General features: G+C 39.1%; 2 protein-coding genes and 1 long non-coding RNA gene across 15 annotated transcripts; 1 reads left to right on the top strand and 2 right to left on the bottom strand.

Moving 5' to 3' along the window:
- Window positions 1–27,343: 27,343 nt before the first annotated feature.
- PTPRC (protein tyrosine phosphatase receptor type C) lies at window positions 27,344–91,144 on the bottom strand. Of its 13 annotated transcripts, none has more exons than XM_068690075.1 (33): window positions 91,004–91,144; window positions 90,801–90,918; window positions 58,493–58,582; window positions 57,574–57,663; window positions 57,171–57,197; window positions 56,580–56,717; window positions 55,666–55,752; window positions 54,289–54,321; window positions 53,279–53,497; window positions 52,604–52,729; window positions 51,197–51,337; window positions 50,179–50,313; window positions 48,600–48,755; window positions 45,523–45,713; window positions 43,188–43,248; window positions 41,785–41,893; window positions 40,543–40,574; window positions 39,284–39,399; window positions 38,692–38,782; window positions 38,520–38,596; window positions 38,261–38,297; window positions 37,702–37,799; window positions 37,257–37,382; window positions 35,248–35,405; window positions 34,603–34,738; window positions 33,724–33,873; window positions 33,179–33,269; window positions 32,036–32,169; window positions 31,237–31,371; window positions 30,788–30,910; window positions 30,185–30,363; window positions 29,385–29,520; window positions 27,344–28,617 (listed from the first exon to the last, which is right to left on the bottom strand). In XM_068690075.1, the coding sequence occupies exons 2-33, from the start codon at window positions 90,865–90,867 to the stop codon at window positions 28,336–28,338; spliced, it is 3,771 nt and encodes a 1,256-aa protein (XP_068546176.1). In that variant the 5' UTR covers window positions 90,868–90,918; window positions 91,004–91,144; the 3' UTR covers window positions 27,344–28,335. The 13 variants fall into 13 exon arrangements, with proteins under 13 accessions (XP_068546176.1, XP_068546177.1, XP_068546180.1 ...); XM_068690076.1 differs by having other exon boundaries at window positions 58,493–58,579; XM_068690079.1 differs by lacking the exon at window positions 56,580–56,717.
- A 14,840-nt stretch (window positions 91,145–105,984) lies between these two features.
- On the bottom strand, window positions 105,985–124,551 carry LOC137860169 (uncharacterized). The gene is made up of 5 exons (XR_011098757.1): window positions 124,393–124,551; window positions 124,225–124,323; window positions 113,315–113,452; window positions 109,974–110,062; window positions 105,985–107,549 (listed from the first exon to the last, which is right to left on the bottom strand). It is a non-coding gene; the product is annotated as an uncharacterized lncRNA (long non-coding RNA).
- Window positions 118,549–129,783, top strand: ATP6V1G3 (ATPase H+ transporting V1 subunit G3). The gene is made up of 3 exons (XM_068690088.1): window positions 118,549–118,763; window positions 126,090–126,190; window positions 129,337–129,783. The coding sequence occupies exons 1-3, from the start codon at window positions 118,682–118,684 to the stop codon at window positions 129,508–129,510; spliced, it is 357 nt and encodes a 118-aa protein (XP_068546189.1). The 5' UTR covers window positions 118,549–118,681; the 3' UTR covers window positions 129,511–129,783.
- Window positions 129,784–144,179: the final 14,396 nt, after the last annotated feature.

Genomic DNA, 144,179 nt, shown 5'->3' with positions numbered 1-144,179 from the left:
CTTCTGCAGACAGTGTATTTGCTGTTTGATAATTAAATTAGATTCACTTTAAATAACCAGATTCTGAAACAGACAGCCATTTACGAACACATGACCAAGTATATCATTGGTGCTACTGACACTGGATAAGCAAAATTACACGTGTTAGCAATCATTAACTATCATTGAGGATTATAAATTTAAGGATTATGATATTAAAAATAAGTGCAAGCAAATCACTGCAGAGGAAAATCTTTAAGATGTAGCAAAGAAGCAGACTAAAGGACTGACCTACTTTTCTTCACTTTTCCTATACACAAGCTTTATTTATATAGATTTATTTTTCTCATTATATTAAAATAAGTTCTTACCAATAAAACTCTCGCAATTAATAATAGGGAACAAAATACTGTAATGGTGTTCAGCTTTTAGTTTTATTAAGGGTTTGGCCTACAGGTCATGTAAATAGCCAGTAGTGCTGCTTCAGATCAAGCTTTCAAAAGCAAAAAGAAGACATGGATATAAAATATATTAATATACTAGATTATCCGCAATAATTTTAAGTGTTAAAATAAGGGTTACAATTGGAATATTTAAAAAATGCATTTTTTTCAGATTACAGCTCAAATGCATTTACTACATAAGACATAGTAGGTCTGCTTTTTATCCTCCTCTTCGAGCCTACCATTTGAAAATTAACATTAAGAAAAATTTGATGGGTAATATGCTTTTTATATGAGCAATTCTTCTTAAAACTGTTCAAGGAACAAAAACTTTTTTTAACCTGTTTAAGAGTGATTCTGATGGATTAAGACATACAAACAATAATAGGAAAAACTTAATACAGCTTAATAAAGCCTTAGTCTGGGATGGCATACAAGTGGTTACTGGGGTTCCACCATTTTAGGTGTACTTTCTTCTGCCCACCTTCAATGCTCAGAGTTTTTGTTAATTTCTCTACCACCTTGCCTGAAATCAACAGTAAAGAGCAAGCCCTTAATTTGCAACAACCACACAGAGGTCTAATGTTAAAATTCTATTTTATCTTTCCTTCCGGAGCCCGAGCTGTTGGCATTCCCCACCCCTCCACCCTACCTTGAGCTAGACACAAGCTACAAGGCACAATCAAATACTGTATATTATTAATATACTGTCCACCTAATAGCCTACAGACCACTGTAAGGACACTGAAACCAGCCTCACAAGCTTTAAAAAAAAAAAAAAAAAGACTGTAGTATTGCCATACCTCCTTCTAAAGTACTGAGCTGGAAAAATCAGTCTTAACATCTGCAGGTATTGCTTTGGCTGAAATACATGGAAAAACTGGCTTCAAGAATGAGGAAAACGCAACCCACCACATGTGTATTTCTGACTATTATAAAGCAGGAGGTTGAACAAGGGGTTTCTGTGTCCATTCCTGCACCACGAGTAGAGATTTGCAGCAGTGTCACACTCAGCTGCCAGCAGGTGTTGCAATAGGCAGTCATGTAAAGCATCTATTCACTGGACTCTGTCACTCCAGTTATGCACTCTTTATGGCAAAGAAAACAGAGAAAACAAAGAGGCTGTTATGCTTTAACTTCAAAGCCTTCATACCCCCAAGCTTTAGCTTTATACCGCAGGCAGTGCAGTCCAGAAGAGAGGCAGAATAGTCTCAGGTAAAGATATTTTCTGCTCCAATAACCTAGTCTCTGTAGTGCTTACAAAAGAAATGAGATTTAAAAAGCAAACAAAAAAGCCTTGGTATATGCACAGTGATAGCAGAAGGTCATCTGACATTTGTCATTTGACTGACAAGTAAGTTTTATACCTAAGCTAAGTTCACAGGAAGATTTTTCTGAAAGGTCAGAGAGGAATTGTAAGTTTATCCATAAGTGCCACAAGAATCAATGCACAAGAAGTTCGGAGATATTGATCTTCCCAGTGTACAGTTCCTATTGGAGTTATCATTCTCCAGTTGCACCAATTTCCTCTTCAACAGGGGTAAAACTTTTATGAGATCCCTCAAGCCTGCGTGCAATATTTATTCAGTTAGTCTAATTAAAGGCATTACTATGTACATAGTTACTGGATCTGTCCCCAGTGGCACTTCACATCATAAATAACAGATGTGAAAGGTACTCCTATTGGGACAAGCACTAGTATCAATTCTTATGCTATCTCTAACACCATTACATCACCTCATCATTCTTCAGGATTTTGTGTTAAGTTTGGACAAGTACCATTAAGATAATACAAATTTGGGATAATTAAACTTAGTAGATCTTCATGGACCCAGATGAAGAAAATAATTTTGAGTTGTATTCACTTGACAGTAAGGTAAAAAAACTTATAATATTCATAAATCAGCATTACCAAATCCATGAAGCTTAATTGCACGGGAGTGGCCCAAGACAACAGAACTTTAAATGTGCATTCAAAAACTCAAAAAGCTTTAGCATCGGCTCCTGAAGTACAAGGGAAAAAGAGGTAACAGTTTGTGCTTCCACTCACAACTATAGACTTGTTCAAAACTTCAGATTTGGATTAATCCAGATATGTTATAGTATAGAAGCATATATTAAGTGGGAGGGAGAGAGGTTGTAACTGTACAGTTGAATTGTCTTTTCAGATCTATGCAGCAGCTACAATAGAAGATCAATATACATTCATGCCTACAACATGGATTCGGCTGCCCACAAACATCAAGGGGGTTTGCCTAACCTCTCTAAGCTACATGTCACCTGCAACATGTCACAATATACTCCTAACCCACAAGGGTTTAATGTTGTTCCTGAGGTGTGGGCCAATACAGTATCAGCAAAAAAAGCTAATGACAGTTTTCCCCTTTATTCTGCACATATACCATGTATAGAACTGTTTTCAGCTAAAATATCTCTATTTCACCCTACATTTTTAACAGCATATAGAATTTTGAAACCACAAGGGAATTTCAGAGAGTGCATGAAGTCCATCTACCAACCCCAAGGCAGATGCAGCTATACAAATCATGCCTGACAGACACTTGTCCAAGTTCTTCCTAAAAGCCTACAGTACTGGCATCTATGGCAGCATACCCCACTGCCTAAACTAAATTGCTCATGCTATGATTAAGTCCATTATATCTTTCCATCCACTCAGGCATAAAGGACAAGTTTTCCCCTTCCTATTTGGGGGACAATTATATCTTAAGACATTCTCCTCAATTCTCTTGGGTTATGCCAAAGCACATTCTTTTCCGATTCTTCAGTGCAGTTCTGATCATTTTTAGTAACCTTTTTAGGACCTCCATCCAAAGGAGCCACATTTCTGGAAGTGCCACATCTTAGACTTTATGAAGTAATTTAGATGATGCTTTATTAGTGCTGGCTACAACAGAAATATTTTCAGACCCTTTCCTCAATTTCCCCAACATACTTGCAGGTCTCCCTTACCCCTTTCCCAACATAATTGTTATGTATAAATCCAGTGAATATGCTAGTGAGGAGACCAACAGCAGGTTCTTCCTGAAGTTGTTAAAGAACACCAGACACAGGACAGAACCTTGCATGCTGCCATTCAATAGCTTTTAATTTGGACAATGAATAATTGGCTACTACCCTGAACCTTTCTAATATGGAGATAAGTTATTGCTCCTCTGCTTTCCACAAGTCCTGTTATGTCACTGTAAAGAAAATTAATTTGACAATTTGCTCCTTAGAAACCCATGTTGACTCTCACTTCTCATATTTCAAGAGCTTAAGAAGTTGGACCCTTTATTCCAATAATAATTCAAGAAATTTAGCTTCAGCCAGTAGACCTATAATTCCATGACTCCTCTTAGTACATCCCATCCCCAGTTCCTAAAGATAGGTAAGATTTACTTATTTAACTTTCTAGCCATTATCTGTCCTCAACTTCACAACTTTTACATCTTTCCTTAGAAGAACAGCTTTCAGGCATTTTTTACTGGAAAACGTTTGGGAGAGAACCCTGGGTGTTTTACAGATGATTGACATTGTAAGCACAGGATACTTGGCAGGAAAGGAGACAAATTAGTTGAGCTGAAATATACCAGAACTGAAGAAAAAACATGTAGACAAAAATATATGACCCACTTTCTCAGCACAGGCCAACAGTAAATGGAATAAGTGACATTTAATATGGTGCAAATTTGGAGGAAGACATTGCTGGGTCTTAGGTAGCCTTGCATGGAGACAGCACAGACATGACTGGGCACTGACATGACACAGTAGGGCGACTGGGGATTAGATCAGGTAGCAATGGCAGAAGGAGGGGACGTGATGAGGCTGAAGGAAGATTGACAGCTCAGAAAGAAGAGCACTTGGTACACAAATTCCTGTGAAGAAGCATGTAGGAAGGCTCTGTAAAATGAAATATTGAAAGAATCCAGAAGAGAGAATACAGAAGCGTTAGTGGTATCCCAGTATAGAGCAGAATATATTGCAGCAAACAGAGGTGAAACATTTTGCAGGAATGGAGAAATCAAGTCAATAAATGTATCAGAAATAGGACTGTGAACAGAGATGCAATAAATGGCATGCAGCTGTTGCACTCCTCTTCTTGTTCACTTCCACATTTGATAACAGTCCTTCAGCAATCATTAACCCCTTTGTTAGCTAAAAAGGACAACACTAACATCCAGCTGAGCCTTCCTCCGCATGGATTATTTTCCAAAACCAGATACCCACCTTTTCCAACTTTTTTAAATCACTATCAAGGTAAATTTCTACTTAATCAGCAGCTGACATCTGTCAGTGGCCTTATACCCTTACTCACAGCTAAACAGGTCTGCCCTACCCTCTCAGCTCCCTGAATGAGATATCGTGCTAATGTAACAAAAAAGAATCTTTGCTGCTTCACTGTAAAAATAAGCTTTTCTGTTTCCAATATTGCAATGGGAGCTGAGAGTTAGAAGGGTCAAAAACATAATTAAAGCTTGCTTGTATAACCACTTTTTTTCCTCTTTGTGGGTCTTTTGCAAATTGAAGGGTTCAGTTGTTTTGAAGGAAAACAGTGTCTCAGAAATGCATTGTGAGTCCTGGCAAATAAATACTAGTCCTTTTGTAGCCAGCTCCAGGATAAAATCCTTACACATTTCATTGCTCTTTTTATTTATTGAAATGTTTTGTTTCTGGGTGGATTTTTTGAAGATCAACATCCCATTCCTGCCAACATGCTCGGACAGCTATGCCCATGCACAGCTGTTGATTCAGTCTCACAGTGCAGTTTTCTACACTGCCACATCAACACAAATAACCCAAATTTTTGTTTTCTGATTTGGCTAATCAATATTTCCTCATTGCTTTTGTTTTAATAACTATCTTTTTGGACTGTAACCGCAGTAATTATGTTCACAGATTAGACTTAGAGCAACTCGGTCATGTTTCTATATACATAAGAGGACTGGTCTCATGCAGAAAGCATACCCTGTGAAACCCCACTAGCAAGCTGCAGCAGTACCTAGATAAATTTTAGCCTCTTGAAGTTCTGTTTCAGTTACCTGTCCTATGACATCAGAAGTCAGAGTGCTGTTGTCTTCTACTTGAAAACTTAGTGAGAACATGGGAACAGATGAACAATGAAGGCATTTATGATATTCTTGCAAGAGGCAAAAACTGTTTTCCAGGAGTTAATTTTTTTCATCTCATTTTTCTTTTCTTCGAGCCAACTTTTTTTTCCCCCCAGACTGTTAGAGTTCATAAAAAAAACTTCTGGCTTCCAGCAAACTTATGTTCTGCTTTCATCTAGAAAGGCAAAAATGTGTTCAGCCAAAACCACAATATTCACCGCTATTTGAAACAATCTGCGCAGCTCTTTTACATCCCTATTTGCAGAGTGCCTTACAAAATTCAAAATTCAGTACAGTAACCACAGCACTAACTTTCCCAAATGTCCATGCACATCAGCCTCTAGGTAAAGTGAGTAATACTTATTCACATGTCATCACTGACTTGTGTGACTGGGATCAAAATAGCTCCATCAACTAGCGTGTGTGAACATTGCCTTTATCATCTTACCAACAGAGACTCCAGAATTAGAATTGCAGTGGGTATTTCTGCTGATCTGAAAGATTTAACATCTCCTCATCAAAAATTCCATTTGAGATAAAAAATGAATGTTTCCAAATCTAGTATTGCTGTACACAATGTAGGGAAGAGACAGTAATTTGGTATCTCAATAAGTTTTTTAAAAGAATGTTGAGACAAAACTCATTTCCACCAATGAAGCATCAGGGAAATTAAAATAAAGATGTATGACAGGTTCATTTTTTGTATAATTTGACATGGGCAGACCTGACATTCAGTGCAACTGAAACTTAGAAATCCCTGTTCGAGATCAGTCTTGATGAACATAACAGAATTCAAACATACAATAGGCAAACCAAAGCATTCAGCGTAGCAACAAAACTTCCCTGTCCACCCCCAAATAAAATAATGAATTCACCATCAAATGTTTGCTCAGAAGAACAAGCCTTTAGTGATTTCCAGTCAAATTGCATGATCAACTTGAACCAAAACAGACGGGGGAAAATAATGGAAGCTCAGTTTTAGCATTTTCAAGCAAAAAATATTGAACATTTTTCATCTAAAAATAAAAAGCTATATTTTAATATAGGTCAAACCATTATAAAATAATTTTTAAGTTAAAACACTCATTTCAGACCAGAAATTTGCGTTCACCCAAAAGAAATTGATGGGAAAGCTAACCCCCACCTTCACCCATCTGGTTTGGTTTGTCCTGAAACCATTTTCCCTCTGTTCCTTTCAAATGCTTTAATTCAATCATTGAACTGAAAAAGTCCAGCTTTATTTAACATCTGTGCTTTGATGCACGTATATAACTGGAAGATTGCAAAGCCTTTTGTTAAGCAGTATTTAATTATATGACAAGGAACTTTAAAAAAATGTTGGGTTTTTATTAGATGTCACTGGGGGCTGTTCAAACTGATCAGCTGGGGATAGAATCCATGCACCAAGAAAAAGAAAACTTTGTAGTGGACAAACCATCACTTTAACCTGATGCGCAATGAACTCAGAGAAAATAGCGTTCCTTTGCTGCTCGCTTTACACTCCTTACTCTTCAGTAGCCTTCACTGTTGTCAGGAAGGGGCCATTGCTGCCACCATGAAAGCTCTAGGACCCAAATAATCTATTTTAATCGAGAGAAACGTGCAGTACCTCCAAGAATCATCATCTACACTGCAGGTCAGAACTGATCTCACTTAATTAAATTAAAAACTGAAATTAACCATTGTGTAGTAAAAGTTGTTTCCTTGGATCCAGGGGTTACAACTGAGGAAAGGGAAGCAGATAACTTTATAAACTTTATACACAAATACAAAAGCATGCACAAAAAAAGATTGTGTCAAGGCAGAAAATTTCCTGCAATGTTTCTACTTTCCCTCTATACAGATGCATTACTAAAATATATGCATCTTTGATGTAAACACAAAAATAGCACTAGACCAGAGTGCAATATAAATGTGCAGTAAAGAAAAAGACAACCGAAATGAAGACTGTGATAAATTATGGCACTCTATAGCCTCCTCCAACCACTCCTCCCCCTTTCCCTTCTAAGGATTTCCAGGCAAGACTTGATTCAAAGTCTGAGTAGCCTGCACAAACGGCATAGGCACCTGCTAAATGGGAATTTTGAAGGGTGAGGGGAGATGGCACAGCACAAAGTGATTCACTTGAATTTCTTTCAGAACATTATAAATTTAAAGCATACTGTGAGGCAGCTTGTCCAAAATTAATTTGGCTTCTGTATTTGATAGTTTGTACAAGTCAGAAAAACTATGGCCCTTATGAGAATGAACTAAGCTTACATCACTCAAAGCAAGCATCATGGTAACGTGCCTCACAAGACTATTTGCAGACAGCCATGGTTCTACTTTATCTAAAATGCTTTAGATGTAAACAAAATCAAGTGGCATGATAATGAAGGATGGCAAATTTAAAAGTATTTTACGGGGTAATTTCAACTGCCATGGAGGTCTGCATGAGACAGAAAACTTGCCATTAGGTTGTTCAGTTACTTTTTGGGCAGGAATTTTCTGTTAGGAGTGAAAACTGAACACGTGACCGACCAATTCAGTCAACTTTGAAAAATCAAAGTCATAAAGCAGTGATTACATACAAACAAGCATAATTTGTGTAGAAATGTAATCTGTTATTTTAGCTCAGAAGATCCACTATTTGCTTCGTTCCACCCAGGTAACGACTCAGATACTGAAAGCATAGCAGAATGAGCTGCTTCCTTCCCATTATAAAGACAAAAATACCCTATTCAGTCTCATTCCAGAGCTGCCACCCTTACTCTAAAAATGGAAACTGAAAGGAGAGCAGTAGTACTTTAACCACTGCTTCTGAAAAATCCTTTTCTCTTTTCTTCCGATGCATAATATCCAATTCAGTATTCCATCTGAATGGGTTTGATATGAAAAACCTCAAGTGATGGTGCGTAGGAATATAGAATAGATAAATCCGTGCAGATGACAAGAAAGGAGAGCACAAACTAGTATCAGAAACCTGGAGTGGAACTTACATCTTTGTTGCCATACATCACAGTTCACTGAATGGCTTGCTTTTTTAGATGGAAGATTCAATGAACATGGGATTCTAAGTATGACTTCTTTGGCAAATCAAAGCACTTCATGCTTCAATAGGAAACAAAGCAAAAGCAACGAATTCCTTAACATTCTAAAAATAAGGTATGCAACAATGGACAAAAATTCAGATATTTTTGGAACCCAGGTTGCAATGCAGGATTTTATCACACATGCTTGTTGTGGATGAGCTCACTACAGTTCTCCAAACTTGCAGAGTAAGATTTTTATCTTAGAACACTGTTTTTATTCATTGCTGAGACTGAGCAGCAGCCCTAGGTATCAGTGAGCATGCCTGTACTTGTTCCAGTGGAGCTCACTACCTCATCTGAGAGGGCTCACCCTCAGTGGCTGAGCAAGCCAGCACCCAAACATCTTTGGCATTCAGGAAAGTTAAGGACATAAGTCTACAGTTGAAGTCCCCTTCTTTAATTTGCAAAAATAAATAAATAAATAAATAAAAGGCATCATTGAGGAACCGCAGCACATGGTGACCCTATGCAAGGAGATCAAAGCACCTGCAACAGGATGTTGCTGACTTGCATAGTAGATACTTAGATACTTTTGCTGTATCTGTCAAAGCCCCTATGCAAAACAGGAAAGGGTTGTGTAGACTCATTGCTGGAAGACCTCCATTTCAGTCCATCGGCAATACCAGTAGCATTTGAACACATTTGGGTTTGCTAGCTTTCCAGTCAACTTACAAACTGCAAGAGGTCATAAGCTGATAGTTTAGATTCTGGAGAAAATCCCTAAGCTCTTTATAAATACCAGACACACAACCTCATAACATTGGAGTTTATAACAATATAATCTAACACATCTAATATACACCTATTGGAAAAAGAGTTGCATCAAATTCAGAACAATAATTTTGTAAGTAGTGTAACTATGCAATACTTTTAAGCCTATATATTAACAATATAGAACAACATTCCTGAATAGAGGTCCCCTATAAAAATTATGGTGTGCATTTTCAGCCAGGTTGAAAAGAGAAAATACAGTAAAGTGTGGGGTTTGTTTGTTTGTTTTTTTAAACCATCAACTACAATGATTTAATGTTATGTAAGATTCAGAGAAAGTTTAATTTTGAAGTTGAATTTATCACAGCATTAAGTTTAATAAAGTATGAAAATTAAACACTGAAGTCTCAAAATCATAATTAATGTTACAAAGGACTTCCTCTTCAGAATAAATTACTGCTCATTGAGAATTCCCCAAGAAAACAATACTGTTAAAACAGATATAATGCTGATCATCAAGCTTGCAAGTATTACCTAAATACATTGTGGGTTGAACTGGTCATGTGGGAAGCCAGCTCTTTATTGAGCTGTCCAACAGGCTCCAAAGGGACACAATTTAAATTATATCAAAGAATAAATTAGGTTAAGTCAAAGTACTGGTGATGATGATCAGCCCCATATATTAGATTATGCAACATTCCTATAAACTTTTATTCAAGAGCTCACAAGTTCCTCATCACTCATCAGGCATGCAGAGTCAGATGCTAATTAAGAAAGCCCTCACTCACACAAGAGCTGTTATACCAAAAAAAGAAAAGTCTTTAAAAAAAAAAAAAAAAAAAGGAATTCTCAGTTGGTATCTTTAAGCAGCCACTAAAGACAGGATACTATTTCTAAATCTGTATTCTCAACTACTTTCTGAAGCGGTGATTGGTATTTCATATCATATACTAGAAAACTTCACCCCTTAAAGCAATCTTTCACACATTGCTCATTATATTTATAGATAAGCATAGAAGCAATCAGCTCCCACAGTGGTGCCTTGCTGTCTGTCTAGAACTACTCTTCTATTGTAAAATTTTCAGACAGTGCTTTTGCGTATTAATAAACAAAGCAGTCAAGCCTGCCTCCTTTCACTAGTTTAATCTCAGAATATCTAAGCTGCCCACAAACCCATATATCTTTATGAGCAAATATTTGGCACAGAAACAAACTTTATTAAAGATCTGTACTTCACACTACAAATCAGAAATAGACTTTTTGATGGCCTTTCTTTATATACATAGTACAAAGTATACCATTAATAAACAAACATATGTCCTAAATCCCCAGTCAACTTTACAGCAAAGCTGTCTTTATGAACATAGCATTAGACCCTCCCCCCCCCCCCCCCAAAAAAAAAACAAAAAAAACCAACACTTAATAAAGAAAGCTGTATGGCAGACTACATCTGCACCCACATTACAAGAATATACATATACAAGTTAAAAAGTACTTTAAATGCATATTCACAAAGATATCTTGTGATACAATGCTTAATTTCATTCCAATTTAGCAATTTCCTCTATGGAAACACAGTGGATCTCTTATTTCCCTTGAGCTTTTCCATCCATGTTTTAAGGCCTACACCTGCATTAAATTGTTTTCAACTTAATCCGCTAGGAGTTAAAGCCCATAGAAAGAAATCTTTTAAGTTTTAGACATCAGAATTCTTACCATAGCACCAGGAACATAGGCGGCATATTAAATAATTAAAAAGCCAGATATGGCCAGAACCCCAATTAAGAAGCTGCAACCTACTACAGGGAAATGGTAATGGGCAGTAAAAGTCTCTGGATTCAAGCAGTACAGACATTCAATGCTGCTTTCCACTTCTTGCAGATGCATTCAGGAGATGCACTGAATGTTTCCCCAGATGTTTACATTAACGCTCCTTTAGAAGATAATTAATCAACCAGCTAATCAACTCTAATTTTGTTATTAGAATTTTACAGTTAATGGATACTCCACGTGAAAAGCAATCCCCAAACTTACTGTATTTCTTCTCTCCACAATAGTTCCATAAATTTATTTTTTTTTTTTTTTAGGAATTACAGTTGCATCTACATGTAAAAAAATTTGATGAAGCATAGAAGAAGCCAGAAAAACCTGAAGTAAAGCAAGTAAAACTTTTTCAGAGAAGCTATGCCTCATATAAGTTTATGAGCAGCTTGGCCTTTTATCCAAAGGACTTCCTCAACACCAAGAAAGGCTTTCAAGACTTAGCTTTCAAGGGACTAAAGTTACATATAACAAACTATTCTAGGCACACAACCTGAATTCAGTAATATCATTCAGGTTATGTAGCTGCCCACTTTTCTTTGTTCCAGCTAGTAAAGGCAAACTATGTGATGTTCTGATGTGGAAACAGTGGCACGTTAGCTCTATTAACATTTGGAGAAAAACAAAATATAATGCTTTTGCTTCTCTAAGTTATATAACCAACCTTAAATGGATCTGCTGAAGTTTACTAAAAGCACTTCCACTAAGGCATCACTTTGGCCCAATTTTAAGAATATCTTATATGTTAGGAATATTCACAAGTATTTTCACCCTGGATAATGAAACAGTATGTATGTACACGTATGTAAAAAAAAAAAAAACAGTATGTTTTTTAAGTTGCCTGTTTTACCTACATAGGTTTTATTTTGTCTTGTATGTTTCTATTTATAACCAGTTCCTCTTTGAAAGGCAATGCAATAGGTACTCATAGAGGAAGCAAAGCCGCGCCTGTTCCAAAAGTATGCTGTCACAGATACAGGAATACTCAAGTTGCATGCTTTGTTTTTTCTCATTACTGTTCCCTCTTTTTTCATAGCCATTTTCTGTTCATTTCTTGGTGCTGGATCCTGTTTGTTCCCTTGAATTTCTCCCAAGTGGCAAACAAGTTTATTTGTTTTTGTATTTGACTCAGAGTTTTAAAGTCGTCACTGCCAAATTAGGTTCAACACCAACTATGAGAAATAGATTCCCATGAACAGAAGTTTTCTGCAAGTTCTCTATTAAAGAAACACAGATTGAACATACACACAATGTATTTGTCTTGAGCATTGCAAAAGAACTTATTCCATGTCATGTGCATTTCATATATTGGTTCTCATAGCATACACACAAAGACTGATGACAGTGTAAATAGTTGCACTGTTTTCAGAATCAAACTTCATTGTCTGGTTTTTGTTAACAATCATATTGATTTTGCTTCTTCAAGTTATATAACAATCATTTTATGACTGCGTTCTTCTATCAATTAATAGTAACCCCCATGGAAAAAAAATAATAAAATAACAAAAACTGGATTATCATATTGTTTTAAGGTTGCAATCATCTAGGTTCTCAAATTTCACTTCAGTATTTTTGTACACCAAATTCAACACAGATTTTAACTAAAAAAAATTAGAAGAATAAATTCACTTAATTTTCCCCTTAGTTTTCTTCTAATCCAAAGTCACTGACAACTGATTTAAGAAGTAGGTCTGATAAAATGCAAATGCAAGCTATGTGTTTTCTTTACACTTTTTTGTCCATGCTGCATAGGTCAATGATAAAAGAATTGCAAAGAGAACTTCTGGTCCTATCCATAAGGAAAAAAAAAAGAATGGAAAATTTTCCTAGTAACAAGAAAGAAAAGCTTTATGTACAATTGGACTGTTAACTTTACATCTATTCTAGAAGAAAAGCTGTACTGCTGAAGATTTCTGCTCCCTAAAAGTATTAAACACTTACCTTTCAGAAGCCAATTTTATATAGTAAAAGCATCTTATCCAAGCTCATGATCTATGACAGCAGCAGAAAAATAAATCCTTACAGGACAGCCAATAATACAAATGTGTATGAGAGATAAAGACACCATTCAATTTTCCCTTGTAAGTATTTGTTGGCAATCATATCACACTGCACTTACAACAATGTTTCATCAAACTTTTTCCACATACATACCGTTTGCAGGCCCAAGACTTTTCTTCACATCACAGCATACATGCACAGCCATAGGGGTGCTCAGTGGCCTCAACCCGCAGGGGAGGCTGGGTGAAACAAAGAGCCTAGAACAACAAAGAAGAGACCCCATTTACACACTGAAGTTGTCACACACCTACACGGCTGCAATAAGAGCAACCTTAACCTGAAGGCATGAGCCTTTAACAGCTCAGTCCCCACATCACCTCTGAAAAGGAAAACTTCCTTTCTGGTTCCTCCCACTCACTCAGCACAAACTATAACCAGTCAAAACTGTAAGGAACATTAACAGAAATAACCCACCTAAGAACCTCAGCCTTTTCCTGAGGAGCTACCTAAGGAAAAAAGGGTTGCTCTTTGCTCAGGACTGGCCATAGTAGTTTCCACCAAGGGGACAGCGCTCCTGGCCAGGCCTGGGCTCGGCACAATTGCAGGCTGGGCCCAGGTGCTGCCCCTCAGCTCTTGTGCCCTCAGAGCAGCTGTGCCCTCAGGGCTGTGATACCTTACAAACCTTGGTCTGAGCTTCTTCTTCAGCTTCCCTGCATGCCATGTGCCCATGGCATGGCACAGCTGTGAGGGGTAGTCAAGAAGGTGTGCCCGGCAGGTGCTGCTGAGAGCTCCCTGAGGCACTGCTCTCAGCAGGGCTCCCTCAGCGCTGCCCTGAAGGTGTGAGGTGAGTGCGCCAAAATGCCTCCCCTGCCCAGAACAACGGGCTCCTGTTGGGGAAGTTCACCTAAACATGAACTGACTGCCGCAGCCAGCTTAGCCACCAGGCTCCTCAATATTCCCCCACCAAGCACCCCAAAGGCGAGGTGCTGTCTCTAAATCCACATGGATGTGTGCTGCCAGGTGTGGGCTATCTCTGACAGTGGAATGGCTTTCCAGCAAATTAATATGCCTCATTAGCAGCTGCACCTGCTGAGCTGCTTTGTCACCCAGTACTGAGGTATTCTCTATGAAGTGCTAGAAACCCAGCTCTTGCCTGTAATTTCTGAGAAATTCTCAGAGGAACTTTCTGGAAACACCCAGAACACATGGAGGAAGCTGCACGCGCTGCGAGCCCTCAGGGCAAACCCGCCCGTGCCACATGGAAGATGGCGCCCACGGGCTGGTAGCGGGGCTCAGCCTCTGCAGCTCTGTGCTTGCAAAGTTGATTAACACACACCCCAGGAATGTTTCTGCCCTTGGTTGACCTCTAGGGTGTTTATTTGTTTTAAAGTGATTACAAAACATAACATCAACCATACTACAGCTTGTTTAAATGTCATATTTCTACCTGTGTTCCTCGTTTCACAGCCCTTTGGCTATCTGTTACATAGTGTTCAGCTAATGCTAGCTAACGCCTTACCAGAAGAGGACTTCAGATGCTACACAGAAACAATAAATAAATAAATAAATAAAGTACAGAGTAGTCTATGTAAAAGTTTCCAGAGCACTTTTTGATTCATCCAGACAAAGAGAATTTCACCTCCTAAAGTCACGCTTATGGTTGTTTTTTTTTGTTTGTTTGTATATGCTTGTATGATCAAACTTTTGAGTTGCAACAATTCTTAATTAAGTATTTAAAGATTCCGCTTTGCCTGGCAGCTCTGTCCTACTGTGACTTTAAAAAAAGTATCCATCCAAAATTTGTTGAGCATTACAAAGAATTCAGAATGTTTCTGCTTCTAATACTCATCATCTGTCTAGAAAACATATATGATCATAAACAGCTGTTGCATTAGACTTTTAATCAGCCACGATTTTCAAAAGAGACAAAGAATGTTGGAAGGGATGATGGAAAGTTATTGCAGAAAATGCCCTATTTGAGAACTCCAATATCCAGTTTTAGGAGGCAGAACTTTTCTAAGCACTGTATAAAGTTTTTATATATAGCATATTGTATTTTGAAGAGTATAGCTCTCTGAAATAAGTAGAAATAAAATACCCAAATACAGTACACACAACAAGCAAAACTGTAGAAAATGCTTGAGACAGGTGTGGTGGTTTTTTTTTTTTTTTGCTTGTTTTTTAAATATATGTAATTATAAATATATATAATTAAGATATGTATCACTAGCTTGCACAGATGGAAAAGAATAAAGATTTAGCCCAGCAGTTCATTTTCTCTTCAAGTTACATAAATCTCATTAATGAGGGGTTATGAAGTCTTATGCAGCCTATCCCTTTGCCTAGAAAATGTTGATTTTCAGGCACGGCCAATTTCTCTTCTCAGAAATGTTAACATTATCTGCATTAGCTTTGTTGGAGTCAGGAGTCATAGGGTAGCTCCTGACTCATTTTTTTAATAGAACATGCCAATTTGAAATAGTAATACGTCTACTCCATGTTATCCATCTGCCATAAAAACACAAGATTGGAAGGGGGGGAAAAAGGTACTTGAATAACTATTTTAAAATATCCCAAACTCCTGACATTTAACTATTACAAATAGTTTCACTACGTATTAGAAGGGATTTATGATACAATCACTTTGAAATTCAGAGCCTTAGGACATCCTAAACACATTCACACTGGGAACATCAGACAGAGTGCTTGCTCTGCGTTCAGCCTGCATAAACTTTTCCAGCATTTCTCTTAGTCCTGACTCATCCCCAGACCCCTGCCTGCTGAGCCCATTTCACCCAGGGACAGTGACAGGGAAGAGGAGTCTGGGCCTGTGCTCTCTTAGATGGCCTGTGCCTGCAGCAGAGGCTGGCACAGATGCCTCAGAGCATCTCTTTGTGAGGGAAAAATGCTGGAGCTAAGGTGCTAGGGAAAACAGTCAACAAACAGCAAGTGATACAAATTTCCTGGCAAAAGCCAAAATCTTTTACTTTAGCTTAAGGCCATGTACTTTGTCTTCTTTGCTCACAGGCAGGTGAGGGCTTTCCTTCATTCTGGGTTGCTTCAGAGGTCACTCGGCAGCTATTACAAACTCTGCTTGTCTTTTCATTCCTTTTCCAGCTGGTTATTCCCATTGTGCCTGACAGCAGTTCAAGCTCAAACCACTGCAAACAGTGAAGTTATTTAGTCTGAAGAAAGCTGCTGTTAGATGGTCAGGACAGACACAGTGTAAAATGCTGTCCTACGCCTCTACTTCAACACTGAAAATAAGGTTATTCTGTCATATTCAGATTTGTGCATACATCTCCTAAAAGAGTAACCACAGGAGCATGAGATTCTGCAAGCCCTGGATGGACACCAGAAATCGTCACTTATGACAAGCACTATATAGAAAATATATTAGAGGGATAACTAGGACCCTGCTGTCTATCCAGCTGAGACAACACTGGCAAATTCTTTTTAAGTGGTCAGAGACACATAGTAGGTTGTAATTTAATTTCTGGTGCCATCTCCACCAGACACCGCAGATACGGATTCCAAGCATAGCTCAACTACTTACTGAAATTCACTGCACATTGCAAGCCATCATGTGAAAGACAGGTGGAAAAGTCATGGGAATGAACAATCCTTTGTCCTTCAGAAGTTTTCCACACACAGTCTAAACAACATGCATTTCCAAAGTGTTCCTAGGCAGAATTTTAATTTACACTATAAATCAGATTCATTAATCAATACAACTTGCAGAATTACATAAGTGTGGAGTACCTAATAGTAGTAAAAAACAAAACAACAACAACAAAAAACAGTGCTGAAGCCTGAGTAACATGGAGGTATCTTGCATGATCTGCCTGCATGGCTAGAGTTCTGGAAGCAGCACCAGTGATTTACAGTGTTTTCTGGAAAAGGCAACCTATGGATTCCATGTGTGATCTGGGGACATTCCATCTCTGAGGCCTGAGCATCCCCATTTTCATTGGCCTTCATGCCTTGTTTTGTGAACTGCTCAGCACTTTATAATTACCAGCATTAATACATCTTTAATGTGCAATAAAATGTTTTTCAAAATCAATAGCATAAATCTCTCATCTTTAGATGCAATAAAATGTGATATAGATTAATGTTTTAATAGCAAGATACCTAATATATATCAAAAAAATGCACAAAGATATAGTCTGCTTTATGTCATGTGCCTAAGTGTTTTACCATTGCGGATTATTGGCTCCTATCTTAAAGGAACAGGGTAGTACAGGTGATAAAAATTCTTGAAAATCATAGTTAATTTCTGCTTCTGTTCTGTAAAACAAAACCAGTGAAATAAAGTAATCTTTTCAGGAAGTGATCAATCACATTCAGGAAAGAGAATCCGGGCATTTCTTTGTTTCCATTACAATAAGAAACTGATCTATATATGAAGAAAAGTATAGCACTCAGAAAAGAAAAAGAATTGGAGAGAGCGTGTGTTGTTTTTTTCCCCAGTGCAATTAATGTTATTCTAAAATATATTAAAAGAAAATCAAATACAGGAAGATAGGAATCACCATGCCAAACCGGACCCAAGATTCTTTGTCTAAGACAAAAAAATGTGGCATTGAAAGCAAAACAATTCTGCACTAGAAGAGTAGGAAGCGATCTTTCCATTCCCTCCTGTCCTGATTCTTTTTTGTAAACCAGAAAAGTAGATTTGAATCTCATCATGTATGGAGGTCATCTGGGTTTTCTCTGCCAAAGGGCATTACTTTGCACATCTGTCCCAACTGACCTTCACTGCTGTTCACAGTCCCCTGTTTCTCTTGATGGTTAAGACTCCATATTCATCAAGAAATTAGAAGTGCTTTCTTAGCTGTAAGTACTCACTAATAGTCTTCTTGGAAATTTGCTACACCTGGGTTGCCAACACTATGAAATATGTCTCCAACAGCCTCTTAATTTAGGTGTGCTCTCAAGAAAAGCATGTTGCAACAGCTTTCACTCTCTACAGTTCCTGCCTGCCTGCCTTAATGATATGAATCAGTGCTCCTGTTAACACGTTTCCCCATTAGCGTTGCTTCTGTTAAAAATGTTTAATTGATATATATATATATATATATATATATATATTTTTTTTTTTTTTTTTGCATAGAGTTGCAATTATTAAGATTTAATGGATGCTCCTGAATATCAGGAGAGAAAAAGAACTCAGCTAGAACAAGGTATGATTCTGTTTCATGATAAAGCTTATGCTAATATAGACTGCTAATTGAAAAGTAAAAGGACCATCTTTGTATCAGAAATGAAATCTAGCTTCAGTGCTTCTGGAGACAGAAATGCTGAGGTTTTTCTAGTCTGACATTCTGTGCAACAAGTCACAGAATATCTCCTAGTAACATCTCAAGCTTGTTTTTGTGCTCTAGACCGCGTTCAGCATTCAAAAACAACAAAGATGCAGAAGAAAAAAACAAATTCCAAGATAAGCTCTTCTGAAGTTTAACTAGTCTTGCTGAAGTTCTTCTGAATTATTTTCATTTATTTTCAAAATGGATTTGAACATAAGTGTGGACATCAACTGCTACTTTCTGAGCTACCTAAATCTTCTATATACTGTGTGTTTCTCCAGAGATTCCTGGTTTTCAACATCAGTCCTGGATTTTGATTCCATTAACTGAAGTGAAACGGACATGCAAATTTAATAGATAGCTCTGAAAGTCCTAATTCCTATTCTGTGCTCATTCTGCCAAACTACTGCAGCATCTGAGGTAGGAGATGGGAAATGTATGAGATGGGAGAGGGAACTATTTTGCTTGATTTCAAAGGTGATTTAATTTCTTTCAAGAAATCAGACTCTTGCTTCTCTTGAAACTGTACCGAAAAAGGAAAGTACAGGAGCAAAAATATTTATTCTAGATATAGTATTGTGCATGTTTCTTTGAGACAACTGATCTAATGAACAGTGTGATCTGACACACACTTAAGTCAGCTCGATTTTCTCAGCACTGACAGCACTTCCGTGTTGCTCCAAACTCACTCACTCGGGTACTAAGCACTATAGCTGCTCTGTCTTTGCAGTCTGCCCAGACAAATCTGTCCTGCCTCTCAGCCAGGCTAATTAATTCTGATGAGAGTGCTGGAATAACATTGCTAGGCTGCATCTGATTTGTGGCTCCGAGCTCACCGGCTCAGCATTGGTTGAGGAGCTCCTATGCTGTGCTCGTCTGTATGAAGCCTTCAGATATTAGCACTGCAGTGAACATACATCATATATAGACTCTTGCTAACGTTCAAGCTTTTGACAGGTTCGCCCTAGTTATACAGGGGATAAAAAGGAACTGCAAACTGATGTGGACTCATAATTTTCATTTTCCTCTTGAAGAGTTAATTTCAGGTATGTCTAGGAACCTGTGAAAGGTTTGGCTCCCAGCACCATGTTCTCCTCGTCCAAGACAACAAAGATTAAATAAGACTTCATTTATGCAGAAAAAAATAGTAATAAAATCCTATCTGCTATATCAATAAGGTTGGGTTAGTTTTTGTTTGGGGTGTGAATATTGGTGACATTTGGTGCTCACAAAAGTGGGAGATTAATCCAGGTCAGAGCAAAGTCTGGTGCAAAAGGACCCTGTGTAAACTCCCACACATCTCCATCAATGCATCTCAGTCAGGAGGGGCAGTGAAACGTGGCTGCTGTCCCAGCACTGGACCTCTTCCGAGGGGAATGCCAAATCTGCTGAAAAGCCCCAATGGTTTGCTTGATTGCAAATGGGTTTCAAACCCATCAGAACAGCACATTTAATTATACCTCTCTGTTGCTTAACTCTGAAATTGTAACAGGTACTTGTTTGTCCTCCAGCTACGCTCCTGTAATTGCCCCTATCCAAGAATAAACCAGGAGGTAGCAAAAATTGTATCTGTGATGACGGTTGGTTGGTTGGTTTGTTTTAACTAGATGTTGATTTTTAATATGCTCGACTGAATCTTGATGTAAAAGAAGCCACTTCTAAGGGCAAATTCACGTTGCCTCTTGCTTTGATCTTTTACACACAGACACACATACAAAAACCTTATGCAAAGGAAGAGAGGATTTGAAAAAGAAACAGGTGTTAGACTCTGAAAAACACTATAACCAGGTCAATAGGAATTTCCCACTTGCTGTTCAAATTCTGTGCCTGTTTGCCAAGGAATCAAGGCTAACCACATACAGTTTCCCAGCTATATACTGCTGGCAGGGATCTTATCACTGAGCCAAATTAGCAGGAAGGCATATTCTTAGATTGTTGTTGGCTAGGGGCCAATTCAACAGTGGGATCCAGGTAAAACTTGAAACCGATTATTTGTGTCTTTTTTTTCTTAAAGAAGCAGAATGTGAAAGTTAAAACTACAAGTTTTACATACCCTGTGTTGTTCTTCACTTACAGGGCAACAGAATCCAAAAACTGAATTGTTTCAAGGCACAGTAGTGTGCCAAATGCACATTTTTATGTAGATGACCTCTGTTTTCCCTTGCTTTGGGGAGAGAAGAAAGAGCTTATTACAGGAGGGAAACTCTCTGCATAGAGGCAATATTTGTGAATGTCAGTATCTCTGGCACAGAAGGGCAAATATATATATATTGAACGTAGCCTATTCATACTTGCTTCTCTTATTTAAACCCCAACATACAACACAGCAAAATCACTGGGAAAAATCCCACTAATTTTCATTGATACAGGACAGAGTCCTGGCTTGGAAGAATAGTGTGATCATATTGACGTCACTGGACACTTTTAAGCAATGTTGCAAAATCAGTTCACCCATGGAATTGCTTCCCCCATGCTCATAATGTGCTTTGTGGAGCAAAAGCCCACACTGGGAAAAATGAGGGAAGGCTGTAACTCAGGGAATTGCTTACGCATTATCCTATTGGGTCAATTTTTTATTTTTTTTCTAGAGAATGTGAAATGCATTGGGCTTAAAAAGCTCTCAGCTTATGTAAGAGATGCCAAAGGGCAGACTATTCATTAGCCAAGACATAAAAGTAAAAAGGCTGCTTCAGGGCCTTGAGGCAGCACAGTTTCTTGAGCTGTGCTTCATAACAGCTGCCCTCCAAAGTCTGGTTAACGTCATCAGAAGTGCTCTTTAACAGAGGACTAAGACCATGTCCCTACTGGCACAGAATCCCCACTCTGGGCAGTCCCTACATGAAAAAAATAAAATAAAAAATAAAAATTAAAAAATCCTCAGTTTCCAGATCTCTCTTTCTATCTGAACCCTGACACACTGGGGCTCTTCCTTTACCTCAAAGTAATCGCCATAGGAATTTTTGCTCTTTTCTTCTTTAATATTACTTTCCATTCTTCTTAGTCTTTGATAAACAATGGCTGCTTAGTTATTTGTTACAACATGTACTGCTGGCCCTGCACATTAGTCCTCTCTGCGGAAACTGACTTGATCATTTGACATTTGATTTTTCGAGGTCCCTTCCAATTGCAAACATTTTGTGATTCCGTGACCATCACAGAGCAGCCTTACAGAGTGTGTGCGCTTTGGATTTACAGGAAAGCAGGGAACCAGTACCAGAAAGCAATGGGAGTGAGCAAGTTCCTTCCTACCATGTAATTGTATTACTTTTTGCTGTAGACATGATTAGTGTCTAGAAAGTGGTGTGATTAGCATTTTTTCCCTTAAATGCTGCTATAAAATGATATAATTGGCTAAAAATTCTTTGTGCTAAATCTGGTACGCCTTTTTCCCATGTAGAAGTCCAGCAGAAGAGCCGGACACCTGCATCTATTTCTTGCATACAGCCCACTTCCCTAATGTGGAGATATATCCTGTTCTAGCTTCTGGGCTGGGTTACTCATGCTACCTTCTAGCAGCACTTTATATGTGAGCGCTGGCTGTGAATCACTTCAGAGGAGCCATCAGCACACAGTTGTAGCTGTTCAGAGCAGTTACCATCACAGGGTCACTCGTTTGTGTTTGTGATGTCTCTCAGCCAAGAGTGTCAGGTTGCAGGGGAATGTGTTGGCTGGGACGTCTACTGTAGCTCAAGCTCTTGCCAAGGAAACCTGAATAAACCTTATAAAAATATTCTCCCCCTTCCTATTTATCTTAGATTTTTGAAGTTATAACTATTTAATTTATCAGACTTGATTTATTGAAGTATTTACCTTGGATGCTGTTGTACTTGATGGTTTTGAGCAAAGAAATGACTAATTCATAATGACAGTTGGGATGAAAAAAATCGCAGCACCAGGAATTAAACTAAACAAACTCTTGATTTATTTATATTTTTAGCTACAAGCAAAAGCTTGAAGCTGAGTAATAGAGTGCTAGCTGCAATTTAAAAAAAAAAAAAAAAAAGCAATACAGAAAGGAACCAAAGCAAGAGAAAATTCCATAAATATAAGGAAAAACATACCCATCTGCTCTATCCAAAAGCTTTGGAGGAGAAAAGGGAGAAGAGATTGAAATGGCTATTGAATAACACTCATTTGATGACTCCTGAGTATTTCTTTACATAAAAAGCATGCAAGTGTGAGGCCATCTCAGTTCAAGCTTCCTTACTCCTTCTCCAACAGTGCCTCCTGCTAGAAGCCTCCTGCCATGCAGCAAGCACCGCTGCTGGCTGCGTGCCTGTACTGCTTTAACTTAGTGAAGCTTCTTGCTATGAAAAGAAGCCTACTGGAAAGCTATGGAGAGAGACCAGAAAAGGAGATGTGGGGATTGTTAATACATTTCTGTGTAGCAGTGTAAAACCCATGACTTCAAGGACTACTGAGCTGGAAAGTCAAAAATAGCACTCTTGAAACTGTGACTCTCACAAAACACTGTCAGAAAACTATTCCTGCTAGATGGAAAAGTTGAGAACAAAATATCTAGTTTGAGGCTATTTCTTTTGTACCTGTTCTAAGATGAACTTTCACAATAAAATCTCACCTGGTATTCACTTGGGATGCAGAGGTGCAGATGTAGCACACAGAGTAGAAATGGGTCTTGAATGAAAATACATGAACCTCCTATCTGTAAGTATATGAATTCAGCTAACTTGTTTTTCTCACATCTCTATATGCTTAACTCAACTTTAAATTCTACATAGATAGTCATAAACTTTATATCAATAAAGATTCAAGTTTTAGCGTAAATATTTGGTTAGCACTTAGCCAGTATTATTGGTTTTACAGGGCTCAGTAGCTGTCCTATCAGCTAAAAATGGAAGATCTAAAATCTCGGCGATCTTCAGAAATGCTAAAGCAGAGCCCATGGAATCCTGCACCATGAGATGACAGCTGTGCTGACATCTCCTACCTTACCAATTGCAGGTTGGTATCAGAGGCTGAGCCACAGGCCCCAACAAATGGCATGCTACGACAAGTAATCAACCTCTGTAACATCTAGCCAAGTGGCATATGAACTTCATACAGTCAGCGATTCCAAAGCAGCATAAGACCTTTAGAAGAGATGTAACATAAACTTTTTTCTTGACACAAGCCAGGAAGCCTGTGGCATTAAGGTAAGGAGCGCTGCCTAGACTTGCTGTGCCTTAAGGGCTGCCTGTACCTGGCCACGCTCGTGGCTGATCCTGACTCACCCACGTCTCCTTGGCCTCACAGCTGCTTCGTTGCTTTGCGCTTGCATGGCGAGCAGTGGTCCACTGTCTGATGCTGGTTGGTGTCACCAGCCCTACCCTGCTCACTGTGCCCGTGGTGCAATCCCTTCCCTGTCTGCCTTGCTTCACTCTTGATCCAGGCTCTGCTTCCCTGGCAGGGCTGCCAGCTCCTGATGCTCCCTGGCACCTTGCACTGATGACATCCATGCCAGAAAGGAGCAGGGAGGACAGAGATGTGGACGGAGATGGAAGTGGAGAGGCTGTGGCAGAAAACAGATATCTCTTCAAGTCAATGAAATATTTCATATAACAAAGAATGAGAAAACCTATACAATTGATATTCAGGTATGAAGAGGCCACCATTCAGTAACTCAGGCAAGAGCTACCAAAGGAAAAGGCAGAGACTGACTAATTGGACTGAGGAGGCAAGAATGGGGCTGTCTGCTGGAAAGGGGGCTGCAAATTTTGCCTGCCTGCCATGTCCACAGAAAAAGTATTTCCATTGTGGTTGGAGCATGGGCAAGGCATGATTTGGTAGTGGAAATTGCTTGCTCTCTTGGGAAGGAGACAGAACTTATGGAATAATTTTTAATGCCATTTAAGAAATTGAATTTCTGTTCTGTGGGAATTTTATTTATGCTAAATCAATACATAAAGTCAGAATTTCATTTTACTGATGAATAGGAATTATATTGAAAATCAGCATAGACAAAGGAAACACTTTTAAAGATGCTGAACTGTTGTAGTCCTGAAGTGGTTTTAACGACAAAATGACATAACATTAAAATATGACATTTAAATATTTCATAAAAGACAAATAATTCAGTGCCAAAATTATAACAAGATACGGTTGTTCTCAAAATGACATTAACATAAGTAAAATAGGCTGAAAAATGATTCATTTCTTTCTTCTTTTTTTTTTTTAAACTTCAAAACTAACACTTGCCAAATTTCTGCATTTGGCAAGAACTTCATTTTTGAGTGAAAACTTACTATTGTCCTTGTCTTTTTTTTTTTTTTTTTTTTTTTTTTTTTTTTACCATATTTCTCTGAAGTTGAAAAATATGAGTGATGACTTCTATTTCAACAAGAGAGCTGACAAATGATTTCTTGGTAGACTGTGATGCTACCACTGATTTATTCTGTATGTATGCAGTCTGCTGTACCTCACATGTAGTTTATTTTTTGCAGTCATTTTTGAGAACCACTATTATAAAGTCTATCAGCCCTACAATCCAATATTGACTTCATGCTGTATTGCCTTACAAAAAAGTTAGCACAGGCACACTACTTTATTCTATTTTTTCTTTTCTTTTTCAGCCCAAGAAGCTTCAGAAAAAACATCAGTTTTAAGTTGGGAATGTTATCTCACTGATACAGCAATGAATTATGTTCACAACCAAATTATTGAGGCTAAGCATGGAGGGTTCGGCTACAACATGCACTCCAAACCAGAGCTTTGTCTTACACAGACACAATCTATGCATTTGTATAAACAAATGCTATCTTCGTTACCTCAAATGGCTCCATGCTACTGAGATGGAGCAAGCTGAATGCAGCGCAGAGCTCTGAACAGAGGTGTTTGAAGAATTTCAGCACAGCCTGGCGGGTAAACTGAGAAAATGCAGCAGGGCCACTAAGGGAATGTAGGGAGCACTGCTGTGGGCACACTCTGCATGGCCAGGATCTCAGCTAACTGTCAGGCAAGGTCAGGCTAGCATGAGGTTTGCCCTCCAAAACCAAAACTGTGATACTGAATGCTAAAATTGGTCCGAAGTAGATTTCCTGTTTCTATTTTGCCTCTGTGTTGTACAGTCACACTTTTGGATTCAAAACACAACCTGGCTGTAAATAGTTATACGCCTTTTCCTTTGAAAAAGGTTTATTATTTTAATTTCACAAATTCAGTAATGTTATGTATTGCTGATGCTGAAAATACTGAGTCTGAGGACTTAGCTATTTGATAACCCCCCTTTTCACTAAGGTTGAAAAAGACTGTAAGACTTATTTACAGTAACTTACTGTATTACTGTAGAATTCCTTTTTGTCCCTAGCAAGGAGATATTTTAAATTAAATTTCTTTAATAATGTTGCAGTTGTCATCTTCCTTTCATTTGCATTGAAAAGAAAGATCAACTAATAAAACTTTTGTATAAAACTTTTCATTTATACCTTGCTATACGTTTATGATGTACTGGGTTCCATTCTTCCTCTGAAGCCTTACATTTTTCTGACCACCACAGCCTGGACCAGTCCCAGGCTCAGTGGGCTGGACATTTTTATGTCGTATAACATTCATCTCAAGAATCACGATATGGCTGATACTCTTAACATACTCTTTCTGCAAAAGATATTAATATTACTACCTGGTTCATTACAGAGTGCAAGAAAGTTATAAAAATATAAACAAAAGAGAAAAAACACAAGGTTCATCCCCAGCTGTAGTTACCTGACCAAGAAAGAACTTGTGAAGGCTCTGAGACCCTTCCTCTCTCCACATCTTCCTACACCTGGCTCCACCAACACGTCATCATTCTTCCACTTTTCTACTGGTTTCTCTCCAGTAAATTGTGGCAGAAATCCAATCCCTTTGGTCACATTAAACCTTGATTAACTGAATTGGTCTCCCAGATTACCTGTTGCTTAACTCACCCATTGCTTAGCTATTTCTATCCTGGATTTCAGATTATAAAATACTTGTGAACAACAGCTGACTCTTAGCTTGAGGCTGTGGTTACCTGTCATTTTTCAGTTTAACTCTACTTGAGAAAGTCAACAAAGTTTTGTATCTTACTTTGCACGTTAGTTTCTCAGCTTCTAGGCTATGCCAAGTATTCAGCCTGCTTACAATGTTGTTCTTGCCTTAACAAAACAGTTTCTTAGCAGATTATTAGCTTGGGCTTTGTGCCTCACCTGTGATGTGCTTCGCTGTGTTCCTGGGAGACAAAAATACAACCACAGATCACCCACATGAATACAGAGCATCCCAGCATAATGGCACTCTACAGATTCTGTCACCACCTTTTGGATTTTTGAAACTCAAATGACAATAGAAAAGGAAAAAAAAAAAAAGGCACCCTGATGTATACATAGCAAGTTCCTAGAAGTAATCAGAAATTCTAAAACTTATTAAGGCAGACTCCATCAATTGTCACATTGGGATTGTATGAAGTGTTATTTTTATATATATATATATACACACACATATATATACATGTGAATGTTTGCTGCCACTGTACCTTGATAAGACTACCAAGCTGCAACACTTAACTGATAATTGTGAATTAATTATTTGATCTCAATTAGCAGCAAAATTAAATTAATGTTTTAACTGTGACCATATATGTTTTTTACATAGCTCTCAAGTATTTTCAATTATTTTTATTTTTTTCGTAAGGAGAAATTAGGAGCATGCAGTGATAAGTGGAGGGACACTAAGTCTGTTGAGTTTCTTTAATGACTTCAAGCAAGAGAAAAATGGTTTTGTTCACCTGTAATGAGAGAATCACAACACTTACCTGGATTCATACACAGTATTATAAGAATTTCCTACTCAAATTTGTATTTTTATCCATATATTGGACAGCACAAGATTTTGTGCATTTAGAAGAAATGACCAGTTTACAGACTGTTAGAACAATTTCCACCACGTTAACTATTAATTAATCTTTTTATTTGTCTTAAAAACAGTAGGCTAAAATTCAGCAAGAAACAGTAGAAGTATCACAACTATAACATACAAAATCTCTTAATTAAAAAAAAAATTGTTGTACTAGTTGAAATATACATGGTTTGGAGAAAAGCATCTACTCTGAAAACAGGTCATATGCATTCATGGAAGTAATCTCTTTAAATTACAGGATATAAGCATACAAAATAAATGTGCAAGCACACAATATTTCAAGCTCTAAGAGTAAACAGAAAGTGTTTTCCGTCAGAACTGTAATCATTCAAATCTCCAAACTTTCTGCTTTGAATCTAATATTGAAATCTCAGATGAATTTATATGGAGCAACAAGGACATCTTGAGGCAAGTTAGAAAAATGCAAAACTTCTACTCCACATTGATTTGGGAGGATTTACTAAAAATCTGACCCTTGGAATTAGCACACAATGTAAACAATAAGCTCTTGAAGTTGTTTGGCAAAGTCCCATAAATTCCGCTTACTTAAACAGTGCTTGGTCAGCACTCCTGAGGTGATAGAACATATGCTTACCAATTAGAGTTAATAGTTTTGAAGACAGGCCTGTTTTAGTAATACACTACTCTTGCTGTGTTGAGTTCTTTTCCTCCTTGTTACAGACATTAAAAAAAAAAAAAAAAAAAAAAAAAACACTTCCCACTGCTCAATATAAGAATATTGTATTACACTGTACATATTTTTAAAATGAAAAGCACAAAAGCAGTGAAAAGTTTTTGAAGAATTAAATGCAAATCTACACAAAAAATGAACTTTCACAGTTCTCTGTCACTCTTTCTGAGTTTCAAGTATTCCATTAAATTTGTAACTTTGAAAATCTGATATAAAAATAGATGTCTTCCAAAAAGGTATGAAGAGGGAAAAAAAAATCATATACTTCCTATTTTGGTTAAGATTTTTTGCACATCAAAATGCACTGTTTATTTTTTTAGCAAAAAAAAATTAAGTTAAAACTGGAGTTGTGGGGCCATTTGTTGAGCTTTCTGTTCCCTTAGTAGTATCTGCAGCCTTAGAATCCTCACAGACTTCAGAAGCCCCATTTTCCTCATTTTCCTCTGGTATTGATGTGGTAAGATCAATAGTGATCAAATCAGTTTCCTGATCTTTTTTTTCTACTTCATTGCAAAATTCAACTTTATCTTCCTGCTGGCTGTTCTTCTTTATTTGTCCATTCTGTGCAGGGTAGATACTGGCAATGGTGTCATACAGAAATTGGTAATGTTCCTTAAATATAAAGAGAAGAGGTTAGTATGAATGAAACACACAGAGCCCACAAATAAGCCCATTCATTCTTTCTTTTCTTAAATTTTAGAAACATAGTACACAATTGAACATGCAGAACCACATGTGAAGCAGCTTCCACAGTTTTTGGCATACAGGATAGTGGTTCTATGGTTTATTCTGATTTCATGCGTATATAATATCTCTGTAGCTGCTTCTGTCAGATGCTCCAAGTTGAGTCACTCAATACCCTCTTGGTTCACAAGGCAAAGTCCCCAGATATGTTTTTCAGAGTACCTAAATTGTAAACAACATTTATCTCTGGGAGAGTTATCTTATATCTTATCTTAAACTAAACCTGGTTTGTTTTTTTCAGTAAATAAAAGTGTATGCCACAGAGACACAAATTCTCTGGAGTGACTTAAAAAAAAGTTGATGTCTCACAACCTGTGAAATGAATTTCGCCTCCTAACCCAGGGTGCTGTGCACACATGTCTCTAAACCAACTATAGAAATACCAATTACTGCAATTTGTAATTGTATAATGTGCAGCCTTCCATGAGGTGTTATAGCATTACATCGCTGGATATCTCACAGACTTCTTTATTCTTAGCAGTAATGCCAATTTCTAAGTAATGATTAGTGGTTGTGCATGTCTTGATTATGATTAGTGTTCTCTATGCAGAAACGATGCATAACATGATAAAGATATTTGTAACTGTGATAAGCAATCTTGTGATTTGTCCTGGTAAGTCACAGGATTTACTTACAAAGGTGGAGACCACTCCCAGCCTGGTGCGACGAAGAGCTTTTACTACTTGGAAAACATCTATTACTTCTTCTGTTTCTGCACTCTCCAAGAGGGTCATTAAAGCACAAAATACACCAGTCTGCTGCGATCCATCACTAGAAGAAAACACACCTTGTTAAAATGTATAATCAGCAAGACTTCTCACTAAACAGTAGCTTAATTCAAAGTCTATATAATGAATTACATTTTAAAAACATTTTTTACTGGACAGAAATTGTTACAATTAAGAATATCTGTAGGACATACATAAGACAGCTTATCTAGATTCCATCTGGAACTCATTTGAACACTTAACAGATAAGAGAGAAATTAGAAGTTTTAGTCTTAAAATCTCAGCAATCGTTATCAGGATTATCTTCTCTTTAAAACAGTATGCAAGGAAATTCCTGGAAATGATCCTAAAAAAGTGGACTTACGCACTGGGTTGAACTAACAGCTCTGCTGGGTCCTCATTAGTAATACATTACAAGAACACTCTGAGCTAGCATTTCTTCTCAAAATACATGTACCAGGCAAAAGCACCCAGCTCGACCCACCTACTCCACACCCATGCCGGCTGAAGAGAAGTGCACTCACCTTTCACCACTATAATCAAAAAGCTCGGTTCTGAGCATTTTAAAGAATTTTATACAAAGAGCTGAGTGTCTCCCACAAGCCATATCAAGGCTTGTGGGAAAAGGTGGGTATCACAAAATTGTGGTTATTAAGTATATCCAGAACTTAGAGCCAGGTTACAGAGCGTGCTACATTCATACCCACCGGCAGTGGACGACAAGTGGTACACTGCGGTTGTTCCTGTTGTCCTCAGAGGCTGGTCTGGTTGGGATTTTTTGTTTAAGGTTTAGAATCATGCTGACTAAATCTTTAGGATCTTCTGGAACATCCAAGCCATTCCACCTGTGATACTGATACTGATAAACCTTCTGCGTTTCTTTCCTCTGCAAAACAGCAGTGGAGTCATAGTTAATGTTAAGGCTAAAATAATAGATACATGTAGAACACCATTGCAACTATTTTACAAAAGAAATCTTTTATTCCTGGGGAACTATATTGTGATATGAGTTCTGCCTTTGTGCAAATATGAGCTAGGCAGAGGTCTAAGCACTGCTTCAAGTACAAAAGAGAGCTGACCTCCTGAGACTCCACTACTACCATCTCAGCAGCTCACTAAGTGGTAAATTTTAGCCAATTTGTAACATTTATCATGATTAACTACTGATCTTGAAGAGAAAAACACTTCAGTTTCTTAGCGCAGGAGGTACGTGTGTTTGGAACTGTCCCTGTCATCTTTCTTTGTGCTAGGCTTATAATTAGAAGAACTAGTGTAAAACTTCCTTTCATAATTTGCAAAGAAACTTTTACCTTCAGATGTGTAACATCAAATGCTCGTATAGTATAGCTAGGACAACAGTTGACATCCGTCATTTGAACTTCTATGCCATCATATGTTTGTTTGCCTTCTCCCCAGTACTGTGCACAGTGTTCCTAAAATAGATAAAAGTACAAGTCAGCGCTTACCATTCAAACTTCCTTTTAGTTTATCTTCCACATGCACTTACAGAATGTGTTCACTTCAAAGTAGTAGGAGTTTCTCTGTATTTTAAAATACAGCATCAAACAACACTTTCGTTCAAAAATTAATTAGAGGGCAAATTAAGGAGGTAAACAATAGAAAAAATTATATTGGAAATACAAATTCCTCGTCCCATGAAACACACTTAAGAGGAAAAAGAGAATAAGAGAATGAAATTCAGTGTTTTCCTTGTATATAGAGGACCCTTAATACATCAGTGTGAAAATGATGCCCTCACCTGATCTCCATCTTTTAGCTCTGTCAGCATAACAATTACTTTGACTTTTCTTTGGAATACCATCTGCCAGAAGTCAGAGATAGTTTCCTGAAGTGGTCCCTGTGTTGCAATCATGGCTTTTGGACCCCAGTAACCCTATAAAAGAGATTTTAAGTAATTTTTTTTTTCCTTAAATTCATTTGAAATGTGATTGTCATGCAGCAGAACTCATCGTTATATAACGTAAAGTGATTATCCATTTGTTCATAGGGAAAATATGCCTATCACAATAGACAATGAATGATCTTACAGCAATTATAACAGCCAAATGACATTAAACTCCCAGTATCACTTCCAAAGTATTACTTCCAGACTGACAAGATATACTCATGCTATGGTGAGACCCGCCATTATCTACAAAGCATATTTTTTCAGAGCTAAAACAAATATTTAATTCTACACAGTTGTTTAATTAGCAACTGATAACTGCTCTCCTTGGAGGTAAATATGACACCAAAAAATTGATGGCCCAAATTTTTACTAGTACAGTTTTGTGTATGTGAATAACTGTACTCACATTTCACTCCCAGAGAAAATATTAATACGGATTGTCTTGTAGTAGTGAAATGTAGAAATTTTGATTATTAAAATTCTAAATGGATTTGCCAATCAACCATCAGATCTTCCGCCTCTGTTCAAGTAAACTTATTCTATTTGTGAAGCCAGTAAGAGAATGAGTTCAAGCTAGTATATAGTTATCATAGGCAAGCTTTATCTGAAAGCTTGTGAGATGCTTAGAATGGACCTTCTATATACATACAGTTATGAAGGAAGCATTGATGTATTTGCTTGATTCTTCACAGTCACTTTCTTCATCTGAAGAATCATCTGAATCATGTTCACCCTCCTTAGTTTGCTCCTCTTCGTTCCTGATTGGCACTCGGTTGAAGTCATCTGCATGAGACAGTGTCACGGTTATGCCACTGCTGCTCATACACAGCATTAGAGGCGGGTTGTCTCCACATCACCATTCTGCTTCCTCCAGGGAATCCCAGCTACTGTTTTTTATTGCTGGATGAAGATGGCCACAAACGTGGTGGCTTGGCTTCCCCTGTTTTTTTCAGGGTTTTTCCCCCTGTTTTTTTGTTTGTTTTTTTTTCAGGGTCATTTTCCAATGATCCTGAACTGTAGCAAGTTTCTGAACGTGGTGTTGTGCTACTAAGTGTGTTTGTGCCTTCCTAAGCAGTAGAAGGGAGTCAGGGAACTGGTGGCTGATTTTGCAAAACCCTTGCAATACGTGCTAAAACCAGTTCCCAGGCAGTTGCGTCTTTACTGGGGAAAGGCCAGAGGCATCAGGAAAAAAGGATTTGACAGAAGAGGGCCAAGGGCTCCTCCACCTTGGGTAATGTCAAAAGCCAATCTTGATATACTCAACATTTGAGAAAGACTCCTCCTGGTTCCCACCCATCAGGCTTCTTCCTTCTCTCTCCTAATGCAATTTTTAAGTGAGCCACAGACATTTTGGGATGTGTTGCATCCAAGTACTAAGAAAAGTTTTACCCTATACATAAGACAGTGACCTGCTCTTTGAAACCTAGCCCCTGTGATCCTTCACTAGCTTGTCAGTCACCAAGTTCTAGTTCTTCATTTTCACCAAAGAAAAAGGCAGTTGGTTTCTGATGTTTTAATGGAGTCTGTAAGCAGAAAAAGTCCAGTTCTTCGATAACAGACTGCAGAATAAAGGCCACTTTATTTGAAATAAACTTAAACACTCATGAGAATTCAGTTTTTTTAAAAAATCTTCTTTAAAACACTAAGAGAAGTTTCTAATTTTACAACATTGAGAAAACTAATCAAATACATCTCAGTAAGGTAATTTACTGTCCTCGTTTGTTCTAAATATATAGGTTTCCATAAAGAAGATAATAGATAAAATAACAAAATGTTCATAGAAAATACTTACATGGAATTGTATTGGCATTCCTATTTTTGCTTCTATTTTCTTCTCGATTTCCAGTGTTCTGTGTCCGCCAGCCTTTATAGGAAGGCAGTCTCTAAAGAAAGAAATGTGGCATTATGCTTGGAATAAAAACAGTTTCTAGGATCATTGTCCCCTGTGGACACCCATATCCTGTCTTCATCTCCCAGCGCATCACTTCTTACTATAATTCTATAAATTTTAGTCACATCTGGACTACATTGTACTACATGTACAATGGCATGGACAATATGCACATAGACACAAGTTTTTGTCTAAAGATTTTACGCCCCTAATCTTTATTAAAAATAGCAAGAATAGAAATCAAAAGCAAGAATCAAATTTAATTCATTTTACAGGATGGTTTTCTTTCATGAAGGTAAAGAAATTGTTTCTGTGCCAGAGAAAGAAAATAGCACATAAGTGATCTATTTTATATGTTACCTCTTTTTCATGGCTATATGTTAATGTTCTATGTTAATGTTAATGGGAGTGACAGGTTAGTGCACTTGAAGGCAATGCTTATTTACCTGAAATTCTGCCTCCAGCAGAGATGGATCACTTGGAGGATCTTTTCTTTTCAGATTGTTAAGATAGGAATGCAGTTCTGAGAGACTGATCTCTGTTTCTCCATATTGATTGTATTCCACTAGTGCTTGATGGATAAGGATGTACTGTGACTGGTATTTCCCATTTGAAGGATTTAAAAATGAAGTTATTGATGAGTAAAAAAATCATAGCACTTTTTAAAACAATTATGAAAAACAACTACTTATATGACGTTATTAGTGGTAATAACATTAAACATTAACTTTATATAGGCATTAAATTAAACTATTAAAAATCATAGGGGCTTCCAAATTAAATATTTTGGAGCATAGTGTGTTGGATGAACAGTGAATAAATATCATGAACAGTATGATCATGATACAGGATGAACAGTAAATAAACATCATACCTTTCAAAAAGCATGCAATTATTTGATCTGAAAAATGTCTAAATAAGTTAAAAACATACATTCCACCAGTCCATGACATATATTGTACTTTCAACTCAACTGAAAATCCCAGGAGACAGAGAGATTTTTGAATATGAACATTAAGTTTGATTATGTAAATTCACCTTTGTTCCTTTGTATTTATGAAGTGTATGCCAGAAGCTGGATTATCAAATCCAAAATGTTACTGTCTTTTTTCTCTAATGTATAAACTTAAAAAGCTAAAGTTTCTAAAACTTAAAAATTGTAGTGGAAGTTTTTCTCTCTCTTAATATTTTTAAAGCTACATTTTCTATGAAAAACTTCACCTGAATTGTAGGAGTACCCAAGACTGAGCAGAGCACTTCTGAGAAAAACTGATGAAGAACTTAGAGAAGGAGAGTTCCAAGTGAAAGGAATGTTAGCAAGATACCTCTACTTGAACCATGAGGCACCGCTGCCGACGCAGTTTCACAACATAGCCATAAACATCCACTCTGCCTTCTGCATCCAGCCCCTCCAGCATTGCATCAATTCCAATATAGGTTCCAGTGCGCCCAACACCAGCACTGCAAAGTACAAAGGGATTTGATTATTGAAGGGGAATGGCATCTTCCAGTCCCCCCCGAGGGAGGAGAAGTCAGTGAGACAGAGAAAGTGAAAAGACATGAGAAGTGGATAGAAAGGAAATGAAAACAGTTCTTGTAGTGAATTAATTGGCAACACTAAAAATTATAAGTTTGGATTTTAAAGCATCTTTTAATGAAAATAAGGCCGATATTGTCAAACATTGTGTTTATAGCCAGAATAGCGTGGCATTTACTTGGCTGCTTTTCAAAAGTCTATGTATCCTCAAGTTTAGTTGACTTGAATCAGGGCTTCAGACTTGACTTGACTTGACTTCAGGGACTTCAGAAAACAGGCTTTTCAGTGCCTCTCTAGCTATTTCACTCTCAAGTAATCAAATCACAAAATTTGGGATCAAAAAAAGTATCAAAACTACTGAGCTTTCCTAGCTCCCTTTTGTAAATAGTTTCACTTCATGTTCATTTAACATATTTACATATATAAGATTTACCTGCAATGAACCACTATTGGGCCACTAAAAAAGTTGCTTAGAGCATTAACTCTGCGGCGGAGTTTAAGAAGGAGATGAGGATCCTCAGGAACTCCGTGGTCTGGCCAACTTGTGAACTGAATGTGAGTGACTTCTCTTCCAGCTGTCCTTTCTCTTCCCTAGACAAAAAGATGTATGTTTTTTTGTTTGGTTGGTTGTGGTTTTTTTTTAACATATAAGCAAAAGAAAAATAAGGACAACAGTCATCAAATGTTGAAACAGAAATTTCAAATAGTGTGCTGTCGTGTGGTGCGCAATGGTCTCTCAGGTTACAACATCTTTCATATTCCATTTAAATTAAAAAAGTAGCAGTGAAGAGAGCTGTGAACCAGGAATTCACAATAACTTATACAGTGAACAAGCAGGAGGTTCAAAATGTAAGTACTTTGTTCTCAGGCTAGCTTATAGTATGTCTCCCCACACTATTCATGAATAACTTGGCTAGTTTACAGTTCTGCTTGCTTCAAGGGATACTGGCTAGTAATTCTCTCATGTCTCCTAAAAGTACTTTGCTGAGAGTACCACATATTAAAAATAAAATTAAATTAAACTAACTTAGAATAGAAAAACGTACAGGAGAACCTATGATTTTCAATGATACTAACTCTCTTTTGTAAGTCACTTGATTAAGGCTTAAACCATGTCTAGGGTTGGGTCTTATTTTCATATGTTGCTGCTAGATTCAAAGAGAAGACACACATTTTGATAATCATTATAAAACAAAATGACAAAGACTTCCTAAGGCTTTTTTACTGGCCAAGATTCATTATGGCTACATGGGTATCTTTCCAGTAATTAATCCCCAAATTCTTGCTCAGATTTGAAGTATCCAGCTGTGACACAGCTGTTCATACAGTTATTCACCACTCTTTCAGGAATTATACATCACTATTGCACCAGAAATGTAGAAGTCTCCAATTTCTTGCCAGGGATGACTTAAATTCCACAACCATATTCAGTTTTATCTATATTATTATAACGTCAGCCAAACAGAGAACAGACAGCACTAAAAATATTAGTTGTCAGCCTGCACCAATCTTTCCCTTCTACTATTAGATTGTTGTAGTCACAGAGCAGTGTCTTCAACAGTTAATCATCATATTCTCACTGTCTTCACACAAAGTTGCAATTTTGGCATTACTGAAATGCAGTGAGACAGCAGAGTAGGAATTCCCAGCTGTAATCATGGATCAAGATGGGTGGAGTCTGTTGCTTGAGTATTTTGCTGAAGAGCTGTGATTTGTATTCCACTTCCCCATACTGGAATGTATTTGCAAAGGGTGTGAGAGGAACATTTAGCCTTAGATGGCAAATTGTCTTCTCAATTACAAATACAGCAACTAATATGATTTCAGATGTATAAAAAAGACTGGTTAACCAGCCTTAGTGACTTTTCACATAGCCAAATGGTAATTTTAAAATGCTTATGTTTATAAATGTACTTGATATTACCAGAATTTGTACACCATACAACTGCACAACTATTATGAGGGTAGATAATGTTGGTCTGTGAGTCATATTAATTTTACTCGTAAAAGAAAATGCTGAGATACATAAAAACCATATAAATTTCAGGATTAAAAACAAGCTAAATATCTATTAAGATATTAAGTTATATTTAATATATTTTATTTATATAATTATAAATATAATATATAAATTTATAATTATAAATAAATATAAATTTATTTAATATACTTAGTGTATTAAATTTCCTCTTAAATGTAGATTCCAGAGAATTACAGAAAATCCATTTTTAAGTAGGGAAATGCATGTCTAACTCATATTTTCTGTAATGAATGACACCCACATGTGGCAAGTTTTTATTTAAACCAACTATTGCTTGGGGAAGAACAGCTTCCAATAACAGCTGACTCTTCTCACGCTTTAAAATAATTTTTTAACAAAACCTACAGACTCCAAATACACATTCCAACTCCAGTCATTCTTACACTCCTGAATCAACTTACCTTTGTGATATGTAGTTTCTGAATTATATAGTCTGGACACATTTTACTTTCATTGATCTTCACAATAATGTCCCCGTATGTCGCAGAACCATTCTCCATTGATGGCCAGTACTGGGCACATTTGTTCTACAAAGATATGAAGTTAACTGGTGAGCAAGCATAACAGCAAACTGGCAGACGGTAGAGAGCTAAAAGGAAGTCTGATTTTAAATAGATAGCAACTTAGTATAGTTTTCCAGTTTCTCATAGGTCTTGTCCTCTCCTGAAAAGGTGGTCACTACTTAGGACATCACTGCCAAATAATTCCAAATATCCATGGAATGTAACTTGTAACATAAAGTGAATACTGTACAATAGTTGCACAGCAACACATTCTGTTTTCAGAAAAAAAAGGATGGATGGATGGATGGATGGACGGACGGACGGACGGACGGGTATTTCTCACCCTGTTTCCTTCCTCACAGCGAGTAACCATGACAATAATTGTTGCCTTCTGCTCCCAGATCATTCTCCAGAAATCATCCGTGGTTTCATCCTTGGGGCCTGGCAGGAGATATATTAAGGGATTTTTTCAGAGTCCAGCTATACAAAAGCGCCTTGTTGATATGTTTAGCCACACAGTCTGAAAAACTAACCAGAGATCATGCAAATAACAGCCACAGTTTTGCTTTCTTTATGACTGCAGCCATTAGGCTAAAATATTTTAAAAGTTGTATATATATGTCTGTGAAATCTGTATATATATCTGTGAATATCTGTACATATATATATCTGTGAAATATGAAAATCCCTTGCATAAAACTACACCTCATAAGAAATCAGACTGTGAAGTACAATTTGTTCATCTTCACAAAATTCCCAAAGTCAAATCTCATTGGCAATTTTTTTCACATTTAATTTCAAAATGTGAGCTTTTCCATTTTTCTTTAAATTCACTAATACTTTGTGACTACTTCCTAAGTGGTTGAATGAAGAAAACAGATTCTTTTAAGTTTAGAAATTACCTTGTGCAGCAATATATTTTCTTGGTTCCTTGAAGCCCTGTAAAAATGTACAACGTTATTCAACTTTTAAAAAGAAAACAAGAACATTTTTAAAAGATTTGCAAATTTAGAAATCAATTAAATATGCAACACTCCAATAATATCAAATACATTAAAAAGACTGAAAAAAATCAAATGGAAATCCTCAGAGTGTCTGATACATGAAATGTGCAGACCACAGGGTTTCTTCACAGGGTTTCTATAAATAGAAATCACTCACATCAATATGACTTGCATTGATATAGTCTGATCCTGGATCTCCTGGTATCTCAGAGAGCTCAACACGGTTATGGTCATCTGTTTAAAGTATTTAAACAAAATAATTATATTGTCTCAAAACACTGAGAAAACAAATATTTATAGAAAATTTATGCAAAAACTGTAATACTCACATGGAAGGATATCAATGTAACGGTTTTTGTTCTGATTATGGCTTTTTTTGGCCTCCCTTATTGAAAATTTAGTGAAAATTCTAGGAATACTCTGTAAAATACAATGTTTATTTAATTAGTAATCATGTACTTAAAAGAGCTACTTACAATCAAATACATATGAAAGAAATTTGCTGCTAAGAATCTGGAAGATAACATTCATACAATACTATTTCATGTATGTCTTCTATTTAAAATAAATGAAAAGTATTCTCCCTTAATTATGTATCTTCACAATTCTATATTATTTATATCTCCATGTCTAATTAGTGAAAGAGACTGTAGAAAGTTAACCTCAAAAAGTACTTTTGAACCACTCCAGAAAGATAAATAAAAAATATATTTCTTCATCTGATCATAAGAAGTACTTGGTAGCAAAATTAGCTGAAGCCATATTTGACCTCAGATGAGAATTCACTCAATTTTCTAGGTTCTTTGTTATTTATTTATAACTAGTGCATATCTAGTGCATATACTTTAGACATGCTCCTCAACAGAGTTTTTCCAACCACCTGGCTACAAATCTGTGGTATATTTTGAGCCAATGACAAACCTGAAATTCATCCAAGAAAAGTCTTCCTTCATCAGCAATCTTCCTCTTATATGTCTCCAACAATTTCTCAGAAGGTATTGGCTCTATGTTCAGAAGCTGTCTTTCATCATCTTTAACTGTGTAAATATGTTGAACATTTATTTTTACTGTCTTTTAAAATGTAAACTACATATCAGTAATGTAACGTGCTTCTCAAATGGTCAGTTAAATTAACAAAAAGATGAACCCGGTTATTTCAATTGAGTATATTTATTTTTCAAAAACTGTTGTTCACCAGACAATCTACAAGCAAACAGGTCCTGGGAATAACAGGCCTTGTTCAACTGTGGATGCATCAGAAGGAGGCCACAAGCAGGGACTTTGCATGAACAGCACTTTTGTACAAAGTGGCCGTTGTCATACTTGGGTCACAGCAACAGACAGCCCAAACACCCACAATAATTATGGGGGTGTACTTTAGTTCTAATCATTTCCTGGCAATGTTTAAATGGATTACTATACAAACAACCTGCTTAACATTTCTTTTGAAATATAACAATAAATGTTGCCTACTTTGCCTAATTTTCTCCAACTTATTCTGAGTTGATATAATATGTATTATCTTTTATAATAATGATTGAACAAGGCTTAACATCTCTAACTATTCACCTGTTGATTTTTCAGTTCAATTTCAAAGACTGTTTAAATAATTATGTGTATCTGAGCAAGTGGATTTGGGTATCAACACAGTATTACTCCCAATTTAATGTAATTAATTTTTGTGGGCTTGAATGTAATAAAAGATGTTTTCCTGAAGCTTTCTGGTATTGACTTAATCAGTTTTTCTTCATAAGCCTTGGAATCCTGCACAAAAAGCTACACATTATGTTTAGTTTCAGTCTTTGAAATTCTAAAGCCTTCAAAATTTATAGCGATAAAGTACTGCTTTATGTTAAAATTCTTGATTTTAAGAAGGTATAGGGAAACGGGAAATCTGGGGTAACATTTTTTTTTTTTAATGAAATAATACCAGTTTTTCAAACTGGTAAACTTTCAGTTTATTTAAGTATAAATACTTCTGGAATATATTTGAAGTTCAATATTTTAACACGTAGAGAAATACTGAATGTGTGTTTTGTTTGTTTGTTTTTCTCTAAAATAGGTTTTATTACGTCAGTATCTGTAATCTACATATAAAACCTAGAATGTAAACAATCCAAAAGTGGCAGTAAGACATGACTAATTTTATTTCCACCTGCTAAATATATAAAGATACTCACCTCCTACGAGGCTGATGTCTTCAGAAGAATTGCTGTAGAAAAGCAAAAGCATCTGTAAAAGCTTTGACTAGTAAGACATATCTGATGAGTTAAATAAATACAGTTTCATATATGAACACCCACCAAGACTGTTCAGTAAACAGACAGCATTACAAGCTCTTAGTGAAATAAAAGTGACACAGCTAGGACTTTCAGATCCTGTACAGAGATGCTTGGGATCCCTGCCCTACAATGAGCGCTATCACAGGGGAGAAGCAAGGGAGCTGCATCAAAGAGTCTTGCATAATTTTCATAGAATCATATCATAGAATGGCTTGGGTCAGAAGGGACCTTAAAGACCACCTAGTTCCAAACCCTCTGCCATGGGCGGGGATGCCACACACTAGTTCTGGTTGCCTCGTCCAACCTGGCTTTGAACACTTCGCTGTGGATGAGGCATCCACAACTTCTCTGGGAAGCCTGTTCCAGTGCCTCACTGGAGTGAGAATATCCTCCTAACATCTCATCTAAATCTTTTAGTTTAAAACCATTCCCCTTTGTCCCATCATTACCTGCCCAAGCAAAATTTGTTCTCCATCTTTTTTAGAAGCCTCCTTTAAGTATTGAAAAGCTGCAAAGAGGTCTCCCTAGAGCTTTCTCTTCAGGCTGAACAGCCCCAGCTCTCTCAGCCTTTCTTCATATGAAAAGTGCTCCTGGCCTCTGATCATCTTTGTGGCCCTCATCTGGACCTGCTCTAACAGCCCCACGTCCTTCTTGTGCTGGGGGTCCCAGACCTGGATGCAGCACTGCAAATGGGACCTCACAAGGGTAGAGTGGAGGGAGACAATCACCTTCTTACACCTGCTGGCCACTTTGTTTGGCATGTATTATTTTTAATACTTTTGATTTACTTTATGAAGGAAAGGTTTTGCAGATACTTGTGAATATTTTTTCACAAAAGTAGTAACAAAGCATATTGTTCTGGCAGATTAATTCTTCTGTGGCCTGAAAAAAGGTACGCTAGAGAGATTTTAAATCTTGTTCATTGTATTTGCATTGCCAGACAAACCACCAAGAGAGATTTTGATTTTTTTTTTTTTTTTTTTTTTTTTTTTTTGAAAGGATGAAAAGATGAGAGGATGTCTTTTCCATGTATTAGTGAAATATGAAACTTCTAACACTTTTGCACTATCTGTTGTGAAATATCTTTGAAAAATAAAAAATAACATTTTTATAAGGAAGGGAGAGAAATATGAAGCTTACCTAAGCTTTTTTTGGTGAAGATCATAGATTTTATACAGAACCAATAGCAAAGCAATTGATGTCACAACGATCAAGAACACCAAGAATATGATCAGGGCCCTAGAGTTATCTAGGAACAGGAAAAGAAAAATATATATTATTTTTCAAATAAATAATTAAGAGCATAAAAACTTTAATTTTTTTTTTTCTCTCTTTGTTTTTAAAAAATCTGTATACGGAACCAGCCTCTTTTTTTTTTTTTTTAATGAAAAGAACTAAGTAATTATTTTTAAATATTGAACTTAGGTTTGTTATTTCAAAGTTTAAAAATGGCAAGCTCACTGACAAGGAGAGAACTTTTTCATTAAGAATACTTTCACTTAAGGTCTTTATGCCCACCTGTCGAGATGCTACATCTCACTCACTGGCCTGGCATTGACATGGGCTGCGTGAGCTGTACATGTGAGCAGGGGAGCTGCCAGCTGCTCCTGATTTTCAAGGCTGTTACACTGTTTGACAGAGGGAATGTGGTGCCTCATCCCCCAGCTGCAGGACTGAATTATCCTGTGATCAGTTACTCATTATATGAAATACTATGTGAAGTCTTGTGTATTTGGTCAGAAAAAGATCTGTTCCTAAATTAATTTCTTAATTTACCTCTTTTTAGTCTTTTTTTTTTTTCCTGTCAGCTCTTGCCAGTGCTACAAGGACATTTCAGTAACATATTCTTCAAATAAAAACGTCTTTTATCCAATTTATTTTCTGATTTTGAATTGAGTTCAAAACAGGCCTTCTCATTTGGGAGCATCAATGACAGGTTCCCTGTGACCCTTACTGTTGATTAGACCCCAACAGCAAATATGAAGGTAAAGTTCCCAAAAAGTTTCAATGGAAAAAGCCTTCCAGGTGTATCAGTTACTCGAGATAAGTAATAAATAAAATTCTTATTTATTTATTTCTCTTGTCTATAATAGTTCCCATGTCTACAATGCTTGGACTTTCTCATGATTTTTGGCATTGGACACACAAACTCCATGGGAGTGGGGAATCCCTGACAACTCACACATGTTCAGCTCCTGAAACACAGTATCTGAACACAGGAAAACAATTCTAAAGTGAATAATATAAGTCAGAGGAATTAATTTCTAATCACATTAGAACGTTTCCTGAAGAAGCCACAGCTATTCTGAGTCATGTTTGGTGAATTGTCAACATCATTCATTACCTTAACGCTGAAGGTAATGTGTAAAAATATTCTTTTTTTTTTTTTTTTTTTTTTTTTTGAATGCAGAATAATTATTAACTATAAAAATAGGCAGATTGGATTTTTATTTAGAAACAATTGTAATGGAATTCACAATTTACACTATTACTCTATACTATGCTAAAGACAAAAAGTAAAAATGCCATATTTATTTACTTACATTTGGTTTTTATACTTCCTTTTACTGGGTTGCTTTCTTTTTCGCCATTAGACACACGGATCTGCATGCAGCAGGTGAGAATAATAACAATGTTAAGACATAGCAAGTAAAAATGCCTGCATAATTTGTTTCCAAAAGCAAAGAACTATGGGTCTTTGAAACACATCCATCTATTTTCAAAGAATAAACCTCATTGACAGCATGATCTGTTGTCAATCTTTATACAGCCCTTTACAGTGCATCTCAGATCTCCACTTATGTTACAGCAAGATCTAGATCCAGAAATGTGTGTATGACTGAATAAAAATGTTAGTGTAAGAGGAGAGACAGTTTACAAAGTCAAAATCAGATGCATCTCAACAGCAACAAAATCCCGTCTATCCCAAAGCAAATCTCTCAGCTCTGAAAAGTAACCAAGTGATATGTAATAGAACATCATTTTATTTGCCTCAACAGTAAATACCTAAATAGTTAACTGAATTGGATATTTTTAACCCAAGTTCCTGTACTGGAAATAATTAATTAAAGGTTAAATTATAAATGCCAAAGAAAACTTTTAAATAAGCTGCTTTCTTGCAACATTATCTTTTGGGTACTTTAACTGATACTAAAATACTGGCTTTGTTTAGATGTGTTCATATTTTGTATGCTATTTTACAATTAGCCATTATTTTTCATTTTCTTAATAGAAAGTCTGATTAGATCTAATAGGCAGCTGGACATTTGTGCATGAAAGATTTTACACTTGCTTGTGAAGAAAAATGAATCTTACGATTTTATGTAAAGATTTAGTACTGAACAGGAGAGAGTACTAGCAGGATTAAATAATTGTGATTTTAAAGCAGTCTCCTGAAGCAAATGAGCAGGAAGGGGAGGAGAAGGATTGGTGAATCCATTGAATTATTCGCTTCAGGCTGAGCTCTCTCTGAGCCTATCCCATCCCTGGAGAGAAATCTGGAAGGACCTTGCCTTCCACCTCTGTTCTAAAAGGCTGATGTGTCCTGGGGGCTGGTGGTTGCTGAGTTCTGCGGCTGGGAAGAAAAACATTTTCTGAGCAGTGGGTAAGTGGCAGCACCCAGAGGAGTAGCTGGGGCAGCAGGGAAATCAAGCAAGAAGCTTCTCCAACTGCAAAAGATAGAAACCCATTGCAGCAGTCAGTCAAAACCTCACTAAACCAAAAAGTGTTGTGGGTACCCTTCTGTTTATTCCCTGAACGATTCAGAAAGTAGGCAGAAGGAAATTGTGACATCTGCCAGCTTTCACAGGATATCTGTTTTTCTTGAGCCTCTTGACCCAGAATCTTTTCACTACTGTCTAAGGCCATAAGGCTTTCCCTGGTTTCTCCAGTAAGAATTGGGCAAAATATGTTCAAAGCACAAGCTAGTGTTTTGACACAACTGGAAGCCAACTTCTTGTCAGACAAGCTGCTCACTGCAAATTGTGGAGAAGGGCCTACAGGAACGTAAGTATTTTTGCTCCTATTGGAGATCATCTTCATTTTCCAAATACATAGCTTTCTGATCATAATCTGTAGGAGAAATATCGACAAAGGCTCAGAACAAAGTCTAGACTACAAAAGCTCTCTGACATGTCTCAGGAAGACATGAAGGGGGGAAAAAGTTTTTTAAAAAGGGGGAAAATGAGTGAAACTGGTTCCTAAGAGTAATAAACTGTCATTCCTACTGGTTACTTTCTAACCTAATGTTTCCTGAGATAAGCTGTCAGGACAAAAAGAAATACTCCAGCTGCCTACATTAAGGGATGGACACAAGGCCATTGGCTTCACAAACAAAAGCCAAAAGGATGAAATGCCTAGAAGATGACAACACAGTAGGAAGCCTCCAGGAAAGTGAAGCCTGTAAATAGGGAAATCAGAGGATGATATATTTTAGATGGATACATGGGCAGGTTTGTGAAAGGCTGGTGTAAAAACACATCACAAAAAGAATCCAAACTGCTTTATGATAACTAGTCCCTAAAACATTAGGGACAGCTGAAGAACAGTGCACAATGAAAAATTTTGAACAATTAATTTCAGAGCAATTATCTCAAGACTTAAGTTTCATATTTATTCTCTTTGATAGAAATGACAACCAGATATTCATTAAATGTGTTTTAAATATTGTAATATCAGATACATTTAAGACACCCAAATTTCTCACTGTCCCATGCTATTCAGCAAGTACTTTTCATGCTGTCAGAACTTATATGGAATAGCACATAAGGAATGTGCTACAGATGGACCATATTTGCCTTTTTCTCAAAGATCAAATATAATACACCTAAACAATGAAAATATATTTTTTTAGATGTTTAGCTTCATATGCTTACTTACCTCAAAGTCATAATGTGTTAAGTATGAGAGATCTGGTATTATAAAATCACAACGATCATCACTTTTGTTTTGACCATTCCAGGATAATACAAACTTTGTTTCTGCCCCATACACTTGTTGATTTTTGCAGGTAATCTTGACAGCATTATCACCGTCCAGATCTAGATCGAAGTCAACCACCGGATCTGGTACTATTTATAAAAGAAGTGTTACTCCTTCCATTCTCATAACTCAAAACCAAATATTTTAATAACCACATGGGTTCATGTCTGTTATCTTCTCTCTTAATAATGTCATACATTTGCTTCCTTAAAAATTTCAGTCACAATTTAACAATACGAATAAAATCAATGCTGGGTTAATCATAGCCTTATCCAAGCTAGAAAAGCTGTAAAGAGGAGCTGAAGCAGCTAGGAGGACCAGAACTCTACCAACAGTCAGGCTGCCAAAGATAATAAGATGGCAACTTCACCTCTTGCTACTGACACCACTTTCTCATTTCAGGAACATAAGACAACAAACGAAACATGGGAACAAACAAATTTTTCAGTGTAAGTCAATGTCTAAGTTTCAAAGCTGCTGTAACTTGATTTTCCTATGAGAACTTACTGGTGTATTTTGCAAAAGTATTCTTTTGCTACAAGTGTCACCTTGTCCTAAAATGCCAAAAAACAAACAAACAAAAAAAAAAAAACAACAGAAACTTTTTACTTTTTAATGATTATAAATCTGTTAAGGTGAATTTGTTTCCTAGCTCTGATTTTGTATGTTGCAGCAAAAGGCTTTGAGACTGGGGACGTGGGATCTTTCCTTGAAAGTTTTTTAACCCTTTCAGAAAGTCAGGAAGTAAATAACCTTCAGCAAGCCAGTATATATATATATAAAAAAAAAAAAAAAAAAAAAAAAAAAAGGAGATTTCATCTAGGAGCTAGCAGGACATATGACTTGGCTGGGCAGGTGGCAGTTGCTCACTTTTCTGTACAGGGCAAGTTTGTGAGTTTTCTACTCAGTATGCTGCTGAAAAAGCTGTGGCGAGGAGAAAGTGAGCATTTCTTGAGGGAATGTGTTTGTTGAGGTCAGAAAATATTTTACAAAATGTCATTTTTTCTAGTCCCAAGGAGTTAGGCTCTAATGATATATTCTTCTCTTCAAGAAATAAAACTCGCAGTATCAGATTGATCATGTTATCTGCTGCTGTATGTTTACATACATGGAGAATGTGTAATACCATTAACTCATGAAGGCAAGCAAAATCTTACTTCCTCAAAATATAAGAGAACCATGTGTTTTTTTGTTTTGATTTGATTTTCTAGACCCTTAAACTTGTGTCATGGAACACAATCTCCACCCAAGGTATTAAAATATGAGTATATCCCCAGAAAGTGGGGTCTCCAAAATGCAAATATGCTCATACTAGATAAATCATAACTATAAATAAATAATCATAAATCACAAAAAAATAATCGTGCTCATATTAGGACTGTTTAAAAATTAAATACATTTTTCAGTTTTGGTTACAGTTAAGTCTCCGATCAAATATATTACATTATCAATGCATCCATTTACCAGTTGTTTATTTCTCTATGGGGCTTCAGGTGATAATTTTGATCTCCATATTGTTCCAAATAGAATTTAAAACTTGTTAACCCAGTTATTCCCAGAGTAATAGGGAAATTCCATTGTTTTCAAGGATATTTATATTTTATATTTAAAACTGGATGCAAAAGCTCTGTATATTCCAAAGAGAGATAGGATTCAAAATTCAAAATAATAGTCTGTCAGAACTATTTCCCAAAGACCTAGTGAAACAAATTTAATAACAACAGGAGTCAGATTCAGTGTTCTTATATATCCATATCTACGTACTTTCCAGAAGTGCTAAAAGCAATGAAAGATTTTTATTTTTTCCTAATATTAGGAAAACAACAATAACAAAACACACACCCACAAAAAAATATACATGCACACACATAAAAAGCCTACCATCACTAACACAAAAATAATGCTTTATTTTTCACTAAAAGGTAATTTTTGATTTTTCAGTGCAATAAAGAAAATATCGATTTAGTATCCTAGCAGGTATTTTCCCTGCTAGGATATTTTCCATTATATTTTCCCTGTAATTGTACCTCTCTCTTAGATGAGCCTAGAGGTGGTGGAACTAGAGCTAAAAAAAAAGTACTGGAATAAATTGGAGAAACTTTTTTTTTTTCTCAAAGAAAGAATGAGAACAGTGAGAGCCCCTACATCTGAAGATAACAAGGAACAAATAAACAAATAAATAATAATAATAATTTAAAAACAAACAAACAAACAAACAAAAAAAAAACACTAAAATAACTCCAGCCCCCCTTCCAAACTAACAAACTAATTAAATGGCAACAATAAATTAGGAAGTAGTAATGTCTGCATCTGAAAATTAGTAAATATCTTTAAAATCTGTATTTTTTCAGCTCTTCTTGTAGTTATACTGATAGAACATGTATGTGAAACAAAGAATCGTGGCCAAGGGGACAGGCTTTCCATAGAGGACAGACCTTTCTGACAGCACAATGCTAGGTATGCTTTTTGGCTATAACCTAATGAGGAGTCTTAGAATTTGACTGCCAAACTAACTGAAACACAGTACAGATATTAGTATTGGTGTATCCTTGGCCATGCAGGTCTGCTTAGAGCAACCAGGCAGCTACAGAAGAGAAGGTACATTCTGCACATCTTTTTAGCTTTCATTCCACAAAGATGTTTTTCTTTCTCTTTTTTGCATAATTTGAATGTTCTCTTTACAGGAAGACATAAAGCTTTCTAGAGTCTTCTAAAAAAATCCAAATGAACACAGATATTTTGAAAAGTCTAGTATAGATAAAAACAGTAAATGAATAAATTAAAAATAGATTAACATTAAATAATTAGAAATGAAACACTAATGACATAAATGTTAGTAAAAAAAAAAATCTAATGTTAATCGATTTATCAAGTAGTAGTAATAACATATATAAAAATGTAAAGTACAATAAGAAAGTACATATTTCCTGTGTTAGGGTCAACCTTGACCTTAACAGTTAGCAAACAAGACTTACCTCCTGGTTTTGTTCTAGAGTTGGTTTTGTTCCATTTTCCCACAATTTTTTCCTGATGTATGCCTTTTATATATGCAGCTACAGACACACTAAATTTGGCATAAGCTGTAAAGTTATCACAAGTAAACTCAGTCGTTTTTTCTATGTCAATTATACCTTAAAAAAAAAAAAAAAAAAAAAAAAAAAAAAAAAAAGATATGTTAGGAGCACAGAAACTCTCTCACCTCATCAGAGCTACCTAAAACCACTGTTGTGTGATTCCATTTTAATTACTTTGTCCTAAGGAGGCTTGGTTGGTTTGTCCTGCTCATTAATGCTAAGTGAAGGCTCAGGAAGAAGAATACATATATTCCCCAAACAAACAGGTAGGAAGTTGAGTTTTTTTGTTTGTTTTGTTTTGTTTTACATCCTCAGTATGTCATTAAGACAAGCATAATTAAAAACTAATGTAAGGCACATAGACAAAGAGAAGCTGGTACTTTCTTCTGTGTTCAGCTTGGGAAGAGGTTACTAGATGTCCAAAGTCACTCTGCACGCTGGACAAGCTTGTTCTAGTAATGATGCAGGAGATGCCACCTGTTTTCAGTGGTGGCAAGCAGGACAGAAAGGTATTGCCCAAGGAGCAGCATGAGCAAAGCTACTACAAACACTGCTTTGGTGGCCTGGGGAATTGAGGAGCAATGGCTTTTTGATGTCTCCACGAAGCACAGATGCTTCAGATGAGACCTCCTCACACCCAAGCATACTACCTAGGTCTCCTACATTGGCCAAGCCAGACCAACCACAGAAACAGCACATACATGTATGAAAGGAGAGAATGCTTAGTAGAAGACAAGTACCTGGCTTTACCTCTGTAAGCATGAATATGCCACCCTCTGTACTTAGGACTCCCTGACTTTTACATACATTAATGTTACACAGAAGGCAGTTCCCTTTCTGCTCTTGTCACCATTTCAGTAAGTGTACACAGATCCATAGTCCTCCTTAGAAATTCCTGTCGTCCTTCTTGAAGGAATAAATAGGTTCAGTGTTGCTTTACTAGAACCCATCAAGCTTACTATGTTAAGCTGAAACAGGGAAGAAAAATCCTAAGGGAAGAAAACTGCTAAAATAAAAAATAAAAAAAAAATAAAAAGGTTTTCACCTAGAATAATTATTCCACTTCTCCACAAACTTCTGATTTGTGAAAAATTAAAACTATTAGATGAGAATCTTCTCTGAGAATAAACGAACAAGCTATGGGTGCATTTTCTGAGGCAGACAATGCCATTCTAAAAACTGATCAGGCAACTGATGATCTTGTCACATTTTAATACAAGATACTTGAGAAATGAAAGATGACAGTGATGTCCTGAAATGATAACCTAAATAACCACATAGTTGAATTGAAGCAGCCTCAAAGTAAAGAAACTTTTAAAAAAGGTTTGTAGAACAACAATAATAATAATTTAGTGTTTTTACTGGACATTTTTAAGAAATTCCAATATGTTTAGACACTGCCTCATGCTTGGTGCCCACTAAATAAAAACTAAATAAAACATGTGAGGAATTATTTTGTACCAACAGAGGATATACTTACTGCTGTTATCAGTGCCATTGCAGTTTATATAATAGCCACGTATAAGAGTTTCCGGAGTCTTGCTGGGTGGTGTCCATTTAACTGTTACATTATTGACATAAATTTCTACTGTAAGATCTCCTGGTGCTTCTGGAGCTGTTTGTTTGTTTTGTTGTTTAAAAAAAAAAATGGATGGGAGGGAAAAGTTAGAATGAAAATGCAAAATATTCCGTTTTATTTCTATTTTAATTAAACTCAATTTCATTGGATATTAAAGCAAGATAGCAGTAAAGTAAGATTTTGCATAGTCTATTTCATTCAGAGAAATTATACACAATTATAGAGTACATACAACAGCATCAAATTAGAGTAATTTCATAAATTTAATCAATTCAGGATATAGGTGAATACAGCAACATCACATCTTACTAAAATTCTTCAACAATTCCAATTATTATACATTGTTTTGATTTCCTTATAATTTTAACCAACTTTAAATTTCTATCCTGAAATTTTCTTTGCAGGTTTCTTGATTTAAGGTGATTTTCTGTTTAATTGATAAAATAATGCTAAGCCATTTCCAAGGACAATACTGTATAATACTTTATCATTTTATCTGGAGACATTCTTTGCAATTATTCTATCATCTTTCTTCACAAGCAAGAGTTTGATATTTGTTTTTCTCTAGGGCTGCAATTTTTTTATTCTTTTGTCTTCACTTTCATTGAAAATTGCTTACATTTTGCCACTTTCTCATCCTTAAGAATAAAAAGTCACAGTCTCTTAGGGAAGAAGAGGAAGGTTTGAGACTGCAGGTCTGAGCCTGAGGTTGGAGGGAGAAAGGACAACTGTGACTGTGGTCAAAGAACTACCATAAATACAGGAGATGAGGTGATAAGAGCTGGAGAAGAACCTGAGACTGGCTGAGCATGCTGCTCAAAATTTATCTTCATCCTCCAGGAAGCACAGACAGTTGGATTTGCAATGGGTGTTTCTAGAAATATGTGGAATGCAAAGCAAAATTAAGCATTATACTTGCCATCATATTCTGTTTCTATATCGAAGGAATCGAGGTCAAACTCTTCTCCAGAATACTCTACTGTATGTTTGCATTTGTAAGGACGGTTGAGTGTAAAATTGGTCATTAATACGCAAGATCCATCTGACTGCCAAGATGTTTCTGGAAAAGTAGACACAAAAATGGCTTACCCATATTTTTCACAACTCTAAAAATATATCATATATCTGAAAGTATATCAAATCATATCTAAAAATATATTATACCATCTTAACTAGGATTTTATCTACCATATTTATTCAACATAATTTTTAGTACACTACCAGAATATCCAAAACAGAAAAGCGTACGACTTAGTGAACCCAAGTGACTGAGTTCTAGGTTCTTTTACATCAATTCAGTTTGCATAAATCATTACTTTCCATCTAACACTCCTATTTTTATATCCCTTTTACATTGTGGACCCCAAAGCTGCACACAGTACTCAAGGTGAGGCCATACCAATGCTAGGCAGAGTGGGACAATCACTTCTTTCAAGTGATTAGCTATATATTGCTTAACACACCCCACAATGTGGTTGGCCTTTTTGGCAACCAGGCCATATTGTTGACCTGTTTGACCTGTTTTGAGCTTACCATCAACCAAAACCCCCAGATCCCTCTCTAGAGGGTTGCACTGCAGCAACTTGTTCCCCAGACTATATATACACCTAGGATTACACCATCCCAGGTGCAAAATCCAGCATTAAATTTCATACAATTGATGATTGTCCAATGCTCTATTCTATCAAGATCTCTCTGCAAGACCTGTCTACCCTCAAGGCAAGTGACAGCTCCTCCAGTTTAGTATCATCTGCAAACGTACTTGGTATGCACACAACTCCTGTGTCCAGGTCATTGATAAAAACATTGAAGAGAATATTTGTCGTGCATTTTTCTAGAACATGGGGATATGGAGCGTACATATCTTCTTTACCACACCATTTGCCTTTAAGCTGATGTTTTCTCGGTCTCCAAGGCTGGCAAGCTCCAAGCACAGAGTGTCTGTACTCAGCTATTCACGAGCCTGCAGAGCCAGCTGCCCACTTTGTCTGCAAGGGAGCAGCTCACAGGAGACACTCGGATTTCCAAGTTCTCAGCTCCCCTTCCAGGCATCAAGCAGGAGCTCAACACCTCCGAAAGTCTGCAATTTGTGAAGCTGGTAAACTAAAGGAATGAGCTCTCTGGGCTTGAACTCTCCCCCAGATCTTCTGCAGTGTGTGGAATGGTAGTTCCTAACCTGCCCACTCCAGAAATTCTGAACATCTCTTCCCTCATGCTGGCACAATTAATGAAACCTGCCAGTCTCATCCAAAGACAACATCTATATTGCTTAATAAATAAACAAATAAATAAATAAGCATTTTAAATTATGTTAGAAGTGTCTTACCTTCACAGCTAACACTCACATTACTACAGGCACGTAAGCAACCTTCATCTGAGGTATTGTTTTTAAAACAGAACTGTACAGATGTGCTGTTAAGAATCTTCTTTTCTAAAGAACAGTGGCTTTTATCTAGAAAGGATTAATATTAAATAGCAATGTGACATTAGTTGTATTGATTCTTTAAATATCGATTTGTTCTTATATTTGTTAATTTGTTCTGCAATATGAAGATATAATTGGCACAAAATGATATGCAAAGAATTTAACAAGAAGATGAAATTTAAAAAGTATTCATTAGACAAAAATGATTGTTGTATTCATATCATAAATGAAACTTTCAATTCAACAAAAGCAATAACTTTAGTGAACAAAACATCCAACATAGATAGTAGCTCTCAAGTGCTGGCCAGCCTTGTTATTGCTAGCCATGCTGCATATGACTGATGCAGATGAAGTTCACTTTTCCTTTACAATGAAAAAATTGTATTTTTTACATGAAAACCTCTGTCTGATTCTCTGTAAAAACAAGAATAGACTATGAAGTCCATGAAAGCGTTATTACTGCGTGTGGAAGGAAGGAAGGAAGGAAGGAAGGAAGGAAGGAAGGAAGGAAGGAAGGAAGGAAGGAAGGAAGGGAGGGAGGGAGGAAGGGAATTACTAAGACCCTTCTATACCTACCAGGTGGAATAATTATACTTTTGCATGTGTGGTTGTTAGATGTAAGTTTATATATTTTGCATCTGTTAAGTTTTGCTGTGTTGTTGTTGACATCCACCCGTGACTTCATGTCACCATTGAACAAAATATATTCTGTGTTGTTTTTGAGATTCTTCAGTGTAACTTCAACCATGTTTTTCTCGTCTGTTCCATTTCCTATGATGGGGGATATATTAGCATCTAAAAGAGAAGGATAAAAAAGCAAACAATCATTTTATGACAATTTTAAGGACTCTTAAATGTTTTGTGGTATCTGGTATCCCCAGCATCACAGGTGTTAAAGAATCAGAAAATACAGCAAAATTGCCTCGTTTATTTTTAATGTTATTTGTTACCTTAAAAATATTTAAAAGAGAAAATGTCCTTAGGAAAATATTGTTTTAAGTCATTCTCTAGTAAGGGAAACCAAAGAATTAAAAAGATTAACATTCCAGAATTACTTTTTTTTTTTTTTTTTTAATTTAAAACGTCAATTCAAAGTGAAATATTTTATTCTGACACATTGAATCCTTTGTTTGTCCAGAAATTTCATATTTTCTCATTTAAAACATTTCATAACCATTAAATAATAAAAGCCACTTCTGAAAACCAGAGAGGGGACAGCTCTCTCATTTTGAAGAAAGAGAAACCAATATCCAAGCTTTGGATTTACTATAGTTATGAACTGCAGTTTGCAGCATGTGTTCATTGGCAGTATGGGGAAAAGTTAGAGAGAGCCTAGTTGAATGAAAGCAGATCTCTTCTGCAGCCCTTACATCGACAACCTAGTTTAAAGGTAATTCAACAGGACTCTAAATGAAGATGAGAAGACCAGAACTGTTAATAACTTTAATGCAAATCTTTCAGAAGCATGAGACAGTTTATAAAGCAAATTGAAATGGTAGCTCATTTGTTTTGGTGATAAATTTTCCCTGAGTTTACTGATATGTTCAAATATCAGGGCTGAGATAAATAAGGGGTTTGGTTCTTACCACAAGGTTCTTCAGTTGGCACTGAGGGACTTTCTATAAGAAAAGAAAACAAAATGAAAGTGTACTTCAGCAAGTATGATTTTCACAGAGCATTAGAGGAAGACAACTGGTACTGCCTAAACTGATACTCTTCATTCAACACGTTACAAGTAATTGTATTCAGCACCCTATTCGTATTTGAAAAAGGGGCCACATACATACCAATTCTTCTACAAGCTATTTTAGTCATGTGCATTTCATCATTCTACAATGATACCAAACTGTTTTTTCATACTATTTCAGCATACAAAGTTACACAAGAATATTCCAAAATCACGTTCTCGCAGTGGTATGATAAGCTACAGCAGTTTGCTGGGATACGAATGCTATGGAATGCCTAAGCGAGCACTTTCCAATGTCACCAAAGAAACACATTTTATCTACTTTATGCATAGTTACTCGTGTATCTGGAAACAGACTAATTCAAGAGTACAGATCGTTTTACAGCTATTGTTACACTGGAACATCCAGAAGAAATTAAGAGCTGGTATTTAGGAAATCTGTACGGAAGCTTGTGCAAAAAAAACTTCATCCTGCAACCAATTATTTAAAATATACTAAGGTGTGAGTACTATCAAAAGACAGATATCTAATTTTCTTCACAGAAGTGTCTTGGATTTGTCTATTCCCTCTGGCCTAGGAACTGGATGGCTGAGCAGTGCCCCTAATGAGAGGGTTAGCTAAGAGGGGCCAAGATGGCTCAGGGCAGGAGACCCACAGGTAGAAGCTAAGCTCAGTCTGTGAAAGAAGACAGCTAATGACAGCCTACAGCTACTTGAAGAGCAGTTATGAAGATGACAGGAGACAAACACCTGGATGTACTTTACTCAAACACACACACCCACCTCAATGACCTGAATAATTCCTTACAGCACAACTGCCACAACAATACATGTAAATGCTTCATATATTAGGCCCCAAGAAAATATTAATGCTGAGTGAAACAACAGGGAAGCCATTGGAAAACAGAAGTTCACAGGTTGCTGGATGTAATCTCATGTTTTTGCTGCTTTAGCAAACTTCTATGAGTAACGAGGAGAGTAATATTGACTGAGTAATTGGACAGATTCACTTTCCTACCATGACACTCCATGGAAACAGTTTATGTTTTTCACTTCCTTAACAAGCAGTAAATTTGGTGCCTCTAATCCTACTCTTAAAATATTAATAATATTCCTTAAAAAAAAAAAAACACCTTAAGTTTGATGCAGTTGTATGCCTACTTGCATACCTAATTTGTATGACTTAAAAATATATATCAAGATTATTTATTTCATTCTAACACATTTTCTGTGGTTGCAGTGTGATAATTGCGACAACTGTGTGCAAGTTTGTCACCTATTGTATGACTGGGGGTGGTCCCCGTGCTTGCTGGCATGCTGACTGGTGAGGTGGTGCTGTGCAAGGATGTTGTTTTGTTATCATCTGTAAGGAAATAAACAATATATCAGCATTAAAAAAAGCAAAATTCACTATTTCATATGGCTACATCATCAGTAATGTCTTACGCTACACTCCCTCCTCCCCCTTTTTTTCCTTCCAGGGTTTTTGTAAGTTAGAGAAGAGTGCTGAAGGAAAGATCATGTTCATATATCATGTTCATGTTCATATGATCATGTCCAGAAAATGAGAAAATATGTTATATAAAGAGAAAGCAAACTTTTAGGAATATAGCATTTACTAATGATCTTTGAAATGTACACAAATTTTTTTTTATTTCCTTTTTTTTTTTTTAGGCATAATCTGCATTGGAGTCAACAGCGTAGAACAGAACAGAGTAAGAACTACCTTAGTAATTGTGAACTAGGAACTAAAACATTCTGCTATGTTCTGACAGTACAGCACAATTATGAACAGTGCCTGTGCTCTTTCAGAAACAAGCAATCCAGTAATGCTTAAATGCCAGATAAGACACATTGCTCATTGTATCACTTACTATATCTTAGTATTTATCTCCCTGCTTATAAGCCTCGGATGGGTTTCTCTATTCTCTTAGGTCCGTTCCCATTCTTGCTTTGGCAACAACCTTGTTGACAGTACTACGAGTTTTGATGCTACTGAGGTAATTACAAGATCTGAGCATCAGACACCAGATCCTGAAAATAATTTGGCTCTGGCTACTATGCTGAATTGCAGGTACCGATTCCATTTGATGAACTGCAAACTGGAAAAGGCTACCCTGAGGCTAAATTACTCAGTTTTCCCCTACAGCTCAGAGTGCAGCATGTGGCACCTAAAAGAAGTCGGCAAACCTGATGAAGCATGACTGAAGGCAGTGGGAGTGCGTGTGGTAAGGGCAGCAGGGCTGCTGTGTGGTGAGTTGCTGGGTCCCGTGGTTGGGTCGGAGCCTGCGTGCGTGGAGAGGTGTGTGCTGTTTGAGGGGATGCCACCTGTGGCAAGAGGAACGGCGGTTTCATTAGTGTTTCGGAGGTCACCCACTCACAGAACGAAGCAAAACTGCAAACAGCACAGGACAGCCCCACTGGGAGCTCTCCTGCGCTGAGGCACTGTGTGTTTGGAGCAATCAAAGGTACGCTGAATGCACAAGGGTCATGGTGTAAGGGAGAACAACAGGTGGCAACCGAACATCCTTATGGCACGGACTGCACATCTTCCATGACAAATGCTAGGTTTTAAAATACACTCAAGTACGTGACTCAGAACCAAACTGGTTTGATATTCTTCCCTCTTAAAACAGTGTATTTCATTTCACTGGGCTGAATGAAAAAGCATTATATGTATTGCACACATTACACGTGACAATTATACACAGGAAATGGAAAGAAGAAACAACCTGAAAAAAGCGTCAGTGAATTTCTTAATGTAAATTAAAAGTTTCTTACTAGTTGGTGTTGTCACGTTCTGAGCTCCTGGAAAAGACAAAGAGAAAATGTGTAAATTACATTTTCAAGGAATCACAGGCAACCATATGAGATTAATTTTTTTAAATAAAAAGAAACATTCTTTCCTCCTATCAGCAGAGCTTTCCCCAGAGAATTACTTATTCTAAAGTAAACTCTATTCTAAACTTTAAAACTTTATTCTAAAGCAACTACTAGACCCCCAAAACATCAAGTATATAGATGTATGTAGGCTCTAATTTTCCATATTAGAAGTCCCATTTCCTTGAGCAGGGAGTCTGCTGTGCATCCTGAAGGATGGACATAGTTTCAGGAAGGCTGCAGCAGATGCTGGTTCAGCTGAAACAGAAGAGCAGCAGTGCCACGGTCCTGACTTCATGGTTACCTTTAGTGGTGCTTGCAGGTGGGAGTGGCGTGGAGAGTGGAGGTGACTGAGGGGAGGGGGGAGAGCTGGTAGATGCCCGATTTTCATCTCCTGATAAACAGTGAGGAAAAAATATCGTTGAGTGAGCAATGTGTGATCATGAGAAGTTCATTTCAAGCAGAAAGACTACCACTTGTCTTCTGAATCAAATGCCTCCCTCCAGCACTGGCAAGAACAAGTTTGCATTGCTCTCCAGTTCCTGCACAGAGTGTGGAGGAACCAAGCACCTGCTTGGATTTATCCCAAGAGCGTAGCTTACAATGAGGTCTGCAAAACCATGAAGTGCCAAATTCCTACCAATTTCTCTGGGATGCCTTTGTGGCAATGAGATTTGACAATCCTTTAGCAAGGTAAGGGGATGTACTGACTTCAGGTGTTTGAGAACACCAGCTAAAGGGGGTGAGTTAACACGCAGCTTGCAGAAAGCACAACGTGATTGGGGCTGTTTTGTTTCATGCTATTGATCTGGGAAGGACCTTCTTCCCACAGATCCTCAGATACCGCTGTGGCGCCTGAGGTAAGTGCAGGTAAGTAGCACTGTGAGAGCTCAGGGTGAAATCCTCAGCTGGGAGCTCAAGGGCAAGGGGTGTCCATAAGGAAAACACGAACCCATAACAGCATGTTGCAGCTGGAATTGTGATTGCTTTCTTTAAAACGCATGCTTCAAATTTCCACACTTGAATTAATTAAAATAAATAAATAAATAAAACTACATATGTCTTCATCATATTAACAAATTTTGCTGCAGTATAATTGGCCTCGCACAACCTAAATCACCGGATTGCTTTAACAGTGATAGAGTTAATGCTTGATAGAAGTAGATGTCACTTCAGCTGAAACCGAAGAGTAGCAGTGCCATGGTCCCAAATTTCAGTATTACCTTTAGTGGTGCCTGAAGGTGAGAGTGACGTGGAGCGTGCAGGCGTAGGGGAGGGGGGAGTGCTGGAAGATGTTGCAGTTTCATTTCCTGCTGTTTAGTGAGGAAAAAATACGACTGAGTGAGCAATGCATGAAGGTGAGAAGCTCATCTACATTAGAAAGAGGGCATTAGTTTGTATGACTTTCTCTAAACGATGCTTCTTAGGTCAGGTGAGACTGGAGGGTACTTAAATGGCACTTTCATATTTATTGATGCATTTTGCGACAGCAAAACCAAAACCCTCAAAATCTTTCACTTCATCACACAGCAGTGTGTACAAGTAACATCAACAAATAAAGCATGATTTTGCATTAGCAAGAAGAGACACCAACACTAATTCTCTTCTCAAGAAAAATCTTACCTGTCTGTAATCCTCATCATACAAAAGCCAGTAATCCAACAATCGGTATTCCTAACAGACCTTTACTTTACCTAATATTCTTCTCTAAATCCCAGCACACTTCCTGGACCACCCTGCTGATATTAAGAATCCCTCTAGAGAACTCTGTCTCCAGGTTAACCTCTCATAAACTACTGCCTGATTTCAGCTGGGAGTTACGCCCTTTTCACAGCTATAAAAATAAATCCCACTTTTACACTCAGTTTTGAAATCCTGACCCAAAACATTCTTAATTTGTGTAACGTGAAATTTCTCTCAGGATAAAGGGAGACAAAAATAAATGGCAATTGTCTGGAACCAGGAGAATAAGGACTACTCGTAGGAGTGTCCATCAAAACAGAAGTTTGTTCTCATCACTGTACCTTTTACTCATTTAGAGGATTAGAATCTTCCACTTTGAAATACGAATTTTGAAAGCCATGCTCGCTTCCTGGAGACATCTTTCTCTAACACTATTGCCAGGCTTTCAAAAGGAGAAAAATTCCACTTGTTCACATACTGTTGAACAGTACGTGAACTGTGAAAGTTTGTCCACAAACTTTCATCCACTCATGTCTCTTCCTTTCTTGGCCTTTTTCTACTCGTTCTCCTCCCCTACGTTTCTGTTACAGATAAGAAACAAAAGTACAGATGATCTTCATATATCACTTCAGTGTCTGAAATCTCAGGTAAGGACTGGAAATTTGTTAACAGGAATTGTATAATTTAACTATATGTATTAATGTGCCAAGAACCATGTAAAGCTAATGTGTAACCATATTTGCCATAATCAATTCAATCTCACAATATCTTCTTATATTTTTAAAATGTGGTGTTTGAAAGCCAGCAGTTGGTCACTTCCAGTTTCATAATATGATTTTGCTTTCTTCAACCTGCTTACCAGCTGAAAAATCAATAATTCCCTCTCCTTCCCAGATCTTAGTTCAGCACATAAATCATACCTCAAGCCCAAAATTAGCTTTCTGTAAGCATCCAGTTTAAATACAGTGTGATGTTTATTGCTTGCTCATGGCGACAGATACTACATGCCATGCATGATCACAAAACTGTTGAGGTTGGAAGGGACCCGAAGAGATAGTCTGATCCAATCCTCCTGCTCACACCTGGGTCAGCTCTTAAAACAGTTTGGAAAATAACAATCCTAGATCACCGTTGCCCTTTTTTTCCCCTAAATAACCACTGGCATTTTAACAGAACTTCATGGCAGTTTTGTGCCATTCTAAGCAGTTTATCATTATCCTGTTCTTCTGTGATTCAATGATATTATATCATTTTCATAGCAATGAAATAGGATGCAGTTAATAAGAATTCAGTAGGTGGCACCAGAACACTGAAAGAAAAAGAAAACTCTCAAAGAGCAAAGGTATTGCAGTAACAGCAAGATACATTTCCCCATATAAACTTGTACGGGGATATTAGATAAAACAAAGGGAAAAAAAAGAATAAAAGAAGGATCCCGACACACTGGACTGTATTTCTCCAGTATTAATAGACATGTTGCTGAAAGTAATTTAGTTTTCCCAAAATGTCCCACAGCTACAGATCTATGACAGATCTAACCTCTGGGTAACAAAGTTAACTGTGAAGTCACAGCTGTCTGCTCATGCTTAAATTCTAAAACACATACCTGGAAATTTAAAGGTTCAAATCTGAGAATATCTTTAATAAGGATGTTCAGCCCCCAGAAAACATCGTGTGCAGTATGAAAGCCTGATGATCACCAACTAAGCAAGTTGGTCTATTTCCTCACATCCTAAACTGCACCCAGCCATAAGCCATTTTAAGATAATATACACAGGATAGTCTCAGACATTCCAAGTGCAAGAATTAAAGTACGTAAAAAGTTGCTAATACAAAAGGTGTATGCAAGCTTCTCTTCACCTTCTCTTGATTTGGCCACTGGCTGGTTCCTACTAACTTACCCAAAAGCCAAGACCTATCAGTAGTGTTGGAGCACTTCTGGCCACGGTCGAGTGTCCTGCAAAAAGATACCCCCAGCACATACAGCCAGCAAATGGACAGCTTGGCTAATTGCTTTTCTGCTCTCCAATGTCTCTCTATTGGTTGGCAGACAAAGTGAAACTGCTGCCTTAAAAAAAGGTTTGACATGAGATGACAGGTTCCCAACGGAACTTGGACGAGCTAACCATCCTTTCTCCTGAAAGCCTGAAGGCATGCAGGCCCTGAGATTGAAATATGGGACTATTATATTTTGAAGAAGCCCTTCAGTGTTCAACAAGAAAAGTAGATGGAAGAACTATGAAAGAAATCAGGCCAAACGTCTTAATCTCCAAGCAGAACAAGCTGTAGGGCACATTTGGAGGTCCAGGAGCAGCTGTATCACTGACGCAGTCATGGCTCTGCACCTGCTGCCGTGAGCCATGGCTGCACCCTTATGAGAAGTTAATGTTTGCTGCTGTTCTCTAAGGAAAGGCAGAATAAAGCGAAAACACTTTCCATTTGGAAGGACCAGGCAACCCAAGAGCAGACAATTCAGGCCCAGGATATGTTAAAAGATATTGTGTTTCACGTAAGTCCAGGGTACGATCTTCTCTAGCAGAAGGAAGCACCAGCACATACTTCCTGTGCTTGTGTGTTATTAAAGGAAACTCCAACTGATAAGATAGCGAAACTGGAGAATCTGCATTAAAAGCCTAAAAACATTACCATGTTTTTATGGGCAAAATATTATCATGTTTTTATAGGCAAAAATGTCTTAACTGATGACAGGGAACATGCCTTTTAACTACTTTCTGCTTCGTATGTTGCACAATGGGTAAAATGGCCCCAGTTTTCTACTTCCTGCTGCTCTAGGCAGGGGACTGAGCCTGCAGGCAGGTACGTCAGGCAGCTTCTCCTCCGTGCACAGGAGTGCTGCAGTACTGCAGCCCGCACTGCACACAACACAGAGGAATGAGGAGGAAAAGGGTCCCTTTCTGCTAATAGCATATTTAGTGTTTTATCTAGCATGGTACCATACCCATCGGCTCTTCACAACCAGCTGCACTCTGCGTGACTTTGCTAGACCCGGGGAGGGGCAGAGGAAGTCGTTCTTCCTCTCAGCCTCACGTCTGCAGAACTGCTGGCTGCCCAGGGCTATTCTCTCCCAGGAAAAGTGCTTTGTGATTCTGCAGAGCTGCTGCCCTTTTCCCAGGACCTCCTCACCCTTTGGCATACTGGGCAGACCCCAGCATCCCCCACCAAGCAGGACTTCACACTAAGCAGCCTGTGTAGGTCCAGAATCGGTCTGCCCTCCTTTTACAGCTGAACAGTGCTGCTCTGCCTCAGCAGGGTCAGGGCTCTTCACATCTGCACTGAAAGCAACAGGATGTGGGCTCCTTGTTCAGGTGGAGTAAAGCTCTTTGAGGGGGTCTTCTAGCAAACAGCACAGACATTACTCAGCTCCACTGCAAGCCAATGCTAAATTGAAGAAAAAAAAAGAAAAAAAAGAACAGTTCCTGGTGGGAGGTAAAGGGTGAGTAAGGCAAGGAACTACACAAAGTGCTGCCAGCCTCCATTCTTTGGTTTATTTTTAAACTTCAAGTGGGGTAGGATATAATTCACACCTATTTTAAGGCTCCTTTCCGCTGCCAAAACCAGCTAAAGGGACCTTAAAGTAAATGAGCATCAGGGCCAGAGATGTTACTGCTGCTTTTGGCAGCAAACACAAAATGAAGGGATCCTCTGCTACTTTATAAATAAATCTGGGCAAACCTATGAACAGGCTTGAAAACACTTCAACATCTGAGTAACTCTATATCACAGAAGACCCCTCAGATTTTATAAGGATCATGTGTGCTGAAGTGCTTTCATAAGCACAGAGTGCAGAACTACACTTTAGCCTTTATCATTATCTGTATTTGGGGAAGAAAAGTGTTTCTGTTTTCTGGGCAAACTGCTGCTTTTTGAAAATTGGTTAAAAGAAAGCCACGTGAGGTTCACACACAAAAAATATATGAAATTTTGCATGCCCCAAGTTAAAAATCAGTAAATACTCATTTAGGATTAACATGTAGAAACTTTTCAGTTTCTAACTGGGACATTTCAGATGGTCCTAGAAAAAAGTGCCTAATATTTTTTCATTGCAGATTTAACAAAAGCACTTCAAAATAATCTATAATCCTAACTGATAAAAAACTCAATAGCTGTACAGCAGTCATAGGAATGATATAAATGTACAGCAGCTGAGAATTAAAACTAAGCAAATATTATAAAATCTATTCCCATGGGACATATTCACAATATTTATTTTCACCAGAAATTTGGGATAAACAGTTGAAACTGTAAATTTTAATCTAACAGAAGTTCTGAAATGATTTGATTGCGAAAAGCCAATTGTCTCCATTTGTCACCAGGCTGTAAGTGCTCATTCTAATTCTCCAAAATTATAATTGAAATAAACAGTTCCAGTGTGAGTTTGTCAAAATGTTTCCTGTCACACAAGTCCATTAATAATTGTCTCCAACGTGACTCCTTAACACACTGCAATCACAGTTTAAGAACCTGATCCCGCCACTCTTTCCTAGCACGAGTATCCCTCGGAGGAGCCCTGGCTTTGTCCTTCCCAAGACCCAGGGAACCTTTGCTCCCACCTGAATTCCATCACGAAAGGCGGAGTCTTTCTGCAAACCATGTCTCAGGAATAAGCACAGGCCTACACTACAACTCAGTGTAATAGGACATAGGACTGTATTTTTAATGCAAATCAACCTTTAAAATTAATGTTTTTTCTTGCTTGCCAACACCTATGCACTTCTTGCTGTCCATCTTCCAGGATGGGAGTTTCGGAGCCAACTAGAAGAGCTCAGCAGCAGTTAGAGCATTAGGGAAGGCAATGAATTCAAACTGGCCAGAAAACTAGTATGAGGGCAGGAGATGGAATTAAGAAAAACTTATCGCTGGCAGATACAAGAACACAATGCTGCATTCCGCAATGTTGCAGACTTAGGAAAGAGGGGGAAGGACAAACATCAAAGTTTGTCCACTCTGCTATTATACAGAGCCTGTCTTAAGGAAACAATAAGAAGAAAAGCTTACGAATGCTGAAATATTTTCTCAGCTAACCTGAAATTATATTTCAAAAATAATTTCAAAACCAGAATTTTCTGATTCCACTTATACAATGCAAGAGTTTAATTTTCCCACAGAAAAATAAAAATGCAGAGAAAAACAGAAATTTCCCTCAAGAAATATCACATTCATGGAAGCAACATTTGTTACGAACGAGAACTGGAATTTCACAAAACCATAAACCTGGAGTAGAACATGAACCAAAGGCAGCAATTCAAATTCATTTTGCCAAGTACACACATCTTGCAAACTTAAAATAAATACCTAGAAATATCAAGAATTTATCAAGCAGAAGAAAGGCATTCCTATCAATTGCACTGCATTTTAAATGACATCCTCAGTCTTCATAGGAATACTTTAACTACAGTAACCCACTTGTTCAACTACAGCTAACAACGCCTTTGCTGCTCTGTGGTTTCTCTCATGCTGTTTACTTCTGTTTTTCTTCTACAGAACCCTACTCAAAAGGAAGAGGGTGCAGCATACTGTGGTTTAGAGCTTAAGCACTTCCAAATGGTGAAACTGTGTTACCATAGCACCCACATGCTCAAGCAATCAGACCTATCTCAGTGCTAAACCACAACTTCTCTAGTGCAGTCATGAAATTTCCCTATTAAACTCCTTTTCACCAAATTTGCATTTATAATTATTTTTAGTTGTACAAATTCATTAATATGATACAGTCAAGGCTGCTTTGCAGGGAGAACGTGCAATGATGTGAACTGTCTGCAAGAGGGGAGAATATCAAATCCTGATGTAACAATTAATTCAGCTGTGAAACGTTGGCTACCATCCACAGCCACTAAGAAACACCTATACATGAGGAATGTAAGATTGGCTGTCATACTTGCTTGGTAATTTCGTGATACATACAAAAGAAAAAATGTGCTAATGCTGCTTTGCCTTTTATATATTTTCAGTGTTTGTGCATGTGCAGAGCCAAGAGCCAGAGTACATCTGCTAAACTTACCATTATGTCAAGCAGCAGTACCTAACCTCAGGTATAACTCTTCCAGCTCCAAATCTACCATGAGCAGAAAGAAACGCTTGATCCAAACTATCAGCTTATGATACAGACAGGCTGGTTCTGGAATTGCTGAGTGCATGTTGTTTGTGGCAAACAAAAGAAAGGAAGGACTTGCAACAATTACACTCTCTTCTCAATTTCTGTGCCCATGTTTTTGCAATTGCCTCCTCTGCTAGTTCTATGTATTCAGCAGAGTTGAAGGCAGATCAGTTCCCAAGATTTCTGACCACAGAAAGAAGCTGCAACTGAGAACTGGCTGACTACTGGAGAGAGTGCGAGCTAAGGGCAAACTTCTTTATCTTGGACTATCTCATTGGACCTTGGCTTATTTAAATACATGACTTAGTTCTCTATCCACCTCTGAGCTGCTTCATGATAAAAGTGTATTGCTGTATTGCAGACATCTTCCTGACATCAAATTGCTTTTTACATAATTTTGCCAGCAATAAAAAAAAGAATGGGTCCTGGAAATGTTTCTCTAAACTCTCTCTAGTCAGCTCAAATGATTAACCATAAACAGTTTAAATACGTACTGTAAGAATTGCAGCATTTGAGCCACTGATAATCTAAAATCTATCAAAATCATAAATCTCCCCTTTGGTATAGGTCTGTTAGCAGGAAGTACTTCGATCAACAGCTCTGTATCTACAAGGATTATTTCAATGAGGTGAAATCGGTGAGTTTTAATCAGTGAATTTCAAAAAATGTGCAGCTAGAAATTTTTAAAAATAAATGAACATTTATTTCAAGAAATGATACCCACCTATGAGCTTTTACTCTATGTAATAATATTTTTCTCTGATCAGTTGCTGAGTTAAAGACTCAAATAAATATAATGTGGCTAACTGTCCTAGGGGTTCTGAAGGAGGAGTGTAGCTTACAGAGGTAAACAAATAATTTTCAGGTGCTCTGAACATTTATGTCTCCAACTGGCATCACCTGGATTGCAAACACTCAGCTCTCCTACAAAATAGGATCAAAGTACAATCAAAAATGGAAAGAAAGCTCGTAGGCTGTGAAAAGACACAATAACATTTCCTTTAATTTAATTTTATTTTTTAAAACTTTAGAAGCATATTGTATTCAGAGCCAATAAAGAATTTTAGCTGAGAGACTAACTTTCAAGGCAAGGTTACTTCCTACTAATTTTATTTTATTTATAATGCAGGAATATCAATGTTTGCCAATCACAAATATAGCTTGGTGCTATGTTCTGGTTGTGTACAAGAAGTTATGCCTGCAAAGTTTTCATGTAGACATAATGGAAAAATGGAAAAGAATATTTATAGTTTTACAAAGGAAACAAACAAAAAAAAAAATAGAAAACTTGTCCCAGGTGTTTACAAGATCCTTAACTAAAGAAGAGATGCATGAAACAGAATAAAGATGTTCCTACTGAAAAGCCACCACTAAAATTCCATTTTTTCCAGTGATCTGGCATTCATCTTCCTGCTCCAAGCTGAACAGGACCCTCGGCAGTTCCTGTGCCCCATGAGCCAATGTCCCAGCGAGACGTCGCTAATCAGCAGTGCTTCAAACTATCCTGCTACTCTCAGTCACCTCCCATGACCCAAATTTCTTGCAGCATTATTAGATCCTAACCAGAATTGGTTAATATACATCTTGCTTCTGTTTCTTAAAAGCACAGAGAGTACAGAGATGTAATAGTTCTTCTGGCTCAGTGGAGATCCATTCCCAGGCCAACTCTGCCTGCCGGGCATCCCCCTTGCCCACCCAGGGCTGCCAACTGTGTTTCAAGGGAGAGTGATTTTACTTGGTGAGTATCCTCACTTTTTCTTTCTTTTTTTTTTTTTTTTTTTTTCCTACAGACATTCAGGCCAGAAATGACCAACAAAGTCAAATGAATACCATTCATCAGAGACACTACTGAATACCTTTCTTGCTGTCCATGAAGTATTATGACTAATAGCATTCACTGATCAACAGCTAAGTCAGCCATACACTTGTTAGGTTACAATTTAAAGTACGGTAAAATAGTGACACATAATAGGAAGCATCATTTAAGGATCAGATTTTACCACCGTTATACAAAAATGATTTGAAAAGTAAATTATTCATTGAAGCATATCAATATATTTAAGAAAAACTGTCAGTTAAAAATTATGTATATATGTTTCCTATGTAAAATAATAGGGAATTATTTTTATTTATTTATTTATTTTAATGTAAAAGCAACATTTACCAGTATTTAAATTAGTCAGAACTTCCAATGTTTGATGGATAACCTGATATCCATCTTGTACTCAGCTAGCATGAGGACAGTTGGGTCTGTGCCCTGCTCGGTGATTACACAGACACTGCTTCAGTGTTACTACTGTGTGAGCAGTCGGACACAGCCTCCATCTCTGTGCCTCTATAACATCATCTGCAAAGTGGAGACAGTGGCACTATCCTACTAAACTGGCATATTGTGGTCAGAAAATCATTTTCATTAAAAATCATGAAGTTTGCAGTCAAACCTGACAGTGCTATAAAAAATAAATATGTTCAGACCCATCTGATGGCACAAACAGGGAGAGCCATGAGACTGCAAAGAGTCAAATAGACTCTCAGAGAGAGTCAACTCAGACTTGAACTCCCCAGAACGCCATGCACGTACATACAAAATCTCACATTATCTCAAAATCTGGATTGCTCTGCCCCTTCAGGAAAGCTGAGCCAACACTCAGGAGAATGGACCTGTGATTCGTGTCACAGCAGAAGCAACAGTGATGAACAGCTTACACAGCAGTGCTGAGCACCCACAACTCCTCCTAGAATCAGTAAAAACTTTGAGTGAAAAGGGTTTCTCTATCCCCTTGACCTTTTTTTTCTTGCTCTTTTTTGCTATTTTAATTCAGGCAATCATGAGACGCTAGCCCCAACTTTAACCTACCCATCTATCTGGGAATGATAAGAAGGGGGTGGGGGTGAGTGGGTGGAATAGTTCATCTGATTTTGCTTTCAGTTCTGCGCTGGCCATTCTTTTCTAAAAGACTGTGTTTGCTGAAGATGTCAGGAGATGAAAATACAGGCTCAGAACAACTCCACTGGGCTCACAGTGCCCAGTATTCTAGCAAAGATCCAGTGAAATCTAAAGCTTGCATTTCTCAGGATGTGAACAGGACTAATTTCAGTACTTCTTTAACAATTCAAAGCAACAGAAGCACAGTCTGTTTCTTTCTTTTGTATGTAGCAAGTAATTTTTATTAGCATTTCATAAATCTTTACTTTTTTGTTTGTTTCTTTACCACAATTTTGTAACCTAAAAACGCTGAGTGGTCTGGGTGAGAAGATTAAAATCAAAGATACTAAGTAAAGACTGCTGGACAAAAAATTATTTAGGAGGAGTTTTATTGACTTTTCAAAGTATAGGGACCCAGAGAAAGCCCTCAGGCCAAAGCCAAGAGAACATCCAATTACATGCTCCAGATAATTTAAACTCTTGCTTTAGAGACAGAAATGCACAGGCCAGAAAATTTAGCAGACCTGTAAACATTTCTGATGTCTAATAAAAAGAAAGACGTATGTAGTGGCAACTGTACATCTTACAACAGCAAGTACAACTCCCACTTGGAAGTGGGAGGTCAGAAAAGCTATGTGAGCAGGAAAATGAGTATCAGGTTGTATACAGACACACACGCAGACAGAGCACCGTGGACGTAGTATGTATAATGTCTCCTGTGAGGACAGATGGAAAAGCTGACACAAAAAGACACAGAATGTGCAAATGTGGGTAAGAAATCTATTCTTTGCAGGTCTCTAATTTTCCAGCATTTGGTTGAAATAGTGATGAATTTATGACCACTTGACCTGGTAAAATTAACTGTTTTTTTCCTTTTTAACCAAGGGAATGTATCAGAATTTTTTCAGTTTGTAGATTAAAACACTTGCAGAGTTTATTGAGCATCCCTACAGCCACAGAAATGTGATTATATGAACGAAGCAAAAAAAAAGACAAAAGGTTCTGGTAAGTGCTCACTTCCACACCCAAATTCATCAATGCCTTCAGCAGGAATTAAGCCCATAGTTTAAATTAAGACGATGTTCTGAATGAGGAGTGCTACAAAGGCTGTGGTATAAGCACGGGACAGATCCCTAATATCACCCCAGCAACAAATACGAATGGGTATCAGGGACTGACAGGGCTGAATTCAGCATTCAGCTCTGCTGGTTGGGGAAGGCACGTGAGCCTTTCGTCTGCCTGCCGCTTGGTGCACGTAGACCAGCTCCGGTGTGGAAGTGCCTGGCTTTCTGTGGGCTGGTCTGCACCAGATGTGAATGCTTGGATCAACTGAACTACAATCAAAACCCATCATGACCTACAGGACCCACTGCCAAACTTCAATAATTTGTCTATTTTTATAACACTTCATGATGCAAACTGAAAATTTCAAGGTAATTTCATTCAAATTGAAATCATGACAGTTTGTAATGGTGCCCAGCATCAGCACAGCAACTGAGACCATTACACCTGAAGCCTTGAGGAAGCTGCAGCTGCTCAGTTTGGACTTTCAAGATTAGCTTCACACCCAGATAGTCTGAAAAATCTATTAAAAAGTAAAACTCTATCTTTGGGTTCCCATTTTGTACAGGATGGGTTTGTAACAAATCCCATGGCAAAGAATGGATGACACACTGCCCCGCATAACAGAGAAGGTATAGAAGGAAATTGAATTAAAGGCTGTCCTTTCATTTTGGCAGGTGCCTGGGATAGATAACTGCCCCAAGGGAATATGGTTCTCTAATGAATGAGAACAGAAATGGAACTATTATGAAAGCATCCTCCAAAGAACACAAGAAACAATGGTAGGATCCCTAACGCCTCTTACACCAGCTGACATCCCCTCAGCCCCCTCATGGGTGACTGGAATCCGGCCGCAGCGAAGGAGCTGGCTGTGCAGAGGTGAGGTGCTGCTGGCTGAGCGGGATCCCAGTGCTCATGGGAACTTCTCAAACGAGACCAGTTGCAGTCTGTTTGACCACACTGTTCCCCCTGTGAGCATGGGTCTACATTACGTGAGGAATGTAGGCTTCTTGCCAGAGCATCTGCTCTCCAGACAGGAGTGCAGGTGCTTTTAGTGCAAAGGTAGTACAATGGCTTAATAGCCAAGCATGTTTTGTCTCACAATTTTAAGGTACTGGCAATTGCCAATGAAAGCCATCTTTTACCACACCAATGTTACTGAGCTTTGGTACTACATTACCAAACGTAGTGTTAAAGATCCTGCTTACGCAGCTAGCTGTGTTCAGGGATGTGTCAGTCTTGCTTTGCTGTGCCCTGTAGTTGTGTCTATTTGGCTATGAGTCATTAGTCAGCTAAATGGTTAAACACCCGTTTCAGTATAAGTCAGCTGCAGTTTGGATTTGAGTGGCTAAACTACGGGAGGGTTCCTTTTGTCTTGTGTGTGAACTTTCTTCCTCTGTCCTTAGGGGACAAAACTGCGAGGTCAGTTTTGGTGGTTACCCATCAGTCAGCTTGGAGTTTTGCTTGGTCTTCATCTGTTAGTTTGGCAGAGATTTTGAGCTATCATAAAGTAAATAAAATGCATGGCAAATCACCACCTCTCTAGGAAGTGGAAGAAAAATTATTTGAGCACTTTAACACAACAAAATTGTAGTTAAATGTGCTTAGTCTCTACTAGTAGCTTTGTCCAGCAATATGTTTTTTGTGGTCCTGTCCAGGCTATGTATAATGCTGACACTCACAACAGCTTATGATGACACGTTAATATACTAGTGGTCTAAAAGAGGGGTTTGGGGACAGCTGTAGGTCCAGCAAAGCTCTGTTGCTTTGTGCACATGCACCAGACAATGGTACCGTCAGCTGGGAAGCCTAAAATTGCACAAGAAGTGTTTGGTTACTTCTAGCTTTTATTTTTGTTTTTTTTTTTCTCTCTTGCCATACAGTTCCTAGTTCTCTGCCTCTTCTGGAACAGTTTCAGCGTCCTGCCTCTAAACTGCAATGGTCCCTGGTGTTACAGGCAAGGCTCTTCCTGCCTGGCACAGTTTGTTTTCTTGCCATCATGTACCTGCTTACATCAAACTCCAGGAAACTGGTCTCTGCCTCCACAGCACAAATATTCCCATCTTAAAGATGCGTTCAGTCTCTGTAGCCTAAATGCTGGCTGTTTCATACACAAGTCTCACTACAACCTTGCAGTTGCTTCAGAATTTCAATGTAGATTGCATAATTTGGGGTGCCTTGAAAGTTTGCTCTGTCTTCCAGCTTGACCAAAAGTCCTGAGATTTAGAGATGATAAGATCAAAGAGATTGGCTTGGCCTTCTATAAAGTTATTTAAATCTTCTATAAATTCTTCTATAAAGTTATTTAAATGATTTTTCAGCAAGCCTGTGACATGACTATGTCACTCTGATTATCTTCCTAGTCTTAACCAGATTGCACCAGGGGAATACTGTTTGACTTCAGGTAGACTAGCAAGCTCAATGAAAAGTCTTTCTTTTCAAAAGCTAACCTACTTAATTTCAAAGGAATTTCCAAATTCACCCATTTGACCCCATTTAATCATCTATTGCTAAAGACAGATAAAAATTTAAATTCCTAGCTTTGTTCCTGCCAACCACAGGAAGAAGAAGGAAATGCCCACTTCCACCTAGTCTGTGACTTCAGAAATGTGTACGTGTTCCAGAAAGAGAGCACAGTCCAAATCATTTAATGGTTTAAGGCTGGATATTTTGTTGTTTTTTGTTGGTGGTGGGGGTTTTTTGAACAAGGACAAGAACTGAGACATGAAATAACAGCAAATAATGATTGTAGATGTACGTGAGCAGTTGCATTAACTACAAATTGCAGCAATGTACTTATTTTCATTTGCAGAACTAAAATGGCAGGCAAGTGGCCAGAGCTGTATTTTGCTCTTCCTCTGACACCAACAGGAAGAGTCTGAGTTGCATCAGAAGATCTAGCTCACAAGGCATGCTTTCAACTGTATAAAGCAAATCAAGCACAATATAAGCACTGTGGGGTTTTAACTCTGTTTGGAACTAATGGACTTCTCTTCATTTCCTGGTAAATGGCAGCCTACAAGAACTATATGGTATCACAGGATGTGGGTGTCTTAATTTTATCTCCTTTTTGCAGTGTGCTGGTCTCTATTTAGCAAACCAGCTCTCAGCTAGCATTTTAAGCAAGCGCCTTCCCCTTCCCATGGCAAGGCTGCTTGTCAACCCACAAATGAGTAAACTTCCTCACTGAGGTAAGTAAGGTGAATAGCAGCAACATACAAAAATATTAACACTTCAGCCTACCGCATTTGAAAACACAGAATCCTACAAAACTAAATTACCAGAAAGTGCAATTATCCTAATGACTCATCTCTCATTTTTAGCTACAAAGCAGTCCATAAGCAGCCTCTCCAATGACACAAGCCTCAGGGTACATCACAGTACGAGACGGTCATCATCTAACAAATGAGATGGTTTGTGCTTTAACGTCTGTGAGCGTTACTCTACAGAGAAAATCCCGACACTGTCCTGGACTAGGACCATTTGAGTCGCCCAGTACAAACACCTGAAGTACTTTTTTTCTCTCATAGTTTTGCCATTGCTTCTCCAAGCTGGTACATCAGCTAACACACCGAGCCATGACAGACCACCCCCACACCGCTGCCAACAGGGACAAAGAGCTGCACCTTCTCACAGAAGGCCACTGAAGGAATAAATACACCTGTGCAAAATAGATAAGGAAATAGAAATCACTTAAGAAAATGCATACAACCCACTAGCAAAGATTAAAATGTATTTGATATGTGATTCTTTTCAACCATATACCACCCCTAAAAGTGACACTGAAATATTCACCTCAATCCACTTGCTTTTCCCAGCTGGCTACGAATGCAGTTCATCATTGCCAAGAGATGGTTCTCCCAGTCAAGGGCTTTCAGATGGGTTTCAGGATTGCTGTACAGTGCACGCTATTGCCTGAAATACCTATTCACATTTGTGGGTTTGTTCCCTCTCCAGAAACACTTTGTGAGACCTGATTTTGAGAAAATTCATTTCAGCCAAAAGTAAATATACAAGTTCAATAATATTTCTGAAATAAACATATATTTTCCTTCATCTAATCAGCTTCCAGTCAACACAAATTACGACAGCACGGCTACATAGCCTGTTATCCAGTACCCATCCCAGGTGTCTGGTCATACAATCACTTTTCCCCATTGTATTGTTCCTTAAACCTTTATAAGAAACTTTTATCAATGGGACAGCTGTTTGAGAAAGAGATTGGCACTTCAATATTACATGAATGCTTTTTACTACCAGTATTTTCTTTTCCAGCTCTGACTGGAAACAACCTCAATGAAATTAAATTAGCTAATTTTTTATTATTCACTCTCCACAACTTCCTTTGTGTACATGTGCTGGGACTGGCTGGGACAGAGTTCCCTTTCCCCACAGCAGCCCATACAGCGCTGCGCTTTGCTCTTGTGGCCAGAGCAGTGTTGATGGCACACCCATGTTCCGGCTGCTGCTGAGCAGGGCTGGCTCAGCACCAAGGCTCCCTCCCCAATTCCACCCCCAGGGGCCAGTAGTCTAGGGGTGGGCTGGAGGTGAGGAGTGGACACAGTCAGGTCAGCTGCCCTAAACTGACCAGAAGGATATCCCCTACTGTATGATGCCACACAGCAATAAATCCAGGGGAGAAGGGGGGACACCCATTATCAAGGTGTTCCTGAGCAACTGTGATGCGCGCTGAGGTCCTTGCTTCCCAAGAAGCTGCAGTACATCTCTTGCTAATGGGAAGTAGAGATTTTTTTTTCTCCTTTTGCTGCCATACAGACTTTGCTTTTTTTCCTTTCATTAAGCTGCTCCTCATCTCAAACCAGGAGCTTTACTTTTTTCATCATATTTTCTCCCCCTGTCCTTCTGAGGAGAGGGAGAGAGAGAGCAGCTTGGTGGTACTTAGCTGCCCATTGGTTGTTAAACCACCACTGTACAAGCTGGACTAAAGATTTTTAATAGAATCAATGTGTTTTGTTTTGTTTATCTTTTTTTTTTTTTTCTTCTGTGCCATATTACATTCCAAGTATTCTTTAACTAACTACTGAAGGTTCATTGATCTGAAATGCAAAGAGCCACCCTCAAAAAGATGATTTCTGGAGTACACTGACTACCCCACCGAGCTCCACTCTAACAACTGATGTTAATGATAAGGCAGTTGTTTTTTTGGTTTTATTTTAAGTTCATATTCACAAGTCTCTTCAAGAACTTTTGGGTGAACACCACATCGTTCAGTTCTGAAGCTAACTTTCTGAAGACAAGATGCACAAGCTTTATGCAGAGATCTTTCTTGAAAGAAAATCTAGCATCAAGCAAAAAGGCAATAGTCTAGCCCTATACCAACAAATCCAAAAATGCTTCCAAGATTGCAGGTCCAGATCAAGCATACCAGAGAGCAAAGGGTCCATCTGCCATGCCTTGGCTGCTACATGAGGAAGCCTGAACCTGCAGGAGGGAAGGGAACAGTGCCGTGTGCCTGGATGTCCCCCGACAGTCACAGGGCCAGGCCGCAATGAGAAGCTTTGAGCATTTTTTACCTGCAGAAGAGATCCACAGATGTTTACACCTAGACATTTCACATCATATTTCTTATCTACCATACCATTTTTAAGAATTATTTTTTAATTTAATAGTTTGTATTATTACTGAGGTTTTGGAAAAGACTGGTAGCAATAAAAATACTTCAATTTTATAAAAGAAAACAACTGTTTCTCTCTGCTTAACAGATTTATAAATATTAGAAAAAAGAAAGAAAAAAAAAGAAAGATTGATTTCAATGAATTTGCCTGATAGGCAAATCGTACATGCCATTGAAAAGAAGGATATATTTATATAAAGAAATACAGAAAGTTCATTCTGATTAATTATTAGCCTGCTGACAGTACAGAGCTAATGCAACAGACCTGGATGTGTCCTTGTAAGGAAAAAAGTGGCAGGAACTGGATTTTGCAGAATACGAACAACCCTTGTATCTCAAGAGAATCCTCAAAATTCCCCCAGATCTGCGGAATCTGTACATTATGATGTTCAGATCTTTTTTTTTTTTTTTTTCTTTTCTCCTGTACTCTGCAGAAAACTCCTGTCCTAGCTGAGAAATTCTAAGGAATATTTTTACTTCCTCTATTTTTCCACATAGCGAGGCTTCATATGCAAAGAAGACATGGGCCTGGCTGGTGCTCACCATTTCAATTACGTTAATAAATGTATCAAAAGCAATATCAAAAACATTCACTAGTAAGTCTGTAAACACTGGACATTTAAATCGTATTAAATCTAATGCTTTTTAGGCAAAGAATCATCAAAGAACTGAAATTCTGAAAGTGTTTTGGTTTTTATAACAGCAGGCATACGAAAAGCACCTTATTATAAAGACAATACGCGGAGAGCCCAAGCTAGGATCTATTTGCAGTCAAACCGGTATCTTCTTCAGCAACTGCATTGTGAAGCTTCTAAGTGGATTGTGCAGACAAGAAACCAACATCCAACACTTCAAATACTCAGCATCAGGCGCTGTCAGTCATTCCCAGTATTCTTCATTATGAGTGAAATCTCCTGTCTCAGTATGAGAAGAAGTCACACAGATTTGGTTTTGAGTTTGTTTTTGAGCAAAGGCTTTGAAGCACTTTTTGTTCTGAAACATATCATTACAATGAATTTTGTGACAGATCATTTCCCTAACGATCACGTTTCCTGTAGTGAGACTTCTCATCTGTCTCTAAACTGCACCAACACTGCAACCACGTGCACATGGTAACAACTCCCACCTCCAGTGAAAATGCCATTATGTGCACATGGACAGGATGCAGAGATGTGTCACTCTGACCTACAGCACAGATGAGGAGCCTGCTGCACCAGCGTGGCTGAGCTGTTTTGATTTTGCATTTGTTTTACAAGGAGATTAGACAGTAACTTTAATAGAAATCCAGATTGTGAAGAGTTATCATTATAGTCCTGACCATGCTAATTCCTGTTTGCGTTCACCTCCTGCAGTACACAGTAATTCCTGAACATGAAATTTAGTACAGCTGCTAAATGGACTGGTGCTGCAAAATGGCCAGCACTGTTTGCATTACTGCTATTTCCCTGCTCTTAATTTACTCATTTCTCTCTAACTTGCTTATGCTCCAGAACACATACAAGTTACCACTCTTTGATCTTACCCAACTGTCCAAGCAGCACTTTACTTTGTACTTCAATTTAACGCCCCTGCCTGAAAGTAGGCAGAAATTTTCCATTGAAGCTGACAGCAGTGCTCTCTCAGGAAGAGGGATTTACCCTTACATCATTCCCCACCAGCCCTTGCTGATTTTCAGGCTACATTATTGTGTCCACTCTCAACTAGAGTAACAAGTACTTTATGCAGAAGATTACTGAGGATTTCTGCAAGCGTCTGAGGTGATATACACACCCCCTCCCACTTGGCTGACTGACTGCAAGGATTCATTAAATGAATGGATAATTTTGCAAAACAATCAGCGTTGGACTCTACTTTCCTTTTTGTATTTTTCAATATGATTTTTGCTTGTTTGCTACAAAATAGATGACTTAAAAGTTTGAATTTTTAAAAATGCTCTTCTTGTGCCCTCATTTGCCCTCCTCTTTTTGCTTTTTCTTACTCTGCAAAAGTTACAGGATACTTCTTTTTGTCCAGCAACTTCCCAGGTGACACTGTGGACATCAGCTCTCTGTGTCCGATTCCATTTAACCTGGGAATAATGACTTTGATTAACTAATGTGTTTTGAGCTCTGTGTAACTGCAAGATATTTATGAAGGTTCACTGAAGTCCATTTCTGAAGTAGAAATATTTTATATCAACTCCACAAGGTGACAATTTGTGAGGATGAACAGGTGTCCCATGGCTCTTTGTGTTGCATTTCCTCTAATAATTACTGTTTAGCCCAACTCAGTACAATAAACATGCAGTCTGATTGCTGCAAATACATACAATACCTTCTAACGACACAAGCATCTCACAAGCTAATAATGTAATGAAAAATGTTCCATGATTGTCACTGCTGTGTGAATATACATAAGGGATCAAACCTTGTGCATTTAGCCTGACACTGACGTATTTTACCTTCACTGTAAAGAACTCCACTGAAATTGCCTCTTAAATTTAAGGTAGTGAATAACCCTTTGCTTTCTCAGAGGCACAGAACTTAAATAAGTGAAATTGCCAAAGTCTTAGTAACATTTCTCTTAAAGACAAGCTATTTTTTCCTCAGTTAACCTCTCATACATATTATCTGAAAGCTTCTCCAGGTAAGAATTGCAGAAGGGAGACTATAATCATTACAACAATTATTAGTATGAAATAAATGCCTTCCTGACTGGAAAAAGGATGTATTTTTCTTAACTAGATATTTCTTCTTCCTCTTTGCATTCATTCTGCACAATATGTTTACTCCATAGAGAGACATTCTCAGCAACTTCTTCGAGCAGGAATTCCTCCCCCTCCCCTGTAAGAATTGTCTTTAATCTTTAAGTGGAAGAATGATAGTATTCTGCCTACACTTCCTGGAAACTAAGCATAGGTCTGTGTGTCTGCGTTTATCAAATATCCATCAAAGGTCAGGTAATTTTCCATACTCATAGAGAGACAAAGATGCTACCTATCTTGATGAATCAGTTCAAGAGCGTTAGTGTTTGTCCCTCAAAATGAATCTGATTTAATCACTGAGAAAATGAAGGACATTCTTTCCGTAACTTTAGCTGTGCTCAGAATTACAGTCTTTTCATGTCCTTCCACTGTGGGCCCAGATCTTCCCTAGCTCTCAAGTTGGTGACAGGAGACAAGTGACCAAGCAGCAAATCAGTCAGTAAGTAACTAGTTGGAAAGGCTAAGAGCTGGATTTTGGAAAGTATGAGGTCACTAGGGAGCAACAGGTTCCAAGTGCTACCTTGGAGAAAGAAAAATAAATAAATAAATAAATAAAAATGCTTTCTTTGTCCTAGCACTAAAATGTTGGAGCTTAGTTATTACACTTTTATTCTCTTCATTCTAATATATAAAATAGTGATTGTGCCCTCAAAACTTACTTACTCCCTGCATATGAAAGAATTCCACTTATTTCTTAGGGGAAAAAACAAACAAACAAACAAACAAAAAAAAAAAAAACAACCTCTAGTGTTTGTTTTGACACCAGGATTGCAATTATTAGTACAAGGTATCAGTATGTCAGTACATTCATAGTAAGACATTTCAAAGGCTTATAGTTCCAAAACAGGTAGGCGAATTAGGAGCCTAAGTGATCCTCAGGAATTCCAGTATATCCATCAGGAAAGCTTCTGTCAGCTTCAACAACAACAATACAAAGAAACTTGGCAGAAATCAGTTTATGCTGCAAGTATGTTAACCTGATCCAGAGAGGCCAACATATTTTTTAATATTTAATTCTTATTTTGGCATTCCAGCAGTAACACAAAATTTGCTAGATGTCTTCACTTTGAAAGAATTGAAATAGTCAAAAAAAAAAAAAAAAACACTTAAGTTTTTGTTTTTTATCCTCAAACCTCTCTCTTACACCTGAGCAAAGATAACAACTATTTCTGCACAATATTTTGCACCTGTATTCTCTAACATCTTTCAACTTTGCAAGTATTGGTGCTGATTAAATATATAAAAACAAAGGCTAAAACACCAAACATACCAGAGACTGATTTGATTTTTAAACTGTGGTGGTTTTTCTGAAGCATCTTCCTGCTACTTCCATATCAGTTCTACACCCCACTGAATGGGAATCTACTTTGCAATGTTTCAGTCCTTTTTGCAGGAAGCAGGAATACCTCCAAATATTTCAAGTCATTTGTTGAATATGTAACAACAACAAATGCCAATTCCATTTTGATAAACAATAATAGAAAGCAGTACAAAAATGATGAAAACATTAACAATACACAAGTCAGTTTCATTGGTCAAAAATACAATAGAGATAATCACACTCCTCAGAAATAAGTAGAAGACAGCCACCAGCGTGTTGTGCTGGGTCAAGAGGTGCAGGATTGACATCACACTGCTGCCAAGAACTGGATGTGTTACCAGACCTCGCTAGATGTCTTAGCAAAAAAAAAAAAAAAAAAAAAAAACACAACAAAAAAAAACCACCAAATGATCGTCGAAGAGTAGCTATGAGAAAATCTCGATTTGCTTCTTTTACAATATTACCAGAAGGATTTCAACACAGAAATACACTCAATAAAGTTTCAGATAGATGTGACTTTCGCAGACACAATGACTATTTTATACGACAGTCCTACGCACACAAGCTGTTTCAGAAGACATTGTTTGGGAAGCAGTGGCAATTATTCAAGAATTGGCAAATGTCCATTGGTATTGTCTTAGCCTTAGCTTGTAGAGCCTGGGCTCTTTCCCTTTCCCAAAGCCTATGGACATCGCTGAGACCTTTTAGTCGGTGATCACAGGCTGCTCTTTTTGTTCAGCACAGCCCAGAAACACCACAGAGTGTGCCGTGAAGATACCTTCTGCCTGCAGAGTTAATGCTATGCAGGAGCCATGGGACTACAAAAAGAAAAGAGGTCTCATAGCTAAGCAGTAAAATTCTGCTTTAGGTAAGAGGATTATATACCAGCTCACCACAGAATTCTTATATGATGCTACAAAACCTACTTATGCTAAATGTTCCATGCAGCAGCCGTTAATAACCTTTCTGCATTTAACAGGTTCTTATTTTCAGTACACCACCCTACTTTACAGAATTGGTGAGCCTTCAAACCAGCAAATTAACAGAAATGATGCTTTAAGGAGTATACTCCCTGGCAGATCTCAGATTGAGCTTTCTCATTTAATCATCCCGAACTTGGAAATCCATTTTTGTACTGCACTGAGACACAGATGAGGAACACCATTGAAAATCTCAAGGGGAAACTACCATTTCTAGCTGCAGAAAAGGTTTTGAATAGTGAGTCAATAAATATGGCCCAAACTATGCATTGAACAACACAGAAAAATACGTTGTCTGAATATATTTTCATTCTCTACACAGAAAAGCAAATCCTTTAGGGGGAAAACTGTATGATAGTAAAAACTACCATAAGACATACAGAGAAGGCTGAGTCCTGAAAACTGTGAGTGCTTGGCTTTACAACTTTAACATCACTCTGTGTGTGTGAATTTTTATTTTTAAAAACATCTTCCACCCTCCAAAAAACAAAACAGAACACACGCTCAAAAAAATAAAATAAAATAAAATAAAATAAAATAAAATAAAATAAAATAAAATAAAATAAAATAAAATAAAATAAAATAAAATAAAATAAAGTAAAATAAAGTAAAATAAAGTAAAATAAAGTAAAATAAAGTAAAATAAAGTAAAATAAAGTAAAATAAAGTAAAATAAAGTAAAATAAAATAAAATAAAATAAAATAAAATAAAATAAAATAAAATAAAATAAAATAAAATAAAATAAAATAAAATAAAATAAAATAAAATAAAATAAAATAAAAACATGCTATGAGAGGGCACAATAGTACTCTTCCCAGGCTTTATCAGCAAGACTGAGACTTGTATCCATCTCCTTGCTCAGGTCTGCCTCTGGAGTTAGGGGAGTACTGATAGCATTAGCATGTTTTCATCTTCTGTGCAGGACGGTGCTAGAAGACTTTCATCAGTGAGGTGTTTGCTGACAGCAGAAGAGTGGTGAAACTCAGACTTTCGCTGAGTACAACATAGAGACAAACAATTTTTCTTACTTCCTTACTTCTAGTCCTGTATATCTTTACTGGCCTGTCTTTGCTCAAGTCATGTTTTCTATCAAAACAGAGCTATCTCATCTAGTTAGACCCAATTCCTTAGGCTTCTGATTCCTACCGCACACCCGTCTTTTCCCATACCCTGTCTAGGCTCGGATAGCAGTTTTTCAGGTCTTTCCTTTGCTCCTTCCAGCTGCTCTGTTCCCTGCTGCAATCTCAGTCTCAGCATCCAACCTCTTCTCTTAAACCAGTTTCATCACTTAGCTTCATATCTCCTTAGAACTGCTTTCTGAACATTATATGCTTATAACTACAGGGAAAAAGTCTAAAGAAGACAATTACTAATCCACTAACACTGTGAAGATCTGATATCAACCATAACTTAAAAGATTTATCACTCTATCAATCACTGCAGAGCTTTACAAAGGCTGCCATGAAGGTTTTAAGTGATTTTTAAACAGGATGCAGGGCTGTACCTGTTTCCTGCTACCTGTGTTGCACATTGTCACAAAGATAACCTGACATAACAGATAGAGCTCAGATTTTACAGAAAGACAGTATTATTAAGCATATCTTACATCAATTTCATTTGGAAGTCTAGTGATAGCCATATCTTATGATCAGCTGTTTTAATAGCAGCCCCAGCCATTCCAAGCCCTCAGCATTTCACAACAAAATCTTTTTACTCAAACTTGCAGCGATCTAGAACCTCAAAGTCCTTATACCCTGAGGAATTCCAGCTCACAACCAATCTCACACAAACCACCTCTGTGGAGCTCAATAAGTATTTCAAAACTATTCTATAACGCACTACGGCCAAACTTGAATTAATTAGAGGCAATTCCAGAGCTCATGTCCACGAAGTTCACAACATGATATCCAAGAAATATGATGTCATTCTCTGTGCTCCTGAAAGCAACCTCTGTATTTCTTCTTCCTCCATTTTTTTCAAGAGGAAAAATTGTCTTTTTTTTTTTTTCTAATCTAAATAAATATTTAGGGGCAATGACAAGTCAGAATTCATTTAGCTATTGTTGTTACTGTTTATGAGCACTCAGATATAAGAATGCTGAACATAACGTAAAGAATTTTGAAACTGAGCAGACCATGAAATGTGGTCCCTCTTTTTCACATGCAGATGCTATTCACATTAGATAATATATCTACAGAGGATGAGCTGTTACAAGAATTGAGTATCAGAGGGGTGAAATCATATGCTCTCCCAAACAAAAGCGTGAGTGTGTTTGTAACACATCATCCACACATTCTGTTGTTTATTTTTTGTTGTTGACTATTTCACTCACTGGTTAGAGAATACAATTTGTTAATGAAAGGATTAAACAGCTGGAGAAAATAATCATTACAAACAAATCTAGTGCCTTCATATGTGAACTGATTTTGTTATTTCTATCTAGCAAAAAAAAAAAAAGAGCTCCAGAGCAGCAGAAGTTTTTACCTTGGGCTATTTTATCATTCAGAATAATCTGCCATGAAAAAGCTGCATCAGTTGTTGTCACGTAAGGAAGTTGTAAGAGCAAAGTGTGAGAATTGCAATACATGGATTTATGCAGGAGAGTTTGTTCTGGATCCAGGGAATAATTTATTCAGTTATGTGTTCCTCTGAATAAGGTGCTGTACGTTCCTTTCACAGAAAAAGAAATAACATGGGATTGGACAAGGTGTTTGGCTGGGCACATATGCTACTATTGCTTTTTTCCCTCATCTGTCTTTCCTCTGTACCATTCCTTTTCAAGAAATGTCCATGCTGTCCAGAATCAGATCAAACTCTTTGTGGACAAGGCTGTCCTTCATCCTCTGTTAGTACAGCACCTGGCCCAAGAGGAACGCTTGATCACGCCTGAGGTCATTAGCCCTACTATACACAGAGGTCAGACTGTCCCAAACACATACACAAGCAGCTCCCCCCTGACTTTCCAAGTGCTCAGGATTCACAGCTGCAGCAATACTCTCAGAAAAGACTAACTTGCAGCTGCACTCTCATATTTTTCATGTTATCTGAGTGACCAACATGTAGCGGTCTTCTGAAAATCTGAAGCTTTTCTACTATGAAAAAACTGCTCTCAGGTGTTTTGGAACTGACAGTGAAAACCAGGGGTGTCTCCTTCGGGCAGCTTTCTCAGGGAAGCATACAGGAAAGCAGCACTTAAAGTTTAAGGACTTCAGGTAGGTTATATATATGTGTGTGTGTATAATTTTTTTCCTTATTTTAATATAAAGCCAAAGAAATTTCAAAAAAACACAGTATAAACCACAAAGATAAAATAAACCCTGTAACACTGTTAAAAGTTTCAAAGTCTGCCTTTGCAGACTTTCCACTGACGTCACCACTGAGGCAAAACTTAGGTAACCAGCAGTTCTGTTGCGAAGAGAAACCAAGAGCAGCGACTGCAGAGAGAGCAGCTGAAAATGGCGTATCTGACATGCGCTCTACTTTTAACATGTCCTCATTGCTCAGTGGAGAGTGTTTTTTAGAAGCTGTGGTTTGCAGGCAATCTTTCCCTTGCCATTTAAGGCACACTCCTGCAATGATAATACACTTGTTGATGTCTCGAGCAGAATTACTCACACATAAACAGCTCTCTTCCCAATATTAAAACACAAACTAAACACAGCTACTTGTGGATCTCACATTCATCTGCTTGAACTGCGTCCCTCATGTTCAGCACAATTCCACTGCAAAGCTTCGTAACTCAGAGCTATTTTGTCATTCTGCTCTCTAAGTATATATCAGCTCAAGTGGACACTAGGTTAAGCACTAATTAATTCCTAATGTTTTCTCAGAGTGACAATGAGTGCATTGTGTGGCTCCTAGAAACGTTTATTTCTGTGTCCTTTGATTAGCAGACCAGAGCTGCAAAACCAGCAATGCTACTGTCGCACTATGCCACCGATTCGCACTAATGTGTAATTCTTACTGCTATTTCACGTCTTTCCCCAAACCTCAACCACATTTCATACTCCAGACTAGAACACCAGACTGCAGGTGTGGAGGATGTAGAAAAGTCTTTCAGTTCTGTTGAGCCAGCACAGTTGAGCACAGAAGCATTAATGAAACTGCAAACAAGGCCAAACCGTTTCATGTACATACTGGGCAGATTCAAGTATCCTAAATGTGATCTCTCTGCTCGCATACCCAGATACATTGTGCAGTCATACAAATTCACACACATGGGAAATATTGCTGGGATGGGGGAGCTTGTGTACTGCTTACAAGAAACCTAGGGCAATATTCTATCACTGCTATCAAGAACCTAGTAAGAAATTTGCCTACCATTTAAAATATAAATGATTTATTATCATTTGAATGCTTCCAAGAGTATGAATAGAGAAATCCTCCAGATACTCTAACGAAACCTCATTAAAACAAAAGATTTATCTAATGCATGCATGTGATTCTGTTTGTGTTTTAAGGTATCTGAGGTGTATCTCAAGAAGATAAATTGAATTGCAGCAATATTGGCCATCTTCCCTTCTGTTTTGTGAGCCTACGATTTTAAATGGATTCAGCTTGGCCAGCACTTCTCTAGGAGAGTTATATTTATAAATGTTACGACTACAACTTCTAAAACACCTAGATTGCTAGAAAGGCTCAGTATAGTATTCACCCCTAAGTGGGGAGGATGCTTTGTAAGGTGAAGCCTTTTGCAACTCTGGTGCATGTGGCACATGTTGATCTCACCTCATCTGCAGACAATGGAAGTAAAAAGCTGGCAGCTCTGTTTCTGTCTCTCAAGGGCTCACTGAATTCAGTTCTTTCACCCAGCAATGGTTAAAATGGAGACTACATTAGACATGATTGCATTTTAGAGAATTTCAGATTGGCTGACATTAAGCACAGTATGGGTTGCTCTTATTTAGCACAAAAGTATCAACTCCCTGTTGACAACACCTGTGCTCTAGAATGGAGAACAGATCAGAGCTTTATGCAGAAGTCATTTGTTTCATGCTTTTCATTTTCATTGCTCAGATACACTACTCAAAATATTCTAATGCACTCTGAAGTTTATTCAGATTAATTTGGGGTAACTTACAGGCTGCAAAGGACAAGCATCCCTCTGAATATTTAAGGAATTATGACTTTGTATGTTGTAATATGATAACCATTAGTACCCTCAACTTTATAGATGATGTAACAGATCTGGAAAAATGAAGACAACACTTCACACCATGAGTTTCTGAGATAGCCAATGATTTCTGTCTCTTACATCTTATTCTAAAAGCTTGAATATGTTCTGCCATTTATCTTACTCTTTTCTCCACCTACATATATTTTAACTCACAAACACCCAGAAACAGTTCAGGAGATAACAACACATTAAATATTCCACTCAGCATTGCCTCAGCAATGCATATGATTAGCTGGAAAGGCTTTACTCGCCATCTCAGCTAAGATTCTGTATTGCACTACATTTCCCTGAGTTAAAATCTGTCAGGTTGTGTAAGAAGTATAAGCTTCATATAATAAAAAGCTATTTGCTTATATGCTGCACAGAAAGCATCTTTGTATGGCTTCATTTTTCTATTAGACACAGACTGATATTTTTTTTTTTTGTCAGGGAAAAAAATACATTTGCAAAGGCAATTAAAAATATTGCTCCATGGTGTCCACATTTTTGCAACAACAACAGAAATTATTCATGCACAACAAAATATACCTCTAGAGCTCTGTGCAGGGCAGTGGGATTATGAATGAATAACAGACAGGTTGTAACAGAAGTCTTTGAAAGTAGAGAATTGAAAACTAAGCAAGCAGGCTACCTGAGGAGGCACTGACACTGAGGGAATAAGTGGAAGAACATTTGTGGAAGTACTGCAAAGCAGCAGCATAAAAGAACAGAAAAGGAGCGGATTCCGTTAGCTATCTGCAGAGCTATGGATAATATGTGCTGGCACTGCTCACAGCTAGGTTCTAAAATCCTGGCACTGAGGGCCCCAAGCTGCTTTACTTGAAACAGAAGGAAGCCTGGAAATAGATAAAATGCTGTAAATGTTACTGAAACCCCATTGAACATGATCTGTTTACAAGTGTATGGATAGCCTGGAAATGTATCAGGACACACAGTGCAGCAGTCTGAGAACAGTTAAGTTGCAGGAGGAAAATTAAAAATAAAAAAAAAAAAAAAGGAGAAAAAAAAAAAAAAAAGCTTTCACTACTGTTTAGATTACTTTAATCTCGATATTTACAAGGGGAAGTCAGTATTGCCAATTTGAGACTTTTTACCAGTGATGGCAAAGAAGGAATTCAGGGCCTAATCTTTGCCTTGAAGAGAGTAGACAATTACCTCCCAAAACATTTTGATGTTCTGTACTTCATAAGTTTGCCTAAAAGAAATAATTGTTTGATTTCTAGTTATATACAATTAAAGATGAATAAACACAAACAACTGACAACTCCACACAATGGGAAAACTGCAGAGCTCAGGGACAACCACTGCTTCCCAGGCAGGGCTGCCAGTCCCAACCTCAGCAGCCAGCTCAAGGATGCTGCAGTCCTGAGAAGCCCACGGGCATCCTGTTCAACCCTAGCGAGTCTGTTAACGTGTTAACGTTCCCAAGAACACACAGCGGTTCTTGCTAGGGTTTGAAAGGCACTCACACGCTAGCAAGCCTTGCCCAGCACATGACACCTTCCCACATTGCCTCTTTGCACAGCTGTCTTGGGTATCATTGCTGCAGCCACCCCAGTGCGCTGCGGTCTTCACCCCCAGGGCCAGCAGCCGGGGAGGAACAGACACCACAGCTAGGGGGAGAGGCAGCAGCAAGCCTCGGGGTGTGTGTGTTCTGCAAAATGCAGGGTAATACGGAGACACCTGAGCTAATGCTAAACAAGGTAGTTAAATGAGTATGAAGAAAAGTCACACCAACACAGCAGACAGCTCAGTGTTGGTTAATTTGCTCTGCCTGCCTGGTTGGCCAGATATATGCCTGTTAATAGTAACTCTTTGAAGTAGACCAAGAATATAAACAGAGGACAAAATATTTTCATGGCCTGCTGTTCTCCTTTGCTTGCTTCCAGAAGGGTACAGAGCATGCCACAATGCATCTGCACAGAAAAGAGAACAGGATAATTTTCATGCGCCACACAGAACACGTTCACAGTTTCAGTGTGGAGGTTGCCTACTTGTTTAACGCGCACACACACTCTCAGGGAGGCAGTCAGCTTTGCAGATAGGTCACTGAAGTCAGACAAACATAGCTTGATTCCTAATACAAGAAATATTTTGAAAAGTCACTTCATCCTGTTTCCTCCTTCATGCCTCGTTATATACATGATTTGTCTAACCCATTCACTATTGATATGTTATTCAGAATCAAAACATATAAATTTATGTTCACCAAAGAAAAACTAAAACTAGACGAAATGGTTCCAATACACCCTGCCACTGAGAGCAGGATTTTCTCTAGAATGAGTCTCTGCCTGGCAGCTTTGTGGCTTTACGTTTACAGTGGTAAAACATTCTCTCTATGTTGATACACTAATGTAAGTGAATACAGAATGACTAGCAAACACCATTGCCACACTATGTAAGAAAGACCCATTAGCTTTGAACCGTTATCTCTTGCCCTAACTACAGTTATCAATCAACATCCCACAACAACGCAGCCATCAGCTTATTCTGTTTGTGTAGGATCAGCTGAACAGGTGAAGAAAAATTACACATTTGGTCAAAGTCTGGAGCTAATTCTTGCCCAGAAACCACGTAGCCATGTTGGTGTGGTACTGTGCTCAGACTAACATGAGCATCCTGTTAATGATGAACTCCACCATGAGTGGAGTTCATCGTAACTCATAATGAGAACTCCACCATAATCAGAGTGGCTTCCAGTTTAGAGCTGGCTTGCATCTGAGGCAGCCCAGGAAGTGAGCAGGACTGCCTGCAGCTCCCTGCAGACACCAACTCTTGATCTTGAAGCAAGTATTTGAAGCGTGCAAGATATGAAAAGCAAGTAATTTGTTTCAAATTATTAACAGGTCCCTGTCCACAGGACTCTGAGATATGTATTTCAGAAAGCCTCAAGTTCACCACTGAAATAAAGAATACGATACAGTCCTAGAGGGAACGTGCAGTGGGGTGCCTCTAAGAGGAAAACCTCAGAGGGGGTGTTGTGGAGACACCGGACTTCACTTTCTTTTACCCTAATGCCTATCCTCCTGCCTGCACAATTCCCCTCATCCTTTACTGGACACAGAAAACGAGCCAATATTACAAAGTTCTGCCACTTGAAAAGTAGATCTGCCAGACACTTTCCAAAGGAATAGACCTTTTCACAGAAAGTCAGAACCATAGCATGATCTATACAGAAGCTGACGGCTGTGCAAAGAAAACATAACACTTCTAGGTGGAAACCTCCACAGCTGAGAACAGAGACTCCATGGCCTCAGATTTCTGCATGCCCACTGAAGCTCGATACATTTTACTTGGAGAATAAAAAAGTCACATCGAAAACTACCAAGCAATTTTTTAACTTCCTGAAATAAAGGAAGTGGCACAGCAGTGGGCGAAGCTTTCTGAAAGCTGCCAAATTGCTAATACTTTTGTGGGGGAGAAACCTAAATTAAGAAGCTAATGGGAAAAAAGTGCAAGTCCTGCAAGCATTTATTTTGCTTTCTTTATTATTATTATTATTTAATGGGAATAAAGGATTTTTTAATTGTTGTTTTGATTGTTTTGTTCTGCTGTCGTTGTTGCAAAGACAACACTGTTGTTGCATTGCATCAGTTATGTTAGCACGACTTTTTTGAAAAGCAAGTCAGCTTAGATATTTGAAAGTATTATATTATCAATTTCCCACTGAAGATTTCAAAGAAGCATGCAGCTGTCTGCTGAAGATTTTCAGAAAGCTAGCTATGCCAAGCAGGTGAAGATGAAAGACTAATGAACAGTGCACAAAGCGCTGATGAGTTTAGTGAAACACTTCAGCAATGCAAACGCTTACAATGCTCTCTGAGTAAATACTAATACAAAAACGAGTCCCAAAGCACACCCAACTCTTACTAATAAGTGACTGAAAATTGTTCTTGCCATAAAACCAAAGCCTACGCCAACATTTCCTAACATTTATCCTCCAATAACAAATTCCTGTGGAGAAGACTGCACAACAGTCCCTAGCCACCACGCAGAGTAATCTATGCAGCAAAGCTGAGATAATGCTTCTGGCTCCCTGATGGAAGAATCAGCCTCTCTGAGACACCTGCTCTGACCCTTCCCACTCTGACCATTATTTATATAAAGGGGTCCCACATCAAAATTCAATGAAATTAGGAAGTTATGCAGATGGGTCATAAATGTAAAGTGTAATACCAGACAGAAGGAGAGGAGCTCTGTGTTCTCACAAGTGCATGTGCCAAACTGCGCGGAGAAAACAAGGTCTGTGAGGTTGAGTACTTGACATTGTAGCATCAAACTGTTAATTGCTTTAAGTGTCCTAATGTAATGAAGAGTTAAAACATCATTTCTTTGATGCTCTTCGTTAAAAAAAAAAAAAAAAAAAAAAACCACAGAGGAACTCACTAAAGCTAGACTGCTGTGTGCAGACCAAGAAAATAATTACTATTTGAAATAAAATACCACTAACCCTCTTTAAGTCTTCCAGCCCTCTCTGTTAGCTAACACATCAACTGACTGTGGAGGTAGCTGTGAGAGAGCAGACACTAACCTGCTCTTCCTGAAGAAAAGGAACCAGTGGGAAGTCTTAGAAAAAGACTTAAAAAATAGAAAGTAGGACAGAAGATTCAGAAAAAAAGAAAAAGAAAAAGAAAAAGAAAAAGAAAAAGAAAAAGAAAAAGAAAAAGAAAAAGAAAAAGAAAAAGAAAAAGAAAAAGAAAAAGAAAAAGAAAAAGAAAAAGAAAAAGAAAAAGAAAAAAAGAAAAGAAAGAAAAAAAAAAAGAAAAAAAAAGAAAAAGAACTTCACGCTTTTCCTTTACTGTTGGCATTCACTTTTCTTATAATGTAATCTACTAACCAGATTTATTCAGCGCTGGTTTTCTTCAGGGACTCTGAAGGATAAGGAGACTAATGCTTGGACTTTAAAGCTCTTCTTTGCTAGTTATCATCTAAAGGCAGATAATTTTCCTGCTCACATCACTATAAACCTGGAGTTTTTACAGTGACATGATAATAAGAACCATACATACGCATGTGAGAAGAGGTTTCAGTGCTGCATATAATCTACTACCATTTCGGAATACATGTTATTAGCCACTTTTAAGGCAAACATTACTTAAGGGAAAAAAAGCCCTTTGTGTCTGCTATAATCCCTAATTTCTTTAACTAACTAAACTGATGGCAGGTACATGAATATAAAATACTATACATTCTTTTTACAAAAATGTCTTCTTAAACATAGGTCCATAAAGTTATTATCTTTATATAGAGTACTACCTCAAAATTAACTGCTTTTCTTGCTACTTACAGTATCTGTGACAAATTCACCTGCAGTGGCCTAATATCCATATCTACAATTCTGAAAGTTTTTTAAGAAGCAATTTTTAAAAACTAATTAATTATAAAAGTAATTTCCTGGATATAGAAATTAACTTACAATGGTTGAGATTTTTTTCTTAACCCCACTGCAGTACAAATCAAAATTTGAGGAACCACAGATAGACTCTAAGATCAGGGAACAGCTTAAATGGATGGGAACATTTTTTTATTTTTATTTTTTTTTAAGATTTTAAACACAGAAGACAAAGTACTGCATTGTGAAATGAAAACAAACATAAAGGTTATATTGAACACATTCACCTAAGAGATCTCTTTTAAATGCAACTACAAATCTTTTTTAAGTTGTTCTTAAAAAATCACGAATGAAATGACCACACAGAAGACATTTTAGCCGTGTACGTTATGCATCGATCTTCTTGATCCAGGTTCGGACACCACTGCAAATAATTGCATTCTAGTTGCTGAATAAAGAACTTATTTCTCCACTTTACAAAGTTTTGAATCTGTTTTAGTTCTACAGAGGACATTATGGGATCAAAATTAGAGAATGAAGTATGAGTTGCTACCTACCTTTGACAAAAGCATCCTGACACAGGAGGGCAACGCCAAACGCCAAGAGCTTAAGCCACAAAAACATGGTTATTTCTGGAAATCAGGCGTATCCTTATGAAGCAGCATGTGTCTCTCACTGGAAAGCAAAATAAGAGTTATCTGTCTGCAAAATAATTTCTCAGCAAAACTTGAACCAAAAAGGAGAGTAACCAGGCACATACATTATACTGCCTGCTTATCTGTGAAGGAGTCGCTTCCTCTGTTACCCCCAAACTAACCACTCACAAACTTGCTATGCAGTTTAGTGATGTCAGAGACAACTACTTCTTCAAAAAAAATTCTTTCAGTTTCCAGGAAGTCAACAGGGTTTTTCTTAAGTTGCTGCAGTAATGCTCAGCTTCCTTAATTCGAGTGAAACAGGTTGTTTTCAGCCATTTCTACTGAGGGAATAACAAGACTTAACTTTTCAAAGGACTGGACCCAACAAGCAGTCAGTCATTCTTTTTCTTTGTATTCACTTTTCTACTGTATGCATTTCATTGAGACCTCTCATTTGTGGACTCTTGAGATTTCTGTTGAAAGAAAGAGAAACCCAAACAATTGGTGAATAAAACCTTTTCTCTGGCAACAGGCCTTCATAAAAACATATATTTCTGAATCTTTCTGCAAGAATGCAGTTCTAGGCATGACAGTAATACCCAACAAATGGATAGAGGTCATCTAATTCTGCTTTCTGAGATGGTCAGTTCTTCACTTGGTATTCTCCGTGCAATTCTCTACCATGACAGTGATGGAGGATTGTGGTTCCTTTCCTGGAGTAGATGCAAGGTAGACCAAAGGCATTTAGCCACTATATTCACTGAGCTAAGATTCAATAACTGGATAACAAATGCACGTTACATGGTAGCTTACAAAGGGAATAAATGTTGGAATTGCTTTTTTTTATTAGAGGCTGCAAAGTTTTTAAAAGATCCACCAGAATGCTGTCATGAAATTAAAAGGGAAAGGAAGAGTATATATGTAGAATCACAGAATCATTAAGGTTGGAAAAGATCTCCAAGAACACCTGGTCCAATCATCCCACAAATTTTGTGTTTATTGCTCATGTCATAAATACTTCAGAGACTTCCTAAAGCATCATACTTGAAAATGTTGCACATATTCACACAATAATTTAGATCATATAAGTGAATCCAACTCCTCATAAGATTAAATCCAACTTCTACACATCCAATATTGAGTGAAGTCCTATAACACAGGCCAAAATCTTAGCTTCCATTAAAGAGTAAAATAATGACATTGTGAATGTGTTTAGAACGAAACTCATGGAAGTCTGACACTTCAGAGACACCAGTTTTGATACATAACTCCATCACCCTAGAGGTGTAAGTTGAATGTGGAATATAGCCATATCTATGACATCTAAGTCCCTGTTACTCTGGATGAAACCTTACTACTGAAGCGTCCCAGCTGATGAATATAGTGCATTGCAGCCAATGGAGAATTTTGTGCAAAGGCTCTCAACAACAACCAGTCTCCATTTCTACCTGACATGCCCCAGCAGTTGTATACAACCTCTGCTTGATTTCTCCAGCTGTCTCCTCAAGAAAAATTCCTCCATAGTGGACCTTTCCTGGCTGTGTGATATTTAAAAAGCCTTCACATCATTTAAAAATTGCAACATATCACATTATTACTTAATGATAACATCACACACTCTAGCCATCATACCGTTATTGCATATTATTATTACTCTCACTTGATAGCTGAGAACCTATAAACCATTATCAGCCATTAAATTACTGATTCAGGTTACAAATGCAACTCATAGATAATTCACTGATTCAAACCATATACTAAGTCTTAGTGAAGTGCAAAGAAAAATCTCTTTCCCAGAGCAGACCCTTCATTAGCAAAACTATTTCAGTGGGCATTGTTTCACAAGGAGTTTAACAATTGCCCTGTATCTGAGGGAGAACAAACACCTTTCACAAAAAATACATAGTGCCTTTGATTTTAGGTTAGTCTCAGATGTTTTAATATTCAATCTGCTTGCAATGCATTTAAAATACAAATCTCAGTAGTCTGCCTATTTGACATTTGTCTATTTGGACATCTGAAGGAGAAATAAAGGTTATCACGGTACTAAAACACTGCATTTCAAAGACTAATTAATAAGCTGATATTTTACCGAAGCTCGCCATGTGCATTTTACTCACCAAGACCTTAGAACAGCTGTGTACCTGGTCTAAGAAGGAGGAAGGAAGTGTGTGACAAGAAGCAAACTCTCTCAAGTTTTCTCCCCTCATAATGAGCCTTTGAAAGGAGTCATTATCAAATACATACACAAAGCTAGAAGTTACACAAAAGAAAGTTTGCATCTAAGCAGAAATATAGAATCAGTCTGCAACCTTCTGTAGATTAATATACATGTATTATGGCTACACAGATATATTGTACTCCACCTCTTATTTCATGGCTCAGACAGAACAAATCACAAATATGTTTAAGGCTACTACAACTTAAAAAATCTTCTCTTACACAGACTGCAGGCTTTTTTCCAAGGATAAATCCAGATTTTGGGGGGTGGCAGAGGATTTGTTTACTCACAGATTAAGCAATGGTCTTGTAAAATAAACCCCTTCTCAGGACAGTGCCTTAACTTTTAATCAGCCAAATGGTTATGTCAGTATATAACTACAGAGGTACACCTCCCCTGAACCAGAAAGAATCAAAGCCAGAACCATCAATTTTATTATTAAGGATTTCTAAAATTACATTAAAATAGCACAGAAGTGTAAGTCTCCTTCTTCTGTAACTTATGAAGTGGTAAAAACAAACAAAAAGCCTGTAAGAAGTTCTACAAGGAGACACTGATGATATTTGAATTGCCCAGTCTGGAGAAAAGGAGTCCGAGAGGCACCATCACTGCTCGCTGCCACCTCCTGAGGTGAGGAAGCAGAGAGGGAGGTGGCAGCCTCTGCTCCTTGGGAAGATAACAGGACACAGGAATGGCACCAAGCAGCACTAGGGGAGGTTCAGACTGGACGTCAGGAGAAATGTCTTTACCATGAAGGGGGGCAGACACTACAACAGGCTTCCTAGCCGGGTGGCTGATGCCCCAGACCTGCCCAGAGGCTTTTGGATAATGCCCTCAATGACGTGCTTTAACTTTTGGCTGGTCCTGAGGTGCTCGGGCAGTTGGACTGGATGGAGGTCCCTTCCAACTGAACTATCCTAGTCCAAGTAAATCTTGCATTGTCTGACTTACCTATCTCACTATACAGTTAAATTAGCATAAGAAAAAATCTGTACAGTTATACACCAGTTCAAAGGGCAATTGTGTCACAACTGGAAAAAAAAAATCTAAAAAATAAAAATATAAAAAGAATAGGATGAAGTGCTAATAATTTTCCCTTCAGATTATACCCAAGACCTTTGGAAAAGATCACAAATGCATTGCAGAAAAGGTACACTGAAGTCATTTATATTTTCTTGCAGTTTTAAATAAAGTTTTTTGCTATAAATTGTGGGTGGTGACAGAGGAATAGACAAATATGAACCTCCTACAGCTCACAGCAGTAATTACTAATATACATCTACAGACATCAAGATATTGTTTGTCACTCTGGCCTCCTGTTTTATGCCAAAAATTAGTTACGAACCAAGTCCTTGACATACAGAGGAAATAAGGGGAATTCAAAGGAGAAGGAATTAAAATATTATGTCCTTGTTGCAAATGCCTCCACAACTTCTCATAAAGCATCAGGAAAAAACACTGCAGTTACTCAGAGACTGATCCTAGATGGTGCAAAAGCCCTGACCAGGTCCCAAACAATCTCAGAGGTTGCAGAAAGAGACCAAGCTCGCTCATAGCCTCCCCAGTTGTTGACAACATCTTTTCTACTAAGAGGTGTTTCTGAAGGTCTGGTTTTTAAGCTGTGCTGTGGCAAGCACAAAAGCATCAGATTAGAGTGCACCAGGCATGGTGTGAGCCTCGACACTGCTACACAAGGCATTTCACCTCTGTGACTTCTGAAGGCATCGTCACATAGCAGTTGTCCTGCTCGGCCAGCTCTTATCACACTGTGTAGGCAAAAGCAAGGAAGGGAAAATTCACCTGCCTGTGCCTGATGGCATGGATAAGCAGATTGCCTTTCCCTGTGCATTTCACCCGCTTTCAGACAAAACCAAATGGGAAGTTTGGGCTGTACCTGCTTATGCAGAAGTCACAAGGAATGAAGTCAGTGAGGAAGGCACTGAATTAGGCTGGAGTGGGCAACATGCAAAAAGAGGCCACGGTTTTCAAACACATCTAAGATAGGACAAACACGAGCAATAACAGGGGAGTACAAGGTACCCATGTAGGCCACATAAACTGCTCCATAGCTTCCTGCTTTACAATAGCTTTACTAGGAGGTGGTTCAGGGCACGTGTGGCATCTTGCTCTTGTCAGTACAGAATTCTGCTTTATTTCCTCCCTCCTAAATAACATGGGGGAGGGCGAGGGAGAGAGAGAAAGAGAAAGACTGTGTGTGCATCATGTCACATCCTGCCCCAAATAGCTCCATCACATGCTTATGTAGCTTCAAAATCCCCTGCTATTCTTTGGGGAGGAGCTGGTTCCTGCTCCCATGAAGGGCAGAGGAAAGTAGAGTCTTGCCATAAAAACCACCACTATTTACCCGACAGGCAGAGAGAGCACAAACACTTCATCCACGCAGGGGACTTTGAAACTTCACACTTCAACCCTCACAGGGTGTTCCCAGAGCTGTTCCCTATCTTTACCTGGTACAATAGGTAGAGATAGGGAAGACCAGAAAGAAAGAAAGACTCAGGGCTTGAGCAGGGTTTTCATACAGCCGCAGACAAAATAAATTTCTGTCTCAGGTTGGATTGTCACGGGATGCCCCGAAAAGACTGTGGCACACTGTATGTGCCATCAAGTATAACATAATAGCCAGACTCAACAGCTGTCACTTCAGCATTCATTGGAAAGAATTTTAACTAGGGCGTGTTTATGTTAATTTAGGAGGTGGTGTTCTCCATAGTTACATAACCTGATGCTACTTTATGCTAATGTGCTTACAGGATGTTGTATAAATTAGTTTTCTCAAGGAACTCTATTTTTGAGAAGCCACCTTTGTTTTCTTTTTTGGTCCAGAGGCCTCAAAGTGCTAAGCACAGAGCACATAATTCAATAAAAATGAAACTCTCTAGATCTCCACTCATCACTTGGATTTAAATGACAAGTTAAGCACACTTTCTTTGTTCTGCATAATTTTCCTTGCATGGAAGTCATTTCATATGCCTCAATTCTGTTACGTTCACATTCACCATGGCTGCACATCAGAATTAAGCAGTTCCACAAAATCTGAAGTCGCACACCTTTGCAAACACTACGAGACACAGGATAAATTCATCCCAAGGGCAACTCTGTTTAAATCAATGGAGCCACCTCCGTACTGCATTTCATCCTGTGAAATTAATTTGCTGAGATAACTGTGAAAACATTGTCCAAAATTGTGCTAAAGAATATATGTTATACCACTTTTAAATTTGTTTTGAGTATTTGCTAAAGAATCTATTTTGCACATACTTTTTCAAGCTTGTTTGCAATTGCCAAGGAACATTTCTTGAAGAAAGAAGACATTTTTACTTAATATGTCATATTGGATCAAATTATTTTAAGCTCAAGAGTAAACAATGCATCTCTTTGTGCAGGCATACTGCTCTGCTACTATCAACCCTCAGGCAATGATGATTTGGCATCTTCATTTCATATGTTGTCTGCATGATCTGTGTTATACCTGTTCAGGACAGAGATCAGATTTTGGTATCCCCGAGGCACTATTCACAATCTGGCCCCAAACGAGTAACACATCTATGATAAGCGCTCAGAATTGCCAGGCACTTGCTTCTTTCCTACACCTAAAATCATTCTGGGACAACACTAGGCGTAGCTATTCTGAACTGGGTGTTCTTCAATAGCTCTCTTTAACACACCCCTTTAGAATTTGCTCCCTTAGACAGTGGCAGCGTACCCAGAAGCATTGCATCAGATTTTTGCTGAACATCTGCTCCTCCTCCTGGTTTTGGAGGAGGGCTAGATCTGAGAACAGCTCAGAATTTAGCTTTGTAGCTTTCAGACACTGCACTACGAATGAGTTCATTACAAGTTATGCAGGCAACATGAAATAAACATTTTTATGCACGGCGTAAAGGATTTCTTCTTATCCTTCCATCATCCAGTTTGAAAGGGAAAATAAATAGAAGGGACAGAACAATTATTTAAATATTTGCTACCCACGAGCTCCTTGTTTAACTCTGTGCTGTTAGTTAATTTCCCCAAATTATATTATACGTAAATACATAAACTAATGTATGTAAAAATGAATTTATATATATAATAATATACAGGCATATAAATATATATATTATATATAATCCATGACACTCTGCAGGAAATGCTGTCTTACCTGCCACATACGGAAAGTCATAGTTGTGCCATGTTTACTGAAAGCCTGACAGAACGTGAGTCAAAGCAATAGTAACACCAGCCCACACACACACTGAAAAGAAAGAAAAAGCCTATAGAAACAATCTTTCCCAAACTATTTCCATTTTGGTTTCAAAAAAGCAGTCACATACTTTATCACGGTTCACTGGACGTTCCCTTATCTCTTGGACATTGTTTCCTGTGTGCTCTGTAGCATACTTCAAGAGATGCCTGTTTATTCTGAAACAGAGTGGGGATTTTTTCTCTTCTTTTTTCAGTGTGGTTCTGGCTGGAGAAAGCCAGGACCAGTGTCAGGGTGGATTACTGAACCTGTGTTTTAGGCTGCCTTTCTTCAAAACGATACCTCTGAGAAACTGCTGGTTAGCCTTGAAGAAGTAGGTTAGCTTTCCTTCTGTGAGTTCTCTGTTCGTTTTTTTTTCAGCTCTTCCAAGTAGTCTAGCACTATGTTCTTGTTCCACACAGACTGCTTCCCACCTAGGATGCCAGATTCGTTGTCATATACTATTAGCTAGGGCTGGCAAATCCTCCCAATGTTTTTGCAATGTCAGATGACAGTGCTCATATCCAAGAGTATTTGTGTTCATCTTCTCAATAAGATACCAGATGACTTTATACCAAATGCCTTTGTAACATCCAAACTGTGATTATTTTGTGGATAAAAATGTGTTCCCACAGCTGATTGCAGTCATTATGGTATAGAAACAGAAAAAAGCCTCTCAGCAAGGTAGTTACAAGCATAAACCACAAATATTTACCTAGAAGGCTGGTCTGCTTGCAGTAATGCTGCTGGCCATCTTCTGATAGCCCATCTCTTATCATTCTCCAAGTTCTGACATGATTTTTCTCTCTGGGGCTGTCCAAATGGTTTAGATACATGTCTCCAAAGACAAGCATGTGGCAGGCATTACTTCTTCCTCAGTGACTTGTCAGGAAGCTACCGTTGTAAAGCCAGAAGAGTCCAGAAGATTTCTATAATCTTAACTCATAATATGCATCTTTGGATTTGAAATAGCTAGAAAGCCAGACTGATCCCACAGACTTACTTTGCACATCAGGGTCCATGCCACAGCTCCCTGCCTCGGTTTCCCTGGCTGTAAGCTCTTCATTTTAGGTACGTTTATGCACACGTGCACGTGCGCACACACACACTAAGCCAACACAAAATGTAGCAAGTTCCTACTGAGGATACTCAAAAACAAGACTATCTAAAGATACACTGGTTGTCTTTGTTTATCCTCACATCACAAGAACAACACGGTAATTACTGCATGCACTAAACTGAAATTTTCTTTAAAGAAAAATAATTATGAATCTAGAAATATTTTTAAAAAGTGAACTATAGGAAGAGATTAACTTTTCTGAGAGCTTTCTGTAGCATATGAAGATTTCTGTAACAGTGAAAATCTCATGAAGCTGCATCCTGAAACATGATTGTTAAAAATATATTTAAAGTATTGTCCCAGCAACATTTTCAGTTCACAGTCTTGTGAAAGTACATGGCTTGATTATTTGCTCCTTTAGCAGAAATGCTAAAAATCTGATCTTACCACATGTCTTACCCTGACTGACCCAGAATGAGTCAATGATGTTTAAATAAACAAATAAAACTGCAGTTTCACGACACAGGTAAGAAATGGGGATGCGGTGGGGACAGAGGTATTAAACATGTGGGATGGAGTGCTGTAGTTGGGGAAAAAAAAAAAAGGTTATTTGCCACATTATATGTGCTTCTTGGTCAAAATATTTCAAGCTGGTAAAGACTCTGCAATAACATTTACTTTAAATCAAACTTACCAAATTATCAGCCTTTTCTCTGTTACATCCATACTGACTTTGTACTTTCTTTTAATCAAGAATAGCACTGTCCTGGGACACTAAAGGAACTTATTGCAAATAAAAATGAGAGTGGAAGAGATAAAAATGAAGATAATATTAGATTATTTAGGTGAAACCATGATCTACAGTTAGAAACTACTAATTTGAGATGGTCTGGTTGATTTTTTTTAGCTCACATATTCATTTGGCATTCTCCAAACTTCTACGGCATTCATAAATTTCTTTGAAAATCCTCACAATTGGGTAGACTGGTTCTAGGCTGAATGAGAACTGAAGAAGATAAATCTGAGCAAAAGTGGGAGAGGCTCAATCAAGCATTTCAACTTCATTGAATGGATTAAAATGAGTATTCTTTAAGGTCATTTATGCAATTTCAAATGCTTCTTTATCATTTCTTGCTAATGGGTGTAATTAAAGTCAGCTGACAGAGGTGCAGAAATAATTGAAAAACATACTTGTAAAGCAAAAGCAAGGTAAACAGCGGGCTCTTGTGCAAGAGAAATTGTGGCTGAGAGCCAAGGAAATGCCGAATGATTTAAAGACCGGTAAGAGGAAAGACAGCACTGGGAAATTAAACACTCTGAAATAAAAAGACTTGTTTCATTAATATTTTTGTTTCATACCCTATTTCTATTTCAGTGTAGGACGTTCTGTAATAACCACTCAAAAATATTTCGCACAAATTGGCTATTTTAACCATGTCAGAAAACTTCAAGAAACATATTGCTGGACCCTTATAAAGGTATATGGTGTGTTTATTGCACACAGTGTAACAGAACGGCCAAAAAAGGCCAAAAGAGGATGATGAAGGAAGAGCAGGAAAAGCTCATAATCCATCACACTGAAACAGTTCATGCCATGATACTCCCAAAACACCAGGAATTCTCAGTATATAAACTACTGCATCACAATGGGAATAAAATAGTAGCAGTTTCTATGAGTCATAGGGAAGAAAAAAACCTTCCATGTCTCACAAAGAGACATAGGAATATTAAAATTTAATGACAGCTAATTTTATAATTTATGCTCACATATAAACCACCAAAATTCTAGTTTGTCAAGAAACAAACAAACATTGGCCTACTATCACTTTTTTCCTTTTTCTTGATGTAGGTTTAGTAATATAAATACTGACATGGCAAGAATATCTAATTTTTCCCATACCAAGCTCAGGCTGGCAGACCAACTGAGGTAATGTGCTCTCCCTCCAAAGACAAGCATAAAAGATTTTCACATCCTCTTTCTGCCTTACAGCAAGTGTTATTTCCTATATTTAGTAAGTTAGGAAATACTGTAAATGAAACTCTGTGCAACAATTATTTGGAAAGAGGCTCTGTCATCTTCTGATAAGATCCGCTTTAGAGTTCATGAAATTCTGAACTAAAATGCAGAGACGTTATTTAAAACTCTCCTTATGTAAAACTTGTTAGTTAAATATAGATAGTTCCTGGTGTTAGTCAGTCTATCAGGCCTGTAAACTGGTAAATAAAGAGTTCGTTTTTTTCTTCAGATAATTTTAGAGCAAGAAATGTATCAGCTTCGTTTTCAGTTTACTGGTTTTCAGTGAGTTGCTCCAGACTGATCCATAGAAACTGATTCTAAAGAGGAGAAGTTTCTGACAGATTTTACCCTCTCAGTCAGCACACCGACATTTTAGGGAGAGGAGACCAACACCTATGCAAAAAATACAGATTCACAAAGGAGTTTTTATAAGAAAAACAACTAATTTGGTATTCATTTTCCTTTTCTTCTTCTGCTGTAAACAGGAACACAATTTAAAGACAGACAAAGACAGTGAACAAAATAAGACCAGCCTGTTCTCCATGGTCTCTGACCCATAAAGTCTTACCATGCTTATTTTCTCACTATTGTTCAGAGAGTGTTTGCCTTCTTAAATCTTAATCCTTTAAGGTCAGACTTATACTTCTAGCTGCAAATAAAGTTTTTGCATGCTACTACAATATTTGGACACTGAAAGCACCGAATACCAGTCCCGAGGAAACCAAGCTCCAGTCAAACCCTTGAGTTAGGGGCATGGCAGAGAGGAGGGGGGGTTAAGTCTTCTTTCCATTTTGTTCACATGAGGAACACAAGCAGGGTGAGAAAAGAGAAGTGCCAAAATAAGATGGGAAGGGCCCTTTTCTGATGCTTCCACAGTGGTCTTTGCTCCAAAGGGCAATGGCAAGTAGAAAAAGTGTTTTGAGAAAATTTAGTTTTGATGTATGTCCTAGGACAGTATTGGAAAGATGAACAGGCTGAAAATGCAAGTATTCTTTGTACAGCCATCCAAACATGAGCTCTGAAGGTGATGCATCTTCACTTATTTCTTTAAAAGAATTTCATGCTTTCATTAATATTCAAATTATTTAAGGAATAAACTAGTTTGGTTTGCATGATCTACAATAACCAGACTGTGTAAATCTGATGTTTATAGATCATTTACACCAAGCTTCAAAACCCCTTAAAAGTGCTCATTTAGCAAGTGAAAGCCCAAAAGGAAAAGCAAACACTGAAAGCCCTGTTAAACAGAACTTCTATCTTGCATCCAATATCCCCTTAAACTACTTCACTGCTGATACTGCTTTTCATGCTGTGCTTGTCAATAGCTTGTGTACTGGAAGCAAGTTTGGTTTAACTGCACCTTGAGATGCACTTCGTGTCTTTGCTGTCAATTTCTCCACAAAAGACTGGCAGCAGCATTATTATCAAGACCATTTGATTACAACTATTCGGCTCAAATATGCTATAGCTGAAGTCAACGCAACTGAACAACAATGAAAATTCTGCTTTCTGATTCTGTTTCAGCTTGGCTGCAAAGCTGGGCTGCTGTCAGCCTTCCAGGGCAGTTTCACTTTCTGGTTCCTGTACGATAATGAGTAAGGCCTAGCACTGGGGCAGAGCTGCGAAGTCTGTAACAGAGATCTAATGAAATTCAGAACTTTTCTGGCTAAGTGAAATCCAAGCTACATCTGTGAAGGCACAATTGCTCTCATGGTTTCTGTAGTCAACCTCTCTGCAGATGGACCTTGGAGAACAGCTAAGGCATTTTGATGCAGCCCACTGCTGGTTCCTGCTACGAAATACTCTGGGAGCAAACTATAGCAGTCTGACATCCAGACCCCTACTCCCCAGCCTTCATTTAACATATCGAAATGCTTTATGTCAGCATCTGCCTTCTTATCTTTGGATTGTTTGGATGAAAATGTCCCACCTTTCATGAAGATCTAATTAATATCTCAGATTTCATTTTGTACATCAGAGGTACGTAATTCATTTTCACCAATCTGGCTTTGTATCTGAAGTGCCACAAGAGCCAGCACTTTCTCAATGGAAGTGGGAAAGAACAGCGACAGTGAATTGCTACCCAAATTCAGCAAAATTTCTTCATCAGTTGCTTCATGTTCTCCTACATTGATAATCTGGTTTCTTATCTCTTGTCAAGATACCTCAAAAACAAGTTTACACTGAACTAAACCATACAAGACACTGACTCCCAGGTCCTGCAGGACCACTGTACCGTACCCAGCTCTGGGGTGGTGGTGCAGTTACAGAAATGTGCAGAAACTTGAAGATCAGCCCAGTCCAAGTGCTGGGGGATGGCTGTTGCTCTGCTTGGCCTCTGGCTGCTCTTTCAGCTAGTTGACGTCTTCCAGTCAACAAGAGAGGAGTTGAACATGCTGTACAGAACGAAATACCCTAATACCACTTTTTAGCAGTGCAGTCAATGAGAAGTCACAGAATCATAGAGTGGTTTGGACTAGAAGGGATCTTAAAGACCATCTAATTCCAACCCCCTGTCATGGACAAGGACACCTCCCACCAGACCAGGTTGTTCACAGCCCCATCCAACCTGGCCTTGAACATTTCCAGGGATGGGGCATCCATAGCTTCTTTGGGCAACCTGTTCCAGTGTCTCACCACCCTCATAGAAAATAATTTATTCTTAATATCTAAACCTACACTGTTTTTGTTTTAAATCATTACTCCTAGTCCTACCACTACAATCCCTAACAAAGAGTTCCTCCATAGCTTTCCTGTAGGATCCTTTTTAGGTCCTGGAAGTCTGCTCTAAGGTCTCCCTGGAGCCCTCTTCTCCAGGCTGAACAGCCCCAACTTCGTCAGCCTGTCTCCATAGAAGAAACTGTTATATCTCAGCATGTTTTGGCTTGTAGTTTAACCGTACGCCTGATCTACCTACTGTATACACAACTAGTACCTCCCTCCTTCCCTTATCAGCTAAGGGGTGTGAGGTTTTCTGTATTCAGAAAGCTGGAACTGTTGCTTTATGGTTATATCTGCAGCATCCTTTGGTATAATTTAAACATTTTCATCTTTAGAAGATATATTACTAGTAGCAAGACCAATGTTGTCCTTCTCCTAAACAGGGATCAAGCACTGACAGCATCTTTCATTTTTCAGCTGGTTTCCTGTAATCATACAACCTTTCAGAGAAACGCACACTTTGATTAATCCAGCTCCATGCAGCACTCATGTTCTGGCTTAACAGTGCAAATGTGCATGGAAGGGAAGGGGGAGGAGAAGAGCAGAGAAGAATAGGTCACAAAGTAAGTGGTGTGATCACTCAGAGCACTGCAAATGAAAGTAAAGTGCTTGTAATAATCTCAGCAGAGGAAGCACAAGTGCTGGTTTGACGTGCTTCATTATGTTCACCTCCTGCTAGGTGTCAGATGGTTGTACTCTACACTCACTGCACTACATGCATTTGGCAAGTTCCAAGCAGTGATACAAAGGGATATTGATATACAGGATCATGAATACATGGATAGGTATACAAAGGAATGTATACACGAGCATGAATACATGTATGAAATTGCAAAAATAGTAGTCATTTTCAGATGGAAGGGTTATCAGGATAGAGGACTTTTTTTTATGTTCCGTTTTTCTGTTATGTAGAAGTCCTTCATCAGATACTTGTTTTAAGCAACTCACACTGACCGGCCCAGCAAGGGTAATGTTCATATTTCCTGCTAAAATTACCACAGCTAGCATTTGAAGGGTCATGTCTTCAAGGTTCTCAGGTCTAATAACCAGGAAAAAAAAATCTAGCAAGTAACTTGGTAACTTAGATTTGTAGCTAGACCTTGAATGATGGGAAAAAAATCTTACAATGTTACAGATTTACAATTCTACTTTCTGGAGACCCTGACTGGAAAATTGAGGTTTGACTTCAAGAAAGTTCACTTCTGTTTTTCTTAGAAATGAGATGTGTCTTTGAGCTGTAGCAACCTGGAATCTTGTAACAATTAAATACAAACCAGAAAAAGCTTTCAAGTAATCTACATATTCCCTTGATAATCTACATATTCCCTATATTCTCTTAACTGTTTTATATAGAAGTGCATTAAATCCAAGCTGGTGTTTTTATTTCCTTCTATCTCCAGCTGCATAGAGATAGTGTGCAAAAATTCTAGTTTTTATTCTGAAGCTTTCTTGAGATTATGATATTCTTTCTCTTCAGATCCAAATTTTAAAAGTACCTTCTCTCTTTCCAGGTTGGCAGCCTGCAAACAAACCTTTGCATTTTAGCATATCAGAATTTTCAAAACCATATCAAACAGTCACCATTAGGGATAGTTCACAGCTAAATACTTTCAAGCCTTAGGGCCTTACTCGTGTGTGATGCCCCATATCTACACAGAATCTACTGCAATTAATATAATCTGCTAGAACAGTAATTTTTTTCAGAATAGAAACCTTCAATACAAGTGTTACTCACTTTACAGATTAAGTTGATAACGACAGAGATGCTTATAATGAATTATTTCCTCTATTTAGGAGTCAGGATATAAACCTACGATATGACATTGCCTGTTTTCTGTCACAGAGTTTTCTACCTCTCATTTACTACATTTATATACTCTACCCCGGTGCGCTCTATCTGCATCACTGTGGCCTCACCTCAGGCACTGTGTTCAGTTTTCTGTGCCACAATATAACACATAAAACTATTTGCGAGTGTCCAAAGGAGGGCAACAAAGATGTTGAAGGGCCTAGAAGGGAAGGTGTGTGAGGAGCAGCTGAGGTGACGTGGTCTGTTCAGCCCCGAGCAGAGCAGGCTGAGGGGAGGCCTCATGGCGGCCTGCAGCTCCCTCACGAGGGGAGCGGAGGGGCAGGCGCTGAGCTCTGCTCTCTGGGGACAGCGACAGGACCCGAGGGGACGGCATGGAGCTGGGACAGGGGAGGGTCAGGCTGGGGGTTAGGGAAAGGTTCTGCACCCAGAGGTGGTCGAGCACTGGGACAGGCTCCTCAGGACCCATGGCCTGAGTTTTGGGTGGTCCTGTGTGGAGCCAGGTGTCGGACTCCATGATCCTTGTAGGACCCTTCCAACTTAAGATATTCTATGATTATAAAAGTATAGAAACCTGAGCACATGTTTAGCAAACAGAAAATGAGAAAACTAAGTTTGTTGATCTGGATTTAAAAAAAAAAAAAAAAAAAAAAAAAGCTAAAAGGAGATCTTACTGCTGTCTCGGCTGCCTGGTTGGTGGTTACAGAGAAGACAGAGTCTGACTCTTCTCAGAGGTGTGCAATGAAAGAACAAGGAGCAACAAGCACCAACTGCATTGTGGAAAATTATGACTGCGCATTAAGAACAATAACAAAAAAAAATCACAAGGATGATCATTCGGTAGAAGGAGCTGCCCGCTGTGGCTGCGGGGCGTACACCCTCAGAGAGAGTGAAAACTATTAGGAAAGGCCACGATCAACACGGAGACAGGCTCTGCTCTGAGCAAGGGATACAACCAGATGATGTTATGAGATCCCTGCCACCCTACGTTATTCCATAACTCTACAACACCAATGCATAAATCTGAAACAGGAAAGTTTCAAGCATTTGGTGGGGAGGGGGAAGGAAGAAGGGGTAGAGTTACTTCCTAAAGGTTGGGGATTTTGTTGCTTGTTTTTTAATGGCTTCAAAAATATGAAGTTTACTTTTACCTTCCTCTCCTTAGTTTCCAGAAGTAACTATATATGCATTTTAGTTATTTATTTATTTATTTTCTGCAAAGGAAAAGAAAATGAAAAAAAAAAATGTAGGAGTAGATTTCAAACTAAAGGAGGTTTTCTTTCTTATTAAGGTCCACAGGCTGGCCATAAAAATGTATCGTGGCATTAGATGTATTTGTTTGAAATACCTTATACTGAAATTCAAACAGTTCTTCAAGCAGAATTCCTAGCAAGAAGGATTTGTGACAGGGAAACTACAAGATTTACTTTGAAGAAAAAAAAAAAAACGGGTGTTTAAGAGACCCACAAACCTTCAAAAGAACACCTCCTTCAAAAGGCCCCACCTCACAGCTATAAGGGATTTTTTCAGAAGTTAATGTATTTACATAAAGTGGAAAGACTTGCAAATAGTACAAGGCAATTACTGCAAATACTGCAGCAGTATTGAACAAAATGTTCCTGATTTTCATTGTTTTTTCAAAGAAATCAATTATTTCTTTCATCCACACTAAAACTATAGGCCAAATCCTGTACTTCTTACTAAAAGAGTTATTCTAGAGACCTCCTGCTGGTCTTCTATACAAAGAAAATGAATATGCCAATGAGGTGGAGAGAAAGAAAAGGAGATTGAAAATACAATCCATATGGAAAGAAAAATTGCATTTAAAATGCACCCAATAAACACAAAAGATCTACTACATTGTACTTGAGTAGCTTTGAATTTTGCACACTATTGTTGACATTTATATATTTATCTGTATGTATGTATATAAAGACACTTATATGCACATAAATACACACATGCTTCATTCTACATATAACCATGCAGATTAAAAAGCCTGCCCCTTCTTGTTTTTAGTATTAACACACTGGATCCTACATATTCTCTGGTATCATTAGCTAATAGCGCCCTGAATGTTCTCTGTGGTTTCTTATTCCTGCATATTTTAGATCAGCTTTGTGAACATACTAAAACTGTATTTCATGAAGAACAGTTTAGAAAAGATAAAAGATGCAGATAAGCAGAAATGTCTAGTTAGGCAATTCAAAGTAATCATTGCATCTTATCTTTGGTTTACTTTTTTAAAAAAATCTACTTCTGGTTTATACATAAATACTTCTGCATCCCACATTTCATGTTTCTTATTATTTCTGGGCTTATCCCTAGAATGCTTCAGGAAGAGTCGGGGAGAGACCTTAACATTTTTATTGCAGCAAGGAGAACGACTGCTTTCATCAACTGGTGTACACACCAACAATCACACTTCCACTGAGGTTTCTTTCCTAATCTGTAACTGCCAGTAAGAACTGGAGGGAAAAAAAAAAAAAATCACACTGCCAACTATGGTACAGCAAGTGTCCAATCTTTCTGTATAGCAGCTCTGTAGATTTCATCAAGGGATTCTCTTCTCACTGCTGTAAGCATAGCAGTATCCTTCATCCTATGCACAATAACATATTTTGTATTTTAGTCCAGCAACATTTTCCAACGTGACAAGAACACTAAGAAGTAAGACAGTTACCCAACATCTGCATTCATTCCCACCTATCTCCTTTAGCAACCACAAAAGACAAATTTTAATCAGAAGTTAGATTCATTTTGAAAACTACCCTAAATAATTTAAGAATATTAATAATCATCAATTCCCAATAAATTAATTACATTACCTGAATGCTTCACATCATTTAAAGCCATGCTGCCTACTTGAAGGTTGAAAATATGAAAATACAAATTTTTTTCTTTACATCATACCCAACATATGCATTCTATGAAAAATCAAGGTTCTGTAATTGTGAATATCAACACAGTTAACAAGATAAATAAATAAAATAAAATTTCCTTATCATTCTCTGCATAATTAACAAGTTAGCTCTGAAATACTAGCAGGCTGAAGTGTTATTATTTCTTGTGGGCACTTGGATGGTGAATTCTGAAGACAGTTATGAATCAGTAACTGAAGTCATCTTTCTGTTAATACCTAGAGCTTATAGATTTGCATACAGAGCTATAACTGAAGGCAGTCCATCAAGCATTTGCAAAATTGTGCATGAAGTTTGTTTGGGGTAACCCTAATGTTTGTTGTTTTGTTTTGCTTTTTCTTGCTTAGAACCTGGTCTCCCATAATTAGTACCACTCTTTTCATTTCTTCCCTTAAACTTCAATTTGCTCCATTGATTTTTTTAATAGAAAAACAGATATTTCCTATCTGAAATGGTGATTTCAAGATAAAAATATTTTCAGTTATTTTTTAATTTCCATAAGTATATATTTCTGATACCATTATTTTATCAATAATGATACCACAAATAATATACAGACAGCAGAGGAAGGTCAAGATACCACAGACTGTGAGGTGGAAGAAAAAAAAAGGCTTCCAAAACTCATCTTGTAATCCTGGCATATGATTTAAGATAACAGACCAATCTAATAACCAAGTTGTACAAAGAGAAAAAGATAAGGTAACATTGATGGAGACTTGAAAGATCATCAGCATTCAATGAGTACAGAGACCTCGGCACACCATGTTCAAACTTAGAAATTCTTTCCATTTTTATGGCATTTTGCTAAAAATCAGAAATAAATAAATGCGTAGCCACCTCTGGAATGAGGAGTCTATGAAGACAATTTTTACTTTGGGATTTCAAAAGTGAATCAAAGGTTTTTGTGTATGATTCTCCAGAGTGACCCTGACTGCCTTGTTTTCACCAAAATCATTCCATTCTTACGGGAGTTCCAAATATTTCTGCTTTTAAACATTCTTTTTAAATGTGAGGGCTTCCCCAAGTGCAGAGCCTACTGCCACTTACCTTCTACAAAAACCCTGTGCACTAAGAACTTGTGCAGTAACTGCAGTAAACACAAATCTTCCAGCCATTTCCCAATAGTCAGGTATTTCTTTGTTCACATGTCAAGGCCTGCCACTTAAAGGTTTCTGTGACAGAGACTGTGATTTAGTAATATTATTGAAAACTACAGGCCTGAAAACATTTCACTGAACTCTGATTTCACGGGAGGAAATACAGCCTCTCAGGCCCTTCCACTTTCCCATATGGATACTAGTGCAAACCACAGAACGCTACCTCTAGGAAGGATTTAAAAACTAAATGTATGAAGCAGTTTTCCAACTTTATGTCCTTTAAACAAACACCAGAAATGATTCATTACAGCCATGTGGATACACTGTTTGTTCCCTACTGCTGCCGGAAGCTGTTACACAATGTGAAAGACATTGCTCTGTACAGAAAAGGACTGGGCCATCTCTGCATCCTCTCTAGACTAGGATACAGACAGCCTATCCATAGACCATGTGGATGAGGTCCGGTCATGCCATAGTGCCCATGGTTTTAGTTTCCAAGGATTAAGGATGCCTTTTTGCTGCACCACTATTCTGCTTCTTCAGAGCTCAACCAAAGTTCTGACAGACAATGAACTAAAATATCTTTCACCCTCAAATGCTGGTAGGGTTCAGGATTCTCAAATCATGTTCCTGCACAGAACTGTGAAGGTTTCCCTTGCAAAATTATTTTTCAAGTCTTTATTTAAAAAAAAAAAAAAAAAAAAATGTCCCTATCAAAGAATCTGTGTTAAGATGTTATTAAGATTCTTGAGACCAATACCAACACAAAATACCTCTGGCCATAGGTTTGAGTTTATTTTCACACAAGCCTTTGGTTTCTTGGTACAAGGCTATCAGATACTGTCTGGGGAGGGGAAATGTTTCCACAACTAAGTCATCCCTTTATTTTTTTAATCTGCAAGCTTCAAAACATCTAAAATTTGTCGAGAGGAAGTCAAAGTTACTGTAAAGCATCAGGTTTCTGAACGTCTTACCGTCAGCTCTCCTCCCACCCTGTAATTCACATACCTATTGACACAACTTTCTACACTTCAGAGCCTTGTTATTTCTTCAGTATCATCAATGCTGAAAGAGCAAGTGTTCCACAAGCTGCAGAACTGCAAAAACAGAAGTGTGAGACGGTCAGAAGAAAACACCAATATCAAAGATATTACAATGACAGTAGTAATTAGTAGTGCACCATTACAGGGAAATGAGTGCTATACCTGTAATGCTTCAAAGCATAATAATGCTTGTTCCTTGTTTTTTTCCTGAAGTACGTAGGACATAATGTGCACATTATGAAAAGTATGTCAGATCTGTTGCTACTAGAGTCAGCTTGCACAGCATCCAAAGAGACTGAAAATGTAACATAACAGTTATTTGATGCACAGGTGAGTGCTTTCCTTTCCCCCCCCTAACTGCTGCAGTTCACAAGAAGAAAGTCCTGCGTTTTCATCACCATGCTCTCTCTCTCTCTCTCTCTCTGTCTTTTCCTGGTGGGATTCATGAAAACATGGCTGCACATGCCAGTGAAAGAGCTGGCAGTGCTGCATGCATGTGCGTGCAGAAGGCTGTCCAAAGGAGGTTCTGAGCACACGGCTCTGGACAGCCAGCTCTGAGCAGAGAACAGCTGATAGCTACAACATGCAGCTGCTGCTCTCTCTATTATCACAAGTTCCAGTCATCTTTGTTCTGTAGGCAAGAAGGAGTAGAGTGGCCAGAAGGAGGTAAAAAAAATAATTTCAGAGAGTACCAATACATTGGCATAAGGTGTTCATCCCTACCTGGAAAAAGAGGAGAAGTAACAAGGACAGCTGAACTGCTCTAATATTTTGAATTCTAGGACACATATCTACGGTCACCTCTGCTATTAAGAGGAGGAGCTCAGGTGGCTTGGAAGGAAAGGATCCAGTGGGGCACGTTGACAGAATAAAAGCTATTACATTTTAGGCCTTTACTGAAGAATTTCAATGGATTTAATTTAATTTCAAGAGGGTTTTGAAAACCAATATTGTGTAGCCTTTCATCCATAGTTATAAGCATGAAGCTTCCTCTTTTTTTTTAATGCATCTTTTGAGGTTTTTCAAAGCAATGGATTTTCTTTTGAAACCTCTCCTATTATAGCCTGTGCGATGCTCTATGAGAAAGGGTTTAATCCACACTGCTTCTGCTGTTCCCCCATAGTGTCAAAAAAGAGCAATGCAAATATTCACAGTATTATCAGACAGATACAGAGAATAGTTTTCTGCTTTCGTAATAGTCTAATTATATTTTTTGTCCAGTAGAGAAAGATTCATCCACTTTTCCCTCATGACTTTGAGCCAGCACACATCTCTGGTCAGAACATTCCCCTTTGAAACACCGCGTGTTACCAGAAATCCCGTGGTTCTCCGCAGCGCCTGAAAATGCTTGCTATGAGTCAACAAGGAACTCCCAAAATGTTCCTCCTGCACAATACTTTGCTCCTCCTTGTTCTTTGCACCTTCCAGGTGAAGTCTGACCCACAAAACCTGTCTGCAAAACTACAGAAATACAGAGCCAGCTTCTCCACACAGGAGCTCTGACAGACGTATGAGGAGCTCTTCCATGGCAGCCCCTGCTATTAAAAGCAGAATTCCTACCTGAAATGAACCTACCTGAAATGAACTGGTCTCTGGATCATGACTATCTCATGTGAAGGACGGGTCTCAAGAAACGCTAGGCCAAAAGCTGAATTTAGAGGCCAGTCTTGCCCTTCCTCTGTAAAGGCGTTATGAGGGCCCCAGCTTCTCTGAAGCTGTCTCCTGCCAGCTGCAGCCTCCTTTCCCAATCCCACAGCCTCAGAACAGGCCCCTAACCCCCATCTCGCTCCCTCAGCTCAGGTTTTGCTCCCCGGGTTTTACAGCTCCTGGGAAGCTCTAGGAACAAGCAGCTCTAGGAACCCGAAGCTCTCTGACAGAGCCCTGGCCTTTCTGAAGGACCTGTTGTCTCCTGCATTGCAGTGAGAGCCAATAATCTACATGTTGGCCTTTGGATCCACTGACCATGGCTTCCTTCTATGCACAAGGCCTTGCAATCCACACACAAAGCTGCTTTTCTGTAAGCTTGAAACATTACCTACTTCTAATTTTCTGATTGCAGCTCCCGTATTTTTTTTTCACAAGTTCTGCATTTGCATTTCCATCTTAAAAGATACTACATATAAAGCAATACTTCAAAAAATGATGCTACTGGATTAGAAACAAACTGCTTGATGATGCATTGTGCCGGAGCCTAAAATATTCACCAAAACTGGATTGCAGAAAATAATCTGATGTGATTTTTACAGTGCCAGTCCTGAAAATATAAATGAAAAACACAAAACAAACAACCACCAAAAAAAAAAAAACCACCAACCCCCCCCCCCCCCAAAAAAAAAAAAACACACCTTGTATCAGTAGTCTTAGATGCATGCCCTTACCAGTTAAAGCAGCAAAATTCCTCACTGCATTTTGCAGCAAGGAAAACAAAGTGTGTGGCACACAGACCTTTTGCGTTGCTCACATTTTTAACTTTCTGCGCTCACCAGCATAAATCATCCAACTTTTAAAGAAGTCTGACACTTGGAGCCAGGACTTGTTCAACATGCTGTAACTGCTTAGTTTAGCTGAGCTCTGAAATTACTTGCAAGTGAAGTGTTTGGAAAAAAAGCAAAACTAATGGTGATTTTTGACCTTTTCTCCAAGTCTGTAAAGGGGAAAAATGAAATACATAAAACATACAAAGATCCTCACCAGCAGAATAACTTTCTGTGAAGCAAAACTCAAACCCCTGTACGTTACCACAGAACTGAAGAAAAAAAATCAAGTTTACTGCATCATGCCTTGACAAGAATAGTCCTTCCCCAAAGATGAAGAACTGACTGACATGCAAGACTTGCTATTCTCAAAGTCACATGAGAAATAAGAGACATGCAGAATAAAAATACCGGAGACATGATGTAAAGTGGTGAATAGGCTAAAATTAGTTCACGTTTTCTTTTTTCTTTTTTTTTTTTTTTTTTTTTTTTATGAAGAGAGTGTAAGGTTTTATTATTATTATTAAACTGAAAACCTTGGAAAGCATGGAAAGGTGAAAAATGGAGATTCTAAATCTAAATGTACAAACACATGCATGTGAACCTATACTTGTACCAGCATAACTGCATGCATCCATTTCTCCTTCCAGGAACGCTAATTCAAAGGCAGTTGTTATAAAAATAAGGAGAAAAATACCACCACATCTCCCTCATAAAAAAAACATGAGGAATAACATCAGGAAATTTTATAATGACTAGGCAATGTCTATTCTGGTCTCAAAGACAGACTGCCAATATTCAGCATTTTTCCACCCCAGGTTTTGTGCCTTACCTTTCCAAATGTTCACTTGCTTTATGAAGACTAAAAATAAAGGCTTCTTTCTTCTTATTGTTAATATTTTCACTTGAAGAATGGGAATTCTTCTTATTCCTTCTATTCATTTTCAGTTTAAGCTGGTATTACTCAAAGCTGGAATGAAATACAATGAGATGACTGAGTATAAAATTAAAGTTTTATAGTCAAAGGTCAGCAAATTGGTTAAACGTCCTTTGAGTTATAGAAGCAGCAGCAGCATATAAGTACAGGACAGCAGATTACAAGTTCAGCTTCTCTAGGCTGCAAGCAAAGCTGAATTATTTACTTTGTGATGTCTCTGTGGAGCTCAGGAAATCTAATTCTAGACAGCATTGAAATTTTTTGATACACTACAGTCACTTTCTTCAAGTGAACGTAGAGCTGTGACATGGATGCAAGTTGTTGATTAGCTTACACAGTTAAAAATATATTTTCATGACCCCCCACTTCCCCTCTACTCCAAGCCTGCCTGTACAAGTGCACTGATTAGGCTGCAAACCTCTTTGGAAAAGCAGCACTGCTATAAAGTCATTAAGAGGATGTGGTAAGAGAAGAGGCATGCTCTGTGTGCCAAAGGGTGCGTAAAAAAATAGTGGAGAACAGCACTAGGAAAGGGGGTGGGGGGAAAGGAGGAACACATTATTTGAAGCTGGGTCTGACTGGGAGTTATTTTTTTCCTAGCAGCCTGCACATTGCTGTGTTTTGGATTTGTGGCCAAACCAGTGTTGATAACACACCTAGTGCTTGCAGGGTGTCAAGGCTTCCTCTGCTGCTCACTCTGCCCCCACAAGGAGCAAGCTGAAGGGGGTAGGAGGCTGAGAGGGGACCCAGCTGGGACAGCGGGCCCCAAATGACCCAAGGGTACTTTATGCCATGTAACACAAGGCTCAGCAATGAAACCGGGGCACTGCTCTGTCCACAGTAGCCATTGCTCTGAGGCTAGATAGCAATCGCCTTGTGGGAAGTGGTGACTGATTTGTCTTCCCATCACCTGGGTTTTGTTCTTTGCTTTTTCTTTTTTTTTCTTTCTTCCTCTCCTCGTGCCTCACTTTTTCAACTGTCTTTACTTTGACCCACAAGTTTTCTCACTTTTGCTCGTTCAGTTCACTCCCCATCCTGCTCTGGGGGAGGGCTTAGCTGCTGGCTAGGGTGAGCACACCATACACTGAGAATAGGAAGTAATCACAATCATACTGATAGTCAAGTTATAAATTAACCTGGACATTTTGAAGACTATATTTTCCTTTTCCTTTTTTTTTTTTTTTTTTAAGTTCACTGTACCTGAATAATCACATGACTAACAGAAAATGCAGACATTTCTCTTCAATGTCCTCCTTGCAGTTAAGAGACATTTTTAGAAAAAACTAATTAAATAATTAACACTGTTGTTCTCTGAATGCTGAACCAACTACAGAAGCAAGCATAACTGCTCATATCTAGGCTGCACAGGCCAAATTTAGGAAGAACTGTGCGCTGGTTTACGGGTGGACATTCAACATAGGGCACACAGGCTGCCATGAAGCGGGGTCTGTGTCAATAGACTTGGCCAGCAGTCAATGAGCTTGCCCAGACACTATGGCAGCAACCTGCTTCTGGCAGCTCATTAATAGTTATTCCTCTTTGCTTACCTATTTGTTCCTCTGCTGTTCAGGCCTCTGGGAGAAACTCAGGCTGCTGAAGTCAACTGCACTAACAACAGAGCAAGAACATCACTGGTAGGAACTGCTGGAGCAAGAATCCCAGGTTACAGCTATAATCACCCCTTCCACACCAAGTTCAAAATTATTTTTCCTCAGATATAGTTGTCTGATTGTGACAGAAAAGGGCATGATTTTGAGAGGCATGTGATGGTCGTCAATGCATACAGTTTAAGTTATGTGCAAAGCCTTTTAAAGTCTATTTGATGCGGATGCTGAGAGAAGCAGCAGACCTGCGTGCCGTGGCAGAGCTCAGTCCATTTGAAGGTGCTCCATTTGTAGAGGAGCGGCCCTCACTGCGGTGTAGGAAGCTACGTAGGTGTGCACAGTGCCTTTCCGTCCTGAGGCCTTTCTAGAGCAGTGCAACGCAAGGCACGCATGCTGACACACAAAAGCTTCTGCAGCAGCTGTCCTGCCTGGCGCGCCGCTGATTTAACGCTTTCTCCTTGAACCAGCGCCGCTGCTTTGAAGCCACAGCCCGAACAAAGCACACTGCTTGGTAGTCACAGCAGCTCTATCTGGAAACAACGTTTTTTATAATTTAAAAAAATTATTACAAAATGCGTGCGCTTAGGGAAATGCAGCCACAGAGACGATGCATGGGAGACGTTCAGCTGAAAGATGTTTCAGCGCAAGCTGCCTGCCGCCGCCCTACATAGAGGACGGCCTCTGCACACAAACCACAAGAAAAGGAGGCCAGCGGCCTCCACTGCTTCGACTGCTCGGTGGTAGATGCACTGAGACGTTGCTACTTTCATGCTAAGTGAACTCAATCTGAACAACAGCAAGTGGCCCCTTTCCAAATAAAATAATAGGAGCTGCCTGGGGTGAGTTACCCCACTGGCCCTGACCTCCCCAGCGCAGGCAGCAGACAGCAGCTGCGCGGCTCAGCCTGCACCAGAACCGCCTGGCTTAAAGTGCCTCTGCTGGCTGAGCTGAGGATGAGCAGCAGGATCCCTGCAGGGGCTCTCATCCTCTGCAAGACTCTTCAATTTCCAGCCCCGCAGTTTCGCTCTGGGCAGTGAGAACAGCAGAGCTGCGCCTGCCCTCCCGTCCTGGTGGTGGCAAGAACCAGGGCAGGCTCTGAACACTCTGGGCATGAGACAGCTGGAGGAGATGCTGAGAAGGAAAGGGAGGCGTCTTAGAGAGAAACCTCTCTGCCCTGTCTCCCTCTGCTAACACCTCTCCTCCCATCACCAGTCATCCCATCAGCTTCTCTTCTCTAATTAAATGAGTTTGGAGCTGACTTGGAAAGAAAGCCAGTGACTGCAGCACAGAAACGTTACTCACTTGCTTGGTGATGAAGTAGGAGCCTGTTTGGTCAGTCAGTGGCTTAACTTACTTTATTTTAATGAATTATCCTAGAAGTGGGATACAGAGAGGTGCCATGTCAAAACAGCCTGACATCATCACCAGACAAGCTTCAAAATGAGTTCCAAGTGGCAGCATTTGTGTGGAGCCTCACACACCGTGTAGCAGCACCAGCCAAAGTAAACCACCTTCTCCCCCCGCGAGGAGCCGTCCCAGGAGGAGCCGTCCCAGTACCCCACGTCAGGAGCGATGCCAGGGCGGCGTGCCACTGTGCGCTGCCCCCGCCCGCTCACACAGAGCCAAGACCTGAAAACTGACTACAAGGCAAGTTATAAACTGAGAGTCTTTGATTCAGAAAAAAAAAAAAAAAAAAAAAAAAGCATGGAAATACATGAATGTGACATCTGCAGCTCATACGATCTGCTTGAGAAATATATGAATTTTTGAACCGTGGAGTAACTTAGTAATCAGTTCAAGGGTGTGCCATTTTTCCATAAAAATTCATCACATAGAACTATTTTCTGTGAAATATTAAAATTAGCAGGTTGTAAATAACAAAATCTAGATCATTACTGGGGTCCAGGTAACATAATTACAGCACTGAGACCTGCTCTGAGGAATCGACGTGCCTCACCCCTGACACATCCAGAGGCTCCGAAGCAGCCCCGTTTGCCAGCAGGTTTGGTACAGGGCTGGGAGCGCAGGGATTTGCCTGACAAGACCCTTTGCCTTGAATATGCTCCTGGTGGCTGTGACAGGCCTGACGACATCTCTGCTCTGCTTCCTATTAAATTTTTAAGTAACTTGCTTTCAAGTTCTGAGCCCAAGTTTCCTGCCCCAAGTAAACCAAGTATCTGTGCTTTTTTTTCTCTTTTTACTTTCGTTTTCTACTTCTGCTTTTCTTTGCCGGTCAGCAGGCTTGGAGCTCAGCCCCAGCAGCACACCAGGCTTCCCAACCCTGCAGCTTGCCCTTTTTCTGTGCAACTGATCAGCACTTCCTTTTCTATTTCTAAATAAAATAAACTTGAAAGCTATGCCTTAAAACCCGCTAAAAATAGTGCCATGTCTGCTCTCTTGCAGCTAGAGCCGATCCCTGATGTCAGTGCTAGGCAGGGGAAGGCATCTCGCGGTTTCTGGACGAAGGAAGAAGCCCGGCAAGTAGCACGCTGTAAGAAGGGAGCATCTTGCTGAGACTGAGCCTGGCTGGAATTTGACTCCACAATATCACAGATCAGCAAACAAACTAACTTCTCAAAGCCTTAGTACTACTCTTATTCTGCATGCAGCTGAAGGCAGCATTAGGGCAAGAGGTTTCTGCCCCCATTCTCCCTCAAGCCCGCAGCCACTAGGAGGAAAAAAGCCTTTGTAAAGCAACACGCGTTTCCTCACAAGGGGCAGGTAAGAGCCCTGCAGCAAGCAAACAGGACATCACAGCTTGCTTGATCTATTCTCATTCCGATTTTTGACATGTTCCCCTCCCGTGTAATGCCCAAAGTACCTTTGTCAGTGAGATTTATTTTATTTTTCAGGATTCAAGCTATGATCGTGCTGCTCATTCACAGTAGCACGCAAGACATGCGCCCACCCTAGGGAACAGGATGTGCACCTACACCACGCACACGCTTGTTTGACCGCTGCACACGTTAGCAGGGCTTGAGGGGAAGCCCTAGACCAAGAGCTGCACCATCCCGGAGCCTGGGGCTTAGCGCTGACTCCCACGGCTATCACTCACCACACTCAGCTGCCTCGTGGGAGATTACAGCTTGGAGCACACCTCTTCCACCACACGCTTATTGTAACTGTAGTCCCTGATTAAAAAAAAAAAAAAAAAAACCTTCAAGTAACACCAAACAAAAGCCTACAACCAGTTCGGTGTGTTCAATCAAAACAGTTCATGGACTGCCCGAGTCTGATTCCTCATGTTACGGGAAGTTTTATTAAAAGCAAGTTTCAAGAAACAAAATTATGTGTTTCCCCAGCGCCTCTCACAAGGTTAACCACATTCTGCTTCAGCATTAGAAGATTTTTAAAAATCCCAGTAAAACTGCAAGCCACTTGGAGTGTTATTCTCCTCTTCCCCAACGTGTTCATGGGACGCTTCGGTGACCCTGAGGAGGAGGGAGCGTCCCTGTGAGCCCAGCCACTGCATTTCTCTGGTTCCACCAGCAGCCCTTTGTGCCCAGCAGCAATCCGGACAGAGCAGGCTGGTTTGGTGCAATCTGGAAGGCTGTTGTAATAACCGACAGACCGAAAACACAGGGAAGGGTTTGGCAGCTGTATAAAGCTCCCTCTGAGCTCCAGTCCCCGCAGAAGGGCACCAGCCCCAGCAACCAGCATGACCAGCCAGTCTCAGGGAATCCAGCAGCTTCTGCAGGCAGAAAAACGTGCCAAGGACAAGCTGGAGGAAGCCAAAAAAAGTAAGCATCTGGCCTGTTTTTACTGTCTTTTTCTACTGTAAGCTCTTCAGAAATACAGCGGCTCATGCAAAACCAGCATTATTTCATCTGTACGCAGCACAGATGGGCTGCTCCTATTCTTTTTCTGTGCCATTTCCCTCCCACTCGCATCAGTGCCGTGCCCTGACGGCAGTCAGGCATTTATCCCAGCCTTTGGTGCACGGCTTGCTCCAAATCGTGTGCACACGTGTGCTTGTGTGTGCGTGCATGCACGTGCCCCTTCACACTGAACAAGGTTTTCTTTGTTATGTTCGTCCTGTCAGCTAGATTTATTACTGCTTTTTCTCAATGCCAATAATGTCATTACATCCTTCTTCAGGCATTTAAACGAGAAACCTGCACACCTCTGGCTGCCAGCTCTGGAGAACCAGACTCCAAACTCTGTATTTCTCTTTACATAATATTTTCAGTGTTCCTCTTTACTTATGAAAACCAGTAACTTGCCTTTTAATCTCAGCTGGGCTTCAAAAAGAAATACATGGAAACAAATGGAGACTTCAGAGTAATAATAATAGTAAAAGCCACAGTACAATCCTAAAAAATGTCAGTACTGTGGTCATTGCTGTCTTATTACAAGCAACAAGCAATCACTGAGTGATCAAATGGTAATTTTAAAACAAACATCTTTTTTTGCTGAATGCCTAATGCCCAGTGTAAAGTATGTGTAGATACCCAAGAATAAATTCAATCTTTTTTATTCTAGTCAAATCTAAGCAAATAGTAGTAACAACAAATAAGAAAAGGAAATTAACATCCCAATAAAATGGGGAAAAACATAGCTGAAATGTAGCTAATGATCTAAATAAAAGAAATAATTCATCTGGCAGTCCACCTGTTATATATTTCCTTCATTTTCTGCATTTCTCTCTCATTGATTTAATACAAAATAGAGTCACCATAATGTCTCCTGAGCGTAGATACCGACCACACAAGTCACTGGCTGGCATTAGCTATGAAATGTTAACACTGTTTCATGGAGAGATCTTGATTTAGAAACCAGCAGCAGGAAACAACATCATCCTCCAAACTCAACTAAAACGCATGAAGGTATCACGTGCTGCAGGAGACTATGATGAAAGATTTTGTTTTTAAGGCAGAAATAGAAGCTAAAGAAAAACTATTTGTCTAGTTTGTGTATCTCATCTAGTACAAATCAGCATTGCTGTGTGCTCACTATTTGCGTAACATGTTAATTTGTACAGCAGCACACAGAAAATGAGCAGAAAAGCAACACCCCTTTCCTAAGCATCCAGCCACTGCCTGCACCTTGTAGCCATGCAAAAGCAGAGGAAGAACATTTTCCCATCTTCATAACACAGAAGACTCACAAAAATAGGGTGTTTGGGGGCACTGCTCCTAGCTTGAGAGCAAGGAATTATTAGGGAGCGATTCAGCCTTTATGCAGCCAGCTGAGGTGCTCTCTATGGGATGTTGCCTCTCTTCTTATGTAGGGCAGAGGAAACGAATGGTTCCCCAGAGTGAGAAGCAAGAAAGCCCATGATCTGGGAAGGCACAGCCTCGTGGAGGGAATGGGTGTTAGGTCTGAACAGGGACTGCAGAATCAGGCCTTTAGCTATGATAGCTTGATGCTGCTCACCTTATTTTATTTTTCAAATCCAAAAAATGTCACTTCAGCTTTTTCTGAAACAGACGGTTTAAAAAAAGGTTTAAAAGTTTAATAAATTAAGAAACCCCCAAATGCAAACTATCGTAATAACACAAATGATGACTGCTAATGAGAGCATCTTGCTGAATCCGGGCACGAGCTCCAGCTGCACTTACTCTGCTCTGCTGGCAAGCACATTCCTGTCCCCACCTCGGCCCCACGCACAGCAGGCGTGAGAGGCGCAGGGCTTCCTGCAGGTGACCCCTCTCCCAGCCCAAGCCAGCAGCCTGAACTGAGCCATTGCCTGCGCCTACCAGCGCTGCAGTGCTGAGGTAGAACTTACTCAGTAGCTCCAGAAAACCAACTATTAAAAAGTCTGTTGTCAGGAAAAACAGTAAAACTATTTTATCGGTATGATTTTCTTCTCTATTCCTTGCCTCTGCTCTCACACATCAGACTGATCCCAGTGTACCGGGGGTTTTCCTTGTCCTTCACTTCAGTGTTTCACAGCAGTGTCACTGTGCCACCTGACAGACCTAAACCAGCATGGCTTAAATAACTTGGGACAGGGACAAAAAGGGTTGTTACAGCCAAAGTCTGTTGTGGCCAGCATAATTTCAGCAGCTTCTTCCCCAGAGTGATTCTGTAGTTGAGTCAATGTAAGGTATTGCCTCGTTTGTTTCAGACAGAGTACAGAATCTAAAACAAAAGGCAGTGCATGGCTATCCACTGTCACAGGTGAACCAGCACACACAGTGTGGAGGAATGAGGCGAGGCGATGCTGCTTTGCTCAGCAAACAGCAGCCCAGACCCACCCCGTACCAGTTCAGATCAGCAGCCCCTGCTCAGGGCTGGGCACACACGGCTCTGGGCTGCAGGTGAAAGCACTGAACCTGCCCCGCCGAGCTGTAAGCATGACTTCTGCTGTCACTGCAAACAGCCCTCGAGCAGCAGCACCGTCCCAGTGCGTCAGGTTTTTCTATTTACCTTGTAACGTGAGAAGGAAGAACGACAGGTCGTTCATGGGACACAACCAGGAAAGGGCATTTTCAAGGAAATGTGATTACCAAAACTCTCCTTATGCAAGACCTGCAGTGTTTACAGCTGATATGCACATCACCAGATCAAAAGGTAGCATGGACACGCCTAATGCTGTATATAAACACATCATGGGCTTCCTTACTGACACACACAGCTGCTGCAATGCAAAATCCACTTTGCACAACTGGAAAATCGGCACCAGAATTCTATTTATCTTCATAAAGTGAAGCGGAAGTGTGGTGCTACAGCTCTTCTGTGCATGCCTTTTCACACCTCTTGCTCAATGCCCTTTATCTGGCCTTGCAATATTCATCATATCACGGGCTGATGTCATTTACACCTGACCATTTATTAATAGCTTGTTGGTAAATGCACTTGTGCAAGGCTGAAGCTACCAAATTGATTAAACATGAAAAGAGCCTGCAGTTCTCTGTCCTTTTGTACGCTGCACTGCTTTGTCTATCATTTTGTCTTTAAGCATAATTTGGATCCCAGAAATAGCTTCACATTATCAGAGCCAACATGTTGATTCCTGAAAATCCTTCTGGGTAAAACGAGGGAAACAAATGTAACGTGAACACTGGGTTTAGCAAAACTTGGTTTCCTATAGATTTTTTTTTTTATATATTTTGGCTTGAATTTCTAGTTTCTAATAAAAGTGAAAGCTCAGATGAAAACTTTCAGGAAGTCAGGTTAGAAAACAACTATTAAGCAAAATAAGATACATATAAATAAAAGAATTGCATCAATTACATCCATCACACTCACTTGGCTAACATCCAGGATATATTTTAACGAGCAAAAAAGCTATACATACACTGATCAGCTGTTTCTATTGTATTTTCATTAATATTGCAAACGTCTGCCCAAAATGAGCATTCCTAAATCCCATTTAGCAACGTAGCACTCTTAAAAACAACAGAAATGGTCCTATTTAAAGAAAATGTCATTACATTTTGGCAACTTATGCATATGACATTATTTCTGTGCAGAAATTTAGCTAGAAACCTAGATGTTCTGTTTGAAAACAGCAAGCCAATTTTAGCAACTCTGTTCTAGGAATGTAAGATAACTTCGTGTTTAAGCAAATTAAAATGCAAAATTTTCAGAAATATTCTCTTGCGAGACCTTAAAAAAAATAGTAACAAAACTGAGCATTTTGAACTTAACCTGAGCTAGTTCATTAACATCAGAGCAATACCTACAAAGAATATTACCTTTCTCCAGGCTAATAATGCTTTCCCACAGGTTAGATAAGACAATATCTAGTACAGGGCTGACTTGCTCCAGAGAGTAAAATGATTAAGATTAGTCCAGTTCGATGTGATTCTAGAAGCTCCTGACTGTCCCCTTCCCTCCTGCTCAGCTACCAGACCCCTGGACAGGAAACCTGGGCAGCACAGCTGCTTTGCTGCTCCTAATATTCAAGCACAGGAAGAAAAGACAAGCAGGCAATAGTAAACCTGGCCCTTGGGGCAAAAGTCTCCTCAAACATGGAGTTTTCCACACCTCTTCTTTTTAGTCCTGGAGTAAATCTCTCAGGGTCACATTGTTTTGCCCATCCTCCTGTATTTCTAGCCCTCTTTTTGTATGATCTTGGCTGAATTTCAGTGCTCTGCTACCTGTAAGGACGTAAGCTTTAATTTCAGCTCAGCTCTTTGATACAGAGAATCCTGTCCAGAAGATCAGTAAGACTTTGAAAAGGCAATCCCTTATTGCACAACTAAGGTAGCAGACAAGTGGTTAATAACAGACTGATTAATTAATTTTGGTTTGCCTCTAGTGAAACAGCAGGTTAAGCTCTAGTTTCTGCTTAACTTAATCAGGTGCAGCATATGCACGATCGCATATGTTGGCAGTTGCTGATTCTGTCCACAACGTTGTTGAACTAGCAGTAATTTACTCACAGCTTTTCCACTTAATTAAATAGGAAGCAGCAGGTTCCTGCTGTGCCAATCCTAAAGGCACCGTGGAAAAAAAAGAAATGGTTGCCACCCTACAGTGACACCCTATGTATTGTGCTTACTCCAGTGCACTGTCAAGATGTGACACGTATGTGTATACATACTTTTTGTTCACTAGCTGCTTTGTGAGAGGCAGATGAACTGTTGTTTTACAGCTAATCCCTTTCTATTGTGTGCATTTAAAATGGATTTATTTATCTATCCTGTGGCCAAATATGCAACATATTTACTACAGATGGACCCCCAGATGGAATTTGAAATTAAAATCCCACTGATTTTGAAATAATGTAATTTGCTATAGAGACCCAGTTCTTCAGCTGGTGAAGTTGGCAGAGCTTCTTTGTAGTCACTCCCTCCAATTACAGCTCCAAAGAATCTCCTCCCGGCTCCTTCTCTCAAGGAAAACTCTGTAAAAGGCCGGTCAGCTCTAAATTTGGAGATGAGAATAAGAACAACTTCAAAACATGAACCTAAACCTCATTTTGAACTTCGGTGTCCAGACTGATGTCAGGCTCTTACATGTATCAGTCAGTTCACGCATACTGGTCCCAAGACTTCATACAGCAAGAGACAGAAGCTGAGGGAATCAGCTTTCATCAAACAAATACAAACTTTGGGAAGGTGTGTGCTAGGTTTCAACCTGCATCACTGCCCCCTGTACAAATCAGATTGCCTTGGTGGCAGGAGCACCCTGAGACATGCAATAAACTACACAAAAGAACACTCCCCACTGGTGAACTGTCAGTAAATCTGTTGAGCTCCCCACCGTACTCCTCCTTGCTGTAAAATGCTGTACACGACCACCTCTCACCTCTCTCCAGGTCCCACAGTCAGTACACCCACAAAAGTCAATGGTCCAGGAACCAACGCTTCAAATGGAAATCCCTGTTTCAGGCATCCCTCAGCTGATCTGCAAACAATAGCTTTAGAAGGGGCCACCAGCTGCACGTGTAATTTACTACAGGATCAGGAATTTTACCTGGGATTTTGTGGAATCACAGAGGTATCACCAGCAATCATCTTCCTCGCAGATTGGGCTTTGCTGTTGTGCCCTGCCCAGGGGAAGGGGAATACCCCACGTCACACCTGAGAAGGCTTCAGAAGCCCATTACAGGTGTAGCCCATCTGATACAGCAGCATGGAAAAACAAATCAGAAATACTAATGCTCCTCTCCCTAGCTTAGTTGGAGAATACTGTTTAGGATTTCAGAAAAGGTACAACTTTCTGAAAGTATTCATGTTGCTCAGTGACATCAAGTAAGTGGTTCCAATAAATAAATAAACAGATAAATATCAGGGTGCTTCATGCACCAAATTGAGGTGCCTTTTTCAGTTGTTCAGTCTTCACGCTCTCATTCTGGTGATGTCCTAATTTACACAACTAAGCAATAGCTTTTTTAGCCTCTGGAGCCCTTTCCCCTGGTGAGGGAGCAGGCACATCCTCTCTTGCTCCCAAAGTTCAGGTTGAACAGAGGAAAGAGACCAACAACACAAATCAGCATCAGCCCAGCAGCCTCAAATACAACATATCAACATCCAACACAAGGGTTTTACAGCTAGTGACTTTTTCCTCACAAAGGAGCAGCGCCCTGGGAAGATCCACGTGCCTTACTGAGTTTCTGTAAAGCAGGCAGACAGGTGCATCTCCGTGGGGTGGTCACGGCATGCTCAGCACTTGCTTAGTGTAAGAACTTCAGTATTGCATGCCCATCAATCCTCCTGCTTTTATCCTTTGCATAACATCCCTGCGAGATCCAGGATGTACCTGGGCCTGGCTCTGCAATGATTTACATGGGTTTAATTTTACATATCCTTTGGATTTTACCTAAGACAAAGTAACTGTTATCAGTGCACAAAATGAAGTTGGCAAACACAACCCTTTCCAGAAAGAAGAGTTTAATTTCCACTACAGCCTAAAATGCCCCTTCCATAAGGATGCAAGATCACCATCCTTTTAAAAATAAAATTATGTATATATAAAATCACTTTCATATTTTCTACACATTAGTAGAAATAATACCATCAGCTCCCTTTTTCTCTTAATCATTCACCTCTGCATTTAGCAGATGTTAGGGAAAAAGGGTGGGGGAGAAGAGGACAGAGCCTGAAGGTTGCAACTCAGTTTGGTAGTGGTTAAGATGTACCTCGCAGCATGCTGGAAATCTGCCAGCTCTAAACAGCATCCAGTTGGTGCAGGATGAAGGGATCCTGGCAGCTAATCAATACAGAAAAACTTACAGAATAACGTCTTTTCCAATCACTGACAACTAAAATCTGTTATCTGGCTGCTACTATTGCTGATGAAGGAAAGATAGATATTTATTTAAACACAAAGCTGTGATTTAAAAAAAAAAAAAAATCGTTTCTGTTATGAGAAAATGCATAGTTGCAAAAAGACTTGTGTTGTTAGCAAACCAACACGCTTTTCATGTTGATGCCCAGGGAGCTGGGCTCAGAAGGTGTGTGCTGGTGAGACAGGCTCTCAGGCACAAAGTGCCCTACAAGCTCACTTGGCCCCTCTGACAATCCCAGGCAGATAGCACCGCTGCTCACTTTGCTCACAGCTTCATCCAGGAAACTTCTACACCAGGTAGAAATACCTCTGATGTCGAGCAATTCACCTCTTGAGATGAAGTGACACCTGCAGAGTAAATCCTTGTTTCTCTTCTCCATTAGGAAAGGGAAAGAGGCTGAAGCAGGCCAAAGAAGAAGCCATTGCTGAGATAGACCACTACCGGCTGCAGAGGGAGAAGGAGTTTAGGAATAAGCAAACAAATGTAAGTAAGAAACGTGCATGGCCCTTTTTTGTCAGTATGCTCACTAGTAGAACAAATTGTTTCAAACAGCGTTACCTGGACACTTTCCACAACCTAAAGTGACCACACTGATTGAACCCAGCTGTCACACAGGCATCTCCTGTGACGTGCAGATGCTTCATTTGGGCTTTTTCACTGGCGTGGAATGCATTTGTACCTGGTACTGTAGATTTTAACACTAAAATTGTCTAGATTCTATATTTGGTTCACGCTTGCCCTTTTGAAGACGTTAACTCCCTCAAGTAAAATGCCTTCAGGTTCTCCTTCAATTCCAGACAGATCTTGATTCTGCCCTGAAACTGGAGGTTGAAATAAGGTGGATGTTTCAGTAATAGTGACAATTTAAAATCCTTCTTTCTATTTCTGTTCCACTTTAGCTTTTTGTCTGCATACAACACTGCACCTCTGGTGAACTCAAATCATCCAAGCCTTGGGGTTTTTCCTGTCTTCATAGTAAAAGTAGTCTAGATAATATTTTCCTATCTGAATTGCAGTTCATTTTATACATTTATGCCATCTTGCTGTCTTCCCTAGTATTTTCATAAAGATTCACAAACCGTTCTCTTTTACTTGGTGACCTCCCTCTTACATTTTCGTTCTTGTGTTGTTTTGTTTTTACTGCCAAAAAAAAAAGCCAAGGAGGCCAAATGAAAACTGCTTTATAAACCTGCTATTTCAGTCACACTTCACATAAGACATTCTCCAGCAGAGATCATAAGGCTTAAGGATATACGTACGCAGTCTCCAACAAACACAGCCACCAGCCACACCATCACACTGCCAGGCCAGGTGGTGTTGTCTCAAACATACAATATCAGATTTTTACTGATACTAAAATAAAATAAAAATATGCCTACAATTTATTCACCTTTTCAGTCAAAACAAACTTCTCACTTTAGGTCTGGAATAGCAGAAGAGAAAAAAACCTTTCTTTAGTGTGAATTGAATTTTTTCATCCCAAACAAAGCTGCAAGGAAAGGCCACTGTTTGTCAACTGAGCGTGTTACACAAACAGGCCAGAGCACACATTGCTCCTCAAATGGCAGCATGCAGCTATCTGTACCCATCACTGCAGTCCTCCCTCATGTTCCCTGACCCCATTATGTCGAACATTTATCTACCCCAGACAAATGTCATCATTATTTACCTGTGCCTGGAAGGCAGGCAGAAGTTCCAGCTAAGCCAGTGAGGTCTGATACCCACTTCACTTTGCTGGTTCAGGTGTCCAGGCACAAACACATTTCCTTCTCATCCTTCTGTGTTGCCATATCCTTGCTGGGGTAACTTCTCTCATACCACAAGAAGTTCCACTTCAGTCCGGAACAAACAATGGCAACAAAAACAATGATTAATTTGAGGTTAGATACAACTAGAAAGATTTTTTTTAACATATAAAATTTAAGCCCAGAGCTCAAGCTGATTTTGATAGTGCTCATAGTGTTTGTATTTGGGGTCTAAGGTCACTGAACTCTGGAGATGTGAACCCTGGCTCCGAATTTGTGGTTTGTGTAACGTGTAATGTTTTGCCAACTTTGGAATGACACTAACATTAGACCAGTATAGGCAAGATAAGGGACAGGCCTTCAAGGTCAGCAGAAATCACAGACTAAGCAGAACATTGCCTGCATGCTGACAAGAAAAAGATCTTCAAAATCAGAAGCAGAAAAAAAGGAGAAAGAAATAAAGGAAGGAAGAAAGGAGAGTAAGAATTGATCTCAGATTACGATATTAGCACGGTCCAGGAGAGCAAGTTCCCAGTCTACAGAGGCTCTTCTTCAGATTAAAACGCTCTCCTTGAGGTTTTGCGAAAGTATTTAGTATTTAGTATTTACACGCAACCATCTGGGATCTTTAGAAAGTTATTTTGCCCTGTGGAAAAAAAATCAACTTCATAAATCCAGTCTAAGCTGTACAGTCCTTCCCACATGAGGCCCTTACAACTTGTCTAAAAGCTAAAATAAAATGCCAGCTAAAAATAGTTACTATAGAAAACAATCTTCTTTTCCCAGTGTTTACTATTGTGTCTACATCCTGTATATCTTCCAAATCATAAAATGTTTTACATCTGGAGTGCAGACAAACTTCATACTACGTTGCCAGGTACAGATAATTGCAAAGGTGATTTGTGCAAAAGGAGATCTTCATTCAGCTGCTTTTCCTTCTCTCAAGGACTAAGTTGGGCTGAAATCACATGGAAAATAAAGCTAACGACCCCTCCCTTTGTTTGTGGTCAGCCTCTAGGTACCCCACTACCCCCACAGGTTAGTTCAGCTGCTAGTCCATGCCAGAAAACTGTGGCAGGAATAAGAAGGATAGGTTATTTATTCCTTTCTTACTTTGTGTGCAGAAACGTCTTCTGCTCTCCTCCATGGAATTCTCTGGCTGAAAACAAATTTCTCTCTTGCTATCTGAAGGACTTTTCCACAAGGGAAGAATGCAAGGGATGTTGGAGCAGTGGGGGAGGAAGGAACAAAGCCACGGATTTGGAACGTGTGCATCTGTTTACAACATAACCTTGCTAAAATGTTCAGCAAGTCTAGAGTCAATTAAATTCTAAGCGAATGTCCTGATACTAACTGTGCCAGAAGCTGTCTGGTATTTTGCCAGATAAGAATATGTAACATTAAAAGACCTTGTCTGAGGCCTGTTGAGGGTTATACATCAGTAGCTGCTGAAGACTCTTCAAATACTCTGAAACTCTAATTATGCATTTTCAGGAAGGCTTTCCCGTGTTTTGCTCCTTAGCGGTGCTCACATTTATTCTCAGTGAGGCCAAATGAAGCACACTAGTGCTAAAACTTAGTTGACTAGTCATTAAAATAGAAAACAAATTAAAATGAATGGTATAAAAGACAAAACATGTACAATGTTGTTCCCACAGCAAGCTAGGAAACTTGCATTTCATAGGGAGATACCCATTGCTAATGAGCATATGAAAGAGTTCCCTCGAATCCTGTTTCTATGTGTACGGTTCAACCTAGATCACACCCTTACTGTTAGAAAACACTGTGACATGTTTGCATTGTGTTTATGCTAGATGATAAAGAGAAGTACAATAAACACAGTCATACAATGCCTTTTTTGCTTAGAGGGCTTCTGCTTTTCAGGTAATGGGCTCCCAAGGTGACCTCTCTGCTAAAATAGAAGAGCAAACAACGGAAACCATCCAAAAACTCACCAGCAGCTACCGCAAGAACAAGGAGAGCATGATGAAAAAGCTTTTGAACATGATATACGACATCAACCCTGAAGTCCACCCAAACTTCCGACAAGCAGCTTAAGATCAGCTATGTGCTGGGGAAAGACGTTTGTAAGAAGTTGGCTTCTTTCTTGATAACCATAGATATTTGCTCCTTTATTGTTTCTGTATTTGTGAGAGAAAGAACACTAAAGCCAAAAGTGCACAGTTCCAGAAAGGTTTTTGATGTGACAAGAATTATACAGGGTTTCACAAGCATTTGTTGGAATATTGTTTTTTCCTGGTGGTAGTTAAGCCCCTGTCATTTGAACGAGGGCAAGTCAATAACTGCAGAATAAATAATTATTTGACACCAGCAGCTTTTCAGTGGGAGTCTTTCTTTCTTTTTCTCATATAATATGTTCTGTACTAGATGTGTTGTTGCATAAAGTCTGTTTATCCCATTCTTTAGTGTACTTCAAGTCATGTGAAATAGAACCCCACAAAAATAAAAAATAAAGCATTTCTGTTCTCCTTGTGACACATGGAGCAGTCAGATTACGGAATATATAGGAACTGCCACTTTTGGTCAGAAAGAAGAGGTCAAAACACTGTCAGCTGTTTAATCCTAATTTGAAGCAATATATAGCTGACTTGTACACAATCATGTTCAAAAGCCATACTCCAAGTATCATCCTATTGTTTAAATACATCACAAGCTTTACATAGCTTTTTTAAGGCTGAAAAGTGAGAGCAGGAGTAATCATTATGTGTAACATCGCCTTGGTTCAAGGTGCACTGTAGCATGCCCATCATTATCTATTCAGTTACTCCAAAAGCAAGGAACCCAGTGGCTCAAACTTCACCACTGCTACACTAAATAGTACCTTAATCCACAAGAAGCTGATGGAAATCAGGTCACTCAGGGCTCACGCCTGTTACCCAAAGTGACCTTGAGTAATAATTCCCTCCACAATGGCACAGATTTCCCTTGAAATAAATATTTCTGAGGTTAGGAAAATATAATACGATCTGGTTGCTTCCAAGGGGAAGCCTGTTAAATCTGATGCAAGGCACTGATGAGGTGTGTGGGGGGGGGGGGGGGGGAGGGTTCGTGAACCTATGCCATGAACCTCATTAATGCCTCGTCTTCACTACAGAATTATACTGAATTAGAAAACAAGCTTGAGCAACTGCAATGACTAGCAAACAATAGCCATGATGTTCAGTCCACGTAGCCTCAGACAAATCATTTCAATTTCACAGCAGCTAGTCATAGGCAATCTCCTGTTCCAGAGAGGTTTACACAACTGACATGCTGTCATGTGTAAAATGACCGTAAAGCTGTAGTCAACTTAATGTCAGCAAACATGACTCCTCAAGGCTGTGCCTGATGCTACGCAGTCTCAAAGCCCTGATTGTTACTGTCTCCTGTGCTTGATTATATTCTCTGGAGACACAAGGATGTGGAGGAATGGGAAAGAGACTAGAAATCCTATTGACATCAGCTGAAAGGCTTATTTCTTTAGGAGTGCTTCGAATCACGTTGTGATAGGGTTTGATTTACTGCGGGGATGAAGGAACCCCAGTCCCAGTGCCGGCACCCTTCTGCATCGTGCGGCACAGCTGGGGCTGCCCCGGCACACACGCCTCTGACTTGGGTTGTGGCTGCAGACCCAGTGTAGTGCTCAACTGTGAAGCACATATTTTCTGTGAACTTAAATAAACACTATAAAAAGTGAACATTTTAAAAGGAATAAGCTGAAACACAGCCTCAACTCCACACCAGGGGAGTATTCTCCACACAAAGGGAATACTCAGTATAAGAAAAATGACTTCTCGGTGGTTACTGACAAATACTCAGATTTTGCAGAACTGAAAGAAGTTACTGACGGGGAAACTGATTCAAATTTTGGCTATGCCAAAGCAGGGACTGAAGAAGGAGAGAGAATTTATTTAAAAAGTTGAAGTTTGAGGTGTGGAATCAATGACTAGTTATCAAGATGTGTTATCTTTAACATAATTAGATAGCAGTACTTTCTGCTTTTCTTTACAGTGGAAATCTAATATGAAAACTACTCCAGTGGCTAGAAAGCAGACCCAAGGCCCTACAGTGGTTTTCAGAGGGGACATCAGATAGCAAAGAAATGACATTCCTTTGATACCTTCCCCTCTCCCTGCGTTACACAGTTGTACCAGCATTTTGGAAGCAGGAAGAGTTATTTCTTAAACAAATTCTCAGTCGTTTGTTTTTCCCTTCCTAAACACTTAGCAGTCAGTCCAGCAAGGACCTCTGTTAGCACCCTTCAAGGTGGGCACCGACCTCTCTGGAGCACTCCTTGCTGTGACCAGGACTGCTCCACTTGCCCTCTGCACTACCTCAGTGCCCCTTCTGCCAGTTATCGCTTATTTGTGACACCCCCTCTTACTCTCAATCTTGCTGAAACCTGTCCTTTGTCAACAATTGCTTCTTGTGTGAAGCTTCTGTCCTCCTTTCAGGGCTGCTTTTTACCCTTCTGGTCCGAGAAGCCACACGCATTTCTTATTTACGTCTCCAAAGCACACGGTCCCTCACAGGCACAACTAGGCCGCGAGTGCCGGCCTAGCCACTTACTGCAGCACCAGCTCTCACCCAGCCACACTGCGAGCGTGGCAGTGACCCACCTGCAGCTCTGTGCCCTCCATGGACCCGAGATAAAATTGTTTGATGTTGAGAGATAAATCCAAGAGCTTTGAGCACTCTGTGCATTTGCTCTTCCTACATTCATTCCTACTTCTGAATGGGGATTAGGGTGGTTGTAGCACCACTCTGAGCTGTGCAGAGGTAAAAGGCTAAGTTAGACTTCGTGTAAGTTGACAAGATACCTGTTTGTTTTTTTTTTGGACAAAGGGTGTAAAGTACCAGCTGCATCAATAGAATACTGAGGTGCCAAGAAAATGTCTGCTGAATTTACAAGTGCACAAAATATCTTGTATGCAACATTCAAGCATTCAGGGTAATGGCAAACATTCGTTCCACTCCAAAGAAAAAGGAAATATAGAAGCAAAGAGATTTAATTTTAAAATGCTTTTAAATGCATTAAAAATAAGCAAACATGCCTACCATCAATACTTTCTCTGTCAGGATGCCAGGAATGCATTTTTCCTGGTACTGCTTGTTCATCAGTGAAGATGAAAAATCTCAACATGATCAGAAGAGGGATGAGCTTAACTAAACAGCCCAAGCATTTCCTGGAAACTTCTCCCTTTCAGTTTAGTTGAAAATGCTGTCAGACCATTGTCACTGGGGCTCTGCCAGTTTCCAGAGCTGTAAGGAAAGTCTCCCGGCAGTAGGGCTTTCAGCAGCCTGCAGGAACACGTCTCTGGGCAGGCCCCTGGGGTTCGTTTTGCTCTGTCCACCAAACAGGGCAACCATCGCTATATGAACAAGTCGTGGGGTACAAGAACAATGTGTGACCCTCACAGCAACATGCTCTGCAACTAGAATAAGCTCTTCAACATGCTCCTTCTTGGTGCATAAAGAGCCCCACCTGTCTCACCTGTGCTTCAGACCTAGGACAAATAGTCATAATTTTGGGGGTAGCAATGGATCACAAGCTAAGCACACAGGCTTCTTCATTGAGGAGAGGTGGGAACTGATTATCTTAAGCTTTACATGAGATAAGCACTGTGCTCGCATCTGTATTTAGTCCTGGCCATCAGCAGAGCACTATCTTGTCATGTCACCAAAGCACTGAGGCAGCAGGCAGCTATAATCTGAAAGATTTTGGGGGTGCTAGCAGTAATTGCAGCCCAATTCTGTTCCAGGAACCTACCACAGGCATGTGTTGATTAAGTAGGAAACATGAATGCTATGTAATATTATGTTCTTCTTTATGTATACAATGCATATACTTCAAAATGATTTTCTCCGGCTCGTCGCAAGAAAAGAGGAAATGCCTGCTGCAGAATACACAAGTGTCATATATTCCTGCCAAGTTCACAGCCGCCTGTCCCTCACAGATTTGATTATTCCTCATTTTATGGTAGAATAAGGCACTTCAAACTCTGAGTCTTCCCTGAGGAATGTTAACGCTTGTTAGAAGTACATGACCCAACCAGTATTACTACAAAACACTTGGAAAATGTTACATCGGAGGACTATTAATGCACTCCATTGCGCTTACAGGACATGACTGCATGTGGAAAATCTGATGACTTGCAAGCCTATTAACTTGCTGAGATTCTTCATTGCTTTTATGAAAGATATGCCACAACCGAATTACCTGACACAGGGTGATTCCTGGAAGTCCCCTTTTGCCCAAAATATTTGATTTATTTACCAGCACATCATATTCCAAACTGCTACCAAATTTCCCTACCACTTTTGGAAACACAGAAATTTTGAGTAGAGCTGTGCTCCAAAGAAAATTAGTTTGGTTAAAACTCAAATATCATGCCAGAAAACTGATCTCAATAACTAGCATTAAATAAACTTTGATTTAAAAAAAAATGAAATACAGTATTTATAATTCAATTCATTTTTAACAAACCAAATAACTCTAGTATAAAACAGATCAGCAAGGTTGTCTCATTTGTATAGCCTGCTCTTTACAGTCTACGTAAAAATTTATTTTACAGTCCTATGGCACTGATTGTAGGAAACAGATTGATAAAAAACAGCAGCAGATATATAAGATAAGCATAGCTGAACTATGCAGGTGTCACTTTGGTAAATAGATTCAGCATTTTGTGGCAGTCTTCTTTCCATTCACACTTACCTGAGAGAAACTAAAAGGTACCTGTGCATCCCAGGGATGGTAGCAGGATAATTCATACTCACGCTTAAAATTAAGCCAAGATGACGTGGTGGCAGCTCAGGGGTGAGAGCAGAAGCAAGACCTCCCAGCAAGGAGAGGCTGCCAGGGCACCACAGGGCTGGAAGTTGCTCCTACGACGAGCCCTGTTCCATGGCCCCTTCCTCTGCTCCTGGTCCTGGCCATGGCAGCACGGCTCTCCCATCCCAGGATCGTGCACCGTGACCCTGCAGTCACTGCAGGAGCTGCCTTACACCTGCTTCATACCCCTGCATGAGGGGGATGGATTTTAGCTCCTCCTCATGGTTTCCCAGCAGTTAGCAGCAGTAAAGAATGTTTAATAAATGAAATAGATGCCTTGCATCAGATTAACACTTCTTAAACGATGTATCTTCTAATTTTAGTTTCAAGGAGAAAAAATAGCATTGTTTCCTATTAACACTTAACTGTTCTGTCTGCATGGGCAATGGAAAATGTTTCTTGCAGCACAGGCTGCCAAACCTAGTCAGCTTATTTCCCTGAATGGGTTTTCCATTCAGCTCTACAGTAAGTAAATTATCATTCAGCACTTTTCTCTGTTTAAATATTTTTTCTTCCACATCTTTTCTTAAACATCCCTTGGAGTTGCCCACAAACATGACATTAATACAACAATTTACTCCAAGAGAAATAGTTTGCAGAGCCTTCACGTTCTGTGAAGTACTCCAATCCATACTACCAAACACAATGTTTACTTACAGATACATACGTATCTACACACAAATACATCCCATAGGTATCCATTGTATTTTTAAGAGTTATTTTACATTTTAAAAAGCAATTTTCATTTTCCAGTTCCAGTATTTGATCCTAATTATTTATCTGCCCTGAAAAAAAACAAACAAACAAAACCTACTTTCCTGCCTGTGTCAAATTCAGGCTTGAATAATTCACCAGTTTCGATTTAAACAGTGCTAGTAATAGCTCACATTCACCACCTCGCTTTGTGGATCTGACCTCAGAGAACGCTCTCCAAAGCAATTGCAGGTTTCCTGGCAATACTCCTTCCACACTTTTGGATACATAGAACTGTTGTGAGAAAATCAGCTTAGACTTGATCGCCAACTGCTGTGAATCAGCGCAAGGCAGATAGATGATGCCAAGGGAGCAGCAATCGACCCAATTTTGTGATAATTTCTGAGCTCTGCATCAGCATATACCTCAGGCACTTCCTAGTTTCTGTTGTTCCATAACATCCCTGCGCTTCTACTGCTCCTTTGATACTATTTCTCATCTCAGAACCAACTCAGCAAGAAAAACACTTTATGATGGAGAGAGTTGCTGGACTAACAAGGCATGAGAATCAAGACAACGTCCATAGTCACCATTTTCATCAGCTTTGCGTGCAGTCATTTTGACTCCTGGAACAGCACACTGTCAACAAAACTGGCTACAGAGTACAACAGAGAATTAAACAGAATTTCAAAGCCAGAGTGTGTCTCAATAAAACTGGCATTTGCCGAGAAAAATTTCCTTTTTTTTTTTTTTTCCAATCAGCTCTAGCTGTGAATTATGATGCTCTATTATGTTCAAATGAGAACAACTTTAAGCAGCAGAAGCTATTCTAAAACCCTCCCCAGGAATCGGGCTGTTTCAACATAACAAATTGATATGACCATGGTCAATGTGACATGAAACCTTGTAGCAGAAATTCAATAATTCCATGGTATAACATGGTGCTTTAAAAACGTGATTCACTTCTTTGAGATGCGACTTGCTCAAGCACTAAGACCAATATTTATACCCTTTGGTGGCTAAGAAAGATGTCATTCTGGAGAAAATATGTTCTACACAGAAACGTGTGGACTTGTCAGCAAACATTGAATGCAGTCATATATACTAATATGTTATTAATTACTTTGCAGATAGTAAAATTGAGTCCCTGATACACTTCAAAGTGAAAATATCTTTTCTTTCCTTGAAATGGTGAGCAACACTCGTATCCTCCACACAAGCACACACTACAGCTTTCCCCAAAATCTCGTGCAGCTTTTAAATTAAACTTGAGACTCATTCTCTAATATCAGCTGGAAAAGGATGAGATTAGACGTGCCCTAGCCAAGGCAGCATATAATTAAAATTCAAAGCATTAACAAAAACTGTACTATGCTGTTTATAGTTGAGATGCAGGCATAAAGTTTAATGAGCCTCTTTGTTTTCTCACCCCCCTGCGACTTGTTCCAGCTCTTAACTATTCCTTTGCCTTGTAAAGTTCAGGTCCATGAGAGGTGAGGATCAGTTTGAAGGTGCATGTAACATAACAAGCGTGTCTGAGTTTATGTTACAACGCCTGGCTTCCGCTTTGCTGCTCTTGTGAGGCTGGAGTCTTGCAGAGTACTAACAGCAACAAAGTTCAGAAGTCAACCAATAAATTGGCACTGAAGCAGTTACAAATGTTTGCACAGCAAAAACGTTAGTAGTACATACACAAGCATTTGCTGACCTTACAGGCTACTGCTGGAGTTCTGACTTCAGCATGTCTGTGAAAGAGCTGGGAATTGAAAAAGCATCTTATCAGATACCTAGCAACTAAAGGAAGCGCACTCCAATGGCATGGGCTGGTAACGGGTCCAGTTCTTGACTTAAAACCTCCGGCTAATGCGCCAGATAAATTGCTAGAGGTGCGATACCCAGATCCTCTGTGCTGCAGTGGCTTTCACCAACCACCGCACTGCTCTATGTTTTTTTGTGGATTTTTTCTAGTACATTCATGAGGCAGAGAAGGCCTGTTATCCAATGATCACATAGAGGTGCTGCCATGCCTGAAGGGCTTGAAATCATCTCTCCATAATCCTTGATACTGGGTTCATCTGCCTTCCACGGGATCACTGCTGAACGTACATGTACCTACCACACCAGGGAAATAGAGATGCCAAAGCAATATCACCAATAAACTTAAAATCATCTTATTCTAATTGACTTCATCCTGAAAGGCTGAAAATATTAACTGACATCACATTGATATGGAAAAGATATATAATTGATACATGTTTTCATTCATTTTGGTTTTATATTTATGTCTCCCTACACAAATTTGTCCAGTAACAGAATATAACATGATAAAATCTACAAAACTGTTTCACTGTTCAGGCAGAATCTGATCTGTGGTGTTCCTGTCTGGTACAGATTAATGTTATCCTTTATTAATTTAAGTTTCAAATTATTTTTCCAAAGGAGGAGAGGGATTAGAAAATTACTTTCCTCTTCATCTCATTTTTTCTTCACTATTCCTTTTTCCTCCCTGGCACAGACACAAATCCTTCTAAGCTATTTTCCTTTTATCCCCTCATCTTCCTTTTTGGTCTTTTTTGTTCTTAGCCACTCATCCCTTTTTCCATTTCCATCTCCTCCTGGTGCCCACTCCTGTTCTCTTCCTGATGAAGGAAACATTTTTAGTTTCAGCCATCTTACAAACACACACAACTTCTCAAATATCGCTCTGCCTGCCTCCAGTTAACCACTTCATCCCTCTTTTATCACTGCGGAGGATCTCCGTAAGCTTATTCACTGCTTTCCATTCATTTCCTTCAATGCATCCTGGAAACCCTTCAACATATACTCACTCTTTGCCTTCCACTCCCGTCATTCTAATCCCTACTAGCAGCCTCATCCTCCAACCTCATCAGTGTCAGCACAGTCACTATATGTTACTATTATTATTACTGTTTCCCTGGGTCTCTCTGCTTCTCTACCTGTTCCTACCTCGTTCTTCCAGTAATCCCCAAGCCTCTTGTAGTGTTCAGTATGGACAGATCCCAGGGCCCCCACTCCTGATTTCCTCTCCTCCTGTATATCATCCCAGAGTACTGTATATGGGAAAGGAAAACAGGTTCTCAGTGATCTCGGATTTATACTGCACCTCAGCATTACTACCCTACATCAGCTTAGATCCCCCCTGCCCAAACAAAACTTCTCTTTGTGCCTCAAACTCGTCCTCGCTCTGGCTCACACTCAGCGTAGCTAAAACAAAGCTCTCCTCTGCATCCCTTCCCAACTCCATGCTAGGCCACCCCTTGCTAACAGCCATGTGGCTTCTCATTCCTCCCTGCTTCTTGCACTCATTTGGCCTGGGCATGTCTGCAAGTCCTGATGCTCAAGCAGTCTTTAAACCAGGTGCTTCCTCTGCATAATTAGAAGAATTGTCCTGTGTAGCTCCTCAGTTACAGCAGTGATATGTTTTTTTGTTTGTTTGTTTCATATCCCCTAATGCCATTGTGAAGTACAAAAAAAAAAAAAAAAAAAGAAAATGTAAAATCCCCCAAACTTTCCTGGTCTCTTACATCCATCCAACCAACATCTTCTCTCACATCAATCTGCTTTTCTTTGCTTCTAAGGTGCATCCTAATTTATTCCCACTGTAGCCTCCATAATTTATGAATACAGCTTCCATTACCCTCTAATTAGTTTTCCAAACTAGCATGTTCATGCTTTCTCCTAGACCCCTCCTTTCCCTTACCGGAGTTCTTTACACCACATTGCTTTGTTTTCCTCTGAAAAAAAAAGCTTTATTTTAGCACAAATCCTAACAAAAGAATGTGTCACCCATAAAACAAATTGTCTTATGAGACTACTGACTATCATATTACCCAATAACATCACAATAGTTTGTTTTTGTCTCCTATCCCCATTTATCTACTGCCACGCTGTGCTACAGCTGGCAAAGTCCTGCTGATGGGAGCCGTCCTCTCCTCCAGCCTCAGCCCCGAGTCCCACCCTCAGAGCCATCCTGGCCCAGACCCTGGTGCCCAGGAGTTACCAGGCACAAAGCATTACCATTAAACAGCTCCTGGTGCTGTTGTGCCAAGCTCTAGACAAACTGAAGAATAGTTTTGAGCTGCTTTGAGCTGTTTTTCAAGTGTGGATTATGTTTGGGTGCCAAGAAGTACATTTAGAGCATTAGCCACTATTACAAGCGTGAAGCTGACTTTCCTGAAGTATCATGCAGCCATTGCAACCTGTTTTGGGGACACAGCTGTAACATGTTGCTTGCAGCTTGAACAAAGCCTTTGCTAAACCCAAGTGAGTCTGCAAAGGCTGAACCAGTGCATTAGCCTTTCCACATCTGGAAGCAGCAAGTAGTTCTGCCCTGTCTCTATTAGGTTTGATTGAAAGAATCTTCCTTGTGTTTATCCCTGCAGTAGGATTAAAAAGGCATGCTGGAAGTGGAAAAAAAAAAAAAATCACTGTATTTACTGAAAGACTTTAACTTAACAGATCTGACCTAGATTAAAAATTACAACTCTCCAATTTCCAAGCCTTCCTCATGCAAATGCTGGCTGTCCATTTGCAGCATCACCTGAGCCAGCTCTGGACTTGGAGCCAGCTCCCCACCACCTGCCACTAACAGGTTGTGCAAAGCTGAATCTAATTGCTCAAGGAGTGGTTGAATCCATCTAAATTATTTCTTAACTACCCTATCATGCCTAATTATAGCATGGCCATCTCTAAGCATGCTGGTGGACAGACTATAATCTACAACATATATAAAGAAGGGAAGGGACTGCTTTGCCACTACTGCTGGCTAATCTTAATAAAATAACAATGTCTATAAATAATTAGATGTTGGAAATAATGGGTACTGCTCTAGTTCTGCCCTCATCTTTCTATATTTGACTCAGTATTTCAAGAGAGAGTGATCCGATGGCCTCCAGTTCTGACCTTTATCAAGTATTCCCAAGTTCTGCAGCTCAGCTTTTCTAATCTTAGCTTGACTCCTCCTCCGTGACCCCCCCTTACAGACTTCCCAATTACCTCAATATTCACAGTATTCCCTAAAGCGCCGCTACATGGAACACTATTATCTCTTATCTATTTTATCTATTAACCTTAGGAACATTGGCAAGCTATTACAGGCAATCACTGTGCTTGGAGAAAGAGGGCAGAAAAGAGGCTGTGCTTTAAAGGTGTGTGTGGAAATTGTTTGCCATTTAGGCTACATTTTGCATTTTCTTCTGAGGGAAAAAGAATGAGATATTTTAGAAGCAAGGCCAATATATCTCAGTTAAGCATCTCAGCTGCTCTGCATTCAGTGAATTACTCAATTTTATTTATTTATTTATTGTAAAGATGTTTCTACTTGCTTGTATTTTTCCCCACACAGTTTCTCTCGCTCACTTATCTGAGAGTCCTTCATAAGGCAAGAGCCACCTGGGGATAAAAATGTGCTAGATCTCTACCTCTAGCCCCATACCCTGTTTCCCAGGTTGACCACCAGGTTCTCAGTTTGGTGATGCTAAGCATCTGCTTAGGGATGGGAAGCAGACACCTGAAGAGCAGGATGCTTCGGGAGAAATAGATAGTTTGGGATGGAAGGAGCAGTCAGTGCAGAAGAGACAGTGATAGCATGAGACAGCAGCTAAAGCTGAAGAAAAGGTCTGCTGGAATAGAGATCATCCCTGCTCACATCCCATCAGCAGAACCAGTGAATTATTTACTGAATAATTTACTTATTTTCTACTCAGAAATGTTTGGGGCTTTTTGAAAACTGAAATTCAGAAATATCCTCTGCAAAAACAGATGAGATCAGTTTTTTCCCTCTCACTAATGATTTCTGTGTTTTAATTACAGAATTAACCAAGCAATCAGATTGTAGAACAATGCTGATTTCAGATAGAGGGGGAAATAATTGTTATGTTTTGTAGACAAATTCAAAACATAAAATTTTAATCTTTTGTTGTTGTTGTTACTCCTACTTTTTAAGTGAGGAAAAAAAAAAAGATGCAGTTTTCCAGTTTTCCAAAATGCTCCAAAGGCTTTTGAAAACTATTTCTCATTTTGAGTAGTGGAGGAGTAAAAACACCTCTGAGCATGGAGAGAAAGAGGAATCCTTGGGGCTCTGCTTTACATCTTGGGTGAAATTTCAAAAGTATCATTATTGTTCAGCCTCCTTCAGAAAGGGCCACATTGCCCTGAAACACTTGGTATGATTTAGAGGTGGTGAGCTCCTCCAGTGAAAAAATAAATAAATAAAATCCCAGATATTTGGTGCTTTTCAAGTTTTACAGCTGTTGTTTAATCCCATAGTTAAATTTTCTTTTAAAATGAAGAACATAGTAAATACAATCCCTGACTGAACTCAGAGCTACTTCCATCTCTAATCAGTAGATGGCACCATGAATTCATCATAGAGCATGGAGGCCTGAAAGAAGTAAAAATTCATCCTCCCCAAAAGCATACACCCAACTTGACACATATAAATCAGGAATTAAATTCAGAGGGTACAACCTTCTGCCCATCCACACCTCCAAATAAAGTTTTCTATGGAACACACCATGATATGCACTGAAACAGCAGCTACACCTAAAACGGTCCCCCCTTGCCCTGTTTTGATCTAGATTGTCTCATGACTTCCTGTGAAATTGGGAACAAAAAAGATAACCTTTTCTTCTGTCCTCCCCTAGCTCTGAACAGTGGCATCACCAGAGAAGGGCTTCCCCTGGCTGCGTCAAGAGCACCCACCTGCAAGCACAGAGGGGAAGCTGGCAGGCAGGGGTGGAGATCTGGCCTCAGAGACTGACATGGGGTTGGGAAAGCCTCACCTGGGGCTTCTGCTCCATGGACAAAGCCCATTAGCTCAGACACTGCAGTGTTGTGCAAATGCATAGAAGGGGGTTTGAGAGAACATCAGTTGTTGGCATCTCTAAGGCTGAGTACAGAGAGGTGGAGAAGAGTTTATGAGACACTTTTTCTGCCACACAAACTGCAAGATTTCTACCTGGGATCCAAAAGCTTGTAGAGACGTCCTCATCCTCACCATTCAGCAATGCCCTACATACCTGAGGAGCACAGCGCAAGGCCAGCAGCTCATGGAGGTGGCCCTCGCCACTGAAGTGCCTGCTTGCCAGGAGGCAAGCTGTGCTCAGAGGAGCAGCTCAGCCTGACAGGTGTTCACTCTGCTCCTGGCCTGGCCACGATTACCCTCACCAGTGCTGTAGGACACCTGGTTTGCCACCCAGCACCTCCCCATGCCCACCCCGCTGCCTGAGGGCTTTGCTGGCAGACTCTCTGTGTGGAGAGGCGTGCTCCTGTGTGCACCAAGCGATGTGCAAGATGTGCTCAGTCCCAGCAAAAATCTGCTGCCTCTAACGTGGGCTCTCCGTGCCCATATATAAGAACAGTGAGAGTGAAAATCATGTCTGTCGATCTGTTACTTAAGGGTTTCTTTCTTTTGCTGCGCGTCAGAATTTCAACCCAAATCTTCTTCAGCAGCACAAATCACACCAGTGACATTTATAGGTTAAGTAACTAGTACGCTGCTGACATCATCTATGCACACACTAACAGGCACCAATAGATTTCATGCTCTGGACCTCCAGCTCCATTTATCCGACTCTCAGTGAGCAGTAATTAAAACCTGCAGTAGCAGAAGCATTGCTGTGAGAAGCAACAGCTCTACCAGGCGAAGCACAGAAAGTCTGCCAACAGAAGGGAGTTCAGTCAAGGGTCCCAACCATGACAGAGAGTGAAACATCTGATGTATCAACTCAGGGAGGAAAGTAACACCACAGGAAAAAGAGGGGCCTACCTCGCAGAGCACAGAGTCGTGGGGTCTCATGGCCACAGAGCAGGAGCTGCACATTGCAGCCACCCCAGGCTCTGCACGCCCGGCTGTTCCAAAGCGTTTTTTCTTCCTGGCCATTCCTTACTGCTTTCCCACACTGCCCAGCAGACACAGCTCAGGAACTACCAGCACCATCGGCAGCGACACCACTGATTGAGCACGAGCAATACCAGCTTGGGTTTTGCCTCCAGTCAGTGCTCTGTAATGGCAGCGCAAGGGCCTCGCTTGCTGAGCAAGAAGGGCTTCATGTCGCCTCTCCCTGGAGCAAGGTGCGAGCGGGCCTGACTGAGATGGCAGCAAATGCACTGTCAGAAGCCATATTCTCAGGAGAAAGACAGAGCAGTGGAAAATAAGTGACAGCACAGAATCAAGGAATCGGCTCGCCCCTGAGGCTGGGACATTCCAGGCTTCCCTGTGACACCTGCTAAAGGCACGCAGGAGGGCCTGCAGCCAGTGCCTGCAGAGACCTGGCTGCCTGCACCACGTACTGAGGGAAAACCAGTGGAAACCTGCTGCAGCTCTGCTGGAGGCCAGGGACCAGAGCCAGGCACTGGCTGCACGCTCCTGTTTGAGGCCTGGGCCGAAAAAAAAACACAATAGCACCTTGTAGGAATACCCGGGGCCTGGCCACCCTTTCCTTGGGATGCTCCTCCAGCTTACACTGACTGATAAAATGTCTTTTTTTGGCTGGGAAGGTGGTAATGAGAGATTTGGGGTTTTCACCTGAGAGACGCAGACAGCCCCAGCCCACATTCTCCACAGGGAAGGACAGAGCTTGGCCAAGGATAACCAAGCAGGTGCCCTCAGCCCTGGCTGCTGCCTGCCTGGGGTGGGGGGACCTCTGCTCAGAGCCCTGGCCTGCCTCAGGCAGAAAATTGAAACCTCAGGGTTGTCTTTCCCAAATTTGTGCTGGAAATGCTCTTGCAGGGGTAATCAGCAGCACTCAAGAGTCTTGGTAAATAAGCCCCAAATCCAACTACAGCAACTTCTTGCTTCATTACAGTGAGAAAGGAATACTTCTGGGGAGCGGTGTTTCAGTCTGCCTGTAGACTGGGGAAGGCTCTTTTTACTTTTGATGCAGTAACATGTGGGGATGTGGATACCTTCTGGTACAATAAATCCATCCTCCTGTTCCTCATCTTTATTTATTTAGATTAAAGAAAACAAAACATCATGGCAGGATGGGTTGCAAGCAGGTAACATAGTCCTGTTGCGTGTCCCATAGCCAGGCCCCTGAGCTCTCCCCGAGGTTCCTCTGCACCACCGAGGCTCTCCATGGGTATAGGGTTGTGCCCATACAGCAGCCAGACACTTTCTTATGTTTGCAAGTTTGTAAGGATTGTGGGGCCTTAAGTAAAAGCTGAGGCCTCAAACACC

Source organism: Anas acuta, chromosome 8 (assembly GCF_963932015.1).
Source record: "Anas acuta chromosome 8, bAnaAcu1.1, whole genome shotgun sequence".
Classification (NCBI taxonomy): Eukaryota; Metazoa; Chordata; class Aves; order Anseriformes; family Anatidae; genus Anas; species Anas acuta.
This window is presented reverse-complemented; position numbering and strand designations above follow the sequence as displayed.

Coding starts and splice junctions, on each gene's coding strand:
- ATP6V1G3 (XM_068690088.1), top strand. CDS start 118,682: ATGACCAGCCAGTCTCAGGGAATCCAGCAGCTTCTGCAGGCAGAAAAA. Junction 118,764..126,089: donor GCTGGAGGAAGCCAAAAAAA/GTAAGCATCTGG, acceptor CTTCTCCATTAG/GAAAGGGAAAGAGGCTGAAG. Junction 126,191..129,336: donor TTAGGAATAAGCAAACAAAT/GTAAGTAAGAAA, acceptor TCTGCTTTTCAG/GTAATGGGCTCCCAAGGTGA.
- PTPRC (XM_068690075.1), bottom strand. CDS start 90,867: ATGTTTTTGTGGCTTAAGCTCTTGGCGTTTGGCGTTGCCCTCCTGTGT. Junction 57,664..58,492: donor ACCTTCAGGCACCACTAAAG/GTAATACTGAAA, acceptor ACTGTTTATCAG/GAGATGAAAATCGGGCATCT. Junction 33,874..34,602: donor GCCTCATGGTTCAAGTAGAG/GTATCTTGCTAA, acceptor GGGAAATACCAG/TCACAGTACATCCTTATCCA.